The sequence below is a fragment of the Zalophus californianus genome, chromosome 10 (assembly GCF_009762305.2).
Source record: "Zalophus californianus isolate mZalCal1 chromosome 10, mZalCal1.pri.v2, whole genome shotgun sequence".
Taxonomy (NCBI): domain Eukaryota; kingdom Metazoa; phylum Chordata; class Mammalia; order Carnivora; family Otariidae; genus Zalophus; species Zalophus californianus.
In genome coordinates, this window is record NC_045604.1 from 25,336,482 (window position 1) to 25,476,301 (window position 139,820).

The 139,820-nt window shown below is 52.2% G+C and overlaps 3 protein-coding genes and 2 long non-coding RNA genes across 16 annotated transcripts; 3 read left to right on the forward strand and 2 right to left on the reverse strand.

Annotated features, from left to right (window-relative positions):
• The first annotated feature begins 4,530 nt into the window (after positions 1-4,530).
• Positions 4,531-28,387, forward strand: ELK4 (ETS transcription factor ELK4). Of its 2 annotated transcripts, XR_003523081.1 has the most exons (6): positions 4,531-4,744; positions 10,995-11,210; positions 12,330-13,199; positions 14,439-14,555; positions 16,074-16,240; positions 28,036-28,387. XR_003523081.1 is itself a non-coding variant. In XM_027611698.2 (5 exons), exons 2-5 carry the CDS (start codon positions 11,004-11,006, stop codon positions 16,170-16,172), a joined length of 1,293 nt encoding a protein of 430 aa, XP_027467499.1. In that variant the 5' UTR covers positions 4,531-4,744; positions 10,995-11,003; the 3' UTR covers positions 16,173-24,124. The 2 variants fall into 2 exon arrangements, 1 of the variants encoding a protein (XP_027467499.1); XM_027611698.2 differs by lacking the exon at positions 28,036-28,387 and having other exon boundaries at positions 16,074-24,124.
• MFSD4A (major facilitator superfamily domain containing 4A) lies at positions 27,841-57,323 on the reverse strand. 3 transcript variants are annotated; one of them, XM_027611688.1, is made up of 10 exons: positions 57,022-57,323; positions 47,004-47,202; positions 46,341-46,601; positions 43,083-43,251; positions 42,528-42,643; positions 41,047-41,220; positions 36,222-36,369; positions 32,564-32,634; positions 31,216-31,238; positions 27,841-30,076 (listed from the first exon to the last, which is right to left on the reverse strand). In XM_027611688.1, exons 1-10 carry the CDS (start codon positions 57,249-57,251, stop codon positions 29,878-29,880), a joined length of 1,590 nt encoding a protein of 529 aa, XP_027467489.1. In that variant the 5' UTR covers positions 57,252-57,323; the 3' UTR covers positions 27,841-29,877. The 3 variants fall into 3 exon arrangements, with proteins under 3 accessions (XP_027467489.1, XP_027467491.1, XP_027467490.1); XM_027611689.2 differs by having other exon boundaries at positions 29,878-30,076; positions 31,216-31,336; XM_027611690.1 differs by lacking the exon at positions 41,047-41,220.
• On the forward strand, positions 57,054-83,925 carry LOC113932479. Of its 5 annotated transcripts, none has more exons than XR_003523082.1 (5): positions 57,054-57,192; positions 59,901-60,069; positions 61,278-61,434; positions 80,474-80,711; positions 83,790-83,925. It is a non-coding gene; the product is annotated as an uncharacterized LOC113932479 (long non-coding RNA). The 5 variants fall into 5 exon arrangements; XR_003523083.2 differs by lacking the exon at positions 57,054-57,192 and adding an exon at positions 58,112-58,395; XR_003523084.1 differs by lacking the exon at positions 57,054-57,192 and adding an exon at positions 58,583-58,651.
• On the reverse strand, positions 83,817-115,481 carry CDK18 (cyclin dependent kinase 18). Of its 5 annotated transcripts, none has more exons than XM_027611694.2 (16): positions 115,369-115,481; positions 94,300-94,449; positions 93,971-94,110; positions 93,257-93,382; positions 92,366-92,422; positions 91,415-91,529; positions 91,130-91,224; positions 90,846-90,908; positions 90,053-90,176; positions 89,822-89,942; positions 88,941-89,038; positions 88,606-88,711; positions 88,432-88,474; positions 87,635-87,725; positions 87,243-87,320; positions 83,817-86,447 (listed from the first exon to the last, which is right to left on the reverse strand). In XM_027611694.2, exons 1-16 carry the CDS (start codon positions 115,469-115,471, stop codon positions 86,413-86,415), a joined length of 1,545 nt encoding a protein of 514 aa, XP_027467495.2. In that variant the 5' UTR covers positions 115,472-115,481; the 3' UTR covers positions 83,817-86,412. The 5 variants fall into 5 exon arrangements, with proteins under 5 accessions (XP_027467495.2, XP_027467498.1, XP_027467494.1 ...); XM_027611697.2 differs by lacking the exon at positions 115,369-115,481 and adding an exon at positions 110,273-110,518; XM_027611693.2 differs by lacking the exon at positions 115,369-115,481 and adding an exon at positions 110,160-110,214.
• LOC113932480 lies at positions 110,286-115,461 on the forward strand. Its single transcript, XR_004819371.1, has 4 exons — positions 110,286-110,406; positions 110,796-110,931; positions 111,657-111,794; positions 115,324-115,461. It is a non-coding gene; the product is annotated as an uncharacterized LOC113932480 (long non-coding RNA).
• Positions 115,482-139,820: the final 24,339 nt, after the last annotated feature.

Below are 139,820 nucleotides of genomic sequence, written 5' to 3' on the forward strand. Positions count from 1 at the left end.
TGGCGGCTGTGTCACACTTCTGGACTGGGTATGAAACTCGCCAGCTCCGCATGCTTTAGCGTGGCAAAACTGATTTTGTTTCGCAGCTGGATAAATAAAGTAAGGCAGAAAAAAGCTGGCTTTACACATTTTTGAATTAGCACCAAGTCTTCCAGACTCCACCTCTTTCAGGACATGTTCCTGAATGCAGTGGGAGGTGGTAATTTCCCTCCCTCCCCCTCCTCACCACAACACTGCACTTACCGTGACATCTGTCAGCCTGGCTCTTCCTTCCCCAACATCTCTGGATCCTTAGCTGAGTTTTTTGTCTATATCAATAGGATCATAAGAGATAATGAGAGGGAACTGTAAAAGAGATGGAAGTCGTGGAGAAGACTGATGGTCTCCGAGGGTGTCAGTGTTGCTGGTCCACAACTGAAAAGTCCTAAAAAAATAAAAATAAATAAATAGAAGAACAAAGCCTTTTGGTGGTGGTCCCTGAATTAACTTGTTTTGTTGTTCCTGAGTTAATTTTAAGTGAAAAAAAAATTCCAGTCAGTTATCCTAAAATTTACAAGAGAGGAAACAAAACTTCTGGCTTAAAATTCAGAGAAATACATATCCTGTAATGTTGGATATGTCAAGCCACCCAGAATCCACCCAGAATCTTACACGTCATCCACAAGGTCGATTTTTAATCAAGTTACACCTTTTCCAAAGGGCACTAGGAAAGAAATGATCAGTTCTATCCTCTTTCTCCAGTACATATTCCACAGCAATTTTCACAACCCAGAAAGAGTACATGTATCAAGGACCAATAAAATTGTTCTAAGTTAAAAAATATTAGTGGAGGGCGCCTGGATGGTTCAGTCAGTTGAGATCTGACTCTTGATTTCGGCTACAGGTCATGATCTCAGGGTTGCAAGACTGAGAACCACGCTGGGCTCTGTGCTAGGTGTGGAGTCTGCTTGAAGATTCTCTCCCTCCCTCGCTAAATAAATAAATAAAAAAAATCTTTTAAAAAATGTATTAGTGGAGGAGAAAAGAAGGAGACTCGGTGTAGACTGCAGTGAAGAAAAGTATATAAAGCTATTTCTGAGGTGTGTTTGGGACAGGTCATGAAATGTGTTAGATCCGTAGTATGCCCCAGGCAGGTAACTGCAATAAAGTCATGTCTTGTCATGTCCTCTCTGGGAAAAGAGGGTGTTTTGTGAAGATTACAGCTAGGGCTGAAAGATGTTTCCATGAGCTTTCCTCACAGTCTAGAGGCCACAAATACCTTGTTCAAAGGCTTTTTCATGGGTTTTCTCTAGACCTTGAATACCCTCTGATTATAGGTCTTATTGTTGGGGATGAAACTTCTTTGCCCAGAATAATAAATAGTCTTGGTGTAAAGATATTTCTAACCATCACGCCACTGGTTGGTCTTTGGTGAATTTTAGGGCCTTGATAGGTAGTGGGGTTAGCAAATACTGTCAGATTCAGTATCCAGCTAGCCTGTTTTATTTTCAAAGGTAACTGTTTCTTTAACATTTCAAGCCCCACAAACATAATAACTATAGAGTCCTTCAGCAAGAATTCAGTCTACTTTGATCAACTGGTTTTTTCTTTGCCTCCATCCACCACAGACTACAAGTGAAAGGTATGAATAGCTTTTATTTTTAAAGATATTGAAAGTGAGGCCCAAAAGGGATAAGTCATAAGGGTTTTCTCAGGAGGATTAAGCTTGGAGTTGAGGGAGATTGAAAGGCGAGAACTCAGAAATCCCTGAGTTTTATTCCCTCATGTCACACATGCTGCAGTTTGCTTCACATCTATCCCTATCTGGGACGGCCGATGCTTCCTTCAACTTAAAGCTATCTCTTCTTTACTTCATGTGCTGCAAGACATTGCCTGGAAGACAGGACGGGCAATCAGATGGTTCTATGCTTGCTCAGTCAGAGTCCATGAAATACTTCTTTAGGAAAAAGGGACATTAACTTGGGGTAATGACGAGGCAGCGAAATAGAAGAGAGGGAAGGGGAAGTTGCTTCGAGAAATCATCATAACCAGGTGTTACTGGGAAAGGAAATGTCATTAAATTAGGGGAATAGGGGCAGCAGGGCTGGGGTAACTAAAATGGTTGAAAAACACAATGGAGGGCAGGCCAGGCAGAAAAACAGACATTAAACCACTTAAATAAAATCTGCAAATTTTATTTGAGATAACCCTGAGTAGCCAAGGCTAGGACTGGAAATCTATCCAGTGGGAAAGTGACCAAACAAGATAACGAAAAAGCAACATAACCACCATGGAGTTTGCAAAACAACCATCTGTTGTGTGAGGAACGTGGAGAGAGATTCTGTATTTATAGAATCTTGAGTGGGAAAACCAGGCACATTAATAAACTTTTCCCCTAGTTCACCAATCTGAAATCTGAGTCTTCTTCTAGTTTCTCTGCTGTCAACATGTACTGTTTTTAAAAAAAAAAAAAAGTCCATTTAAAAACAGACAGACAAGGGGGCACCCGAGTGGCTCAGTTGTTGGACGTCTGCCCTCATCTCGGGTCGTGGTCTGGGGTCCTGGGATCGAGCACTGCGCCTGGCTGCTTCTCCCTCTCCCACTCCCACTGCTTGTGTTCCCTCTCTCGTTGTGTCTCTATCAAATAAATAAATAAAATCTTTAAAAAAAAAACCAGACAAATTTGCTATGACTAATTTAAGAACTCCCAAATTAGGCTCTTTTCCAAAAATACATTGCAATCGACAAGACCGTCAACTCCGTCTTAAAGGAATTGTGATACCACTGCAGACCCTGAGGCTGAATCAGAGGTTCCCTGCTAGTTTGGGTAGAGCAGGGTAGTCTGTTAAAGAGTTCCACAACCCTGAACTGTTTTTGGTCTGAGGCTTAAGATGAAATCCTTCTATAAACAAATGTTTCCAAGGGTGTATCTTAAACAGCTTACCTTAAAAATTCTTATTTTTTCCTCCCCGTTTCTAAAATGGAAACTGTTGCGAGGAAACATTTTATATCAGAGGCCAAGAGTGCTAGTGTTTTTCAGTTATTGCACGTTTCCTCTTAATGAAAATGTTTACATCCTCTTGTAAAATTATTTTTAAAAAGGTAACATCTTTTGGTAGTGTTGCTTTTACAAGAATACCTCTGTGTTATAATTACTCTTAGGGTGGAGGTGGTTGGAAATAAAATGTGCTAATTCTCTTCCAAAAGCCTACCTGGGTTAATAGGATCACACTTAGTGAGTTCAATTAATTTTACCTTGAATTCAGTTGGGGTGAGGTGGAGGCAAAAATAAATGACATCACCATTTACTGGGTGTCTACTGTGTGCCAGGAAATGCACTAAGCACATTAGTCTTTATCTCATTCGATCTTTTCAGCAATGCTGCACATTATCATCTTCATTTTACACGAGGAACAGAGGTTCAGAGAGGTTAAGCAACTCTCTGCAGGTCTTACAGATAGTAAATGGCCACCTAAAGGTAACTCACACACTGGCCTCCTGGTTTCTTGTTAAATAGCATATGCAATCTATTTCTTCGGGGTTTTGTTCAGCAGTCCAGCTTACTGACTGTGCATGTCTTCTGCTAACTTACTCAAGTAGTCTTTAGTACCAAGTGTGATTGGTTCCTTAAGAATTCTCTTTAACGAGAACCTATGTGCTAGAAACTCTGCTCGGTGACTTGAGCACCTGATCTGCTTTAATCATCGCAATTCTAAGAGACTGGGTTCTCTCCGTTTCACAGATGATGAAAGTTTTGGGAAGTAAAGAAAGTGACTAGGGTCTCCAAGATAGTGAGGGGTAGAGCCACGACTGGATTCCAGGTCCGACTCCATTTGTCAGTCCACGGGCCAGTGAGCCACAGCGCTGATTTAATATTCATCGGGGGTGTTCCTTATGTCCTGGGAGCCGGTACTTCGATGAGCAAGCTGCGGCAGCACCAACTCCTCCGTCCACTCAGCCGGGGAAAAGGCAGGACAAGTGGCCTAGGAGAGAGAAGCCCTCCCGCTTCAGCTTAGCAACAACAGAGGTGGTTCCCTGGACCGCCGCCCGGCGAGCGCCACCCCCTCTTCCGGACGCGGGAGATGCGGAGAGGGCCCCAGCCGTCCGGAGACTCCCGCACACAGATGGCAGCTTTGGTGCTGCGGACTCGGTCGGACGCTTCAGCAAGCCGTTAGCAGCCATTCAGTGGTCCGGCGGAGAGCGGCGAGTGCGGAACTCCAGGGCGTACCCGCCCTGAGCCCAAGCCTGCCCCCGGGACCCCCGAAACCTGGGCTTGGGGCGGCAGCCGCTCACTGCCCGGCACCCACAGGGGCTCCGCCCTTCCCGCCCCCGGAAGTGACGCGTGGCCGCAACGGCGTCTGGGAGGGGCCCCGACGTAGCCGGGGGGTTTGAGAGTGGCGGCGGCCGCAGAGGAACTGGCAGGCCGGGCCCCAACGAGGAACGCCCCGAGCGCGCGCCCGGCGGGTAGCGGCCCCACGACCCGCGCCGCCGCCGCCGCCGCCGCCGCCGCCGCCGCGTGCGGGGGCGGGGAGGGCGGGGAGGGCGGGGCGCAAGAAGCCGCGGCGGGCGCGGCGGCGGCTGGCGATGCGGGCGGCTGCGGGCACCCGGCGGGCTCGGCTTGGCCGCCGCCGCCTTCTTCGGCTCCGCCGCGGGGGTCGCAGCGGCTGCCGCGCCGTCCTCGAGCTCCCAGCGTGAGGAGGCGGCGGGCAGAGAGAAGCATCACGCTCCAGGCGGAGACCCAGAGGGAGCCCCGCGCGCGGCCTCGGTGAGCAGCCGGCCCCGCGCGCCTCGTCCACCCCGCGCCCCTTCGGGCTCTCGCGGCCGCCGCCCCCGCCGCGGGGAGCGGGGAGCAGGGGCCGGCGGAGGGGGGGAGGCGGCACAACAGGAAGTGAGCGTGGCGGCGGGGGCGGGGGCGGGTGCGCGCTCCCCTGGGACCCGCCCCCCGCCCGCCCTGCCCTGGCCGCGGCCCCCGCCCCGCGGCGCGCAGGTGGGCGGCGGAGCGCTCGGTCCCTCGCTTCGCCCCTCGGGTCCCTGGGGCACATGGTGGCAGTGGCTCTTTGGCTTGGAGAGGGGAGGCGAATTCTGACTCTTTGTGGTGACAGGAAGTTGGAAAATGAAAGTACAGTAATTCAGAGCTTACCGAGGCCGCGTGAGGTGCGGCTCTTCCCCGGACTTTGATCTGCTCTGTGGCACACGGTCACCGAAGTTTCTTCCACTCCCCAAGCTCGCTGTTCACCCGGTGTCAAGTTTCATTTCTTTTTCTACTTCTGTCCCGCGAGCCCCTTCCCCCCTTGATTTTGCGCTTAGTGTACAGCTGCCGCGAGGCTGGTCGCCCTTTGGTTCCTGGGAGGATCAATTGGAAACATCTTTTGGGGGCGGAATATTAACTGGCCTTGGCAGGAAATAAGGGGTATTGTTGATTGATGGAAGTAGTCAAAAAATACACAGTTGGCTTTTTCCCAGGCTGTTGAAGTTTAGGGCATTCCCATGAAGACTCTGGAGTCTCTTCCTCATCACAACAGTGGATCAGGTCCTCCCTTCCCTTTTGCCGGCTCCCAGCCACCACCCCACTGCGCGGAAAACTTGGTGCTTTAATATTTAGCACTGTTAGTGGTTCCATTAAAATGGTGTATGATTCCGCTCACCCTTCCCCACCTCCCCGTCAGGAACTCCCTTCTCTTTGATTTTACTTAAACGTTAAAACTGTGAAAGTGAAATCCATTACATTTTTAGGGAAATGCCTTCAAGTTTTACTGCAATGTAATTATACTTTTAATATGTTTTTTTTTTTGAGATTTTATTTATTTGACCGAGAGAGACAGGGAGAGAGGGAACACAAGCAGGGGGAGTGGGAGAGGGAGAAGCAGGCTTCCTGCTGAGCAGGGAGCCCGATGCGGGGCTGCATCCCAGGACCCTGGGATCATGACCTGACCCGAAGGCAGACACTTAACGACTGAGCCACCCAAGCGCCCAACTTTTAATATGTTCTTAATATAGGGTGCTGTACTGTGTTAAGAGATTCCTGGTTACTTTTCGTAAAGGGTGGTGATTGTAGTTCAAAACTAGTCTTGATACATAATTTGGTTGTTTTTTTTTAAAGATTTTATTTATTTATTTGAGAGAGAGAATGAGAGAGAGAGCATGAGAGAGGGGAGGGTCAGAGGGAGAAGCCGACTCCCCGCTGAGCAGGGACCCGGATGCGGGACTCGATCCGGGGACTCCAGGAACGTGACCTGAGGCGAAGGCAGCTGCCCAACCAACTGAGCCACTCAGGGGCCCCTGGTTTTGTTTTATTTAAGCAGCACGCTGAATTTGGAGACCTTTAGTATTTGGGTCTTAGCTGCTGTTTCTGAAAAATAGTTGGGCTATGGGTCACCACAGCAACTGGACTGTGTGTATTATAAACATGTTTAGGGGGAAAAAAGTTTCATTTACTAGAGAGTTCCTTTCCCTAATAGGTTATTTCAACATGCTTTCTTTCAGTTTACCTCTGGGATTGACCTATTTTTGAGGTATTAAGGTAGAATCAGTTACGTTTTCAACATCTAACTCCTCAGTCATGTTCTTTCATTTGCAACAGTTAAGTATTTCTCTCCCTCATTATACTTCTGAAAAGCTAATTTTAGAAAACTTGAGTTTTTCCATGAAGGAAAGTAAAGGTTTTTATTGATAAGTAGCTAGAATAAAACTATTTGTATTTTTCGACTTGTCATTTCCCCTTTTTGATAATTGTCTTCTGGAAGTTTTTTTCTTTAGTTCTCTTTTATGTCTGAGGTAATAATTGAATTTCGGAACTTTAGGAACTGAAATGAAGAGGTTCAACTTGACTGTATACTCAAAGGTTCACCAACTTTTCGATCAGAGTATGACCTGATTCCAGAATTAAATGAATAAAATACTCCTTTCAAGTACCCACTGAAGATGTCCATTTTATATCCACGTTAGTTTTTTGTGAAAGAACATTGTTTTCCAGTGCTTCATTCCAAAACCATGATGCCTTTTGATTCTAAACAACCTTCTATCCCAGAGGCACTGTAAAGTACTAAAAAAAAGCCTCGGCATTTTCCCCAGCAGTTAGGTTCTGCCCTGAAGTAGCAGCAGCTCACCAGCGTTTGACTCGGTCCATGCGCTCCCCTCATACCCAGGAGGGAAGGTAGAAGTTGAAAGGTGAAACCTGAACCCCTCTGGGTGCACACCCGCACTCTGGGGACCCTCCCCTCTGCTCAGAATGGCACTGTGCGCTCATTGTGGAGATGGTAGTGCTTACTTCTCTCTTTGCACCCGTACCTTAGCCGTTACAAACCCATGGGGCTCAAGTATTATCTACGTGATAGGTAGTAAGACTCTAGGATTTAGTTTGGGAATTTTCCCCCAAACAGATGGAATTACAGGCGCCAAATTCTAATCATTTTGAGATTTCTGTTCTCTGTCCTTCATCTTCTCCCCTCCCTCTCTCTGTCCCCTGCCTCCCGTTTCCCCTCTTTCCCCTCCTCCTGGTCTTCTCCCTCTCCCTCTCCCTCTCTCACACAGACACACTCTCACACCCCGACCCCTATAAGCATTTTTTTTTTCAAGTAGGCTCCGTGAGTGCGGAGCTTGAACTCAGGACCCTGAGATAAGACCTGAGCTGTGATCAAGAGTGTGGACACTTAACTGATAAGCCACCAGGAGCCCCCCTAGGCATTCTTGATATGAAGATGATGTCTGGAAATATGGAGACGGTTCTTCAGTTAAGCTAAAATTTATTAGGGAGTAGTTTTAACAGGTGTAGACTAAAAAAAAATCATTTAGATGGGAAACATGTAAATAAAAGTAGCCATGAACAGACATCATTAGAAGAAAGGGTCTCTGGTAAATTGAGAGAAATGGCATTCCCCCCCCCCACCATACTTGATGGATCATAATATAAAATCACTCTTTTTTATTTAAGTAAGGCTTGTGCTCAACCTGGGGCTTGAACTCACAATCCCAAATCAAAAGTCAAATGCTCTACTGACTGAGCCAGCCAGGTAACCCCTAAAACTACTCTTTTAACTCAGCTAAGGTGGGAAAGGTTAGCGGGCAGGGTTACTTAGCATCAAAGTCGCACTTCATATTTGTAGGCCATTATCACTTAGTATCTAATTGTAATACTTGTTACAACCTACTGGTGATGTGAATGCAGTTCTCCACCTAGGGAATGGTTCTGATAAACAGAGTTTGTGACTGTGCTGAGAGAAACTTGGATTCGTGGGCTCAGCTTCTCCATTAACTGTGACTGGGGACATCTGCTTCCTGTTCTATTTTGTTTTCCCATCTCTACTTTTGAATGACAGTATCTGTAATCAGCTCCGAAGTGACAACTAAGGATTATTGGAGGACATTTTGAGTGTCTTGGAAAAGTTCTAGAAACCCAGCTATCTTGCGCTGCAGTTTCTTATCTGCCTTTTTTGGGAGCAGACATAGTTGACCCTTAAGGATCCCATTCTTTGTGAGTTATACGTTGTTAGAATTAGGCTCCTAAGGCCTATGGTTTTATAGTATTTGTAGTGTTTGTTTTTAGCATCCTTATTGAGATAAAATTCATCTACTTAAGTTGTACAGTATGGTGGTTTTAGTATATTCGAAGAGTTGTGTAACTACCACCACAATCTTAAGTTTAGAATATTTACATCACCCCATAAGCAGTAATTCCCCATTCTTCTCTCCACCCAGCTCCTAGCAACCACTGATCTACTTTCTGTGTTGAACGCATTTGCCTGTTCTGGACATTTCACATAAATGGAGATACAATATGTGGTCTTTTGTGGCTGGCGTCTTTCACTTAACGTAATGTTTTCAAGGTTTGTCCATGTTGTAGCATGTACTAGTACTTTAGTCCTTTTTCTGGCTGAATAATATTCCACCGTGTAGTTACACCACATTTTGCCTGTCCATTTATCAGCTGATGGACATTTTGTTGTTTCTACTTTTTGGATATTGTTATGGAATAATGTTGCTGTGAACATTCCTGTACAGGTGTCTGTGTGGGCATGTATTTTCAGTTCTTTTGGGTATGTACCTAGGAGTGGAATTGCTGGGTCATATGGTAACTCCTTAGCATTTTGAGGAACTATCACACTGGTTTCCAAAGTGGCTATACCATTTTACATTCCTACCAGCAATGCATGAGGGATTCACTTTCTTTACATCCTAGGCAACGCTTGTTACTGGCTTTTTGATTATAGCCATCCTAATAGGTGTGAAGTGGTATCTCATGTGGTTTTGATTTTCAGTTCCCTAATAACTAATGTTGAGTACCTTTTCATGAGCTTATTGTCAGTTTGTCTATCTTCTTTGAAGATAATGTCTTTGCAAATCTTTTGCCTAGTTTTTTTTTTTAATTATAAGATTTTTTTTTTTTTTAAGATTTTTTAAGTAATCTCTACACCCATTGTGGGGCTTGAACTCACAACCCTGAGATCAAGAGTTGCATGTTGCACTGACTGAGCCAGCCAGGCCCCCTAATTATAAGAATTTTTGGGGCGCCTGGGTAGCTCAGTCGGTTGAGTGTCCAATTCTTGATATCAGCTAAGGTCATTTTCTCAGGGTCCTGGGATTGAGCCCCATATGGGGCTCCGCATTCAGTGGGGAGTCTGCTTGAGGATTTTTCTTTTTTCTTCTTTTTTTTTAAGATTTTATTTATTTATTTGACAGAGACACTGTGAGAGAGGGAACACAAGCAGGGGGAGCGGGAGAGGGAGAAGCAGGCTTCCTGCTGAGCAGGAAGCCAGATTTGGGGGGATTTGGGGCTCGATCCCAGGACCCTGGAGATCATGACCTGAGCTGAAGGCAGACGCTTAACGACTGAGCCACCCAGGCAGCCCGAGGATTTTTCTTCCTCTCCCCCGGCTTGTGTGCCCTCTGCTCTCTTAAATAAATCAATCTATTTTTTTTTAAAGATTTTATTTGTTTATTTGAGAGAGAGCACAAGAGGGGGTGGGTAGGGGGGAGCAGCAGAGTCAGAGGGAGAAGCAGCCTCCCCACCAAGCAGGGAGCCCGACTTGGGGCTTGATCCCAGGATCCTGATATCACGACCCGAGCCGAAGGCAGGCACCCAACCGATTGAGCCACCCAGGCACCCTAAATAAATAAATCTTTTTTTAAAAATTCCTTTAGAAACAAAGAATTCTCTGGCCCAGAATGTCAGTACAGCCAAAATTGAGGAACTCTGGCCTAAAAAGGGAGATCCTAAAACCTGAGATATTGAATGATTTTTCATTTCATGTCTTGATAATCAGATAAAGGCCACTAATCAAATAAAGGAGGATCTGTAGGGGCGCCTGGCTGGCTCAGTCAGTAGAGCATGCGACTCTTGGATCTCAGGGTCGTAAGTTCAAGCCCCACATTGGGCATGGAGCCTTCTTTAAAAAAAAGGAGTAACCCTGTGGGCAGAGTGGTGACAGAACTTGTAAATTAAATCAGGGAGCATTTTCTGAATTTTCAGTGCTGCCAATTTAAATGTAAATTAATTTATGAGAACGGAAACGATTTGGAGGAGAAATGCCAATGGAGCAAAAGTAGATTTATTCCCTACATCTTCGGGCCACGGTGAGACACACACATACTCCTGGCAAATAAACCAGTTTTGATTTAAATGGTGGTCTCAGAGGATAGGACAATGAGCTTTTCAGATAAAACTCAGGAACAGCGGTACTCTGGTGACCGAGAGTCCTCAGACTGCTCCTGTGACTTACGGGAACTCATTTTGTCTCCCAGCAAGGCTTTTCTTAAGCAGTGTGGCTTGCTTAAGAGCAGATTGCCTGGGTTTAAATGTCAGCCCCACCACTTACTTGCTTGGCCTCAGACAAGTGACTTAACTCTTCTCTGAATCAGTTTTTTCAAATGTAAAATGAGGCTGCAACAGTATTTGTTTTGTAGGGTTGTTGTGGGAATGAAATGAAGTAATACATTTGGAGCTCGGTGCCTGGCATATGGTGTCCTGTAAGGGTTGGCTGTTAATATTATTGTATGTCTTATCTGTATGCCTCTTTCAGCTCATTGCTATGGACAGTGCTATCACCCTGTGGCAGTTCCTCCTTCAGCTCCTACAGGAGCCTCAGAACAAGCACATGATCAGCTGGACCTCTAATGATGGGGAGTTCAAGCTCTTGCAGGCAGAAGAGGTGGCTCGTCTCTGGGGGATTCGTAAGAACAAGCCTAATATGAATTATGACAAACTCAGCCGAGCCCTCAGATACTATTATGTAAAGGTAATACACATCCACCTCAAAACAAGAATTGTTCCTCTCTTCTGTTGAGGTTATAAGGTACTAATGTCCTTTTTTATTTGAGGTATAATTGACATAAAACATTATATTTTAATTGAGGTATAATTAAGGTACAATTGACATAAAATATTAGTTTTAGGTGTACAACATAATGATTTGATATTTGTGTACACTGCAAAATGATCACTGTCCTGGTTTATTTTCATCCAATTTATTTCATAACTTCAGCAGTTTGGAATTAGGATGAAACATGTAAATGTTCCAGTTCTATTTCTGCAGTCCCACTCCTCACGCATATGTTGTTCCTAATTGCAGTTGTCTGTAAAGAAAAAGTGAGTATAGGGTTGGAATAAGGAAAAGAAAATTTGAGATTCTTGAGGACAAAATAAAACATTCTCATATATATCATAGTTTAAAAGTTGTCACATATATGCTTGTTTTTTAGCTGTACTTTTTAATTTAACCCAGAGAACACAAATTAGTACTTTAAAGAATAGCTGTTAATACAGATTTGATTTCTTAGCTAAAATTTATTTTTTCCTTGATTTCCTATTATTTTGGATATGTTCTTGGGCTCTGAGGTGAAATGAATGGTTCAAATGGATAGAATTAGAATGAGAAGCTGAGGTCTTAATTTCTTTCACCTTTGAGTGGTTGGTCTTACCAGTTTTCCCCTATGGGGGTGTGAGGTAAGAAAGAACTGGAACTTCAGAAGGAAGTAGAAGGCCCAGCAGAAGTAATGTTCTCTTCCTTTGTGCTTACTCAGGATGCGAATGGCTGGTACCTTTGGAATTGTTTGAGACCACAGTTCAGTGATCTTTGAGTTAATACAGATAATTTGGTTGAGGGTGTTAGGCAATTGAAAACCTCTCTTTTACGTAACATGTCATTTCAGTTGTTCATAAGACATTTAAACATGCTCAGCTTATGCTCCATAGCGCTAGGACCTGGGTTTGGTATGGCTAGATAAATGCAGGTGATTTTTAGGCTCTCAAGTAAACTACTTGCCAAATAGAGACCCTTATGAAGTCAGCTTCTTCCTGAGCTGTGAGAGGTACATTTGCAAGAAAATATAAGCATGCTTATTTTATTTATCTACAGAATATCATTAAAAAAGTGAATGGTCAGAAGTTTGTGTACAAGTTTGTATCTTACCCAGAGATTTTGAAAATGGACCCACTGACCGTGGGCAGGACTGAGGGAGACTGTGAAGCCGTGAGCTGCGGTGAAGTTGGCAGCAGCTGCAGGGACCCCGAGAGCGGGGGCAGAGAGAAGCCCCAGCAGCCCGGGGCCCGGGCCTCCAGCCGCAATGACTACATCCACTCCGGCTTGTATTCTTCCTTTACTCTCAACTCTTTGAACTCCTCCAGTAAGAAGCTCTTCAAACCTATAAAGATTGAGAGTCCAGCTGAGAAGCTGGCAGACAAGAAGCCGCCTCAGGAGCCAACACCGTCTGTCATCAAATTCGTAACAACACCTTCCAAAAAGCTGCCAGTTGAACCTGTTGCTGCTGCCCTGTCAGCCGGCCCAAGCATTTCTCCGTCTCCAGAAGAAACGCTCCAGGCGTTGGAGACTTTGGCTTCCCCCAGACTGCCTTCCCTGGAAGCCCCGGCCTCTGCAGCCGGCGGCACCCCCGCCTTTGCCACGCCCCCCATCTCCGCCTCCCCTTCTGTGCAGGAGCCCCCCAGGACCCCTTCACCACCGCTGAGCCCCACCCCTGACATCGACACCGACATCGGGTCCGTGGCCTCGCAGCCCATGGAACTTCCCGAGAACTTGTCACTGGAGCCTCAAGACCAGGATTCAGCTTTGCTGGGAAAGGACAAAACAAGTAATTCCTCAAGATCCAAGAAACCCAAAGGCTTAGAGCTGGCACCCATCCTTGTGATCACGGGCAGTGACCCGAGCCCCCTGGGAATATTGAGCCCGTCTCTCCCCACGGCTTCTCTTACGCCAGCACTGTTCTCACAGGTAACTGCCTCTTGCTTTCTGGAGCCACCGATGTTTGCATTGACCCCCCCCCCCCCTTTTAAAACAAATCCAGAATCGACCACCGCCCGTTCTCATGCTGCTACTTAAGTCTGTCTTAGAAAGGTGGGCTGTGACCCCATGAAAGTAACCCAGTCCCGCACCTAATCGGAACTGCTGCAGGCGAGGTTTGGAGGAGCGTTCTGAAAGAACTCATTGTCTCTGCAAGCCAAGAAATATTTGTCAACTTCCTCCTAAAATGACTATTCTCTCTCTCTCTCTCTCTCTTTTTTTTCGGGGGGAGTCTTATAAAACTCATTGGTATTTTATACAAAAATAGTGATAACGTCAAAAGCTAGAAAACAATAAATCCTGAGAACCTTAAGAAAACCAACTGGTGTGATGTTGAGAAACAAGTTTGTACAGTTAACATTAGCTATTAACTTGCTCATCTCCTATAACATTTATTTATTTATTTATTTATTTAAGAGAGGGGGTGAAGAGGGAGAGAGAATTTTTTTTTTTTTTAAGATTTTATTTCTTTGACAGAGACACAGCGAGAGAGGGAACACAAGCAGGAGGAGTGGGAGAGGGAGAAGCAGGCTTCCTGCAGAGCAGGGAGCCCGATGCGGGGCTCGATCCCAGGACCCTGGGATCATGACCTGAGCCGAAATCAAGAGTCCAACGCTTAACTGAGCTACCCAGGCACCTCCCCCGTAACATTTAAATAGGTGAATCCCAGACCTCCCTTACTAAGGAGAACTGTGTTTGTGACTTTAGTTACTCACTATTTCTCTGCAATTGACCAGATTGGTTTCTTTATTTGGGAAAGACCCTACAAAACACAGGTTAAAAAATATTTTGCCCTTTATCTTTCTTAGGTTGTAAAAATAATTTCTGAGCTTTTCCTCATGATAAAATTTCAGACATACTTAGTGGAGAAGAGGACAATATTTGGGTTCAGGGTTGGGGCACCTGGGTGGCTCAGTCAGTGAAGTGTCTGCCTTCCACTCAGGTCATGTTCCCGGGGTCCTGGGATCAAAGCCCCGCGTCAGGCTCCCTGCTCGGCGGGGAGCCTGCCTCTCCCTCTGCCTCAGCGGCCCTCCCCAGCCCCCCCTTGTGCGCATGCTCTGTCTCTCTCAGATAAAATATTTGGGTTCACGGCTACTGGTGTATTATTATAAGGTTCAAACATAATCCTGGTGAGTCACTTAGTGACCGTCTTTGTTCTGCGTGTTGCAGACGCCCATCTTACTGACGCCGAGCCCCTTGCTCTCCAGCATCCACTTCTGGAGTACTCTCAGCCCTGTTGCTCCCCTGAGTCCAGCCAGACTGCAAGGTGCTAACACACTCTTCCAGGTGAGTCACCTCCAAGCCTGTCTCTTGCAGTTGGGGCCTGGCACATGAAGAAAGAGAAAGGCCGTTTCTTCACTCTTCAGTCTCCTCATTATAAAACTTCTGTTTAATAAATATGCTCTACGAGGGTTAATTTGCCAGCCGGCAAACGACTCCAACAGACACAGCCACGCTTCCTTTTCATTCTTTACTGTTACATACATTTCAGTTAGACCAATTAGTGTTCAGTACTGTAGTAGATTTTGAACCCACCCAGTTTCTTTGTCATTTTAAATGCTAGAAATCCTCTTTTTTTTTTTTTCTTGGAAAAGAAAATACACACGTGTGAAAATTTGCAGGAGAATCTGCACATAGGTCTCTTTTACCTGAGGATTTTTAAAAAAACTTTTGAGAATGGTCTGTCAAATACTCCCGTTTCTCACTCATTTAAAATTGATACTTGCCAACATTTTAAATATATGTTTTAAAAAATGGATATTGTAGTATCCCTTAACTGAGATCATAGGAAAGGTGTCACAGCTTTTAACCATTATTTTTCCCCAAGCATCTAGACTTTATAACTTGTAGAGTTTATTTTGGTTGATTCATTCACTTATTTAGGGGTAACTCACGGGGAGATTTTCTTATATTTTACAATTTAATTTTTCATTTGTTCTTTTGGAAATGAAATGGTTAAGAAAAAAGGAAATGAAAAAAAATTTTTAAGATTTATTTATTTATTTGACAGAGAGAGACACAGCAAGAGAGGGAACACAAGCAGGGGGAGTGGGAGAGGGAGAAGCAGGCCTCCCACGGAGCAGGGAGCCCGATGCGGGGCTCGATCCCAGGACCCTGGGACCATGACCCGAGCCGAAGGCAGACGCTTAACAACTGAGCCACCCAGGCACCCTGAAAAATCTTTCTACTTCTGCATTTTTTTTTTCCAAAAAGTTCTAAATTACTGAATGGAAAGAGTGTTGAGAATGTTTCATATTTTATTTTTACATTTTTCTTTGCCTCTCACAGATGATTGAGTTGTAGAGTGATCTGAGACCTTAAAGTCACAGTGCTCGTGCAGTTTCAGCGTGGACTCTCCCTATAGAACTGGTCTTAGAATACATGATGGGGAGCTCTGTTCTGGGATGAGCACCCTATAACTATTTGCACCAGTTATGGAGTTCATGAATGGGCATCTCTTTCCGGACCTCTTTTTGATTGTGATTTGCTTTGTAATTGAATTATACTCTATAGTGCATGAACTTTCTAAAACCTTTGTGTAAAGTTAAATGTAAATCTGTATACCTTAAGCTATGAGGGAAGGTAGGCCAGAGAGTGTTAATATTTAACATGTAGGATAAACAGTTTTTTTCTTTGAAGTTTTTCCTGTGACATCATATTCTTCCATGATAAACGGTTACTACCTTTGTCCCGTGAGCCACTGCAGGCAGCTTTCACGTTCTGCCTCAGGGACTGTAGCCGGGACAGAAAGTGAAAGTTGGGGTTGAGTAATAGGATGATAATGTGTTTTATTTTCTTTCTCAGTTTCCTTCTGTACTGAACAGTCATGGACCATTCACTGTGTCTGGCCTGGATGGACCACCCACCCCTGGCCCATTTTCCCCAGATCTACAGAAAACATAACCTATGCACTTGTGGAATGAGAACCAAGGAATAAAGAAACAGAGTCGTTCAACATGATTACATTTGAAGTGAGCAGTTAGTAGTTCTACAATGCTAATAATAGACTATTGTGATTTTTGCCATTCCCCATTGAAATGCCTTTTTAAGATTCCCTTTGAATATGACTCAAGTTGGACTGTATATAAAAATGCCTTAATTGGAGTCCAAACTCCACCTCCCTCTTCCTTCCTTCACTCCTTCCTTCCTTCCTTCCTTCCTTCCTTCCTAAGTATTTTGAGCTTTGTGTTAAAGATATTTTTGGTGGGGTTTAACAGCTAGCTATGCTTTGCAAGAGCAGTTAAGAACAAAGTTACTCCTGCCTTATTGGGACCCTTTGGCCAGGAAAACGATGCTTTGAGTGTATTATTTGGAGAAATGTGAACTGCAGTTGTTGGCTGTATCTTCAGGACTAAGTGTGTTCTGTGGAGTAACTGAAAGTGAGCTGTGTAAAGGCAGTGAAGGAAGAGGAATCCTTCCTGTTCACACAAAGTAAGATTGGAGCAGTATTATCGGAGAGATTCTATTTGACTGTAAAGGGGAACGTATGTAAGCAACTCTACAGAAAGACATCTTACTTACCTTTATCATGTGGGTTTCTTAGCCATAAGTGTGATCGTGTTTGAACCTGTGAACAGAGCATGGAGCCTAGTCTGTTTCAACACAGGAAGATGTTTTAAACTTGGGGTTTAAGACAGCGTTTGCAACAACCAGTGAGAATAGGGGACCCCATCTCCAGCATGGAAGTACCGTCAAGTCTCTGGGTGGTATGATTACAGCCCCGTGGTACACAGCCTGGTAAGTGATGGCTTTTAGGGTGAAGCTGGGTTTTGAAATCTTGAGGCATCTCTGAATGAAACATTCATCTGAATGACTTGAAACAACATGTGGGGCTGTCCCCAGTTAGAAGAGACTTTTTCTTTCCTGTTCATTTTACTCTATTTTCCACTGCATATTTACCTTCTTTTAAATTTAAGGTTGTTAGGGGTTGTAATAGTTTTAAAGATGTTATTAGGAAGATGAAAAGCAAAGCAAAGCCTCCAAACCTCAGGTGAGGTAAAGATGTGCTTATTTCTTTGACAGAAAAATTTTTTTTAATTAGAGAGCCACAGAATTTGTTTGGAAATACTTATACACAGGGATTGGATTGTTCACATTAGTAGTGAGAAATGTAGGCCTTCATCTCTACGTTACCACATTTATAAAATGTTACCATATGGTGATCAGTGCCAGGTGCACACGGAGTTGTGGAGCCTCCAAACTGAATTGATACCAGCATCACAGTGGAATCTTCTGAAAAACTTGGCTTTGAAAGTCTAGGATTAGATTATATGCCACCACCACAACACTGCCCATTAACCTCATTTTTTAACTATAGAAACAGTTCTATAATTGAGACCCATAAACTGAAGGGAAAGAGGGAGCAAGCATTGGAGGGCTCAAAATGACACTGAGACAAACCAGCATCTTCCAGATGTATAATCCTTACTTTAAATGTTTCTGTACAGTGTAGAGAAGCTGTAGTGTGAGGCACCCAGACACCCATGCTAGGTTAGCAGGAGTGGAGGGACAATATTCGGGGAGCTGTCTTTATGTTTGTAGTGTTGAAGACCTGTTCGCGATTCATTTGTGGTCACCAGCTGAAAGATCTGTTCTTGGGGTGTTCTGGAGCGATGGGGAACAGATGGTGGGACTTGTCTCCCACACTGAGTCATTTACTTTGCATGCTTGTTTGAAATCAGACCTCTCAGCAGCACTTTGGAATAGTTATTAGGTTAATGAATATTTTGTACTTTAAATGTAAGTATTGATGGCTTGGTTTAACTAGATATTTTAAATTTTGAAAGCACAAAAGTATTTTATCTCTTTGAAGTAAGGGAGAAAAGCCATTGGTTGTTTTCATAGACAATATCTTTGAAGATTACCTATCTCAGCACAGGGGTGCCTGGGAACCAAGGGCACCATTAAAACTCAGTCACAGCACCTTCCTAGGAACCAGTTTTTGTGAGTCCTCTGTCTATAAACCTACCCCGGAAGCCTCCGAGAGGTGTGGGCCTCAGGAGATTGATGATCTGCTTTCTCTTTGAGATCAACTGACGTGGAGAAGTGTGCGTGCGTGTGTATGTGTGTGTGTGTGTGTTTCCTTTTTTAAATGAAAGTTTACAACCTTAGCTCAAGTGTATGAGGCAGACCGTTCTGTTTGTAAACTACCTCTTTCCTGGAAAAGTCTCAGCTTCATGTTTTTTGAACATCCAGAGTTCTTAGCATCAAAAGGTAACCTACCACTTAAGCTCAGTGTTCACTGGGGAGCCTTCTGTTTGGTATCTGTAGCTGGTACCCATCACGGGTCATTTTGCCGGGATGATGGCTGGTGGGCCAAAGTAGCCCACGTTAAGGGAAGGGAGCAGGTTGGATGAGTTTTTGAGACATCTGTGATTATCTTAGCTTTTCATCTGCCCTGGCCCATATCTCTACTCATTTGTATGCTGGGAAATGTTTAAAACAACCAGGCTCTCTGAAGGGGAGGAAAAAAAAAAAGTCCTTAAATTGTAGCATTTGCTGATTTCCATGATGTAAATGACTCCACCTGTGGCTGATTTGAAGCCGCTGCCTTCAAGTTGAGAATGGAGGGGCACAGCGCTGCACTCTTGGCCGGCGGCCACCGTGTTCATTCCAGCCTCGGGTGGGTTTTCACATAATTTCTAAAATCATTTTTTTCTTGTTCCTATGCTGGTTTTTTAAAATACAAAATTAAAATCACATGTCTAACTTAAGTAATTTTTTTTTTTTAATGGTTTGTCAATGCTTTTGTGATGTAATGTTCCTTATGGTGTATTTTGTGTGTTCTAACAAAGGTGAAAACTTCCATTGATTTTTAAAAATACGTACTTAAGGGAATGATCCAGAAATCCTCAAAAAGTCCATGTAAACTTCTTAGAATTAAAACATAGGTTTAATTTTTCCACATTTTGATGGCTAAAATAAGAGTATAAATTTTTTCTTCAGATTTTGACAGAAAAAGTAAGCCCATGGGCCAATATATATACACACATGTATGTATATATGGTGAAAGGGTACTGGATTTTTTTTCCTTTAAATTTTTTTATTCTTATGTTAATCACCATACATTACATCATTAGTTTTTGATAGGGTACTGGATTTTTTTAACTGGAAGAATTCCTTGACTTTTTACATACTGTACTAGAGATCCAAAAAGGCAGGTCTGTTGAATCTATTCACCTGGCACAATTTCTAGTTTTCTCCATACTGTGTGTCACTCAGGCTTGGAGGGGAAAGGAAGTCAGAGGCTTGGGATGATGCCGCCATCAGAGCAGGCTCTGGGTAGTAACACGGCAGACCCGTCCCTAGCGGGCGTTGTGTGAGGTCTGGCGCAGTAACCTTGTCTTATCCTGATCTCAGAATATTTGTTAGGATTGTGAAGTTCTAAAGGCAGTTTTGTAGGTTTCTAGGGAACGTAAGCCCCTGGAAGCACCCCCTGGCATTTCAGGAAAGCGGCCTCCAGCCTTTCCGAGCACATACCTTGCCCAGTAAAGGTTTTTGAACACCAGTTTCCTCTTGCAAAATCATACGTGTGTAAGTTGTTAACTGCTGTGTGAAAGTCACATGTACATTATAAGACAACATAAAAATCGGAATTAAGGATGATGTAAAAAGGAAATCTTGACTGGAAGTTCTAGGGAGATTGTCTTGTGCACCTTCTGGCAGCACATACTCTCTACCTGAAAGACCACTGACTCAGGATATTGTTTACAGTCTGATCTTGAAAACAAAAGGTGCATGCTTTTGTTGTGATACATGGAGAAACCCTTTACATGTTTGCTCTGATTTTCATGTCAAATCTCTAGAAGTTCAGTTTGGAAATCTTCGGGAAAGGTTGTCTTCAATTTCCTGAAGTGTTATATTAATTCTTTTTCATACATGACCCCCCCTTACCAGTGTTTTCTAGAGCTTCATGCATAGTATTTTTGACAGCCTCTTGTCTCTTTTCTCTCCAAATTAGGTATGATTCTGTAATTGACTTTTATTTTACTAGTCTGCTTACAAACTTCTTTTGGCCTTATTAATGTTATGTTTTACCAACAAATTCTGAATTATTTTAAGTTGCTTTATGCAAAACTATATAACATCTTCCATTTTCTTGCTGCATTCATAAGTTTTGATTTTTTATTTTTTGGAACATTTCAGCATCTGAAGAAATACTTTCCTTGATGGGCCAGTGCTACTTATCACTTCACTAACTTGTATATATTTTAGTTATCCATGCCAGAAATCTAGAATTGTGCTCAGGCGCTGCTCTTAGGTGTGTAGACCAGTCTGGAGAGGAGTGCAGGTGTCTTTGTGCAGAAACCTGGAGCTCTGAGTGAATCACCAAACCAACGGGGAAGTTAAAAAGACTACTCACCGTGTTATCTGAGGGAAGGACAGAAAATGTTACTTCTAAATGGAGCTGAGAAGTTAATTGTTCCCCCCACAGTAGGGAAGTGGAGGTCAACATTAATTTTCTTTCTTTAGCAGGTCCCCTAACTGGAGATGGGTTCTGTGGAAAACATTTTATGAATTATTTTCTTGGTTTTGGGTCAACAAATAAATGTTATTTTTAATGCTGCAGGCATTACCTGAAACAAGGTGCCCTGTTATTCCTCTTAGGTCATCAGAATTCTGCTTACTGGAGTTTGAAGTTTTAATCTTAGAATCTAGAATTCTTGTGGGTGGTAGTGTATTAAGCAAGAAAAGAAGGCGGTTTGATTTCATTTCTCGTACTTGGTGGAACCTGTTAGCATAAAAGTCATGTTTTGACCTGTAAACACAGCAATCTGAAAGGTGAGTTGTTGATGTGGTTTAAATGTTCCATTTGAAGCTGCCAGTTTCTTCAGGCTTTTCCAAAAAAAAAAAAAAAAGAAAGAAAAGAAATTGCAATAGATTGACAGCCTGCCAGAAAATGGCAGCTATATCGTGAGATCGGGAGGCCCAGAGTGGCTTTTGCGAGAGGGGAGGCGTTGGCTTTCAGGCTTTCCACAGAAACCAAGATGTTCAAGCTGTTAACATCGTTTTAAATGAACCCCCTAACAAAACTCAGGAGGGATACAATCAAACACAGTAAGGCTCTTGAACTCTAGTTTTTTAGTTATAATACACATCAGAAAGTTTTGTGAGATTTAAAGTTTTATTTTTAAAGATGTAATTGGAAGACTAGAGCATTTCCTTCCAAGTCATTCTGATGTATTGGCTGAGTACCTGTGTACGTGTGGATATGCTGATGTGCTGAGTGTGTGTGCGTGCATGCGTGGAAATAAATCTTTCAGAGGGAACGTAGAGTTTTCATTCTCTAGGATGGCTCCTAGGCTATTTTATGTGAAAACTTAAAAAAAGATTGGCCGCACTTTACAGTTGCCACTTTTAAAAAACAAATGCCTTGCACATATATTTTTAAATCCCTAGAATCATCGACCTTAAAAGACTTAATTGCTTGCCACCATTTTAGAGCTGGAAGGCTGCCTGTGACATGTGCTGAACAAAGCTGCGTTGACCCGCTCTCCTGCGCGTGCATCACTGCCCTTTCCTAACATTTCTACACTTCCGCTTTTGTGTAGAAACCTCATTTTGGTGGGGTCTAAATTTCTCAGAGAGGGGGTTTATACAAAGTAGTATTTCTAAAGTACAGATTTGATCGTGAATTGATGAAATGGTGGGGGAGTTCTGGCACCGTAGCCTAGTTTATCCTTCTAAACTGTACGGAAGAAGCATTAGCAGAAACCTCAGAGTATCTTGGGCTGAATGTTCTTCTCAGCTTTGCCTTGTTTCCCATCTCATAAGGGCCCGTTCTGACTCTTGTCCCTCCAAGGATTATAAGCTGTGCTAGGACAGGCCTGGGACCTTCTGGACAAGGGTGGGCGCGCCCTGAGGCCAGGCCAGAGTTCTAGCCAGTAGAATCATGCAAGTATGCCTAGAATAGAGTTCAGGGGTGGGAATGCCACGTACTGGTATTAAATCACTTGGCACTTTTTGGGGCACCATTATTAGCACTGTTTTGTTATTAATAACTGGAAGCACTTAATGATTATTTTGTTTAATTTCGACCTAAGGATGTTGAGGGTCAGAGAAGTAATGTTTATTTCTCGTTTATGTTTTCTGGAATTAAGACTCTTTGGAGAAAAGACAAATGGATTACCTAATGAGCCATTCTTTCAGGCTCTGTAAGGTATGCTCTTTTGGCTAGGATATTTTAAAATCATTTACAAGCTTTAAATATTGTGCTTTATAGAAATCTATGACTTTTCAAATGATTTGCAATTGATGGAATACACTCAGCTTTGTAAACTATCCACTTTTCTGGTTCTTTTCTGTTTACTCGTTGTTGCTTATTGTCTATTAGGCAAGGGACACGGTCCCTTCTAAGACATTTCATATTTTCTGTTTTTGAGGGCAGTATTACCAAGGCCTTTATATGTACATTACATTCAGTGCTTATGTGAGAAGTAGCAATGTCTTATGACCTTCCCTGTTCACGATTAGTGAAATAAACTAATATGCATATATGTAAAGATAGAAATTAATGCAGTTAAATTTTTTGATCACTCGTGGCCTATTTATTCGGTCTGGCCATTTGATTTTCCTAATCACAGTCATACCGGTTTCTGCACTTTTGCCTTCATGTAGTTTCACTGACCTCTGTGGGTAGGGAAGATTAAATATGAAACACTCAGTCCAGTCATTCTGCTACTGGTAGCTTTGGTTTGAGGTGAATACAATTTTTGACTAAAATTAGTTTTTTAGAATTATACCCTTTATTGGCCAGATAATTAAGTTGGCTTAAAAAAAAAATGTGTAACTTTGCATTTTGATGATAATTTTTAATGAGCCCTACTGGATCTTCAGGCGTGGCTATCACATGAAAGCTGAATGTTATTAAATAGTAAACATTTGATTTTCATCCGCCCTGTGTCTGATGCAGAAGAAAAGCATATGTCTGCTGTGGCATTAACACTGGAGAGAAGTATTCTTTTACATCCCCGTCTTAGTTCGGGATATGCAGTAATAAGAACTTGTCAGGGTGCTTCCCTCCAGCCTAGATCGATTTTCCCCCTTGTTTGTTGAAATCGATCTCTCACAATATCTAGTTTCCACCACTTCTGTGTACATGGAAGGCTTCTGTGTAATGCAGGCGCACACTTACCCAAAGGAATGAATGACGGGTAATGCGTCACTAATAACTTGTCTTAAAGTCAGTGTAATTTACATTAGGGAGACCTTCAAAGTATTAAAATTGCTTTTTTCTTCTTTTTCCTAACACTGCAGTTGACATGATGGTAACCACTACCATTTATTAAAATCATACTGATTGTTGGTGCAGCGGGAGAGAAGCTGCCATGGCTTCCAGCTCAGCAGTCTGACCTAGCCTGTTGGGAAGCAAAGGGGTGTTCTTTTAAGGTTGATTAGGATTGACTGTAGCCAGAGTTTCAAACTCTGTTCGAATGTGGCGAAGAACCTTCACACACAGCATGGGTAGGTGAGGACGACGATGCGCTAGCACTTTGGGGGCTTTATGATATGCTGCTTTTAAAAGGGAAAAGTGTAGCTGATACTCAGTGCATCTCCACACATAGCAAGGGGTTGCTCTGATAACCAATCAGGTGACTGTTTTTTCTGTCACTTCAAGTTGTATGCAAAATTTTTGTTAAATTCTGTAATGGTCTTTTTAGAAAGAGGATACGTCAAAAACAACTATTTTTATGCAGGAACTGACAGAGGAATTTGCTTTGTATAATGGCAAGCTAGCTTTAAGAAAGCACTGTAGCAAATTTACTGAAGTCCAAAACTATGTAGACATGTTAATAGATATATGTGCAACTAGATATGGACAATTGTATTTTTTTAAATAAATATTTTTAACAAAATGACTGACTTGATTATTCCTCTCACATCCATTGAGCTGGTCTGTGTGGATTCTGTGTTCATCCATGCTAAATAGATAAGTGTAAGTTAAAAGTTCAGTTTCCCAGTGGTTATCATTAAAACCCGCCCTTCAACTATTTGATGTGTGTCTACATTAAAATATTTAAAGCCTGAGTTGGGATATAGGTGGTGGAAAGGGGAGACTGTAAAATGATCACTGATATAAAAAGGAATTAAGAGAACTACACGGGCTAGAAAAATTATTCACCGTGTAAAATCTTTTTTTTTTACTTGTGAATTTCACTTTTTTTTTTTTTTTAAGATTTTATTTATTTGAGAGAGAGAGAGTGCACACAAGCAGGGGAGCAGAAGACAGAGGGAGAGGGAGAAGCAGGCTTCCCGCCGAGCAGGGAGCCCGATGTGGAGCTCAGTCCCAGAATCCTGGGATCATGACCTGAGCCAAAGGCAGATGCTCAAGCGACTCAGCCACCCTGGCGCCCCATGAATTCCACTTTAATTTTTTTTTTAAGATTTTATTTATTTATTTGACAGAGACACAGCTAGAGAGAGAACACAAGCTGGGGGGGTGGGAGAGGAAGAAGCAGGCTTCCTGCGGAGCAGGGAGCCTGATGCAGGGCTCGATCCCAGGACCCTGGGGTCATGACCTGAGCTGAAGGCAGATGCTTAACGATTGAGCCACCCAGGCGCCCTCACTTTTTAATTAAAAAAAAATTAATCAGACTCATTCTAGCCCTTGCGAGAAGCATGTTTTGCTTATTTCTGCTCTAGACATTGTCTCCTCGTGTAGTTTTCAGCATAAGAAACTGGAGACTTGAGTTTATGAAGTAAATGAAATGAGGCCCTTTCAGAACTGAGTTGATACCATATCCATGGGGGAAAGCGGGAGGCACACATTATATCACAGAGGTCTGCCTCCTCTCTCCAGGTGTGGATGGCAAGATGGAATCACAGAGGGTTCTTTGGGGGCAGCAGTGAAGCGTCCCTTTAGGTGGTGGGTAGGCCGTGTTCAGGCAGTTGGGTAGGAACCACTTCTGACGAGCGCTGGATCCTCCTAAGCCACTGTGGTCAAAATATTCCCTAAAACAGGAGTCCCACGAGGTCGAATAAGTTTGGGAAATGGGGGCACCACCTCTTGGAGATGGAAAATACATATTAGAATGAAAAACTCTAAGAAATCCTTCAGTAAAAAAGCTTGTTTAATCTACCATTTTCTAACCTTTCTGTGGACACATCCTCCTGAGAAGCATAAGGTCCATTTTGCAATCACTTTCTGCGTTTTTTTAGATGCACCTAATCACAAAATACTAGCCTAACATTGGGTAATTTCCCAGGGCTTGTGTTACAAGGTAGGAGAGACTCATTAACGGAAGCTTTCATACCGATTGTCACTAGAAAGCACAGCACTTACTGCCATATACCCTGTAACGAGTCCATGAAGGTGACTTCCTTTGGGATAACCTTCTGAGGATGGTGTGTCATGAAAACTGAAACCGGAGAGATCATTTCTACCAGATGGAAAGCCCTGGTGTCAAGGCGGTTGCTGGAGCATCACACTGATGTTAGGATTCCCACGCACTTTGAATACATCGTCGTCATCATTGCCAGAAACCCCGCTCTCATCAAGGCCACCATCCACATTGCCCAGTCCAGTGGTTGATGCTCAGTCCTCATCGGAACCCCTGGTGGCATTGGTTACTTCCTCCTCCTCCTCAAGATACCCTTCATGATGCCTTCTAGGAAACCACAGTCCCTCCTGAACTTCCTCCTCTCCTGGCTTCTCTCACTTGCTCTGCTGGATCAGATTCTTTCTTCAAACCTCTAGGTGTTGAAGAACCCCAGGGCTCAACCTTCCAGCCTCTCAACGTTCTCTCTCTCTCTTGGCAGTCTTCTTCAGTCCCAGGACTTTAAGTGCTGTATGTATGTGACCACGAAATTTATATCTTTGGGCTTGACTTTTAAGCTCTCAGCTTTGCAATTTACCAGCCTTCTTGATACCCAAGATAGCATCAAAAAATGAACATGTCTGAAACAGAACTCTTGAGCGCCGCCCCCTTCATCTTCCAGTGGTCAATGGCCTTGTCAAAGGGCCCGTAACTCAAGTCACATGCACTGGGGTCATCCTAGATTCTCGTCTTCCTCACACCCACGCCCCATCCATCAGCAAATCCTGACTTTCGAAATGTAACTTGAATCCAGTCACATTCACTACTTCCGACGCTGCCAACATCGTCCAAGCCATCATCCTGTCTTATGGTCAAGGCAGTCATGCCCTTGCTGGTGTCCTGGTCTCACTCCTGTCCCACAGTTTCTCCTCCACACAACAACCAGAGCATTACTCTTAAGAGTGTAAATGAGGGGCGCCTGGGTGGCTCAGTCGGTTAAGCATCTGCCTTCGGCTGAGGTCATGATCTCAGGGTCCTGGGATCGAGCCCCGCGGGGAGCCCGCTTCTCCCTCTGCCTGCCGCTCTCTCTTCCCACCCCGCCAATGACAAATTAAAATAAAAAAAAAAACTTTAAATAAATAAAAGTGTAAACGAGACCATGTGCCCTGCCTGCTCGCAACTCCCAAGGAGCTCACATAAAAACCACAGGATCCAGACTCCTGCCGCGGCTTGTATGATCTGGCCGCTGGCTGCCACTCCCACCTACTTCCTGCCTGTCGCCACCTTGCCCACTGCACTTAAGCCCGGCTGGCCTGTCTACTGCTCCTCAGGATGACACGCCCATGCTGGCCGACGCCCCTGCGGTCGCGCTGTCCCCCGCCCCACAGGCTTGTTTCCCGGTACTCCGAGTCCCTGCTTCCGCACAGGGTCTAGGCTCTGGCACAAAGGGCACCTCCTTAGGAAGGCCTTCCAGAGCATCTCTGGACAGTCCGTCTTCCCACTGCCTTCCCCTGCTTTATCTTCTTCTGTGGCACTCCGTTATCCTTCATCCTGCGGCCTGTTCTTGCTGCCCATCTGTCTTCCACCTCGGTGTAATCTCCGGGAGGCAGGGGCTTCTCGCTCACGCTCTGCTCTATCTCTGCACCTAATCAGTGCCTTGAACACAGCAGGTACTCCCATCAATCCTTTTAAAATGAATAAAGGAATCCTCTGAAAGACCTCTAGGTCATTCTGTCTTTCTTTAGTGAATCTGGGGTACGGATGGATTAGATTCCCGCCTCCAAGTAGCAGAGGGCCATCTGGGAACAGGATGATCGTGCCGCACTCTGAAATGTAAAAACTCTTAAAAGAAGGAGGATCAGGTAAAAAGCCCTACTTGCTCTGTAACTGATTTTGGAAGTGTGGTATAAAAACCCATCAGCCTTCCCTTATTCTGATTATGTTCAAGAGGGAACAGTGGTTCTCAGTCTTGAGAGTTTTGTTTCTTATAAAATATCAGCCATGTGAACCTATAGCTTGAGAGAGACCTTTTTTTTTTTTTTTTAAGGATTTTATTTATTTATTTGACAGAATGTGAGAGCAGGAACACAAGCAGGGGGAGTGGGAGAGGGAGAAGCAGGCTTCCCGCAGAGCAGGGAGCCCGATGCGGGGCTCAATCCCAGGAGCCTGGGATCATGACCTGAGCCGAAGGCAGACACTTAACCGACTGAGCCACCCAGGCGCCCTGAGAGAGACCACTCTTTGGGAAATATTTGGTCATTTGTTTCTGAGCTTCATATAAAAGAATCCGTTGTCCATAATGGATAACACGCTTATTAAATTTAAAATATTTTATTTCAGGAAAGATACACTTAGATTTGTTTCAGTCTTGTTTTCTATATTCTTAAATTAATCATGACACCTTAGATAAAGCCAATGATTCTTCTTTCTAAATTTGTATAAAAAGGAAGGTTTTGTTTGTTTTTTTTTTTAACCACAAGAAAAATACAACTGCTTTCTTTTTTGTCCAGGTCAGTCACTCCCTCCAGCAGTGAGATTGCACATTTAAGTCTGACAGCCATCAAATACTTGTGAGTATTTACAGATCGAGTTAAAACGACACCCCTAAGACCATCAGCTTTCAAAAAGAATTTGGATCTGTTTGACTTACAATAAATATGTACCAAACATATGAACAATTTTGAAGCTGCTAATGAGGAGGTTTTAAAAATAAAAATTGCTAACATTGATTAAGCTGTTTCTCTGTCAGGCATATAATCGTTGCTTCAAACAAAGTCACTTCATTCTTCCAGAAGTCCTTTGAGGTAGGGTATGTGCTTTTAAAAGAAATGTCACTTATATTAAAAAAAAAAAAAAAAAAAAGCCAGGCCGGAAGAGCATCCATGATCTCTCTGCCCAGGGCCACACACCAGCTGGAGGGGGAGGCCAGCACTCCCACCAGGCTGGCTCCCGCTGGGGTCCCATCAGCACACAGGGTGCCGGCAGACGGGACCAATGCTCAGATGTGGGAGACCGCTGTCTGTGTGGGGCACACCGCTTACACCCGCTGCTGAGAACCTGGCCCCTCTCTCCCTGTTCACACCTGTACATTCGTACCTACACAGAGAATCTGCAAGTAAATGAACGTACGCTCACGGTAATAGCCATTTCACTACTTACGGACGCCTCAGTGCTCTTAACCCTTTCCAAGCGGCCGGCTGGGGATTCTGTCTGCGTTACTAGGGGATTCGCTGTGGGCAGGAGCGCCTCCTCCTCAGTATGCTGCACTGTTTGGATCGCTCGGCAGTCCCAGCTTTTTGTGAAAGGAAACAACTTGACATGGTATAAAGAGCTTGTTTCCTCTATAAAAGATGGAAAGTTTAAATAGACATTTTGGAGAAATTCTTAGTGCTGTTTCTACACCTTTTATAAGCGCAGTCAATGTCAGTCAAGAAAAACAGAATCTTCATCCCATTCTCCCAGAAACTTCTGGCCAGTTAGCATTGGCTATCAGCAGTGGTATACAGGTGGATGTTTAACAGTGGGCTCTGTGGGTGGGGGCGGGGGGAGAAGAAAAGCCAAGAAAAGCCAGGAGGATGGCCCTTGCCGGTTTCTGTGGGGTGAATGCTCCCAGGTGGCTGATCTCCAGCCACCAAACACATTACTGGGGAAAGTGCTGTTGGAAAGAGATGCTCAGAAGCATACCTTTCCACTATACAGATACAATACACATAAAAAACCTCAAGGAAGTGATGAGTTTTGAGTGGTTATGACCTTTGTTTTTAATGTAATTGATTGTAAGTTTCTATAATTCCATTTTGAATAATGGCTGTGTTTAACAACCAGCTCTCGAAATGAAATTTTAACCATCGGCTTTTATAAGCGAGTCTGAGCTAGCCCAGCATACCACTGAATTAATGTCCCAAAGATAGCAAGATTCAACTTTTCCTTTTCATGTTTTAGACGTTAAATGAACTACTGATAGCAGCAACTGGAATTTGAGGGACTTTGGACTCTCAAAAAGTAAAAAGCACATACATCCTTTGAGCATGCCAGGGAATAACTTGGGGTTTGTTTCTGACCAATTTAAAATATATCTACATGTAGCCATGATCATTGAACTTTACAATTTCAACTTATTCTTCCAAACTTCAACTAAAAGTGATCTTCAAACCCAGGCAGGGTGTGGTCCATGCAAGAGGTGGCCAATGGAGTGAAGCGTATGGCTGTCTTCTTCCTTCCCTTCTGGGTGTCCTGGACAGCTCTGACCAAAGATCCAAACCAGGGAAGAGGAAGGGAACTTGAATATCCATCCAGTAAACTTCTAATGATTTGCCCCAGGAGGATCCAGGTTCCCAGAAGTCAGTTTAATCTCATCTACCCAACCAAGGATTAGCGGAGAAGATCCGAGCCAAGGCGTGGAGAGATGGGCCTCCACTGCCTCCCCCGATTGTCTCGAACACCTGGGTCTGTGCCCAAGAGCCTGGCGGTCTTCGCCAGCCCCCTTCACCCAGCTTTACCTCTGGTAGCACTCTGAGCTTTCCATTCCTAGGGCTTTGTCCTGGGTAGGAACTACGAAAGAAAAAACAGGTAGCGTGTTTTAGCAGCTCTGACCTGCAGCAATTATTCCTTCTGAGAGTTTACCAGGCTTTTGTTTCTCTGCCATTTTATGGCCCTGCAGGGAGCCAAGTCGAAAGTCAGACTTACTAGTTCTGGCAAACCATTGGTGGAGGGAGTTTGTTGAGACTAGTGCCTAGGGCTTGGGGAATAGAGGTTTCTTTTTGTCTCTCAGGAATAAGGAACTCAGTAGGTGTTACTCATTGCATATTCAGCAAACATTTCTGAAACCTAAATGAAGGCTCCATGCTGAGTGCTACGCTAGGTACCTACCACCTTGGGGAGCAAGGCTATAGTCAGTGCAGACTTGGGTGGGGGGCCATTGTTCTTCTGGGTCTTTAAACTGAGTGGCCACCTGAGAAAGAGAGGACTGCAGATACCCGTTCCTTCCACTTTTTTGGTGATTTTTTTTTTTTTTTTTTCTTTTATGGAAAGGTTGAGGGCTCCGCCTGCGCACCTGCTCTTAAGAACTGGCTCCATGCACAGCTGATCCACTTGCTGGGACTTTGAGATCTCTGGGCAGAAAGGGAGGCAGGGAGGCTTGGGAGTATGAAAATAGCTTTGGGACTCCCCCTGCCTGGGGTCTCCAGGAATGAGACTATTCTTAGGAGGCATCTCTGCCCTGAAGGAGCTTTCCTTTGCCACTTGGCCTGAAGGACCTCTTTTTGAAAAAGAAATCTGGACTAGAGTCAAACTCCTAAACTGCAAAGAGATGGCCAATTAGGCTTCTGGGCGGCGTTCCAGCCAAGGAGGCAGACTCCATCTTTCAGGGCCCCACATGGGCTGGAAAGAGATTCTTGGCCCATGGTCCCATGGCACGGTGGGACGCAGGAAGCCAAGTTCACAATCCATGCCCCTCTCCTAATGGAGAAACCATGAGTCAGCCTATCACATTCCCTCCTGCCCTAAGAGTCCAGCACAGACAATCGCATGGCAAAGCAGGAAGAGAGGAAGAGGAAGCTGTAGAAAAATAAACATTTCCTTGCATTATACGTGGAACAGAATAGCATTTGTGGCGTGCTAAGATCTATAGTATCTCCGCCCCCCGCCCCAGCTCTGTTTTCCTCTTGTGTAGACACAGATTCTTTCCTTACCTGATGAGAGTCCAGGGTGCATCCTGTGGAAAAACAGGAGCAAGATATAGAAGGTGAAAGCCAAGCAACCAAAGATCACGCCACAGACCAGGAAACTATAGCTGCCCTGAGCCTGGAATATCTGCCAAAGGGGAAAACAGACACAGGCCATCAAAATCTCACATGAAGGTGTGTGTTGCAGGAAGCAGGTTTCTCAGTCGGGTTGCGGCCCGTCACACCGATAGGCAGGATCATGGGTAGCAGGGCCATCTTGGCCTTGCTTCCAGGTTATGTTTCTGGAGGAGGCAGAACTCCTGCTCTGAGGCAGGGGGTTGGACCCCAGGACCCCAGCAGCCCCTGCTAGCTCTTGTCTGGAACCTTCTGAAAATCTCCATATCTTCCTCAAAACTCTGAGCATACTGTTTCTATACCCACAAGGCCTAACCAGAACTTTGCAAAGGATTTTATATATATCCTTTTATCATGGAAAATGAAAGTATAGGCCAAGGTGGCTTACGGAACCCCCATGGACCCATCACCTGACTTTAACAATTAGCACCAACTTCCTCTGTACCCCTCCCCCCCCCCACTCCTTCCCTGCACTAGATCACACAGAAGCAAACCCCAGACATCACGTCATTTCGATGCAGCCCTTCCCCCTCCGGGCAGGGCACCAAAAGAGGGAAGGCGGGTTGTGATTAGGGGCATGCCGGAGATTGAGAGACCTAGGTTTGAATGTCCTGTCACTTATTAGAAGTAGGACTGACTGAGGGCAAGTTGCTAATTTATCTGACTTTTAATATCCCCCTTTGTAAAAAGGGGATTGACAATATATGCCTTAGAGTCAATAAAAAGCAAATGTATTTTTTTTTTTTTTTCCTGGTGAACAGATGAGACATGGGTCTATCTGAAGAGAAGTGGGAGGGCTGGCCCTTGATCGGGGCAGGACTTGGGCAGGACGGCTGGGCCCCGTGGACGGTGGCCAAAAGCTAGGAGAGGCGGGGTGGGGATGGGAGGTTGAGAAGGGGTGGGAAATGAACTCCGGACTCCGCTCAATCCCATCCCAGGCTCTGGGAGCTAACGGACATTCCCGCGGGGCCCTGCTGGCCCCGCTCCCAGACAGGCCTTGTGTTTGCGTTGGACTGTACCATACATCCCTTCACATCTCCAAGTCCCACATTCAGAAGCTCAGCTTTCAAAGCTGACTCAGAAGCAGAAAGAGGTAACAGACCAAGGGGGCCCTGCTCCTGGGCGGGACCCTCAGGGAAGGGAGAGTGTGGGTTCAGAAGGCAGCTGGCTGTATCTTCCCCCCTGCTCTGAGGGGTGCTCCCCAAATGCTGGCCCCTTCCCCTAGAGTTTCCCCACATACCGAACCAACCAGCATCTGGAGGACCATCTCGCCAATTCCTGCCCCTGTCACCAGCACCGTGGTCGCACAGCCTAACCCAAAGAGAAGGATTTGGGTTAGTAGATGCAAGTTAAGGAGACAGAAGTCAGCTGGTATCACCCCAGTTATTTCTGGGAAGACTCTGGAAAAAGGTATGATGGCCTAAGAGGACTATTTCGAATTCCTTAGATTTCTCAGACTCTAGTCCTTAACTTTGCTTTGGGAATGCTTAGGTTCTGCTGTCACTATGTTTGCACTGTTCTAGAACCTTCAAGTACTCAGGGTTGTCTTCAGAGTGGATTTGAAGTTACTCAGCCTGGCATTAGGAAGAGTCCTTCCCAATCTGACTGCCACCTGCGTTTCTAGAAAGCTGTGCCGGCCTGGTCTGGGACTGGCCCGGCGCCTCACTGCCCCGCCGCACCTCTGCTCACTCCGGCAACGTGGCACAGACCTTCCGAGTCCACACTTCCGAGTCAGACTCGGGTCCCGGGCCCAGCAGTGTCAGCTACTGGCCGTGTGTCCTTAGGCCCCTTCCTCCCCTTCTCTAGGCCTCAGTTTCCTTCTGTAAAATGGACACGAACACCTTCTCCACGGAGTTGCCCCGTGGGAAGTCTGATGCAGTACAGGGAAGTGCTTAGCCTCGTGCAGGCGCACAGTGAACCCTCGAAACCCCACCAGCTGTCTGCCTCACCCCTTCAATGCTGCCTTCAGGATAAAGTCCCCAGGCTTTCCTGGGGTTTGCAGGGCCCTTTATAACCCTTCCCTGCAGAGAGCTCAGACGCCTCTCACCCCTGCTCACAATCTACCCTCCATGCCCTCCAGCCAGGAGAAAGCACCCTGCTTCCTGCCCCTGCACACTCCGGCTCAAGCCGGGTTCGGACGCCTGTGTTCACCGCCTCCTGAGCGTGCCTCCCCCGTCCTCTGCATCTGCCACGCTCCTGTTCATCTTCTAAGTTCCTCCTTTAGACCTCCTCCAGTAATCGCCCCCAGGCTCTAAACCTGCATTAGTTGCTCTTCGCCTGTTTCCGTCGGCCCCTCCGCCTTTCTCCAGGTCCCCCACTTCTGTCTGCAGGGCAGCCTTCTCCGCAGGGCTACACGCCCACGAGACAGGACTGGGCCTTGAATTTTAGCTCAGTGGCCAACATATGGTAGGTGCTTAGTGTTTTTTGAATAAAGCAGAGATCAGGGGCGCCTGGGTGGCTCAGTAGCTAAGCGTCTGCCTTCGGCTCAGGTCATGATCCCAGGGTCCTGGGATCGAGCCCCGCATCGGGCTCCCTGCTTGGTGGGAGGCCTGCTTCTCCCTCTCCCACTCCCCCTGCTTATGTTCCCTCTCTCGCTGTGTCTCTCTCTGTCAAATATATAAATAAAATCTTAAAAAAAAAAAAAAAAGCAGAGATCATCATTGCCGACTACGGACTTCAAGATGTTCTTTTTGGACTGGCTTACATTTCTATCCCTCTCTGCCTTTGCTGTCACAGTGTTCACAGCCAGCGCCCCACCCTTCCCTGGAATGCCTTTCCTTTTTCCTTCTGCCTTTCCAAAACCTGGGCCAGCTCCTATCCCATCAACTCCGTGAAGCTACGTGTTGGATTCAACATTGGTCACTCCCTTCTCTGAATTCCAGTAGCACCGATGTCTATTCCACTCATTCATTCAAAAACCCTCCACTACTTTCTGTGCGTCAGGTACTGAGCTGAACACCGAGAGTATTCTGATGACTAGAGCTAACATATAGATTGAGCTGTGAGGCTAAAGTCAAGTGTTCTACATTTCCTCCAATGCACAAACAATGCTACAGGTAGGTGTGCGCATCCCCATTTTGTAGATGAGAAAACCGAGGCTCAGAAAGGGGAAGAAAAGGGAATCGTACAAGGTCACAAAGCCCGAAAGTGTGCAGGCAGGACTGACTTTCTGGTGCCCTCAATGGAGCACGTCGAGGAGAGGACACAGATAACATAGGTACAGAAGCCTTGAGGCAGGTACAAAGGGGAGGGGTACAGCTTTCCAGGGGCGTCAGAGAAGCTTCCAGAAGGGGTGGAGAGGGAGGGGCGGAGTAGAGTGGACACTCCAGGCAGAGAATAGCGGGTCATTCACCATGGCTAGCAGGCCCTGAGTGGCAGTGTGGTGAGAGGAGGTGCGAGAAAGGAAGAGAGCCCCACAGGAAGTCACGAAGGCTGTGACCGGCTCTGTGTCTCACGCGGCCCCCTCTGCAGCAGTGTGCGGGACGGCCTCCCAAGCGGCCCCACCCTGGCTGCACTGCAGAGCCCCCAGTGGCCCCGGTCCCGTTCCATTGGACGCGTGCAAACCAAGCCCAGGCCTTGGGGTTTGTTAAAAGCGCCCCGGGCGACTGTAATGTGGGAGCAGCATTGAGAACCGCGGAGGGAGGCAAATGTGGAGGGGACAGGCCAAGACCTGCCAAAGCAGGGATAGAGGTGATCAGAAACTGGGAAAAGCTGGGCACCTTGAAGTATTCCAAGCAGGCAAGTGATGGGAAAGGCCTGAACTAAGGCAGGGGTGGCGAGAGAGAGGAGGATGGATTTGAGGGATCATTTGCAGGCAGAAGCAACCAATACGAATTATTATTATTGTTGTTATTACACTCTAACATTTGGCTTAGTTCATTCATTAATTTCTTTTTAAAGTAGGCTCTACGCCCAAGGCGGGGCTGGAACTCACGACCCCGAGGTCAGGAGTTGCACGTTCTACGGGCGGAGCCAGCCAGGAGCTCCTATACTGTAATACTGGTGGACCACTTAGAACTCTGGGATCTTCCGTGTGACATGGGACGCCAACGTTATTTCACTGCTTCACTTACTCACTTGGGGTTTGGAGATCATCCTTAGATTTCAAGGATCCAGGCCTCCTGCCTCTCGTTACTGTGGTTTTAGCTCTAATGGCTTGGGCCACCCCCGTGCCTCCTACACCCATTTCCCCCACTCCTCCCCTAAAGAAATCACTCCTCTTCATTGCTGGTTTTCTGACACCCTAGGGCACTCTAGTGACTTCTAAGGGTAATGTTAAATGTTCAAAACGTAATTATTTTTAATTAACTCATTTTAAAAAAGGATCTTTGCTATAGAAAGGGAGGGAGATTAGTGGAGAGAATTTGAGGTTTCTGACATCAAAGAACCCCATCGTCACAACCCCAAATCGTGTGGAGCCGCTGTTCTATTCCTCTAGGCTTCCAAAAACATCCACAGGCGCAGCAAAGCAAGGAGGTACTATTACTGATAAGGAATCAACCCCTTTCCTAGGCCATCCCTTTCCTGTGCCACTTTGCTGGTCTTTGGACTTGGAATTTCCAGTACAGCGTGATACACCAAATGCCAGCGCTGGGTCAGGGGACGTTACCACGGGAGAAGAAAACAGGAAAGAGAAGCTTACTGCTTCTCAGGGGCCTGCAATCACGTGACACAGGTATAAAGCTGAATGGGGAAAGCCACGTGGGTCAGAAGAGGCCTACCTGTGAAGCGGTTCCCAGCAGAGTCAGGAGGGGAGCGTGCATTTCTGGGAGGTGGCAGGGCAGTGATGGAGCTGGAATATACCACAGGAAGACCGGGGCAGGGGCGGGGGAGGGGGGGGAAGGGCGTGGCACCCAGCCAGGGGGGACGCTTGTGGCTCTGTGCCCCCTCACACCCACCTTTGTACTGCAGAATGTCCTCCGTGTAGGCTAGCATGCTGGGGAAGGTGCTGCTGAGGAACAGGCCCAGGCTGGCTGTCCCCACGAACAGGAAGGCGACGTTGTAGGAGAAAACGAGAAGTACCAGGAACGTCATCACCACGCCGACCTTTAACAGCAGAAATGGAGGCTACTAGCAATTGGGAAAAGCTGGGCCTCAGGCTCCTGACTTGGAAGGGTCCACTCTGACCCCAAAACGGCGCTGTGTGACCAGGACGCCTCCCTGTGGACTATGTGGGGACTGCATCTTCCCCAGCCTTGTCTCTGCGGAGGAAGCCCCGGGAATGGAAGACTGCGGACGGGGGTGGGCAGGAGCCGCCCAGACAGCCAGGCAGATGGCCTTCCGGCCACACTTAAGAAGCGCTTGGCCAGGCAGTGCTGCCTGTTCCCAAGGTCTTGTCTGTGAGCTCGGGGAATCCCAGCCAAGCCATCAGCTCTCTGCCCTCCACTCCTCATGAAGACGATCTGCTTTGCTTGCCCTAAAAGCCATGAGTTGGCAGAGGAAGTCCAGGGTAGCAGGAGAGGCCTCCAGGGCTGGGGGGTGGTGGTGGCGGTGGGTGGCGGGGTCCCCACCCTCTGGGCATGCAGGCGGACCTCCCAGGGAGAGGGTCGGTGGCTGGGGCAGTCTGGCACCCCCCAGCTTCAGCTCAGACTCCAACCTGTGAGCAGATGCCAACCTGTGGTTAGAGGCCCCCAGGATGGACTCAGGGGTCAGAGATCTTTCTAGTTCAGGAAGGGTCTCTGTCACATGGGCATATTTTTGTTAAATCACGCTTTTCCTAAATTCCTTAAAAATGTTTTTATGTCAGCATTGAATACCTTTTATGCAAAACGCCACTGGGAAGAAACTCAGGCAGCTGGGGTCTGGAGGCAAAAGACCCAGGTGTAAGTACCAAGTCTGGGGCTTTGAAGTCCTTGATCTCTCTGATTCGAGCCCCCGAGTCTGCAAAATGGGTTACCAAAGCTACCCTGGAGAGTGGTGGAGAAATGATAGCAACGCAGGGGCCCTTAAACTTTGACTCTTTAGACAACGATCAGTCCTAGTGTTTGTGTGTTTTGAGCTTTCCTTAATGTCTGCAGACATAAGGATCTTCCACAGAAAACCAGGGCTTTCAGGTAAAAATCTCCTGGGTGAGTACCTCTTTCTAAAAAGAAAAAGATAAAATTCTAGAGCAGAGAGCTAGAAGGTGTGAAAGAAACCACATCCAGGGGTGCCTGGGTGGCTCAGTCGTTAAACATCTGCCTTCGGCTCAGGTCATGATCTCAGGGTCCTGGGATCGAGCCCCCCGCATTGGTCTCCCTGCTCCACAGGAAGCCTGCTTCTCCCTCTCCCACTCCCCCTGCTTGTGTTCCCTCTCTCACTGTGTCTCTGTCAAATAAATAAATAAAATCTTAAAAAAAAAAAAAAAGAAAGAAACCGCATCCAGCCCCACCCGCACCCTGGCCGATTGACAGATGAACGGAGCCCACGCAGAGGGAGGAGGGAAGGGACAGTCACCCTCCCCAGCAGATCCCAGGGACCTGCTCCAGCTGGAGGAACGAAGCCAGGGATTGCAACCCATGAGCTCCCTACCCTTCACCTTTCTTTACCAGTCCCTCAATCTCTGCTGCGAAATCTCTCCGTCTCAGACTGAGACTCAGAGGCCTTGTCAGCAAAGAGTTGCTGCCCTAGAGGGGGGCCACGGCAAATGGCGGCTGAAGGGGACACACGCTCTTCCCAATGGAGAAGCAAAGCAAAAGACTTCTCTCATGCAGTAAAAATGCGAAAGCAGTAGACACATTTAAGCTTCCAAATGTAATGTATTTCTTTGGCAAAGAAAATGGCCCCATAGCTTCACTGCTCTTTCTTCCTCCTCTGCTTAATCTTCAAATGTTGGCATGGCCCCAGCCCCTCCTGGCTCTTCTTTGTCTGCATTCCCTGTTGGTCCAGCGCCATGCTTTCAAATATCTCTATGCCCAGCCTCTTAAATCCCAGCCACGACCTGTGTCCGGAGCTCCAGACTTGCATGTAATACTGCCCCTTTGATAGGTGACTGGCTAACCGACACGGTGGTCCAAACAGAACTTGGCCTTTCCTCCCCCAAAATGACTCCCCTGCCCATCAGTGAATGGCATCCCCATCCACCCAGCGGACAGGCCCTGTAACTAAGGTAGTCCTTGATTCCTTATTCCCTCCCCTCCCACATTCAGGCCAAGGGCAAGTCCCATCAACTCCACCCAAAAAATGTTGTAGACTCTTGTACTTCTCCAGACCCATCCTGACCACCCTCATCTACGTCTTGTGCCTGGACTGCAAGAGGGGGCTCCTCTTCGTCTTCCTGCAGCCCCTCCTAGATCGACTCTCCCCCAGGACAGGGGAGTGTGCTTTTGAAATACAAAGCAGATCATGTCCATTCTCTGCTTAACACCTTCTGAAGGCCTGCCTTTCTCCCGCTTTGAATAAAACCCCAAACCTGGCGTACAAGACCTTGCAGGGTCTAGCCCCCATGTCTGCTGCCCCAACCTGTCTTCTTTGCTCCCCGTCGCTGACCTGGCGCACTGTGCTCCCACCCAGTTAACTCCCCCTGCGGGCCTTTCAACCAGCGGTGCCCTCTGCCCAGACCACCTCCGCCACTCATGGCACTGGAATCTTCTTGAGAGTCAGCTCCCAACTGATATGCCTGGGGCGGGACCAGGGCTTTGAAGATACTGCTCTGCTCCCCTCCTGCCGCCTGGCCACCCCATTTTCAAACCAGACATTTGCAGGCAAGCCATGAAGAGTCACCCTGAAAATCTCCAGACTTGGGGGAATTTGAAAAATACCTCGCTTCTTTTAGCCTGGGTGACAGAAGACTGAGCATGCCCAGGGCCAACTGCAACTCCACCAAGAAGCCCTCCTCCCACTCGGCCTGCTTCCCACCTGCCACCCAACCTCATCTTGACCCTCCCCTGCCCATCTTCTTCCCTAGCTGGTTGTGAGCTCAGAGGCAGAGACTCCCCCTGCGGCTCCCCACAGGCCCTGCATGAACTGCATATTCATTCACCAGGAAGTGGTTGTGGAGACCCAGGAGAACAGAGAGCAAGGTGACTGTTAATTTAAACATGAGAGGACCTCTCGGAAGAAGTCACAGTGACTATGGGACAGTCACTGGGCAGGTGCAGCACCAGGGAACTCACTCAGGGCTGTTGAACGGTAATCCTGATGGGGTGCCCCCCAAAGGCAGCTGAAAAGCCCTGAAAACGATCCAGACGCCAAGGCTCCTCTCTGCACCCCGAGTCAGAATCTCTGGGAGAGGGGCCTGGGAATCTGTATTTTCCGAAAGCTTCGCTAATGTATTTGGCAGTGTCTAGGATAGTGTTTTCCCAGACTTGCTTGATGACATGAACCCCCTGGGGTGTTGGTTAAATATATAGATTGCTAGGTTCCCTCCCCTGGACATTCTGGTTCATGAAGTCTGGGCTGGGCCCAGGAATCTGAGTTTCTTTTTAAAAACAAGCAGTCCAGGTACAATTTTTATCATCAGTGCCTAAATCATGTGGGGGCTTCAGCGCTCTTCTCCCCCCAGACACAGAGTCCCACTCCACCATCCTCTGTCTAAGCAGCTGGCCTTAGGTCCCTCAGAGGCTGGCTGGCCACCAGCAGCGCACGTACCCTGACTCTTCTCCACCCCAGGACTTGGGGAGTCTGCTCCTTCCCTGGGGCACCACCTTGGCCCCCTCTTCACAGCTTCACACTCCCTTCTCCACCGCTCTCCATCCCCATTCCCATCCTGGGGCCTTCCTCTCTGACAATGGGATCTGCCCGGACCCCGCACACAGACAGAACTCTCTCCCACTCAGAAATATTTGCAATGGTCACACCTCCACTTCTCATCTGCCTCTCCCTCTTGAGTTTGGCCTCTACACATACTATCTCCCAACTACAGTGAACCGAAATTTCTTTCCTAAAAGTCATCGACCAGCACAAGGCCAAGTATAAAGTCCTTTCTTGGAGCTCATGGTCTCTGATCTCTGTAGCCCCAGCATTATTTCCTGACCCCCTTTCCGCAGGAAACTCAACCCAAGGAAGTACTTTTTGACAGTGGATTGGGCTACCAGGAGAGGGAGTGAGTTCCCCATCACTGCAGGTATTTAAGCAGACTGTGGACTCCCTGGAGGAGACGTTTAGAGCGGCGATTGGAGCCCTGGAGGGAGGCTGGGCTAGATGAACTTACAGGAATCTGTAATCTAGACCCTTTGTCTTAGATGGTGACATTGACACACATCAGGTCGAAGGTCTGACCCTGCTGCTTGGGCCTTCCAGGCAGGCTGGTTCCCTGAGTGCCATCCTCCATTAAAAAAGTCTGGCTACTAAGAGTCATCTGGGAGAGTTTCCAAATGCAGATTCTGAGGCTCCAGCCCTGAGATGGTGATTCTGAAGGCCAGGGGATCCCTGGCCTCCGCCGGCCATGGGGCTCTGACCAGCTGGGCGTCAAGGTGACACAGGAGGACCAAGGCCAGCACCTGCTTCACTTGTACTCTTGGCAGGTTGTGCACTGGGATCTGTTCCACTCACAGCAATAACCACCTCCTACAGCCCCTTTCTTTTATGGGTACGAAATCAGAGGCCCCGAGAGGAAAAGGGTGGGCTCCCCCTTCTAGATTTCCATCCCTTCCTCACCAGCATCTCTCGCTTCTGCTCCCCTCCCTCTACAACGTTCCCACCCTGTTGGCAGAGTCCAGTCCCGAGCAAATGTCCTGGGGCAGTGGTAGGGTGAGGATTGAATAGTCCTCCTGTGCTTCCAAGAATAGAAAGGAGACCACTTACCACATTGATGAAAACCATGGTGGCTGGCTTCACTTTGGAGGAGATGGGAATGGAGATGAGCCGACCCAGGGTGATGAAGCCCCAGAAGAGGCTGGGGAGGTAACCAGCCACCTTGTGCCCCACAGAGAGTGGTTTCTCCACTGCATAGCTGTACACAAAGGCTGAATACTCCCCCTGTGGAGAGACAGGCCCTGCTGAGCACATCTGCAGGGCAGCTGGACCCTCAGAAAAGGAAACCCAGGTTGGGGGCAGGGGTGCTGAGGGCCGAGGAAGGACTGGTCCTGCTCCGAGAGGCTCAATAAAAGGGGGGGCTTGGAGCCAGGATCACACGACACCTGCAGGCCCGAGCTGAGGATAGGACCCATGGTGCACAGCTTATAGACTGCACCTGCCCAGAGGTGCAGGCCTAGGGATGCGGTGGCGGGCTGGGGGGAGAAGGGGTGTCTCTGGGTCTCCACAGGGCGTCCCGAGAGGTCTGGGCATACAGGCACTGCTCCCCATCCCTCAGCCAGAGCAGACTTCCACCACGTGTCTTATTTATGAGGATTCCACAGAAGGTTTATTATCGAAGGAAGTGTACTACAGCTGAAAAAAAGGGGCGTAAGAGTGTCTCATTTGACAGATGAGGGGGGCAGCGAGAAGTGAGCTGCCTGAGGCCACACGGAGAGTTGGAAGTCAGCCAGGGCTAGCACGAGTATTTTCCACTGGGTCATCTGTTTCTTAGGGCCTTCTCTTTGGAGAGTCCCTGATATGGCCACCAATTACTCAATTAGCCATTCAAAAGGATCCTGACGTAATCCTAAGAGACTTCTGGGAAAAGACACTAACTAGTGTAACAGAGCTCACTAGTAGAATACAGAGCTGGGCCCAGGTCCGGCCTGTAGTTTATTTACAACATGGCTCGAGAAGCCTGGGTTTGGAATGTGTTCCAGGAAGCGGAGTGCCCTCGGGTTTACATGGCAGGACCTCTACCTTGAGGAATAGGGCCCTGCCCCTTTACTTATTTATTTTTTAAAAAGATTTATTTATTTGAGAGAGAGTGTGTGCACAAGCGGTGGGAAGGGGGAGGGCCAGAGGGAGAGGGAGAAGCAGGTTCCCCACTGAGCTGGGAGGCCGACGGAGGGCTCGAACCCAGGACCCCAGGATCGTGACCTGAGCCGAAAGCAGACACTTCACCAACTGAGCCAGCCAGGTGCCCCTGGGCTCTGCCCCTTTCAAAAAAAAAATGTGGGTAGCCCGCCCTTGGTAACAAACCAGAGAAGCCGCTAGCCACAGAGTTAAGGAAAAGAAAGACAATGGGCTGGGACAGAAGACCCTAGTTCCAAGGGGCTGTGAACAACTCTGCAGTCTCCCCCAGGACTTTTATTTAGCGTAAATGTTTGAATCGACTGTACTAAGGTGAGGTCTCTAGGAAACTTGGATGCCTCACTCTTTCTCTTGCTACTCCCAGCTGGAGTCTCAGGGGAGGAGGGCAGGCTCACCGTCATCCCGTCCGTCATGAACAGGACCAGGGCCGCTGTGATGTGGATGGCGAAGAACGAATAAGGGGCCCCTTTGAAGTTCCTCCTCTGGCAGCAGCTGAACAGGTCCTCGTGGCCTGGATGAGACACAAGGGCAGGGGTGAGTCTCAGCTTCTGCTCCCTCCCCTCTGCAGGCCCAGGGGAAGCGGCTGGCAGGTAGAGAGCCTGGCAGAATGGGGGCCACGTACTGCCTCCCACCTTCTATTAGCTTCCAACCACCTGTTAGGGACAGCCCCTGTCCATCTCAGTCCCGGTGGAAGCAAGACTCTGAGAGATCCAGTAACTTGGCCCAGGTCACACAGGCTGGCTCAGGCAGAACGGAGGCTGGAGCCAAAAGCCTGCCTTCCCCATGCTTTCAGCCAGGTCGCTCCAGCCCTTGCCCCGTGAGACTATCAGTGCCCATGGCTTCTTTCCAGACACGATTGCCTGGGATCTACGATCACCCTCCAGTGGAAGGGGTCACCAGGGAAGCCTCGGTGTGGGGCCGTGGGCGGGAAAGTTCATTAGGGCCCCCACCTGGGTGTGGCTGAAACTTTGGGGGCAGGGAGGAGGCATCTTCCTTCTCAGGAGGTTGTGTCTCCAGGGCGAGCTCATCTGCAGACAGGAGCAGGGGTCTCCTCTGAGGACAGCAGGCCAGCAGCCGCTCTTTGGACAGCAGAAACAGCACGGCCATGGGCACCGGGAGCTGCGGGGCGGGCAGAGGGTCAGGAGAGCCCTGTTGCCATCAGGCTGGCCCCTTCCCGTGCCTGGCCCACTGCACACACCTCCACACGGTCGAACGGCGTGTCCGCCCAGTCCTGATGGAAGGCAGCTCTTTTCCAAAGGTGTCCACCTAAGGGCTGTCCCTGGCTAATGCCGCCAGGTGTATTGACCCAGGGCTGACTGGTTTAATTGCGGCCCAACCTTAACCACATCCGTTTTCCTAAAGACAGCTCCTTGTCACATGCAAAACTTGGACTCACACCAGGCCTCTGGTACAGGAGAGGTGCCAGAGATAAACTCCTTTCTAAGATCCTTATCCTGAAGGTGCCCCCACACTCCTTCATGCTGCTAGATCACATGACACTTTACAACAGTTTGCTTTTGTTGATTATCCCCATTTTCCAGATGGGGCAACTGAGGCTCAAAGTTACCACTTAGTCATAACCCGTTACAACGGGGAGAGCCCACTGTAAGGTAGAGAGCCTTACAATGGGTCTGTAAGCTACAGACCCAGAGACCGTTGGTGCCTGGTCACAGGGCTGACGTGCGGCAGAGCTGGACTGGAGTCGGGACGCCCTGACTCAGTCCGGGGCCAACGCCCCCTCAGGGCTTGTCTGGGTGCTGTTATACCCGAGGAGGTACAGAGCCTGTCCTCAGGCCTTGTGTCCAAACCGGAAAGCTGAGACATGCGCTGCTTTTGACTGAAAGATGTGTGCTCTGAGCAACACACACACACAAGCCAGTGTGCCCTGCCCTACTATTTACACTAAGCCGCTCGGGTTTCATGAGCCCCCAGAGCGATGAGAAATGTCTCCTGCCTTTGCGGTTGCCTAGAGAAGCCTCTGCTGCCTCCCTCAGGTGCCTGGCCTGCATCTAACCACCCTCGCTGCCAGGAAGCTCTTCATCAAGCCCGACCTCTGCCCTTCCTGCCACAACTTCATCCCGGTTCCTTTCACTCAGGAAAGAGAGGAAGCCCGGGGAGCTGCGGAGGCTCCCCACAAGCCCCCGGGCCCCTCCGGCCTGACAGGCGAGGCCACTGTGGACGTGGGAGGCAGCAGGGCCCGTGCGGCACTGAGGTGGGGGGGTCTCCCCATCCCTGGGGGCAGGCTGGCGCAGCGGGGCATTTTCCCGGGGGTCCCCCACCCCAAAACATCGACCTGGTGCTGACACCTCCCTGCGGGCACCTTGGGAGCCTCCCTCCCCACTCGAAGATGCGTCCAGGTCAGACACGCCTGGGCAGCACCGCACAGCAGGCCCGAGTGGGAGGAGACGACTTCCCCCTCGGCCCTCAGGAGTCCGGGTCTGACGGGGGAGACCAGCCCTCCCTCCAGTCTGATGGGGGAAACAGGAAACCCTCACGCAGAGGCCTGCCTCGGCAGAGTGCCTGAGTGAAGGCCAAGGGGAAACAGCTGTAAAGAGCCTGGTCACTGCAAGCGGGGCTTTCCAGGGAGGCGGGTGGTGGCAAGGACTTCCAGGGGGATTGGCTGCTGTGGCCCGGTTAGAACACACCCTGCCTTTGTAAGAAGCCCATTCAGAGGAGGCAAGCTCCACCTTCAAAGTCAGAGAGTGCTGGGTGGGCTGTGCGTGTGTGTGGTTGCTTGCGTGTGGGTGTGTGTACACGCGTACCCACAAGCATGCACAGCCCCATTCTCTTCTGTGGTGGACTGTTTATCTTCAGAAACAAACCAGTATAAAAAGTCCGGACGTCCTGCAGCAAACAAAGTGCCTCCAGTCTGCACCTCGTGGGGCAAGAGAAAACAGACCTCCGCTTAAACTGGACCTTCCGGCTTCCCGGTCCCAGCGTCTCAGCTTCGACATTGTATGGACGGTGCTCCTGCCCCTCACAGGTCCCCCCTTGGCAGCCACAGGCCCAAAGCTGTGTTGTTTCCAAAGCAATGATCGGCAGGGGCAGCAAATGGAAAGAGCAAGAGAGGGGCGTGGGGTTTTGAGAGCCCCGAGGGAAGACTCTGGTACACGGAAAGTTAGAGAAGAAAGGAAAAATGAGCACTGACTCTGGGGCAGCAGGAAGGGGGTCTGTGCGGGGAGTCAGGGTTCCAGCCTGGCCAGTGTCTTCCTAGACACTTCTCAGGCCCTTGAGCCAGGGACGGTATGCCACCCCCCACCCCCGCTCTGCTGCTCCGTGGGACCCCGCTCAGTGTGATATGCACCGCATCGCTTTGAGGCCCAACAGCAGCTGGGTGCCTGAACCCAGCCTGCCTGCCTCTGGAGGGGTGACAAGTCTGCCCGGAGCCGACAGAGGCCCTAAGTCGTGACACACCATCTGATGTCTCCACCCCACCGCCAGGCAAATGGTCCCGGGGAACACCGGGTCCACGTCCCCAGCCCAGGCTGTGCTGGTGTTCCTGACAGTGCTTCCCAAGCTGGAGAAGGGGCAGGGATGTCTCCCCACCTGTGCCTCGGGCCCCAGCCTGGCCTCCTGGGGGGAGGAAGGGGCACCTGTCTAGGGTTGCAGAGCACCAGAGGTTTTCAGCCAGAGACAGAGTCAGGCTGACAGGGGCGGATGGCGGCTGGAGTGCCGAGCGGCCTCACGGTCGCAGTGAGTGGTCTCTCCACTCTGCTCCGTGGCAGCCTCGGTGGGGGCAGGGTCCCTCAGAGGTTGTCTTGCCCGTGCCCTGGCCTCCACAGGAGCCCACCTCACAGCAGGGCACAGGGGAATCCCACCGGCGATTAAGGGCCCCAGGGAAGAGCCTGACAAGTCCTGCAGGGTTCTGTCCCAGGATCTGCTTCATCTGGCTTTGGAGGAAAAGAGCTGGTTTCCCATGGAGCCTCAGATGGCTTGAAAGTGGACGCTGATTCCATTGTGCTAAACCTGCTCGCGGCTTTATCTCCCTTGAGATCACCATCATGGATTGTCACAACCGAGGACCTTCGAGTCGATCTCCTGTGACCCCCCCCTTCGCATTCAGTGTTCCCACTCCCTTGCCTTCCCGAGGGCGCACTTCAGGCCAGCACATTGCTCCGAATCAGAAGACTCCACCCTGGGAGCTGGTATGGGCTGGCAGGTGTGGTTGCCCACTTGTCCCCACCCAGCCCTGCCCTCGTCACACTCACATTGATCAGGGCCATGATCCAGAAGGCATACGACACACGGGTCCCTGTTCCATCCTGTGGAGGCAACCTGGAGAGCGACTGGTTGGACCACCGCCATGCCTCAGCATGGTGCTGGCCCAGGACCCGGGACGCATGGAAGAGGTGACTGCCGGCGGTGCTGTTGGCCGTGCCATTGGCAGGCAAGCAGTTGGCCTCAGACAGGAAGGGGTCGGCAATCAGGGGGCTCAGCAGGGCACCGAAGCCCACAAAGAAATGGAGAACCTGGGGAGCGAGGAGAAGCGGTATGGGTGTGTGTGTGGGGGAGGGGATGGCTCGGGCTTCCTACTCCGTCCCCCACTCTGTGTCCCATCTGGGGGGCCCCTGCCTGGCCCTAGAGTGGGGAGCAATAGGGAAGCAGGAGAGGTGAGGAGAGAAGTTCCTCTCAACTACCTTCTTGGCCTGAGATAACTTGGGGCTTGATAAAGGGAAGGGCTAGACAAGAAGAGAAATACAGAGAGGGGGAAGGAGGCCAGAAAACAGCAAGCCCTCCCATCCTGCCATCACGGGCACTCTCAGTTTACAAAGACACCTAGCCCCAGGGAGGGGACCGGGAGAGGAGGCCAGGACCCACGGAGCTCCCCGTGGCCTCCCACCACCCAGCCCCATGCCCGCGTGTGGGCTCACCTGGAGGAAGATGGCCGAGTCCTTCTGGTAGATCCTCACCAGCTGCATGTTGGCCACGGTGTCGATGCAGCCCATGGCTAGGCCCGCCAGCGCCATGACAGAGGCCAGCACCTTCACGTCTCGACATAAGGGGATGACAGCAAACACCAGGGAGATGGCCAGGGAGGACGTGAAGAGGGCCCATAGTGACTGGGCCAGGCTGCAACAGCAGAGGGCTGAGGTCAGCGGAGGGGCCTGTGGCCTTCAAATACAGAGCCCTCCCTGTTCTCCCCTTGCTGGGCAGCCTCGGGGAAGCCTCTGGTAGAAGCGGGGAGGGGGCTGCGGAAGGAGCCCTGTCATTAGCTAGGGGCTTGCCAGCGAGATGTTTCTTGTGCCCCCGGTCTTCTCAGGTAGCAATCCCTACGTCACGGCGCGGCTGTAAGAACTCAGGAGACTGTGTGAGGTGGCACACAATATGCACTAAACAGAGGGTAACTGCTACTGTTTAACCTACAAGCAATTTTAAATTGTTTACTTAGAGGGGCGCCTGGCTGGCTCAGTCGGTAGAGTCATGTGACTCTTGATCTTGGGGTTGTGAGTTCGAGCCCCACGCTGGGCGGAAAGGTGACTTAAAAATAAAATCTTGAAAATAATAAATAAATTGTTCACTTGTAAACTATTGTATACAAAGATATTTCTGTCCGTCTCATGGATGTGTGAGGGTCATCTGCTTTGAGCATCTCCAGGCTACTGTGTCATCTGCGTGCAACTGTGGAGATGGGACCCGGGGTGGAACCCGAACCCCTCCCCTCACCAACTGGGCTGCAATGTGCTCTCCCCACACAGGAATGGCAAAACGGCCAGACCCTTCGCAGGTGCCAACTAAGCCACCTGAACCAAAGCCCACAGCCAAGGTATTTGGGTAATTTAGCACCCTCCCCAACCCTGCCCCCCCCCCCGCCCCCAGCCCTTGGGCAGAGATCTTGGCTCTGCAAGTTTCTGGAAGGGAGGCCCTGTGGTTGTCCCCAGTGAGGGGTGTCTGGGAGGTGACCTTCCTGCAGAGGAGTTCAAAACAGGCAGGCTGAGGGCCTGTTCGCTGTGAGTGAGTGAGTGAGTGAGTGAGTGAGTGAGTGAATGGAACATCTAGGGCTCTGTCAAGGTCTTGTTGGGACACCCTACCTAATAAACAGACTCTGAGAAAGGATGCCTTGTGTTTTCTGGAACCACTCTGAAAGGCTAATGTGGGTGAAGGACACTGGGTAGCAAGAAGGTTCTGGGGATGCCTGGCTGGCTCAGTTGGCAGAACATACTACTCTTGATCTCAGAGTTGTGAGTTCAAGCACCACATTGGGCATGAAGCTTACTTAAAAAAAAGGTTCTGGAAGAGAGAGTTTATAAAGGAAATTTATCAGATTATGAAAAGTTGTTCTGGCAGCTAGACCTGGTGAGGTGGCAAGGGTGTGTGGCAAGAAGACCTGAGTTTCCGGCACATTAAGGAAAAGAGGGAGGCCCCCAGGAGAGCTCTCAGCTACGTCTTTCCCCAGAAGGTCTTGCTTCTGACCCCTGTGGCTCTCTGCTTCTCCTTTTGGCCCATCTTTGATTAAATCCTTATTCAGAAGGCCTCTGCTGATAGCAATAGTTCGTTATTTTCTCTTTTCTTGCTTCCAGGCTGATCTGCTGGGGAGATCACTGATCACGACCCCTGCCTGTTCCCAACTCTGTGTGAGCAGGGAGTGGGGACTCCCTCCACCCTTCACCCTGGCCACTAGGAGGAGGACAGGGAGGATGGTGTCACAGGGAGACCTGTTCAGGTCTCTCCCAGCCCCCGTTCCCCCTGGCACCCTTGCTCTGTGGGACCCCAGAACTGACAGCCTGGGCGGCCCACTGAGCTTCATGCATTTCTGCCTCCTGCAACCTGGCCTCGAGTCTCCTGTTGCTCCCTGGCATCTGGCACAGAGGGGATGCCCATATCTCCACGGGTGATGAAAATGGCAGGCTTCTCATGACTGCTTGCTCTCTCTTCCCCTTTCCTTTGCCTGCACAAGATGGACTAGGCAGCCTCCTGGCAGGCCTGACTTCAGGGATAGCAAGAGGGTCCTCTCTCACCCCCTCAACTGTTCTCCCCATTGAGCTGGCGCATGGGATGGGGTGACCTTTCCACCACCTGGCTCACCACTCTGCGGTAAAGCGTGGATGCCCCAAGTCAAGTGCTCAGACTCTCTTGAAGAGTTAACACATTATCATCGTTGCCCTGAAAAACCTGCAGGGCCATCTGGGTGGCTCAGTTGGTTAAGTGTCTGCCTTCAGCTCAGGCCCTGATCTCAGAGTCCTGGGATCGAGAGCCCTCTTCAGGCTCAGTGAAGAGTCTGTTGTTCCCCCGTCTCCCTCTGCCCCCCCTACCATGCTCTTGCTCTCAAAAACAAAAACAAAAACAAAACACCAGCCCTTAGCAAAGTCCTGAGGGAAAGGGACCTGGATCAGCAAGTAAGAACGGGAAGGAGAGCTGTGAGAAAGGAAAATGCATACTAACATTTGTTTACAGGCCCAAGGTGGTAGGCTTTGCGACTGTGCCTGTTGGACCCACAAGTAAACTAAGGCTGAGAAAGACTAAGAAAGTAGCTGACATTCTGGACTCAAACAAACCCAGGTCTTCGTCTTGATAATCCCTAGGCCATGCTGCTTTTCCCTGGAGGAAAGAGAGATGGGGGGGGGGGGGGGCGGGGAGGGAGGGAGTGTGTGTGTGTGTGTGTGTGTGTGTGTGTGTGTGAGAAAGGGTCATGTGGTGCTGGGCCACAGACCCCCGCCAGGCTGGGGAGGGGGGCGGCCAGGAGGGAGCAGGAGACCAGAGTCTGCAGAGCCTGGAACGGCAGGCTTGGGAAGCAGCGGTGAACAGCTGCGGTGGCTGGAACATGAGCCCCCAAGGGTCCCTCTGCGGGTGTTCCGGCAGCTGCAAACCCTTCCTCTGCTAACTGCTGGCTCCGAGACCAGCTTCCCAAGGCGTCTGCGGCAGCCTGTTCACTGCGGGCGCTTGCCTGTCCCCATGCTCAGCCCAGAGCTGCTGTTCCCTCCGGGGAGGCTGCCCATTGCCGCTCAAATGAGAAAAGTGCTTGAGGAAGGCTTGCCTCGTCACCCCACACGGGACGGCCAGGAGACTTAGGGGGCTGACGCGGGAGTCGTGGGGGGTGACACAGAGAGAGTCAGAGGCAGAGACAGAGGCCCAAGATAAAGCCTTAGGTCTGGCCAGGATGCCAGTAGAGAAGCAGGAGGCTGGGGAAGGGATGGAGAAGGGGCATGGTCGCGGTGGGCTGCCCCGTCTGGGCCTCTTCTCTCCCCCCATTTGCACCTTCTCACCTTATCATTCTGGAGAAGGACACTCAATGCCCACAGGGAAGATTTTTGTTCCCAGGCTCAGGGACAGGCAGGAAAGGATGAGAAAACAGAAAGCGGAGGCTGGAAGGAAACTGGCCCAGGAAGGCCCCGTCCTGCACCTCCTGCAAACCCCTGGGGCATGATTTGGACCTGCCGCCTACCAACTGGGGCTGGGGAGGGCAAAGCCCAACTTGGGCCTGCGGCTCCTGGGCACGGGGGGATGGAGACGTGTTGTGTTTCCATCCCAGCAACTGCCTGCCCTCCCCAGTTGCTTCAGCAGGGCTGCGCTGGGCATTCCAAAACTCAGCTTGAACACATTTCTTTAGAAAGGCATACTGCTGCCAAGAGAAAAGAAGTCCCAGATACATCCCAGAGCCAGACTGAAATATACTAATTGGTTTGGTCACTTAATGGTTTGGTCAACGGCCCCTTCCAGGAACGTGGGTAATTGAGAATTAGGGAATAATCATGTCAAAACAGCGTTGGCAGCACAAATGCAGTAGGATGTATAATTGGACTGGTCCTAGAGTATAAAAGTGTCAAATCACTATGTTGTACACTTGAAACTGATATAATACGTATGTCAACTATACTTCAACCGAAAATTAAAAATTAAAAAAAAAGACTGGTCCTAGACCTAATTCTGCCACTTCCCAGCGGGCAGCTTGGGGCAAGGCATTTACACACAGCCCCTCTGAGCCTTTAGGGGTGAATACCTAGCTCCTTTATGAAATGGGGATAGTAAGCTCTACCTCCTGAGGCTGCCAAGTGCAGTCAGTGTGTTGTTACAGTCTTCTGCTCACTCCCTGGGATCTTCCCCTGGCCACTGGCAGCCCCCCTCCCCGATGCTTACCTCCTCCCTGCCAGCCACCAGGCCTCAGGAAGTATGCTCCACAGCCCCCCAATTCCCCAGCCAGGCCCTGACTCTGTTCCTAGTACAGAGCCTGCTGGTCTGGGGTGACCATGGGAGGTTGGTCCAGGAACTGCTACAGTGGCAGCAAGGACCCACCCATCATTTCATAGATCAGGAGCTGAGCCCAGACAGGGGAAGAGAGTCAGGATCCAGTTTTTGACTCCCAGTCCAGGCGAAGGCCAGCATTGTGTCATTGATCTTCCCTCCCCTGGTCCTGGGCTCAGAGGTTAATTCAAGCCAGTGAGAGAGGGAGGCCCCACTAGCCTGAAGGTCTGGGGAGGTGCAGGAACAGCTCAGACAGTTTAAGGAACCCCTCCTGGGGGAAGCCTGAGAAATGTCCAAGTTACTCATTGATGGCCCCATGTGGAAGGTGAAATGGGGGAGGGAGAGCCTCGTGGTGCCTGTCCCACGAGTCTGCTGTGTGACCTTGAGCGTGCTGCTGACCCTGTCGGCCCATGTGCTCTGCTCTACCCAGAGGGTACACGTGATCACCTTGACTTTGCCTTGCTGGTGTTGGCTCTAGCCCTCCTGGTTCCGTGATAAGAGGAGGGGCTGCTTGGCTCCAAACCAGGGGAAGGGCTGAAGCAGTAAGATGTCAGCCAGTCCATCCTGCCCTCCACTCCCTGGGGTGGGGGAAAATGCCGCTGACGACCAGCCCCTTGCCACCTCGATGTGAGGGACCCCAGGGTGGGCACTGACATGCTCACAGTCTTGCCTCAGGACATCCCCACTCTGAGAATTTTCTTCCGGGAGGGGCCAGGGAAGAGAAGTGCCCACAACCCAGGAAGAGTCAGAGGTACCCCTAGCCCCTCCCCGCCCCAAAAGGAGTCAGGGCACCCCTGGGAGCTTGGGCAGGCTGCAGACTACAGCTCACGCTGCCCAACAGGGATGGGATGCCTCAGACTGAGGGAGCCAGCAGAAGGCCCCCCTCTAACTGGTCACTCCCACAGTGACACCCCAGCTTGCTCAGGGCCCTGTGTTAAGGTTGGGGAGACTCAGAGGGAGCAGCAAGAAAGCCTGTCTTTGGGGAGATCCCAACCTAAGGCAGGACTCAGGCCCTGTTAGACTCAGATTGGGGCTGCACCCTGCGTGTGACCACACTCCTGGCCCGCTGGGGTGCTAGCCTTGCAGGGAGCACTTCCCCCGCCCCCTTGCTGGGTGTTTGCAGCTCCATCTGCCTAGAACCCCTCTCCTCCAGTTACTCGCACGCATGGTTCCCTCCTGTCATTCAGGTGGCAGCTCAAATGTCCCCTCCTCAGAGCAGCCTTCCCTGACCCACCTGGTGAAAGTAACCTCTCAACTCTGTTACTCTCCATCCCCACCCTGCTTTATGTCCTTCATTTCACTGACATCTATTCAAAGTGTGTAAGTCAATGGTTTTCGTATGTTTAGAGCTATGAACCCATCACTACAATCTGAGTCTAGGGCACTGCCCTCACCCAGAGAGAAACCCCGTACCCACTGGTGGTCACTCGCCATCCCTTCTCCATATGCTGGGAGCCCACTACTCTACTCTGTGATTTTCCCCTTCTGGACTTCCATAGAAATGGAGCCATATAGCATGAGGTCTTCTGCGGCTGGCTCCTTCCCCTTTGCATAATGTTTTCAAGGCCCCCCATGCTGTAGTGTACATAAGAACCTCACCGCTTTTTCTGGCTGAATACTATTGCACGGCATAGATGTACTACGTCTTGTTTGTCCATCTATCCATTGATGAACATCTGGTCGGCTTCCACTTTTTGGCTATTATGAATAATGCTGCTATAAACATTCTTGTACAAGGTTTTGTGTTGACATGTTTTCGGTTCTTTGAGGCATATACCTAGGAGTGGCTTTGCTGGGTCATATGGTAACTCCCAGGCTGAGGCGAGTTTTTTAAAGCAAGAATCCTGTCTGGGGCCAGACCCCCAGTAGGCTTTCAGCCCAGGTTTGCTGCACACAGAAACACAGACAAACTGCTTCAGGGAGAGGCAGAGTCTTTCTAGATGGGAGACCAACCAGGGCTCAGCTCAGAGGACGAAACTGGCTTTTGTATTGTGTTCCCGGTAATTCAGGGGGCCGGCATCTTGGGGAAGCAGGTTTGACAGCAGCCTGGGAAGCCTCACATGGAAGGAAGACTGGGTTGCATGCAATGGGCAGGAGAGAATCAGAGCCGGGTCTTGGGCAGGGCAGGACTTGCAGGAATGAGGAAAATTAGAGGTAGAGAAGAAGACAGTGAGTAGGGTAGAGGGGAAGAGCTCAAGCCTTCAATTAAGAGGGTGCATGCAGGGGAGAGGCCAAGGCGAGGCTGGGAGAAGGCTGAGGAAGGTCTGAAAGCCATTTATCTACCCCGATGTCCTTGAGATAAAGGGGTCTCCCAAACTGCCCAAGGTGGTTAGACAGGTCCCCAAGAAACTGGGGGGAAAAAACCACCTAACCTTTTATCTAAATACCCGTTTCTCTTTCCTATCTGGCAAAGCACATACCTATACACCCTGCCAACCAGGTGACTTTGTGTTCTTCTCTTCTCTGAATGGCTCCCTGCTCCTGATAAGCAAGATTTTTTTTTTTTAAAGATTTTTACTTATTTATTTGACACAGAGAGAGAGAGAGTACAAGCAGGGGGAGCGGCAGGGAGAGGGAAAGGGAGAAGCAGACTCCCCACTGAGCAAGGAGCCCGCTATGGGGCTCGATCCCAGGACCCTGGGATCATGACCTGAGCCGAAGGCAGATGTTTAGCTGATTGAGCCACTCAGGCACCCCAAGCAAGATATTTCTAAGGGAATCTTGGTCCAGATTCTTCTGACCCTAACTGCACTCATCTCCCTCTTGGCCTGCACATGGTGGCTTCCTTCAAGATCTCTGTCTGTGCTGGAAGCTAGGGGTGGGGGCTGGGGCTGGTAGGGGGTACTGATCCTACCCTGAGCAGAGAGCTCCTGCCCTGTTCTGTCCCACTCTAACATCCAAGGCTGTCCACACACAGACCCTTCAATGCATGTCCCTATGGAGGCGTCCAGAAACCCTCTTCAGCCCTGGTCCTCAGCCTGGGCCAAGCAGTAGGCAGGACATGATTTGGGCTGCCCATGCCTCTCCCTCGAGTCTGTCCACAGCAGCAGGCTCTTGACATTTGTTAAAGCAATGCCGCCCCCCGGCCCCCAAGTACCAGCCTGGTGCACTAGCACTAGTGGGTAATCACTTAAGCTGAAAAGTAGGTGGGGGTGGGGTGGGGGTATTAGCATTTGAACTTGTAGTGAGGCCCCAAGGAGTCAAGCTTTAGTGGCTGGTTTCGGGGCTACTGGGGGTTCTGTTTGTTTTGAGAAATGGAGCTGTCCGGTCCTAGCTGGGTTGTGACTCCTGTTGACACACAAGCCACCCCTGTTGACACATCCTCCAACCCCCCTGAAGTCCACCTTGCTCTTAGCCAAAGGAAAGGGTTCTTTCTGACATTTTGTTTTGAGGGCAGGAGGACTGAAGATCCGAATTTAAATGTGAACATGAACTGATAGGGCTTATGCCCTCCATCGCACCCTACCCCCACCCTCAGATCCCAGTAGGAAGTTCCAGAGGCCCTTGGTTTCCTTCCCAGAGTGTCAGCTCAGGAATCCGTAGCCCATATGCCTGTGCCTGGTAAGGACAGGGTGTAACTTGCACCCTACACAGTTCAAGCTGACTACTCATAAAGCAAGAGCCATTTCCCACGTATCTGGTTCTAGAGACAAATGCCTGGGTTCAAATCCTGACTTAATAGCTGTGTGGTGTGACCTGGGGCAAGTGTCTTAACCTCTCTGTGCCTCAGGTTCCTTATGCACAAAATAGAGATAAAATAGTACTAATCCATAGGGTTGCGGTGAAGACAAATGAGTCAATACAAGGGAAGTACTAAGAACAGTGCCTGGCATTGAGCAAGAGCTCAGTGAAGTTAGTTATTACTGTTACCAATACCATTTTTCTTTCCTGCGAGCCCGTTTCCTGCCCCACGACCCTTTCCACTGCCTGCTCAGAGCTCCTGGTTAGGTAAGGAGCTGTGAGGGAGGTGCAGAGCAAGTGAGGAAGACAGGGCCCAGTTGGGTGTGGATCTCTGTTGTTTTCACAAAACCTGGCACGCCAACCTGCCATTTAGAATTATCCTCAGCCCCCTTCCTGTTCTTTGCACTACACACGTTCCTAAAAAATTCCAGGTAAGGGAGCTTTTGTAAGTCAAAATGCTTTTTAAAAAGAAAGAAAGAAAACAGAAAAACACCCTGCTAGATTTCTAATTAAACCTCGAGGCAGAATCAGGAAGGATCTTGAGCTTTTTCTGAAGATTTTCTGAAACCCCCATGCATCCATCCTATATAAAACCCACAGAAAAACCAGTGTACACAAGACTTGCTTCTTAAGAGGAAGATTCTTCCATTTACAAGAGAATATGATAATGGGGCTAATCACTCCCTAATTGGTAATGTTTTGTCAGCCGGTTGGCTTAAAGTGGGGTCTATCTATATGACACCTGTGTTCTCTCCATCAGCTCCAGAAGCAAGGTGGATAGGAAAACCCACCCTCATGGATACGTGGAGGAGTGAGCCAAAGGGGGAGAGCAATTGGCCCAGAATGCACCCCCCCACACACACACACCCAGATGTTTCTCTGGGATAGCCTAACTATGGTTTTGTTCCCCAGCTGTCTGCTTGCTTGAGTCCATGCTGTCCAGAAAACCACCCAGCCAGGAGCTGGAGCTAGGGAAATCTCCAGCAGCCTCCAGCTTGCAAGTCATCTATCCCCTGCTTTGGGTCTGTTTTCCCAGCTGCACTAGGACAGCGAATCCTGCTGCCTTTCCAGAGGGCTCTGCGGGGGCGGCCCTGTCCAATTTAAGCCCAGAGATTGAGGCTCTGCAATGGTATACAAAGGGGCATCTCTGGGGCCATGGCAGGCAGAGGCCAGGAGTGGGAGAAGTGGAGAGGGCCCCTGGCACCAGAGATGGAGGGTCACCTTACCAAGGTGTGCATGAGACACCCCACGCCTCCCCCACACGGCCTAATGGTCAGGTCCTGAGTGTCTCAGAGGCAGAAGGGCTTGGCCTCCAGGAGCCAATGCAGGAACCCTGACTCTCTCTGAAGCAGGACCGCACAGGACCCAGCAGCCCCGTGGCCACCCGGGGAGGGGGCGGGGGAAGGAATAGCGTGTGTCAGCTGAACTGGAGCTGAGGGTCTGAGTGGAGCCCGCCCCAGGGCGCTCTGTCAAGCCGCAGCCAGCTCTGGCACCTAGCACGGCCCCTGAGGTGACACTCCCACTCTCCTTCTACCTCACTTCCAATTCCGTCCCCGGCAGCTGGGGCTACTGACCGACCTGGGGCCGCGGAGCAGGAGGGAGACTCTCCCCCCGCCGCCAACTCCATCACCCCTGGCCCCGGGGCGCGTGGGCGGGGCAGCGGGTGAGAGCCGGGTTTAGCCCCTCACCCGGGTGAGCGAAGGCAAATAAATAATCCCGAAGTCACCTTCAGTCTCTGGAGAGACTTTTCCGGGGAGAGCTGGGGTGGGGGAGGGAGGCAGCCCTTCAGACAAGGCGGGGCGCGGCTGGCGGCGCAGGGAGGGGTGGTCGCCGCCTGCCCGGAGGCTGGGGCGCCGGGCAGCCTCAGCCCCGCCGGGGCAGGGACGCGGCGGCGGGAAGGGGAGGGAAGGGAAGGAAGGGAAAAGAAGGGAAAGGAACGGAAGGGAAGGGAAGGGTCGGCGCGGCCGTGCCGAGGAGCGGCGGGGGTGGGGGCTGGGGGGCTGCGGGGCTCCGGGCGGGCCGGGCACTCACGTCCTCTTGAAGACGCCCCCGAGGGCGCTGCCCAGCAGGAGGCAGAGCTGCTGCGAGAAGAAGACCCAGGAGATCTGGGGCAGCGAGCTGTGCGTCTGGCAGCGCAGGTCCAGCAGCGTGGGCCCCAGGAAGGCGATGCACAGGCCGAAGCTGAAGAAGACGCTCCAGTAGGTGAGCGTGGGCTGCAGGTTGCGGCGGAGCAGCCCGGACACGCGGCCGTCGCAGCCCATGGCCCCGGCTGGCGGGCTGGCGGCGGCTGGCTCCGCGCGCCGGTGCCCGAGTGCCGCGCCGCCCGCGGGAGGGCCAACCGGGCCCGGGGAGGCCGGCGGCCGGGAGGGAGGGGCGGGGAGGGGCGGCCCGGCGAGGGGCCCCGCCCTCGGGCCCGGGGAGCGGCTGTGGCGCGTCGGCGGCCCGCGGGCACCGCGTCGGGGCCCGCGCCCTCCTGGTGCGGGCAGGGCGCCGGCCTCCCCCTGCTTCCCGAACCCACGCTCACCCTCCCCGGCTGCGGGAGACCGACCGCCTGCCGCTCTCGGCTCCCACCCCCTCTCCAGCTGCCCGTCCCACCGGCGTCCTAGCACGGCCCCCCGGGGGCGGCGGGGCCTGAGCCCCCATTGCAGAGCTGGGCGAACTGAGCCCGAGACGCCCTGGATGCTCACACAGGCTGGAGGGCGGGATCTTCCAGCGCTTCGCGTAGGCTCGGGGAGCTCCGGTTTCCCCCCAGATCCAACCTGGCCTGGGCTTTAGGTGGAGGAATCCCAGAGAACAGCCCCCTGCACTTAGGGGCTTCACAGATGGACTTCGAGGGTCTGACAGCGCCCCCTTCTTCCCTCGGAACAGAAGACAAAATCACCTACATAGTTTTTTTTTTTCCCTTGGGAGAGTATTCATGGCTTTCGTTAGAACCTCAAGAGGGTAAGCACTTTAGACAGAAAACCTTAGAAACATCCCATCTTTACGCTAAGCTCCGCCTGAGAGCTGGTCTTCACCTGCCGCGTCTCATCTGAGCGCTGGACAGGTGTAGGAAGGAGGAAGATGTAGACTCCATCTCTCTCCTCCTTCCTGGTGGGGAGGAGGGAGGAGGCGGCGGGAAGGAAAGGGCAGCGATCTGGAGGAATCCCAGAAGGAATTCCCCGAAACAGTTCTCTAAGGGGGTAAAAAAGAGTTCTGAGGAAAATTCCTTTTTTTTTTTTTCCTGGAAAAAACCGGGTGGGGTTGCGGGGTGAGAGGTTTAGTCTCCAGACTGGTAGTTCTTGGAGGAGCCTGCGGCTCGCACAGCCTGTCCCTCCGCCCGGGTGACTGTGGACCTGGTGAGTCCTGTGTGGCCCAGCTTCGGAGGGAGCCAGGGCTCCTGCATTGGTCCCTGGAGGCTGAACAGTAAGTTCCAGAGGGTCACCTCTGCTCAGGTGTTCTAGCAGTGGCAGGAGCCATGACATCATGGCCAGTGGCCCTCTAGGGGGACCAGAGCTGAAGGGGCTGAGGAGGTAGGAGGGTGGGTGCTCTCATGACAACTCGGCAGAGGACAGGTAACCAACTTCTCTTGCAGGTACTGGATGCATCTGCTCCATCCCCTCTAGATTCTGGGCACCTGGGAGCAGAGCCGCAAGGTCTCTCTGGCTTAGTGGGTTGGGAGGTAATAACAATTACTTATTCAATGGTGGTAATGGTGAGTCTACAGAGTACTTGTGATTCAGTAACAAGTTATCTTCTGGAAAACAAAAACAAAAATAATTCGTAACGACAAGCGTTTGATTGGATCCTCTCTGCCAATCTTACAGACTTTTACAACCATAGAAGCTCAAAGTTGGAAGGAACAATCTCCAACTCGAGTCCCCTATTCCTGCCCCATCATTGCTGATAAATGCTTGTCAGTCCTGTTCTTTTTTTTTTAAGATTTTATTTATTTATTTGACAGAGACACAGGGAGAGAGGGAACACAAGCAGAGGGAGTGGGAGAGGGAGAAGCAGGCTTCCCACAGAGCAGGGAGCCCGATATGGGGCTCGATCCCAGGACCCCGGGATCATGACCTGAGCCGAAGGCAGACGCTTAACGACCGAGCCACCCAGGCGCCCCTGTCAGTCCTGTTCTTGACTGACACCTCTTACTGTTGGGGACCTTACCTATCATTTCCTGTGGGTTTGATTCCCATGTGAGTCAGCTCCAGTTGTAAGGAAGGGTTTCGAGCTCAACTGGAATGCCCCTCCCTGTGGCTCCCTACAGCCACCCACAGGACAAGGCTGATTGCTCTGGGCATGTTAGTCCTTCACGCACATGACCTTGCCCAGCACTTGGCTTCTTCAGCCCAAACGCCTGAAATTCTTTCATGATTTCCTTAGATGGTACTCCCTAGATACATCACCCTACTGGTTCAGCTCCTCCAGCCACACTGGCAGTGACCCTGGTACAGTGAGGCATCCCACAGTGTCTGGGGTGCTAGAAGCATTCTATAGCTTGATCTGGGTGGTGGTAACACAGCTATAAACATATGTAAAAATTCATTTACATACAAACATGTACGCTTAGGATTTGTGTCTTATAACGTAAGCAAGTTATGGTTTGATAAATGAGTGGAAAGTAAAAATAAGTAAACAAAAACAAAGTGAGACCCTCTACTGTGAACACAATACCCAGCCTCCTTAGAGTCAAAGCCTTCCTTCCTTCCTTTCTTCCTTGCTTTCTGGCATGCTGGGTCAAGCAGGCAGGGAAACAAGTGCAGCAATGAGGTTCTTTCTGTCATGGGGATGCTTTGAGAGCCTGTAGGGGGGAACATCTCATTTTGCCTGGGAAGGCTTCTTTACTGGACTGGGTGTGGAAGGATGAGTATGGGAAAAGGTTTCGTTTGTTCTCTCCTACTCTTCTTTGTCTCCTCTATTTTTTCCAGTATCATCACCTTCAGGAAACTTTTCTGGAAAAATCCTATCCAACCCCCAAATACCAGCAAACCCCTGATCCACTCCTTGCCCCCTACAATCCTCAGTGTCAGCTGTTATATCCAGGGACGGCCAGCTTCCTCTTCCTGCCACCCTGCCTCCCCCGCAGTCGGTTAAATGGTGAGTTCTTAAGGGCTGGGACTATATTTACCATATTATATTATAGTTACCAACTCTCCCCACACCCATCCAGGTGCCTCACAGAATACCTTGCAGATAGCAAGTCCTGGATAAATAGCTGGGCGCTGAATTATTTGCACATTGCCTTTATAATTATTTTTGGTTTTTCATGTACATATCTTATCTCCCAATGATAACAAGTTCCCCAAGGAAATAGAGGCTGTCCTCTATTTCTTCTGTGTCGAGTATCCAAATGTCTAGCCCTCGCTGGGCACCCTGTGGTCATTCTTCAGTTTTAATGACAAAACCTTGGATGGTCCTTTAGCCACTCTCAGATTTCCTTCTGTGTACATTGGAAGGAAATTATCCCTGTCCCTCACTAGCTCTGGAAAGCAGTGGGGAGACCTGAAAATAAGGAAAGACGGACTAGATTGGCAGGGAAGATCTGTGGGAGTGAAGAAGGGTCCTCAGGCTCTTGCTGCCTGAAATCTGTTTATTTGTCTCAAGGGTCGCCTCCTCTGGGAAGTGTTCCCTGACCTTGCTAGGGTCCCTCCTTGAAACCCCATCCGAAATCATTGCTAATCATCTGTGTACTGCCTCTCCTCCAAGGAAGGGCCATGGGCTTGGTTCTTCACTGAGTGCCAGGAGTGGCTCCTTGCTGAGGGCTGTTTGCACCCTACTGACTCCTGCTTACACCTGGAAGTGATGAGAAATCCATAAATGGCCCGTCTTGGACCATCGATGGGTGGCTTACATCCTGGAAACACTTGAGAAAGCAAACAAGATCTAACAGTGAGTGAAGTAAGAGCCGAGTAACCTTGCCACCACCCTTCTACGTATGCATCCGAGCTGCCCAAACTCCTTAGTGCACAGAACCACGGGTACACTTTCTCCTCATTCCTGTTTCTGTTAGAATTGAAAACCTTCAATATTAAAACATGGACACAAAAAAGTTTGGATGATCACAGCCTAGAGGGGCTCACCTGGACTTGGGCCTGATTTCACGTTTGGCAGAATCCTCTCAGTGACCGTGGGCCTGCTTTGGGTCCCCAGGTCCCTCTGGTCTCTGCTTCTCAGACTTTGAGGAAGCCAGGCAGAAACAGTAGAAGAAGTCTCCAGTTCAAGGTCATGAAGCACATCTGCAGTTCCTCTGGCCATTCTGGGGAATGAGGCCGTCCCTCCCCTACCTCTGGGTTTTATCTTCACAGCCCCTTCATCATCGCCTTCCTGGCCAGAGTGTGCAGGGTGGATTGGCAGGCTCGGTCTGAGGTCAGCATGGGGTGAATGGCAGACAGCTTGGTGCCAAGGACTGTACCCACATGACCTGGCCACCCTACCCCACATGAATGCCAACAGCGGAGATGGGTATGTGTACAAAATTCTCCTTCGCCAACTATCTGGATGAACTGAGTTAACAGCCTGCGTGGGTGGGGGGTGGTTACTGCAGGTGCCAAGGGGGACCGGAGAGACAGGAGCAAGTGAGATGGCCCAGAAGCATCTTAAGAGTGAGGCCAGTGGCCACGTGCATCCTGGAGAGAATACCGCATAATACCTGGCACTTAGCTGGTGCTGAATACGTGTTAGTGTTTAACAGTGCTAGCTGAAGCTAGTCTAACTGTGAGGGTTGGAAGGACCCTCTGAAATTATCCTTTCCCTCAGAAACCGAATCCCATTTACAGCACTGCCCAGGGAGCCACTCAGCCTCACCTTCAGCATGCCTGGGCTTGGAGTCAAGCTGTGAGATGTGTGCAAAACTGAGCCTTGGTTTCCTCCTCTCTAAAATGGGGAGAATAGGGGCACCTGACTGGCCCAGTCGCTAGAGTATGAGACTCTTGATCTCGGGGTCATGAATTCAAGCCCAACGTGGGGAATAGAGCTTACTTAAAATAAAAATAAAATGGGGAGAATAATACCTCCCTTACTGTGAGAAAACATAGACAGGGTGTAATACAGGAGCTGGTATACCAGGTTCTCCATAAATTCTCCTCCTCCTTCTTCACAACAACAGCACAAATTGCTCTCCTGGTTTATACACTAGTACGGTGGCTAGCAAAGTATGTCCCTGGACCAGCAACATCAGGATGTCCCGGGAACTTGTTAGAAACGAAGATTCTCGGGGCGCCTCCGACGCTTGAGTTTGACTCGGGTCATGATCTAGGCTCAGGTCATGATCTCAGAGTCATGAAATCGAGCCCTGCGTCAGACTTTGTGCTGAGTGTGGAGCCTGCTTAAGATTTTCTCTCTCTCCCTCTCCCTCTGCCCCTCCCCCACCCCTCACTCCTGCCTGCACTCTCTCTAAAAAGAAAGAAAGAAAGATTCTCTAGGGGTGCCTGGCTGACTCAGTCAGTAGAGCATGTGACTCTTGATCTCGGGGTTATAAGTTAGAGCCCTATGTTGGGTGCGAAATTACTTAAAAATAAAATCTTAAAAAGAAAATAAAAGAAACACAGATTCTCAGTTCTGCCCCAGACCTGCTGGATCAGAAATTCTGGGGGTGCGGCTCAATAATCTTTGGTAAGCCCTCCAGGGTACTGAGCTGCAGCCACAGTTTGCAAATGACTGCTTTAGAGCCACAAAGGAAAAGTCTAATTCCCATTCTACAGAGAGCCATTCACTATTTGAAGACATTCTTCATCTTCTTCCTTGACAAGTTTCATTGTCCCCAGCAACATCCTCTCCGCTTCCTTCAGCCATCCTTCATTGGCCGTGTATTCCAGACCCCTTGCCATGCTTTTCTCCATCCATGTCATGCTCTGATTGTTAGTGACCTTCATAAAAATGGGGTCTCCCAGCACTACACTCAGTGCTCCCCAGTGGTCTAAGCAGCACCGAATGCAATGGGTTCGCTGCCTCCTCTTTTCTAGAAACTTTGACAGCTATTTATTGAGTGCCCACTCTGTGCTAAGCACATGACCTACAATAACCTTTTGTTTGTATTTTTTAAAGTTCTATGCCCAACATGGAGCTCGAACTCACGACCCTGAGATCAAGAGTCACACGCTCTACCAACTGAGTCAGCCAGGCACCCCTTGTTTACTTTTTTTTATTGAGGTTAAACTTACATAGATTAAAATGCACAAATCTTAAATGAACAAATTGAATTTTTATATGTGTACATACCCAGGTGACCACCACCCAGATCAAGATACAGAATATTTCCAGCACCCACCCCGGAAATGGTAGTGTGCTTGTTCAATATTCTGTCTGTGAGAACATAAGTTCATTATTCTTCATTGCTATGCAGTATTCCACCATACACACACACACACACAATTTATTTGCATGCAATTTTATTGCAGACAAATTTATACACACACAATTTATTTATCCCATCTGCTATTGATCGACATTCAGGTCATTTCCAATTTGGAGCTATTATAAATAAGGCTGCTGTGGACATTCATGTATTTGTCTTTTGGGGGACGTAAGCATTCATTCTATTGAGGATATGCCCAGAAGTGAAGTTGCGAGGCCATAGGATTGGTTTAGCTTTAGGAGATGTTGTCAAACAGTTATCCAAAGAGATTGTACCAGCATACACTCCTCCAGAGTTCCAGTTGCTCCACATCCTTGTCACCAGTCACATTCATTTTAACTTTCATGTTGGGAGGACACTAGTTTCTTAGGGGTTTTCATCTGCATTTCTCTAATAACAGATACTGTTCATTATTTTTTTATGTACTTATTGGCCACCTGCACACTTGTGAAATGCCCTTTCAAGTTTTCTATCTACTTTTTTTTTTAAGATTTATGTATTTATTTTAGAGAGAGAGTGAGAGAGCATGGGGGGAGGGAGGGTCAAAAGGAGAGGGGGAGAGAGAGAATCTTAAGCAGGCTCCATGCCCAGCGCAGAGCCCCACGTGGGGTTGATCCCATGGCCCTGAGATCATGATGTGAGCTGAAATCAAGAGTCAGTCACTTAACCAACTGAGCCACCCAGGCGCCCCAAGTCTTCTGCCTACTTTTAACATTGGGTTGTCCTTAGAAAAATTATGTAGGAGTTTTTGTTATATTCTAGATATGAGTCTTTTCTCAGTTACACGTATTATAAATATCTTCTACTTGTCTGTACCTACATTATCTTTAATCTTCACAATGATCCTATGAGGTAGGCATTGTTATCCTTTTTTTATGGATGAGGAAACTGTGGCTCAAGAAGGCAGAGTAACTTGCCCAAAGTCACACAGAAAGTATCGAAGCTGAATTTTGAGCCCACTCCAAAGTCTGGATCCTCCCCATGACACCATCTGCCTCTCACATTCAACTCCTACTTACACACCCAAGACTTGTGCACAGTCTTATAGCTGGTGACATTTTCCCCCAGGAACTGCTATTTTTTTTTTTTTTTAAGATTTTATTTATTTATTTGTCAGAGAGAGTGCACAAGCAGGTGGAGCTGGAGAGAGAGAAGCAGGCTCTCTGCTGAGCGGGGAGCCCGATGTGGGGCTCGATCCCAGGACCTTGGGATCATGACCTGAGCCGAAGGCGGACGCTTAACTGACTGAGCCACCCAGGCGTCCCTCCCCGGCACTCCCCCCCCCCACCCCGCCCCCTGGAACTGCTATTGAACTAAGTCTTCTTGTCTTGTCTAGGCACAGTTGATTTATTGAAGTCCTATGCAGTATAGGACTTGGTATATGTGGAATAACGGGAGGAATGTGGAATCAGGAGCGGGACAGACCAGCACTAGGTTCTGGTCCCACACTTGACTGTCAATTCAGGGCTCAACACTGTCAGCCCAATTCTCTTCAACCGCAAAATATCACATCCATACAGTGTTGTGGTGGGAAGAAATGAGAGCACACTTGAGCCTCCGGTAGAACACTGAGTTCGGCGCCGCCTACACTTCTTAGTTGCCTTCCCCTACCCTGAGCATGTAATTTCCATTTGGGTTTCTCTTCCCTGCCAGCACACTTTGGATCCCAGGTCAGCCATGCCGCCGAAGGGCCATTTTTCCAGCTGTCCCAGATTAAGGACGGCCCCTCACATTCCTAATGGATGGTTACTAATCGTCATCCAACTCATTGAGAAAAATATTGAACACAATGCACCGTTCTCCACCCTCCTAATTAACCTTTCATTCAGAGCTCAGGTGAGCTATTCATCCTGCCGGGAGCCCCCCCTCCCCCATCGCTACCCGAGGTGCCTGCCTGTGTTCCCTCCATCTCCACTTACCACACTTCCTTGTGATCACCAGCTGGAGTGTCCTTAATGCAGATCGGCTGTCAGCGCCCTGAGGTTAGAGACTGGGTCACACATTAATCCTTCTGTCTCAGGCGCACGGCACAGCACCTGCCTAGTTCACAGCAGACATTCAGGAAATATTAGTACATGAATTTAATATTTCATTGCTAGAAGCTTGAACTTACAAATAAAGTCTGAGGCAAGAATTAATATTCATGGAGGATTTCATGAGGGATGTACAATTCATCTATTAGTAATTCTCAGACCAGGCTATATATTAGAATCACCTGGAAGCTAAAGAAAGTCCGACTCTCTGGTTGATGGAGTCCTGTATCGGTGTTTTGCAAAAGCTCCCCAGGGTTTTCTAATGTACAGCCAAGGTTGGAAACCACGGCTCCAGAGAATCTACATTTTACTCCCGGAGAATTGCTCGCATACGCTGGCATACCATTTAGGCCCCGCATTAAAGTGCCCTTAGTGAATTCTGTTGGGGCTTTATGCCTAGTTTGAGTGACCCTACGACATGTGACTGCAGTTATGGTGCGGATGTTGTTGCCAATGGACCCCTATAGGAAGATGCACAGGAGAGGTTCCTGTTGGGCATCAGTACCAAGAAAAGCTATGATTCTCCTGAACATCCAGTTCTTTTTTATCTTGTGGATGCTGGGAATCATTTAATTAGCACTCTTTCCAAGCTGATAGAAACTGCTGGAAAGCTCATGGCCAAAGTCAGGGTCCACCTTTATCACCTGTACAGAATTATATAGTATATGTGTCTCATGCTGACTTGGTTCCTCTTTATTTTCTGTCCTTTTACTCTCCTTTACTCATCCCTCCCTTGTTTAGTTGAGATATAATCCCAATACCATAAGATTCATTCTTTTAAAGTGTATGATTCAGAGGCGCCCGGCTGGCTCAGTTACAAGAGCACGTGACTCTTGATCTCGGGGTTGTGAGTTCGAGCCCCACGTTGGATGTAGAAGATTAGTTAAATAAATTAATTTAAAAAAAAACAGAGCGTATGAGTCTGCAGTTTTTAGTATATTCACAAGATTGTGTGATCATCACCACTACCTAATTCCAGAACATTTTCATCACCCCTACAAGAAACTCTATCCCCATGAGTAGTCACGTCCCCTTCCCCCTCTTCTCAACCTTTGGCAACCACTGTCCACCTTCTTTCCTTATAGATTTCCTTATTCTGGACAATTCATAGACATGGAATCATGTCATATGTGGCCTTTTAGGTCTGGCTTCCTTCATTTAGCACGTTTCCAAGGTTCCTCCATGTTGTGACACACCTCAGTACTTCACCCCTTTTTATAGCTGAACAAGAAATTTCATCCTATGGATGTACCACATTTTGCTTTTCCGTTCATCTGTCGATGGACATTTGGGTTTCCACTTTTTGGCTATCATGAATAATGCTGAATTCATGCACAAGTTTTCATGTGAACGTGCTTCAGTTCTCTCAGGCATATACCCACGGTGGATTGGCTGGGTCACATAGCAACTCTATGGTTAACTTTTTGAGAATCTTTTCTCACAGAAAATTATTTTTTATCTTGTACTGTACGCCTCTCTGTAAGCCTCTACAAGTCCTTCTTTCTGGAACAAGGCGGACTATAAATAAATAAATAAATCCCAAAACACTCCCAAGCCATCTGTTTAATAATCTGTGCTAGGATTTTGCCAGGATTCTATATTGAGCCGTTTGGTCCGTTGTTTCCAGAAATACCTTCTGTGTCTTTGCAAAAATCAGAACATTCTCTCATCTCCAATGTCCTCATCGTTTATCCTGGTTGCTTTTCGGTCCTACCTGCAAGGTATTTCATGACTCGGGTGTCTAACTCCTTTGAATCTGGCCTCCAGCTCTCACGTGAAGGTGCATGAGCTCCCACCGCCTGCCCTTCTTGTCTACCTTGTGATACAATTAAATGTTTATATCCGAGTACTTCCTGCACTCGGTTAAAACTAAGGTTGAACAGAGGAGCCCATGGTGAACAGCCCTCCCTCATTCCTTCTCTCCCCTAGTCTCCCTCCTCAGAGGCAACCACTTCTACCTCTGTTATTCTGGGAGTGACTTCCAGGTCTCTAAATAATATGCTTACGCTGCTGTTTCTGGATTTCTCCATTTTAGACATCCTCTATTGGTTTAACCGGGGAGGCTGGCGATTTAGTTCACATACATCATCCATACAGCCCTTCTCCCACCCTCCCCCCAAGATGGTTAAGAGAGCTGCTTTTCGTCAGTTTCCTCTCAATAAGATGAAAATAAATCTGTTGATCATGTTTGTTGTTTCAGGTAACATATTCATATCTTTATTTCTCATCCCGGCAGCTCTTGCTAGTTTGGACGCACTATTTTGTAGGCTAAGCCTACCCTCACTCCTACCTTTCCCTTGGGCTCTCCTTCCCAACTTCTGTCTTCTGAATATTTCCTTGAAATGCTCAAGGTTGCTAACATGATGTTCTAGCTTTCCAGCCACAATTAGGTCTTCAGGCTTTGCCTATAGGTTGGTTCTAAAAGTTGAAGTCCAATAAATCACTTACATTTGTGACAATGTAAAAATTGTTTGTGGCCGAGCCAGCGATGTCTTATAATTACCTTTCCTTTTATTTGTTTTAGTTTATCCTAGAGTTTGAGTGCCTCTCTTCTTCTCTTCGCTTGACATTATCATTTCAAGTTTGTCTTCCAACTTTTCAGCCTATTGAGTAGTTGGTTTACGAGGTCCCCCTTTTCCCCAAGGACCCCACACACGGGTTCCTCTCTCTTATGCTCTAATTTGGACAAGTTGCTTTTTTTGTTGTTTATTTATTTATTTTGTAATCTTTATGCCCAACGTGGGGCTTGAACTCACAACCCTGAGATCAAGAATCGCATGCTTTTCTGATGAGCCAGGCAAGTGCCCTTTAGTGAGTTGCTTTTCTGTCACATAGCTGTCCCCCTGGGACTTCTTCCTTTCACGGCTGCCCTGGCCTGGTCCCGCTGTTTGCCCCTCCCTCCCGCCTTCCCTCCGTCCCTCCCCCTCTTTTTCTTGTTCACGCCATCATTTTCCCCACACTCCATCTTCAAGTAATTTCTTAAGAGGGGGCTTAGGGTACCTGGATTTTCTGAGTCCTTCATTTCTGAAAGTGTCATGGCTCTGCCCTCACACTTGAATCGTAATTTGGATGGATATAGACGTCTCATTAAAAATTGCTTTTTTCAGGGCACCTTGTTGGCTCAGTAGGTTAAGTGTCTGCCTTCGGCTCAGGTCACGATTCCAGAGTCCTGGGATCAAGCCCATCCCCCTGTGGGCTCCCTGCTCAGCAGGAAGCCTGCTTCTCTCTCTCCCTCTGCCTGCCCCTCCCCCTGCTCATACTCTCTCACTCTCTCTCTGGAATAAATAAATAAAAAGTCTTTTTAAAAAAATAAAATAAAAATTGCTTTTTTCACACAATGTCAAAGGCATTGTTTAGCCTTAGCTAATGGGAATCCTGAGGCCAGCCTGATTCTTCTTCTTCTTTTTTTTAAGATTTTATTTTATTTTATTCTTTTTTACATTTTTTAAATTAACATTTATGTATTATTTGTTTCAGAGGTACGGGTCTGTGATTCATCAGTCTTACACACTTCACAGCGCTCACCATAGCACATACCCTCCCCAGTGTCCATCACCCAGCCACCCCATCCCTCCCACCCCCCACCACTCCAGCAACCCTCAGTTTGTTTCCTGGGATTAAGAGTCTCTATGGTTTGTTTTAAGATTTTATTTTTAAGTAATCCCTACACCCAACGTGGGGCTCGAACTCACAATCCCAAGATCAAGAGTCGCATGCTCCACCTACTGAGCCAGCCAGGTGCCCCTGATTCTTATATTTTTAGAGGTAAATTTTTCCCTTCTAGGGAAACTTTCAGGATCTTGTGTCTACCATTGCTATGTTAAAAGTTCACCATGGGGGCGCCTGGGTGGCTCAGTCGTTAAGCGTCTGCGTTCGGCTCAGGTCATGATCCCAGGGTCCTGGGATCGAGCCTCACATCGGGCTCCCTGCTCAACAAGGAGCCTGCTTCTCCCTCTCCCTCTCCCCCTGCTTGTGTTCCCTCTCTCGCTGTCTCTCTGTCCATCAAATAAATAAATAAAATCTTAAAAAAAAAAAAAAGCCCACCATGACAGTGCTTATGTGTGGGTCTCTCATTCACTTGTGATTCCTGGTGTCCCCTTTGCATTTGAAAATTCTGCTCTTTGGCTTTGGGGAATTATTTTGTTTTCTTATTTGAGAATTTCTTCCCTTACATTTTCTTTGTACTTTTTTTTTCTGGATAGACTTTTATCGTAATGATTCTCTAATTCTCTACCTTCCAACGCCTTTTACTGAAATATTTATTTCTATAATCCTATCTTTAATTTCTGGTTGCTCATACTATTTTCTTTCTTTCTTTCTTTCTTCTTCTTTCTTTCTTTCTTTCTTTCTTTCTTTCTTTCTTTCTTTCTTTCTTTCTTTCTTTCTTTCTTTCTTTTTTTTAGAGAAAGAGAGAGAATGTGAGGGGGAGGGGAGGAAGTGGAAGGGGCAGAAGGAGAGGGAGAGAGGGAACCTCAAGCAGAATCCACACCCAGCACAGAGCTGGATGCGGGGCTTGATCTCATGACCCTGAGATCATGACCTGCGCCGAAATCAAGAGTCAGACACTTAACCAGCTGCACCACCTAGGCACCCCACTCGTACTATTTTCTGGTTGCTTCTTTCATAGCATCCTGTCCTTGTCTGGTGATACAACACCCCCTTAAATCTCCCTGGAAATACCTATCAGTTATGGAAAGTTTTCTTGTGTCTTCTGTGTCTGAAGTTACTTCCCTTTCTTGTGGAGCATCGTCCCTGCCACTATGTACTTACCTTTGTTTCCTTTTCACACCAGAAGCTTTTGTCAAATGTCTGACGGTGTTTGTCTTTCCATATCTAAGAGTGAGGCTGGACTGGTCAGTTGGCAGACTTCATTTCCTTTGGGAAGGGAGCCTGGGTCACAAGGGGTGGGGGAACTCCAAGTAATGGAGGTGCAAGCCCCTTCTTTGGGGTCGCTGAACCTTCCAACGGGGGATGGATCCCGGGCTGCCCCATGTGTTGCGGGATCTGCTGTCCCTGCGCTGTTGGCCATTCCTTCTTTTGCCACAGCTGCATCTCCAGGCTCCTCTACGCAGTCCAACCCTGTGGTCTCTCTGAGGCCTGAGCCCCGCTGTGGTTCTGCTGGGATGATGTGGGGCCTTCCCAGCCGCCTCCCACTCTGTCCTCCCCCTTCATCAGGGACCGCTCTTCTCCATGTCCACCGCTGTATACTCACCGAAAATGTTCATCAGCGCTGGCCTCCCTCCTGTTCTCTTCTTCATTAGGAGAATGTACTTTTCTTCATTGCTTTATTGTCAGTTTAGTGGGGGTCACCGGAGGGATGACAAACGTGTGGCCAGTAGTCTGTCTTGAAATGGGTATCTTCAATTCCCTCTTTCTTTTGGTTTTGTTTTTATTTATTTTTTTAAAAAGTAGTCTCTATGCCCAATATGGGGCTCGAACCCTCGACCCTGAGATCAAGAGTCTCATGCTCCACTGACTGAGCTGGCCAGGTGCCCCATCAATTCCTTCTTAATGTGTCTGTGTTTCTGTTTGCCAGAACACAGGAGCATGAACCAAATTCAGTTTCACGCTCATCATAAATATCTCGACACTTTGGGAGCTGGAGGTTCCTAAAATCTGAGGGGCCCCTTCCTCCTGTTTGGGCTGTTTTTATCTTACTTGTTCCTTTAAGTCAGATGGGGCTTCCCCACACACCCCATCACCCCGTCACCCCGCCGACCCATCGGAGACCTCCTCACACGCACTTCCGAATGCCCACTCAGGCCGCTGTCCGCAACGTGGGTCGGAGCCGCAGCTCCAGCTCCCTCCACCGTCTTTGTTGGGCGGTTCTGACCCATGGTTTACTCCCGGGTGGGTTTCTCCCGCTCGACGGCAGAGCCTCCCGGACCGCGCCCTTCCTGCCCCCCTGCCTGCAGCAGGTCCAGCCTTCTTGCCTTCCAAGTTCACACCTGCTTTCATCCCTCACTTACATCCAAAGAGGGACATTTTTTTTAAAAAAGATTTTATTTACTTATTTTAAGAGAGAGAGAGACACAGCGAGGGAGGGAACACAGGCAGGGGGAGTGGGAGAGGGAGAGGCAGGCCTCCCGCGGAGCAGGGAGCCCGATGCGGGGCTCGGATCCCAGGACCCTGGGATCATGATCATGACCTGAGCCGAAGGCAGACGCTTAACGACTGAGCCACCCAGGCGCCCCCAAAGAGGGACATTTTAAAGCAATTGGTGTCACCTCTGCAGAGGGCTATTTGGCATCAGCCATCAACACTTATGACTGTACCTGACCCCTGACCTGTGATCCCATCATCATCATGGTCATCATCATCGCACTTCTAGGAGGTTATCCCGAGATAGTTCTTATGCAAAATGACGCGTGTCCAGAGTCATTTATTGCAGCACTGTTTATGTAGGCAGAAGATTGCGGGCCACCCGAATGACTGAGTAGAGGCAGAAATTAGATACATCCATATCATGGAATATTACATAGTCATAAAAAATGAGAAGCCTCTTTATATATTGATAGGAAATAGTATCAAAATATATTCAGTAAAAGCTGGGGGATGCAGAGTGAGTGCCTAACACTTGTGTAACATTTGTGTAACGGGGGGAGAAGGTAAGATGTGCTTATCCTGTCTGTGCATAAAGTCCCTGGAAGTTTACAACATTCACTGACTCCAAGGAGGGGAGCCACCCGGGGGGGCTGGGGTAAAAGGGACATTTTCACTATATGCGCTCTTGGGCCATTTGAATTATGGAGCACGTGGATGTGTTATCTATTAAAAATAAATAAATAAAATTTAAAACTCCCCCTTTGTATAATCTCAATTTAGTTTTTTTTTTTTTAAAGATTTTATTTATTTGACAGAAAGAGACACAGCGAGAGCAGGAACACAAGCAGGGGGAGTGGGAGAGGGAGAAGCAGGCTTCCCGCCGAGCAGGGAGCCCGATGCGGGGCTCGATCCCAGGACCCCGGGACCATGACCTGAGCCGAAGGCAGACGCTTAACGACTGAGCCACCCAGGCGCCCCTCAATTTAGTTTTTTTAAAAGCACACATAGGGGCACCTGGCTGGCTCTGTTTTGGTGGAGCATGTGGCCCTTGATCTCATGGTCATGAGGTCTGGCCCTGTGTTGGGTGTAGACATGACTTAAAAGTAAAACCTTTAAAGAAACCAAAAAAATTAAAAGTAAAAAGCATACATATTATACTAAATTATAAAATGGGGCACCTGGGTGGCTCAGTTGGTTAAGCATCTGCCTTTGGCTCAGGTCATGATCCCAGGGTCCTGGGATCGAGCCCCACGTCGGGCTCCCTGCTCAGTGGGAAGTCTGCTTCTCCCCCTGCTTGTGCTCTCTGTCAAATAAGAAATAAATAATCTTTAAAAAAATAAATTATTATAAAACAACTTGTATGTTAATCTATAGTCTCTGAATTCAGAAGATGTTCTAATATAACATAGTTTTTTAATATGAACTATGCATTTCGCTATAATTAATATGCCTGTATGTTACGTATTATATTTATCATACATATCCTCTTTTTAAAATTCTCTTTATAAAAAAGAATCTGCAGGGAAAACATCAAAATGTTAACAGTGGTTATTTCTGGGTAGTTGGCATCCGAATGATTTTAATTTTCTTCTTTCTCCTTTTGCTATTTTTTCTCCAGTTTTTTTATGATAAAGATGTACGGCTTCCAATAATCAGGACAAAGTCATGTACGTTCCTCCACCGCACTGTTTGCAGGATAAAGCTCAGTCCCTTTCTAGAGGCCTGTCGAGGCCCCTGCCTGCATTTCCGTACTCCTCTATTGCTCCCCATCCCCCCACCCAGGATCTATGACCCCTGAGCAAGGCCCCTTGGCTGTTCTCCCCTGTCCTTCAGTAACGTGACCCAGTCTGTCCAGCTCAAATGTCCCCCCTCCCAGATAGAATCGGGGGCGCCCTCCTCTGTGCCCCGAAACCCACTGTCTCCCTCTGCACTGCATTCTTCACGTGTGTGGCCTTTGTCTTATGAGTCACCGTGCTTCCAGGTGTAGCCCAGCCCCTGGCTCACCGGGAGGGCCAGGGAAGTTCAGGGCCTCACAGCTACTCCCTCACGGCTCCTTCAACCTTCAGCACCACGGAGGTGCTAAGAGAGGTACTGTTGGCTGCGGTCCCCCCCCCCTTCACTTTGGTGTCTCCTTTCTGTGTATCAGAGTTTCTGGGGTGTGAACTCGGTGTTCTGCCCGATCTGGCTGCAGTCCGAGGTCCCCTCCTCGTGAGCCGCATTCTCAGATAGGGCCGCAGCTTCCATGCCAACGGTGGGTCCTGGACCAAGCCGCGGTGGTCCCATGTGAGAAGAAAGGGCTCTCCCAGGATGACGGGTCTGCAGGAGGCAGGGGAGGCCCTTTTCTCATGTCCTTGGAGAAAGTGGGGCTGGGAGAGGAGGTGACATTTGGGGCAGAGACTTGCCCACTCCAGGAACCTTCCAGTCTTCCTGCCCGCCCCTTCCTGGAGGGACACTGGCCAGAGGGGAGGAGATGGGAGCAGGAGGAGTGACCAGAGCAGGGCCCCACTGCCCATCTCCTTGCCTGGAGGACTTGAGTCTTCTTGCCATTTTGCAGATTCATGCAGAAGAAACCTGCTGCCGGAGAATCCCGCTCGTTCCCAGTTTCCCAGAATGCATAGACCCGTGATTCACCAACAGTCCCCGTGCCCAGCATCTCTCACACCAAACTCCGCCCCTGGTTCACAGGGGAGCTGAACTTAAAGGAAATGGCAGAGGGTGGAGGTCAAGTTCTTTTCCTCTCCATTTATGCCCTGGCTTAAGGGATACTCTTACAGACTCGCCCCTTATCCAGCCACTGTCGCTCTCACCCTTATTCCCAAGGAGATTGCCGGAGAGGATCAGTCCCAGCCTGAGAGCCTGGACACTGGCATCCTTTGCAGCACAACCCTCTGACAACAGCACCAGGGCTAAGGCTGGATGTGGCAGGCACATGGCCCTGGGCAGATGTGGGCAGTCACCTATGAAGCCCGGTGTTCGAAATCCTTCCATTAATAAGCACTACTGGCTAACGTTTACCTAGACCTTAGTATGTGCCCGATGTGTTCTGAGTGCTTTCCCTGAATTAAGGAAATGGGTACATTGATGACGTCTCTGTTTTGCACACAAGGAAACTGAGACATGGAGAGGCAAAGCAGGTGGCCCAGGTCACTTGGCTAGTGGATGGTCTAGCCAGGATTTGAACTCTCCAGCTCCAGAGCCTGTGCCTCTAACCACAAGGCTAAACTGCCAGGGGAGAGGCCCTCCTCCAGGCTGACTGTGCCTCTTATTTGCAGCTTCTTGTGAAGTGCACATATTCCCGGGGAGGGCCTGGGTATGCCTAGTTCACCTCCTGGCTATGAATTGGCTTAGTAGATCCTTCCCCAGGAAGGAGCTGGCTACGGGCCTGAGGATGGCCCCTGAGTTTCTTGCGGGGTGGGTGGGGAAAGGAGCCTCTAAAGAGGGTGTGAGGGTCAAGGAAGAGAGGAGAGGGTCCTTGGAGTTGCCTGAGGGTGGTGGGGAGGAGAGGGGGAGCAGTGAGGGCCCCCAGCTCAGCGGGGACAACAGCAGGGAAACAAGATGAGGAACAGTGAGGGTAGAATGGGGAAGGGCTCAAGCTGACCCTCAGAGCCCATGCTTTTGGTATGACCTCCTGAAGTGGAGTGAAGGGACTTGAGAATGGATGGACAGGGGAGTGGAGAGACGGACAGGGGAGTGGAGTGGTGGCAACGGCCCTCCAGGCCTGAGTGGGGCTTCGGAGTCCTGTGGGCCACAGCCTGAGCCCTGACCCTCCCAGGATGCCCCAGGCCACTCCCTCGGAGTCCAGAGTCACAGGTCTGAATTCCAAACCCCCGCACCCAATCCAGCTCTTGGCTCTCCAATGGAATGAAGTGGGTCTGTGCCTGCTGGATACTGGATGCTGCCAGGAGCCTTCTGTTGGCATCGCCTAAAAACCTAGAATAAGCTTCTTCCACCACACACCTGCTGCTGCCCATTCAGTGCCCACAGCATGCTCCCCGGGTCGTCACAGCAACGTGGGGAGGTGGTCTAGATGAACCTCATCTGGCCTGTGAGGACTTGAGCTCGGGGAGGTTATCACTTGCCCAGGATTCAAACCCAGAATTGCACACACCGAGTGTGATACTTCTTCTGCTCACCCACAGCTGCAGCCCGGGGTTTCCAGCCCAGGCTGTAGCTTTGGGGCCTTCCTGGGGTCCCCGTGCCTCAGCAGTTCCTTGCCTTCCAGACACTCTAAGCACAGCTTCCCAAACCTCTATTTGCTTCAGAATTGCCTGGGGAGTGTGTTTTAGATGCAGATCCCTAGAGTTTACCCCCCACAGCTTCTGACTATGGAGATCTGTGTTGGGGCTCGGGACTCTGAATTCTTAGCAAAGCCCAAATAATTCCTTTTTTTTTTAAATTAAGATTTTATTTACTTACTTGTCAGAGAGAGAGAGAGAAAGCGCACAAGCAGGGGGAGCTGCAGACAGAGAAGCAGGCTCCCTGCCGAGCAGGGAGCCGGTTGTGGGACTCCATTCCAGGACCCTGGGATCCCAGGATCATGACCTGAGCGGAAGGCAGCAGCTTAACAGACTGAGCTACCCAGGCATCCCCAAACCCCAAATAATTCTAAAGCAGGAAGTTCCTGCTTGCACCCAGCTCTGAGCAACCTGTACCCCTTGCCATCCAGGATCTCCCAGGTGTCTGTGCCAAGCTTTTATCCATGGCAGGGGTCCACAAACACCCTGGGGTTGAACGAGGACCCCTTTATCCCTGAGTCTGTCACGCGGGTTCGTCTTGTGGGTAATGGGAGACTTTTCTAGGCTGCAGTTTGGTTGTCTTCTTATGTTCCAGGCTGCCTCTCCCGGGTTTCCCTGGTCAGGCAAGGGACGTGTGAGGTGAGACAGCACCCCTTGAGGTCTTGGCAGGGGCCTACCACTGCACCCATGTTTCCAGACCAGGTTGGGGCTCCCTTTGGCTAAAGTCATAGAATGGAGCCCAGACCCCAAGGCAGTGTTTCTCAACCTATGGCCCAACCACTTCAGAATCACCTGTGTTATTTGGCAAAGACGCAGATTCCTGCCACCCAACCCTGCTTTATTGAATGAGAATGGGGGACGGTGGGAGGGGGGTAGCGTGGGGACAGGGCCCAGAACTCTGCATTCTTAGCGAGCACCCCAGCCAATTCTTTTTTTTTTTTAAGATTTTATTTATTCATTTGAGACACAGAGATACAGAGAGAGAGAGAGAGAGGGAGAGATAGAATGAGCCGGGAGAGAGGCAGAGGGAGAGGGAGAAGCAGGCTCCTTGCTGAGCCAGGAACCTGATGTGGGGCTCGATCCCAGGACCCTGGGATCATGACCTGAGCAGAAGGCAGACGCTTAACCATCTGAGCCACCCAGGCGCCCCTCCCCAGCCAATTCTTAGGCATGTGAATGAGAAATCCTGCTATAGAACGTGGATTTCACAGTATCACAGACATGGGTTCAAATCTGACCTCTGCCAAGAAATAGCTCTGTGTGTGTGTGTTGGGGGAGGGGGTTGGAACTAATTCCTTAACTTTTGCGAGACTCCATTTCCTCATCTATGAAAAGTGGGTTACTATGCCTGCCATTGTTTTTTTTTTTTTTTTAAGATTTTATGTATTTATTTGATAGAGCGAGAGAACACAAGCAGGGAGAGCAGCCGGCAGAGGGAGAGGGAGAAGCAGGCTTCCTGCGGAGCAGGGAGCCCGATGCGGGGCTCGATGCGGGGCTCGATCCCAGGATTCCGGGACCATGACCTGAGCCGAAGGCAGACGCTTAACAACTGAGCCACCCAGGCGCCCCTGCCCATTGGTCTTGCTGTGAGGATTAGCTCAAACCGTGAGGGGACACGGATACACAGCTGCCAGCACCGGGTCCCCTCTGGAGCACACCCAGCCCTGAGGTAGAGAGAAGGATGCATTAATAAATGCCTTCCCTGGGAGTGGACACCCAGCATTACTCATCCAAACCCTGAGCTGCTTTAACACATTTCTAACCTTGCATTTCCTGTGGGGTGAGCTCAATGAGGCTTTTCAAAGTTGTCTAGATGGGTTCCCATCCTCAGGTGTGGGAACTCCAAGTTGGAGCCAGGTGATGTAAACAAAACAGCCATTCAATGTGGCTCCCCCTCCCTGCAAGCCCTCTGTGTCCACCTCTACCCCCCACCCCGCCCCGTTTCCCCGCCACTTGACATTCCCAAACCCCTCACTCTGTGGGACAAGGCCCTCTTGGCAAACGGCAGGTGGGCCAGGAGCAGGGAGTCATCTAGTCTTCCTTGCCTCGGCTGCCCCAGTCTGGCTGATCCAAAGAAATACCAAGGCTTTTGACAAGCTTCAGTCATTCCTAACGGGTCAGTTCCCTCCGGAAATATTCCCCAGCTCTGCTGAAAGCCTGCCAGGCAACTTGGTGACGTCCAGCTCTCAGCCCACACAATGGGCACAGGCAGAACAATGTGGAGTAGGGAAAACATCCCGCCTGTCCTTAGGCTCACATCCTCCTGGGACCCCACCCCACGCCCACCCCAGGGCTCCCAGAGCTAGTGGGAGGGCCGGAGGAGGAGAAGGAGGGGTGCAGAGAGGGGGCCCAGAGCAGCTGTGGACGAGGGAAGGTGAGGAGTGGCTGCATTCTGAACCAGCTGGGCGAGTCAGATTAGAGGTCAAATCTGCTTATTCTGGCTCTCTTGCCAGGGCTAGGGGCCAAGGTCTCAAGAGCTCCACGCTGGAATGAATTAAAATCCTGGCTGGCAAAAAAAGCAGTTTAGAGGGCAGTGAGGCAGGTAGGCGTACCTGGTGAGAGGCCTTACTTTGTCATTTAAATAACCGTGTGCAAGGTGTTAAACCTCTAGGGTCTCAGTTTCCTCATCCATGGAATGGGGTCATCCTGCTGCCCTGTCTACCTCACAGGATGTTGTCAGAGCAAAATGGGCTTCTGGGCGTGAAAGTGCCACCATCGTTGCCAAGGGATTACTTGGTCACCAACTGGTGTCATGACCTTAACAAAGCAGCTGGAGTGGGCTGGCACACCTGGGGGAGATCACACTGAAGACCACCCGGGGAGTTGAGGATCTGAACCCTGGGAAGAGACCTGACAGACGTTGGGAACCTGAGTACTGAATACAGGCTGTGAGGGGTGGTTGGGTGGCTCAGTCCGTTAAGCGTCTGTCTTCGGCTCAGGTCATGATCCCAGGGTCCTGGAATCGAGCCCCAGTCTCCCTGCTCAGTGGGGAGTCTGCTTCTCCCTCTCCCTCTGCCCCTCCCCTCTCATGCATGCTTTCTTTCTCTCAAATGACTAAAGTCTTAAAAAAAAAAAAAGATTACAGGCTGTTAGACTTTCTAGATAATTGGGCTTGGGGGTAGGACTGGTTGGAGATGGGGGGTGTTGGAGGACTTACCTAGAAGTCACATTTCCATACTAAGCTCCGTTTTTACTCAGGTTGTGTATATTTGGGTGAGCTTTTGGGCGATGGGGCTTATGAAGGACTGAAAGCCCCTAAGTCCTTGCATCAGCATGGGTGTAGCCCAACCAGGTGCCACCAGAACTGAGCACATAAAAAGTGTTCAAGGAGTTGAATAAGGAAGGCTTCCTGGAAGAGGAGAGTTTGAGGCAAGCTTGAAAGGAGGAGAGAGGGAAATGACTCTTACAAAACACTAAAGTGAAAACAGGTCAGTGTAGAATCTGGAGCAGGGAGGATGCTCCAGGGCATCTGGGGCCCCCCTTCATGATAAGGACTGGGACACTGAGTCCCAGCAAGGGGAAGCCACCTGCCCAAGGCCCAGTGAGTCTGACCGAGCGGGAGCTGCTGAGGAGGTGGAAGAAGTCCAGACAGAGGGAACACGGACAGATGGACTCTGGGGGTGCAAAGGCTTGAGGGAGGAAGCGCCTCAGGGCAAGGTGGGTCCTTGGCCCAGCAGCAAGAGTGCAGAGCATGCCATGGATGGTCAGACACAAGCCCGAGAAGGAGGGTCAGAGCTGGGGTACAAAGGGATACAAAGGGCTTGGGAACCTTGCCCTTGGGAGGCCCAGAGCCGGGGTACAAAGGGCTTGGGAACCTTGCGGGGGAGATGACAGTAGACAGTTGATGGCTTGTTGGACCCCCTCTGCACCCGGGGCCACGTTCCTCTGAGCATCCTGGGGGCGGGGGCGGAGGGAGTAGGGTCTGGAAACACCTAGAAACAAGACTGGCTTTACCCTGTGACTGTAAATGGGCACTTAAGCCTAAGGAAGTCTGAGCTCAAGGCAGGGGTAGCATGGGGTGGGGGGGCTCCCTGCTGCTGGGAAGGGAAGGAAGAACTGGGGAAGAGGGGATTCCAGCAGTTTCCTGATATATCAGGGGTTTCATTTTTATGTTAATTCATTTTTATTCACCACCACGAACTGAACTGAGGGTGCAGGTGCCACTCACTTTATGAGGCTTGCAAAACTCACAGGTACCGCAGAGGCTGAGGAAGGGGAGGGCCGGGAGGCTGACAGGGGCAAGGCCTCTGGGCTTATCACAGGGGCATATGTGAGGTGCGGATAACCAAGCCCACTTCGAAGCCATTATTGTAGTTTATGCAATTGGCTTATCTTTCCCTGACCAGATGGGAGTTCCTTGAGGAGAGAGCACTTTACTTATTTCCAAATCTTTAGTGTTTCACAGACTTGCTTGGGCCAAGGAGATTTTTAATAACTGTCTGTTAAAGTATTTTTTAAATTTAGGTAGTGTGTTAAGCTTACAGCACTTTGCTTAACACAGGGATGTGTTAGGATGAGGGACATGGCAGTTCTCAAATTCTGATGGCAGTTTGGGAGGACAGGTGTTCCCCAAAGACAGAAGGGGTTTTATTCATTCCTGTGCCCCCACACAACCCTTCCTCCCTCTAGTGGGAAACCTCTGGCCTCTGGTCACAGCAGTCTCAGTGAAAACAGAAGAATGAGGTTGCCTGTCGCCATTCTGGGAGACAGATAACAAGGCTAACACTTACGCAGCACTTATGTGGAGCTTTCTATGTGGCCACTACATTCTGAGTGCTTTCCGTGTGTTAACTCATTCATCTCCACATTAATCCTACGATCAGCCTATTTTACAGATGGGGAAACTGAGGCCCAGAGCAGCCATGTGATGTGGTCCCACAACAAGAAGTGATGGAGCAGCATCCAAATGGAGGCAGCCAGGCTGTTGACCTCCACACTGCACTGCTCCATTGCTCGTCCACCCCAGCCTTCCCCACTGCCTCGTAGGGTGAAGCTGGGCAGTCAACTCCATTACCAAGCGGAACTCTTGGCCAGAGGTGCACAATCAGAGGTGGCTGAGGATAACCTCTCAAGGTAGGTGCCCACGGCAGGAAATGGTCCTGCCCTGAACCCCTGGGCCCATCTCCTCTTCCCAAGGCAATGCTCCCACTCATCGGCTCCTAGAGGTCCTAAGAAGGAATCCTGGGTTTGTTCATTACCGCACCCCAGAGTCACTCCCTGCTCTTGAAAGGCCAAGGTAGTCTTGTGGTAAAGTGAGTGACTTACTTCACTGGGAGGGTGGCCCAGCCTCCTGGAATCCAGGGGGGAAGGGGGTTTGTACACCACCACCACTGTGGGCCACGTTTTCTTCAGCTCCTCTGAGCAATGCTTCTCACCTGTGGGCCATCCCTTGCTGCCCCGCCTGGCAAAGTAGAGACCCAAAGAATACAGTCAGACCAGGTACAGATCCGGCCGACCCCAAGATGGCGCCTTCCTCTGTAAGCTGGTCAGACTGAGCAGAGACAGTGCCTGTCCCTGGGATTCCCAATGGGTGCTGCCCCAGCGTCTGCCTCAGTGCTTCTAGAGACAGAGCACTCACTACTTCCAAAGGCAGCCGACCCACTTTGAGTGACACCTTGACCCAATGCTTTTATTGTAGACTCTCTTCCATGATGACTTCCCCAGCTACATTTAAATCTCCATGGAGACAAAACACTGGGTTGAGGTCATCTTCTAAAAGTCTTGCAAAATCTTTTAGGGAGAATGTGCTGAATACATTCTTACTAACGACTGAGATCTTATCAAGGGTCAAGAAAGCAAGAAAAGAAAAAGTGCCCAGTTTTAATGCCAGGACTGGGATCCCTAGGGGAGGGAAGGAGCTGGAATTCCTCCTATCAGAGAAGGGGGTGTGCATGTGCAGTGCATCCATGCTACCATTTAACGAGCACTCGGTGCCCAGCCCCTTGCATGAATCCTCACGATCCTGAGAAAAAGGGTGTTGCTGCTATCTCTGTTTTACAGAGAAGGAAACTGAGACACAGAGAGGTTAAGGAACATGCCCAAGGTGACCCAGCTTGCAAGCAGCAGAGGTGGGGTTTGAATCCAGGTCCATGTATTCTGGAGCCCTGGGTATGCGAGACTCCTCCTCGAGAACCCAGGGCCCAGCGGACTCCTTCTCCAGGGAAAACGTGGATGGCATAAAAAGGTTTTGTTGTCTCTGAAATGTAAAAGGAAAAAAAAAAGATCTCGGTAAATTTTAAAAGGACTAAAAGACAACTCCCCTTCCCCCCAGGTAACTGAGATCTCGTGAGAGGAAGCCAAGACCACATCCTAACTGACTCTGAGACTCTGAGCTCCCCCAAGTAGGGTCTAAGTCAGGGTCAAGTTTGTATCCCGGGTACTGGAAACAGCCTGGCAGAGTCAGGAGCCCTCAGATGAATAAGGAATGAGGGAAGGAGGCGTCAGGAAGATGGGGACGGGGCTGGGAGCTCCAAGCAGGGAGGAGTGCTGACCGCAGCCGGGAGGGCAGAGCCACGTGTGTGCCACTTTCCGGCTGAAGCCTGCCTGCCCACACAGCCGCGGCCACGGCACCCCATGCCCCGTGTTGGCCTCACCAGAAAACCCATGAGGGCGAGAGACAGGATGACACTTGGCACCCAGAGAGCTTCTCAGGGGTTGGAGGCTCGGGGAGGCTGCAGAATCTTGTTCCTTAGGGAGGAGGCCAGGGTTGATGGCCGCTCCCCAGGTGTAAGTACTCCCCCCACCAGGAAGAGGAAGGAGGGCAGGGGCAGGAAGCGGGGGCGGTAGAGGGAAAAGGGCAGAGAGAGGTCCTAAGAAGGGAGGAAGGGAGAGGAGAAAGGGCTGATGGGCAGGTGTCTGAGGAGGTGCCCTTCTGTCCGAGGAGGGCGTGACCCTCCCTGGAGCCCAGCGCTGAGCATCAGAAAGGGCAGTAGCCAGAGCGCAGGAGCAGGACTCGGCTGGGGCCCTACGCTGCCCTGTCGATTTATGGATGGTGGAAGGTCCACAGGGTCCGGAGGAGGAGCTGGGGGATGGCAGGGGGTGCGTGGGGGGGTGGGGGTGGGGGACAGTGACTGTCGGCTAACCCTCTGGTGCCTATGGTCACCTATGCTTGTAGGTGGCCGGAGGGCGACGGTGCTGCTCCCAGTTTCCAGGATCCCCGAAGTGTACCCTCTGTGCAGACAAGTGAGGTGAAGCCTCCGTGCTAGCAGCCCACATCTACCTGGGAGGCAGGTGGTGCGGCGCAGAGCGTGGTGCTGCTCCGGTGGGCAGACCTGGGTTCAAATTCTAACCAGACCGCTTACTCTCAGTGTGGCCAGGCTCACCCCAAAGCTTCAGCCACCTCACCTGGGAAATGTGATGGCAGCCCCCGCCTCACAGCACCCGCATGAAAGAGGCCCCTCCCTCCTCCTTTTGCTCTGGGCTCCCTCCTTGGGCCTGTAGGGTGGGGGTGTCCTTCCCCTCCCCCTCTCACAGCACCCTCCTCACGGGGCCTCTCTGAGCCTTGGAAAACAGAGGTCAGTGACTTCCCATTTCACAATGAAACCCAGAGCTTCACCCCTTCATGCCCCACAAGACCCCGTATGAGTGGTTCACAACCCTGGCTACACATTAGGGTCATCTGGGGAACTTTTTCAGAAGTGCTGATGCCTGGCCCCACCACCAGCAGATCTGAGCGAATGGATCTGAGCTGGAGTGGGGCATCCTCGCTTCCTCCTTGCTTCCTGGCGACCTCACCAGCCCGCCGGGCCTTGGTGCCCCAGCCTGCCTCCTCCTTGCTCATACACACACACACACACACACACACACACACACACACACACACACACAGGCCCTTCAGGGCCTTTGCTGGAATGCTCTGTCCTTGGGGGTGCACATGGCTCCCCCTCACAAGTCACTGCTCCCCGCTGATCTTATCAGAGCGCCTCCACCCCAGGCCATCACATCTCCCCTGACCCTGCTTGATTTTGCTTTATCACACTGCTGACCCTTGATGTGCCCTGTGGTTATGTGGGTGACGTCTCTCTAAGCTCTATGACAGCAGGGACGTTGCTGGTTTATTCACTGCCCCATCCTCAGGGCCCAACACAGTGCCTGGCACACAATGGGTGCTTGACCAAAATCTGGGTAAAGAAAGGCCCTTTCTGCCCACAGGCCTGAGCTCCTGGAAGGTGAAGGCGGACACATGCACCTGGGTGTCCTGGCGCCCAGCACAGGACCAACCAGTCCGTGACCAATTCATGGTGCTGATGATTTGCTCTAGAGACCGAAGGGCTGGTGGAATGCTGTGGAGCGTCGAGACGGGAAGGAGGGGTCCAAGCAGATGGAGGTGGAAAGATGGGCCGCAAGGGGCTGAGTTGCTTCAAGGAAGAAAAGAAGGAGGCCTGGCCTACCATTTAGCTGGGCCAGGCGGCCCGGTAGGGCGAAGGCAGTAGCGGCCTGTGGGACATCAGCCCCGACCACTGGACCATACAGTAGGGGCAGGATGACGGGGAGCCCACAGGAAGGGAAGGGTGGGGCAGGGGAGAGTCAGCCCCAGGCCCCACCCCTGCAGCCATCACTGATTAGGACCTTTTGTCAGGCAGCTGCAGGCTATTGCAAACCACAAATGCCCCCGCCAAGGCCAAGTGGGCGTGGTGAAGGGAAAGGCCAGTGGGGACCGAGGCTGCTGGACAGGTAGGGTCAGGAGGTATCATTTGGGGCCTGGCATTCTCACAGTGCTCTTGGGAAAGCAAACCTGGACACTGAACTGGAAAGCAGAGCAGGATGTGGAGAGCTTTGGGAGAGAGAAAGGAGGCTGTGGGCCCCCAAGGTAAGAGGCGATCTGGGCAACAGAAGGTGGATTCAAAGTTTGTAGAAATTGCTGCTGGATTGGATTAGTGACACGTGCACCCTCCTTCTGTGCCCTGACCTTGGCCATCCCCCATGTCAACCCTCTCTTAAACCTCCTCTCCTTCCCTCCCAAGAGGTCGGGGAGCCGTTGGGTTGGGGGAATGAGAGGGGCAGCCACAGCAGCTGGCTCCCAGACCCCTCCCCGGGGCTCCCTCTGTGCTCTCCTGGCCGGCCCCACCCCTCAGGCCCCGTCCCCGAGCGAAGGCCTCCTCAGCTCCTCCCCACAAGGCCCAGAGCTGACTTCCGGCTCTGGAGGCAGCAACATCCGGAATACAGCAGGAAGGGTGCAGGGCACCCCTCCCATGCCCAGGGTGGGTTCAGAGATGCACATGAACCAAACTCTCTGTCCACTTTATATATATACATATACAAGCAGGCCCCACCCACACTCATGAGGCCTTGAGAAGGGCCTTCCATCCTCCATCTTTGGCATCAATCTGTCAAAATCAGCTTTTCTGTGCAACATGAATTAAATATATTATCTGTCTTTGTGCTGAGTCACGGGACATTCACAGTACAGTGCGGGGAGGAGGGGAGGGACTTGTGGGGAGGCCAAGACCCTCCAGGGCTGCTCCTCGGGCTGAGGGGTGGGGCTGGGCAGGGGGCTTTCGTAGAGAAGCTGGGCCTGGCCTCCCCTTGGCGTTGCCATTGGAGATTCAGCCAAGTGTTGAGACCTTGGGAATACAACAGGCGTGCTTGGAAGGGGTGGTGAGGGGGGGCCTTCTTCAGGGCTGCGGGCCTTCCAACTCCCAGCCCCCTAGGGCGGGGATCAAAGCCTGTGTGTCCTAGCCCACCTTCCGTCACCTTAGACTGAGGCATTTACACCCTGCCCTCTGGGAGCCCGGGGGCATGGGGAGGCTCGTGCCAGGATGGGGTGGAGCATGGGACCGGGCCCTAGGGGCCGGGAAGGAGGGAACAGGGGAGGCTGTGCGAGCCCCAAGGAGCTGAGGCTGGCCTGGCACCAGCATCAGGGTGACCCTGCCTATCTGGGTGTCGTCCCCCGGACCCCGGCCCCGGGCTGGCTTATCAGGACCCAGGCATGATAAGCAGGAGCTACTTTCGGGAAAGGGTGGACAGGTAGGAGCTTGGGTTAGAGCTCCAAGGGCAGTGAGTGCTCTACCACCTGCCAATTTAAGGCAATCCCGTTCAGAATGGGGGGATGGGCAGGAGCCAGCTGAGGTGGCAGGAGTGCAGCTGGTGGGACTGGCCACCTCTGGACTCAGCTGGGCATCCAGCAGCATACGGGGCCTCTGGCCAGGAGAGGGGAATGGGGACAGGGTGAGGATGTGGAGAAGTGGGCTGGGCTCCCCTTCTCTGCCGCTCTAGGGACACCTGCCCTTCAGGTGGGGGGTGGGCTTTGGCACACACGTGGGCACCCAGGATTCCAGGGTCCTAGACAAGGTGGCCCGAGCTTCCTGCTCTCAGAGGGGAAGCAAGTGAGTGACGTGTGGGCAGGCAGCCCCTGGCGGGGAGGTACGGTGGTGCCCATGTTCGGGGCACAGTGCTCAGCCTGACGCCAGGATTCTCCCGTCTGTGTGGGTCCCACGCTGGTGCCCAAGCACCTCAGGGTGGGAAAGGGTCTGCGGTCCCCTCCTCCCCTCCTCCTCATCTCCCCCCAAGGAAAGCAGCTCAAGCCCAGCTCCAGGGCTGACGACAGAGGGGTTGGTGTCGAGGTGAAGGCCACAGGGGAGACTTGTGGGAAGCAGGAAGAGGAAACAGCCGTGGCCAGCATGGCTGCCAAGAGGTCTTCTGGGCCAACCATTAGCCCTTGTTCCTCAGTCCCCCCAGGGCCACGCAGGCCCCGTCCTGCCCGCCGTTGTGCCGTTGTGCTCGCTGTGACCTCTTGTCCCTGGGGCTCCTGGGGCCGCAGCAGGGTGGGCGCGGCTCAGAAGATGCTCTGCCTCCGGCTCTTCCCTCGGCCTGGAGAACGGAGGGGAAGGGGTGGGGCTGCAGAGAGGAGGCTGGGCAGCAGGGTGCCCCGGGGACCAGGAGCGAAGGGCGTCCTCCAGGGCTATTCTGCTCCCGGAAGCCAGTCGGTCCTGGGTTCGAATCGCAACTCGGTTACTTACCAGCTGTGTGAAATTGTGACCTAACCTCCCCTGTGCCTCAGATCCATTGAATACGAAATGCAGAGCCTGCATAGTACCTATTTCGGGGCACCTGGCTGGCTCCGTCAGTAGAGCCTGTGATGCTTGATCTTGGGGTCCTGAGTCTGAGCCCCACATTGGGTGTAGAGATTACTGAAAATACACACACACACACACACACACACACACACACAAGGTACCAACTTCTTCAAGGGGTGTTTTAGGATTATATGAAATAACACACTTGTCACATCTGAGGCCTTCAGCTGTTCTAGAGTCAAGGTATGGTTCCCCCGGAATGGAGGCAAGAGAATTCAGGGTTTGCAGACAGAATGTAGCCCAGAGATGTGCCCCTTCCTCGGGGCTCTGTCAGATGCAGCGTGGTGTCTGGGTTGGGGGCTGACAAGGGGCACACTGGAGGGAGGAAGCCTGGGCAGGAGATAGGGAACCCAGCTCCTTCCCTGCTCCCCATACCCCCCCCCCCAGGGAGGCCAATGTCGGGGAGGGCGGCATGCTGAGGGAGGGCGGCATGCTGAAGAAAGGCTCACTCCGTTCTTCAAGAGGGAGGAGCAGCCTGCCCTGGTCTCCCCTAATTAGGGGAGGGGGTGGCGGAGGCACGAGCCCCTACCTGGCTGCTGGAAGGCCAGGCCCCGGTAGCCCGGGTCCTTCTGGAGCTGGATCTCCTTCAGGGAGAAGATGGACGCCGCTGTGGGGAGAGAGGAGAAAGGTGGGGAGAGAGCCAAGCCCACGGGGGCCCCCACGCCCACAGAGCGCCCGCTGGCCGGGGGAACCCCTTCATTCAGGGCTGGCCCAGGAACCCCCTAGCTGGGCCTTGCTGGCGGCTTCCCAGGTCCCACAGTTTTGCCGCTGAGGCACAGACGGGAACCCGAGGCGGGGAGGGGAGGCCCCCACGCTGCTGGGCCCCTCGTCCCAGCTCTTCCCCCCCTCCCCCGCAGCGGCCGCCCCCGTCTTCGGTTCGGGGTGACCCCAGCCCCTCCCCCAGCCTCCCTGGATACTCACTATCTTCAAGCTGGTGCACGCGCTCTCCCAGAGACCGGAAGTAGGGGTGGCTCAGGGCTGCCTCTGCGGCCATACGGCTCTTGGATTCGTACTGAAAGGTACGGGGTGGGCTATGGGGCCGTGGCTGGGGGACTCTGGGGACCCCTGTGCGCGGTGCGACCCCTACACTGAGTTAGACGGCCAGAACGAGAGGGACCCGAGTCTAACCCAGGAGCCTGCGGGGGCCGCTGCCAGCCCCCACCTCCAAGCCAGCCCGAGGCCGACTGTGGGCTCGGCTCCCAGGCCTCCAGCCACTGAGAGAAAACCCAAACTGGGACTTCCAGAGAGTGACCTCCTCTTGGGATGGAAATACAGAGGCTGAAGCCACCATGGCCATAACATTAACAACAGTAACATGTCATGCCAGCGACTCCCCTGTGCGCTTCCTTCAAGACAGGCACCATACTGTGTTCCATAATCTCAATTTGTCCTCGTGACCCGTTTATAAAATACGAATTATTAATTCCTCTTTGCAGTGGAGGAAACGGAAGCCCAGGAAAGTTCTATAACTTGCCCAAGGCTACACAGCTAGTAAGTGGGCCTGAACTGGGGTTTGAGCTCAGAGTGTGCCCGCTCCCACGGCCGCGTGGAAACCAGCGCTCCTCCTGGGCCCGGGGGTGGGGCGACGGGGAGGAATATGGGGGAGAGCATGAGCTGTGAGCACAGATGTGGGTGGAGGGCCCAGGTGGGGTCTTGGGGCTTCAGCGCTGTTGGCTCTCCGGCTGCCTGTCCCTGGGCCCAGCTGGGGGCACACTCACCAGGAGGAGGCTGGTCAGGAGGTGGATGCCCTCAGTGTCCAACCTGCAGGAGGAAGGAGCTGACTCAGGCCTGGCCTGGGTGGGAGGGCCAGGGGCCAGGGGTGTGCGTGGCCACCTCCAGGAGGGACAGCGGGGACCGTGAGCAGGCGAGGAGGTGTGGGGCGCCAGGGCTACCTGGGAGCGTGGCTGATGAGCGGCTGGGGGAGGTACCGCGGGAAATTGTAGGCTCTGAACTCCGACAGGGCGGTCACGCCGGGCCACATCTCGTCCGTAGGGGTCCCTGGGGAGATGAGAGGGCGTGGGAAGGGCAGAGTGAGGGGCCAGGGCCACGGGCGACTTGGGAAGGATGCAGTGAAGAGGGTGGGGGCAGAGAATGGCGGAGGCCACAGGGGTCGCCGCCCCGTTGAGAGCGAGTGGGAGCCCCTCTTCCCAGGCCCTGTCTGCGCCTGGGCTGGACGGAGTTCTGGCGCCTCCTGGTGGCGAACGGGAGGGACCGGCCGGAGACTAACCCAGGAGTCGGAAGATGAGGTGCAGCTCCTCCTTGACCGTGGAGCCGGGGAAGAGGGGCCTCCCCGTGGCCATCTCGTAGTGGATGCAGCCCACGCCCCTGCGGGGAGCAATGCGCAGGGGCGGCGTCAGGCTGGGCCTCCTCGCACCCGCCCTTCCTAGGACTGCTCCACCAGGGCACCAGTGATGCCCCGGCCGTGGTGGCTGCAAGGGTCCTGGCCTCGGGTGGGGTGGCCCAGGACAGGGGAGACTAGCACAGCCCAGTCCGCCACTGGGGCCTCTCTCTGGGGCTCCTCTGGGCTCTAGGGCGCTTTAGCCTCTCCCCTCACTCCGTAGAGTTTGGGTCTGCACCCATGTGCCAGTTCCTCAAGCAGCACTATCTCAAACTCTGCCCCCACAGGAAGAGGGAAGTCCATAAATCCATTCTCTTGGGGACCCCCAGCACAGAACACAGTGATCATTCATCAGAAACCTGGGTTTCTGCTTAAAAATTGGGCTGATATTTTTCGTTCTATAGCAAATCATATGCATGTTAATTTTAACACAAAAGTAATAAATCCTTTCCAAAATTTTCAGTAGAAATGATGCTTGGGGAAGATTCATCATATTTACTGTGGCAGTCCTCCTGTACCCTCTGGTAACCTCCTCGGGATCCCTGGGGGAGGATTTCAGAAGCAGAGCCTTGGAGGGTCTATTTAGAGCCAGGGGAACTCTAACGTACTCCAGACTTAATTCTTTCCCATCCAGTTACTGCAGGAGGATGTCACCTGGCTTCTAGTTAGGCAGGAGGTTAGGCAGTTCTTTGCAGAGGGCCTTGAGGCAGCAAAAGGGAAGGTGGGGGTGTGGAAACCCCCCTCACCCTGGTCCCATGGCGCTTACTCACCACATATCAATGGGGGTGGAGTACTCCGTGGACCCCAACAGCACATCAGGGGGCCTGTACCACAGGGTCACCACCTCATTGGAGTAGGTCTTCGTGGGCACTGACTTGGCCCGGGCCAGTCCTGGGGACAGACATGTTACTGAGCCTCCCAGCTCCCTCTCCCACAGCACCCACCTCCTTAGGAGACCGTGCCAGACCCGCCCCCTGGCCCCGGTGGGCTCCGGCCCTCACCAAAGTCAGCCAGCTTCAGCTCCCCCCTCTCACTAATGAGCAGGTTCTGCGGTTTCAGGTCCCGGTGCAGGATCTTTCGGCGGTGGCAGTAGGCAAGGCCCCGGAGCAGCTGAAACATGAAAATCTGAGGGAGGATGGGACGAGAGAGGTGAGCAGGGGAAGGTGAGGGTGTGTCCCCCCTGGGAGACCCTGTGTTTCTGCCCCATGGCTGGGAGGGGCGGCGAGGTCGTTGGGGAGCTACCCGTTCTCCACCCATGCTGCGCTCCATCCTGGGCTCCATCCATCCCGGGGAATCCCATCCACAGGGGAGGGCACCAGGTGTGCAGCAGAGGCAGCAGGGTGCTGGAGGCCAGAGCGTTCTCCGGTCTGGGAGCTGAAGGGGGGCCAAGCAGGGCCAGGAAGCCCACCGGGGTGGGGAGCTATGCACTTGGTTCTTTCACAATGACCAGAAGGGGTCATTCATCCCTTCAAGCTTCTTCAGAAGCCTACTTTCATCCATGTACCCATTTGACACCTGGGAAAACTGATGCTCAGAGTTGGAGAGGGGATTTTATATCATCAGCTAGACGGTGGCAGAGGGTGTGTGTCTGCATCGGTGGGGCAGGGCGCTTAGCACAGTTCCCGGTATTCCCTGAATGACAGTGACCTTGCACACCCTCATACCTTTGCAGGTCTGAGCAACCTCAGCAGCTGGGACCCTGGTGGTGAGAGTGGGTTCCCATGCTGGGCTTGAGAACAGATGGGGACTGAGATGGGGCCCCTGAGGGTAGGCGGTCCTTACGGAGGCCCTCACCTTGACATTGTGCATGCTCATGAGGTTTCCACAGTGATCCAGATACTGCTTCAGGTCACTGTCCTGGAACACAGAGCCTGGCTCAGCCCCGACCTGTCTTGACCCCTGGCTGGAAGCCCCTCCGCAGGCAGGGCCCAAGGTCTGAGCTGCCTTTAAACCCCCTGGGCCCACTCCTGCATGGGAGCATCTGAGAACCTGATTCTAGAACAAGGCCCGAGCTTCCCCCCACCCTGCCCCCACCCCTACCACAGAGGGAAGAAGCTGCTAGCCCCAGCCCAACTCACCAGGTACTCAAACACCAGGGTGAGAGACCGCTCCGTATGGATGAGGTCATGCAGGGTCACAATATTGGCGTGCTTTAGGTTCTTCAGAAGAGACACTGTAGGGGGCGACAGGCCCACCTGGGTCCCTGGGGCCCCACACACCCCTCATACCCTCTCTTCCTGGGATCAGCCCTAGGAGCCGCCACTCCAGCAATGACCCTCTGCCCCTAGGCTCCCACTGGGGCTCAGGTCAATGAAGCCCTCCTCCCGGGAGCCCCAGGAGCTCAGGACCCTAGGGTATTGTACCCTCTCGGATGGCAGTGCAAGGCGCCCCCTCCTCATGCTCCAGCCGGATCTCCTTCAGGGCCACGAGGTTCTCCGTCAGCTTGCTGCGCCCTTTGAAGACTGTGGCATAGGTACCCTGGGGACAAGAACCCCGGCAGCACCAGCCACACTCAGGGCCCACGACCCTCTGTCCAGCGCCCTCCTCTCTGTGCCTCTGCTTGCGCTGTGCCCTTCCCCCTTCTTTTCCTTTCACTGAGGTTCTGTGTTTGCTCCAAGGCCCATCTCTCTCTGACTCTGTCCCTCACTCCTCCCTGTTCACAATGAATTGTCCTCCCCCGAGCCCCCAGCAGGCGAGGGGCCCTTCTATTATAACAGTTTTGTTCTTCCTTATGTTGATGTTTACAGGTAGGTCTCCTCTTTGGGTTCCTGGAGGGAGAGGGCCATGTCTTCCTCCTGTCTGGAAACCTTCGGCCGCCCCAGGGCCCTGACACAAAGCGTGGCGCAGTGGGAACAGAAATAGCTAACGGCCCACAGCGCTTACTCTGCGGCAGGTGCAGTCTAAGCGTGTACGCAAGCTTCTTAGAGTAACCTAGTCCATCCTCACGACAGCCCTAGGAGACACAGCCATTACACTTGCATTTGACAGAGCAAGAAACTAAGGCACAGAGAGGTCCCCTCATTTGCCCAAGGCCACACAGCTAGTAAATGGCAGAGACGGGATTTGAATCCAGAGAAACACTTGCAGGAAAAACAGACAGACAGACAAACTGGATTATGCCCAGAGCCCACGGGCCCCACTCCATCCTCATGCCCTCCTCCAAGACTTGGGCCTCCCTCAACACTGCAAAAGGCTGGGCCAGATTGGACGGCCAAGACAGTACGCCTCCAGGGGGCAGGGGCGATGGGAAGGCAGGACAGAGTGGGCAGGGGAGTCCCTGTCCCTGCTCCTCACTGTCCCGCCCAGCCTCTTACCTCCCCCAGTTTGTCCAGTTTCACGTATGTTTCCAGTTTCCCAAAGCCGATATCTGACTGAGAGGGAGAGACATAGGGTCCTGTGAGCCTGAAGGCCCCACAGCCCCACATACATGATGCCCCACAGACAGCCTCCAGGAGGGAAGCGAATGAGACCCCCATCAGGGAGAGGAAACAACAGAGCCTAGCAGGGACGAGGGCAGCCACAAGTCCTGCCTCTTGGCCTCTCCCCTCTAACCCCAGGATAAAGGAAGGAACCCTAGGAGGTATGAGTTTCTTCCTCCCCTGGAGTGGAGGGAGCGGAGCCAGGGCTGGGGCACCTGGGATTGCCGCACACCTTCAACACCTGTCTGTCTCCACCTTGCTCAGACTACTAGCTCCTCGTGGGCAGAAACTGTGTCTTGTTCTCAACTGTACTTCCAAGTTCAGAACCATCCTCCCCGGCAGTCTCTCTCATCAGCATACTTCCTCTAGCTCAGTGGTACCCGACCCTTAACAATATAGATTCCTGGGCCCCACCACCCAGAGTCTGATTCTGTAGGTATCTGGAGTGGGGGCCAGAGTCCACGTTTTGCAAGATGCTCCCAAGGAAATATGGATAAGCAGCCATGACCGGAAAGCACATGTCAGCTGGTCAATGGGTCTCACCGCAGTGGAAACTGTGGGGGCCCAGAGAGGGCTTGGGGCTCAGCTCCAGCCCTGGTGGGACTCACCTAGGGGAGTGGACGTTGACCAAGGACTAGAAGCTTGCGAATTGGCCGAAGCCAGCAGGTGGCGCCAGAGGCCCACAAACTGCTGCAGGCGCCCGCCGTACAGGCAAACCCCAACTGATGTGTCCAGGCTGGGGGAGGAGGGTCTTCCCTGGTGACCTCTGACCCTGTTGGGACTCACCAGGGATGCTCGGCGGGACATGCGGCTGAGCGGTTTGGGCAGGTCTGGACTCTCCAGCTGTAGCTTCTGCAGGAATTCCTGGGGCAGGCGGATGTCCATGGGCAGAGACAGCCTCTTACTGATGTCCTGCAGTGGCCGGGATGAGACAGGGACGCCCGTGTTTGCTCCATGTTACCTCGTGCTGTGGGACCCTCACTTTTCACCCAGGGCCTGGCTTTCCCTGTAGAGCAACCCTAGCAGGGCCAAACCACGGGCTATGACCCCAGGCTCACAGCTGCTTCAAAGATGTGCTCAGAGACATATGTGAACATGCAGGGGTTGCTGTGTGACCTCAGGAGGTCCCTTTCCCTCTCTGGGCTGCAGCATAACCATCTATAGAATGAGATTCCAACGGATGGAAGCCTATTTTTCTTACACGTGGACCCATGCAGACGAGTCATAAGAACAGTAGTCAAATCGTCTGGCTTCGTTTTGTACCAGGACTGTTCTAGGCACTTGGCATATATTAACTTGTTTAATCTTCACGATGACCATTTTAACACAAGGAGACTGCTATACAGAGGTTGAGACACTTGCTCAAGGTCACAGATCTGATCAACAGCAGAGCTGGGATCTGAACCCATGAAGTCTGGCTCCCAGGCCACCACCCTCCTTGGGCACACACTGTCCGGTGTGTCCTGCCGCGCCCACAGGGGAGAGCCCAGAGCCCCTCACCTCCATGGAGAAGCGGCGCTGGTTCTGCCGCCGGTACTGCATGCCAGGGGACGGCTGCCCAGGGTCCTCCCCGCTGTCTGTCGGGGAGACGGTGCTGGACTCTGGCTGGGGGTCTCTGCCAAGAGGCCCAAGCTGCAGGTCTGAGAGGGAGAGGCGTCAGCTGCCCACCCTGTCCCTCTGCCCCAGGGAGGGAGGAGGAGGGAGAGGGGGGGCAGGGAGTCTGCCGCCCCACCTCTGTCCTCCCCCAGCAGTGTGGGCCGGGTCAGGGAGGGCCAGGAGGGGCTGTGGGGGGCGTCAAGGGTGGGGCGGGGGGCGGCCGGACCCCTCACCCTCATTGCGCCTGTTGTGGAGCTGGTTGAACTGCTCTGTGAACTCGGCCAAGGACTCCTCGATGGTCTCGGTGCGCGGTACGGACAGGGAGAGGCGGCGCTTAAAGTTCTTCATCTTGTTCATGGTCAGCGGGGACCAGGCAGTGGGGCCTGAGACGGAAGAGGGGGGCAGCGCGGGTGAGAACCAGGCACCAGGCCGGGCTGACAGCAGATGCGAATTCTGGGTCTTGGTCTCCGTCTGCCCATCGAGCTCTGGGGCCCCGCATTCGGGAGCCCGGGTTGCATCTTCTTCACCAAGGTTCCAGGACCTAGCCCTCTTCCTCCCTGTGAATCCCGCTCCCCCGGCCCCCCAGAACCCCCCACCCCCACCCCGCCCCGGCCCTGGGGAGGTAGTCACACTATGTACTAAGTAAGCAGTATAGCGAAGTGCTGCTCATAATAGCAGTGTGGCGTGCTGGCAGGGTCCTGGGGGCCTCAGCAGGCCAGACGGTAACCTTTGGGCTCCTGGAGGTCTACAGAATTCTCAAGAGGCCTGGAGTGGCAGGGAGGGGACCAGAACTCGGGCCAATAGCTCTTCACCAACTTGTGTGTAAGAGCTTGAGTATGTCAACAGCCAGTAAGCCTCACTGACTAACGCCCAGAAGCTGAACATCAGCTCGGCCTGCGGCCCTGTTACAGAGTCTGGTCCAAACCCCACTTCATCCTCATACTGACACCTGGAGGTCCCCCTCTGGCTTGTCCTAGGTCCCTGGGGCCCAGAAAAGGAGAAGGGACAAGGGAGGGGACGTGTGCCTCTGAGTGGGCCCCACCCCATCTCTCCAGCTGAAATGTGGGAGGTCGGGAGCAGCTGAAGGTCTCAGGGGATACACAGAAGCTTGCCAGAAAACGAGGGCCTCAGGGACAGGAGGCTGGGCTCCTCTCACACCAGAGCCCCGAGGGGGCAGGGTGTCCACACCGTAGAGAACGCAGTGGGGGAGAAGGGTGGGCTGCTCTGTTCACCTCAAGGCCCCTCCCCGAGCCAGAAAGGGTTCCCTCCCTGGGGCTCCCCAGCCCTTGTGCCCTCTGAGGGGGTACCCTGCTGGCCACGCAGTGAGACTGTTTCTTCCTGCAGACCCTTCCTTCTGTTTCTTGCCCTGAAACACCCCCCCGCCCCGCCACTCCCCTCCATGATTTCGTAAGTTCCCGGGTGTGGCTGCCCCTCGTCCTCCCTGGTGGAGCAGGGACCAGGAGGCCTCCCAAGCGCCCCACCGACGCCTGCCAAGGGCCGGTCCTGTGATGGGAGAGGGCCACCCTGCACCCTCTCCCAGCTTTTACCCGAGCACCCAGCACAGCCCATTCTCAATCACTAGCCAGTTCCCTGTTGCCAAAGACCCCTCCCGAATCCCCCTTGTTTAAGGGATTCTGGGTCATAACATGTTTGCTTTGCTTCCTGGTCATCCTTCTTTCCTCAGCCAGCCTGGAGAGGGTCCCTTCCCTGGGCCAGCGGGCTCCTGAGCCCAGAGCTGAGGGGGCGGTGAAGTGGATGGGATGGGGGTCGGGGGGCGGCCAGGTCCTCTTTCCTCCGGCTGGCGCCAGCTGAGCCCATCTCTGTCCGCTGGGCCCTGGAGTCTCACTTGGTTCATTCAGTCGACAGGTGAGCACCAAGTAGCTCCTATGTGCTGGGGTCACGGGGCGGCGGGGGGAAGTGAAGTGCGGTCCCTATTCTCCAGGAACTCAGGGGCTGCTGATGCCTCCTCTGAGGAGAAGGTACCAGAAGCTGTTCTTCCAGCTTCCTTGGCAAAGCCCAGCACCTCGGACTTTCCGGATTCCCCGGCCCTAAGCTCATTCCTGCCCTCCAACCTCCGCCGCTCCTCCCTGGCCCCCTGCGCTCTGGGGCTGCCGTCTGTAGGAGGCACAGGTGGACGCGAAGCTCCCAGCGGGCAGTCACCCCGCCTTACCCTGGAGTGTGCAGCCAGCCAGGGGCCAGAGCCTGTCCCATAATGGAAGCTTCGTGACAGTGGCAGCATATGGGTTCCAGGGACAGGAGGACCTAGATGTGTCCTACCTGTTGCCTCACATTTCCCAGCAGGACAGGAGAGTGGAGATGTCCCCATTGGACAGGTCAGTTGTTTACAAAGTTGGCTGAACATCAGTAGCACCAGGGAGTATTTTTAAAAATTTCAGATTCCTGCGTCTCACTCTCAGAGTCTGGAACTGAGGATGGTGACTGGGAAAATGAATTTTTAAAAAAAGCATCCCCAGGGCACCTGGGTGGCTCAGTTGGTTAAGCATCTGCCTTCGGTTCAGGTCATGATCCCAGGGTCCTGGGATCGAGTCCCGCGTCAGGCTTCCTGCTAAGCAAGGAGCCTGCTTCTCCCTCTGCCTGCTGCTCCCCCTGCTTGTGCCCCCCACCCTCTCTGACAAATAAATAAAATCTTTAAAAAAAAAAAAAAAGCATCCCCAGTGATCTGGACATGGAGCCACGGTAAGAAGCATCTGAGGTCTAGGTAAGGGATGGTAATCCACCCAAGATTCCAGGTTGCCCTACTGTGCTGAGACAGGGAATCCTCTGAGCTGGGGAGGTGCAGGGAGGCAGAAGACAGAAGGCAGGCCGAGTGGAGCAGCAGAACCCCCACCATACCCACCCCCAACCACCACACAGGGGAAGAAATGTCTGCCCTGCAGACTGATGCCCCAGGCTCGGTCACGGTTAGCCTAGGGCTGTAGGGGGGAGCCAGGCACTTGGCTCCTTCAGGTCTGAGCTCTGCCAAGAGGGACTAGTCACGCCCCTTTCTAAAAACAGGGCTCCCCCATAAAGCCATCCAGCAGTCTGGGATTTATGGGATGGCATGTTGGGTTTGTGCTCAGGAATCCACCAGTAGCTGCCATAAATCTTACGCCCTTGCTCTTGCCTGTCGGGGAGGGGGGCTCATTAGAAGCCTTCTAGGAGGGAGGCCCCCGGTTTCTGCAAAACAAAAGAGAACCAGCCCTGAGTGGCGCCTGCTAGTGCTGTCCCCTCCGTTCAGTTAGGAGCTAGGAGCCACCAGCTTGGGTCTGGGGTGGGATGGAGGGTGGCCTGGGGAGCTAGAAGGAAGGTAAAGCGGAGTATGGCTTCTCAAGCAGGAACGCAGGGCCAGGCGATGCCGAGGGATGGGGACGGGCTGTCCTCCACCACGCGAGAGCCCCGGAGGAAGTGGTTGTCACTGAGCAGGAGGACGGAGGTCAGATGTAAGGATGGACTTACTGGTGGTGACAGCGAGGCAGGCGGCAGGGGTGGTGACCACAGCAGAGAGTGGACGCCTCGCTCTGCTGGGGACAATCGGGGCATTGAACCCTGCAGGGTCTTGGGTGTGACAGGGCAGACCGAGTAGTGAATGCTCCCTGTTGTTCCCTCGCTCAAGACATAAAATGCCTCTGTCACTTTTCCCTTGAGAGAATCAGCTCTTCAGATTTGGGGGGTCAAGGGGGAAGGGGGACAGGAAAAAGGCCTGTCACCTTGTTGCTGTCTGCCCCTCACCCCCATCCGGGGACAGAAGGGCTCAGTGTGACCCAGCCCGAGGCCAGCCCAAGGCCGGGCACAGTGTGGCCTTTGTCCCCGGGGCCAGGGAGCCATCTGGGGCTGTCCTCGTGCAACTGGTGCCAGGGCAAGAGGGAGCTGGGCACCCAGGGATGCTGGGCTGGGGGATGTTGGAGAAGAGTCCCCCTCAGGAACTGTGGGCGTGGACTCCCCACAACCAGGCCTCCCTCCCCTCCTGCCCACCTGCCAGGTGAGCCTAAAGTTCTCAGCCTACCTCCTGTCATTTCCTCCCGGGCACACACCAACCAGCCCAGAACTTCCTGCTGGTGCCAAAACAGCGAGTGGTACAGGGGGAGGGAGGAGCCAGGCTGGAAGGAAGCGGACACTCGCCCAGAGGCCGCCATATGCCCAGTGAGAAAGGGCTGAACTTTGGGAACGGTAGCAGGAGAAGCCCTTAGAGACCCACCATTCACATCCCCTTGCTGGCCCGTGGAGGACACCGAGGCTTCAGGATGAGACCTGACTTGCTCGAAATCATGCAGCAATTTCCTGCTTGTTACTAAATGCACAAACTCTGACCACATTGCTCCCTGCTTCTCCTAATGGGAGCCCTCACCATGCTGCCCCTCCCTGGGACCCGGGCTGTAGGAGCCGTTTCCTGTTTGAGGTCTCCTCCAGGTTTCCTCCACCCCCACCCCGAATTAAAAGCCAAATTCACATTCTGGTGCCACCCCCAGCGGGGCTGGAGGGTGGCACTTCAGTTATATAATCTCTCTTAGCTTTGGCTCTAGTCCTTCACTTGACAAGTGTTTATTAACAGCTACACATGCCAGGCACTGTTGTAGACCCTGAGAATCCACTTATGAAAGAAACAGACATAATCTCTGCCCTCACGGCACTTACATTTTAATGGTGGGGAGCAGCACAAACAAGAAAATAAATACATAAAATGCACAGGATGTTAGCTGGTGACAGGTGCAATGGAGCAAAAGAAAGTAGCAGAGAAGGATGGGGGCTGAGGGGGCTGGGGTGTTGCAATTTTAAACAGGGTAGTCAGGAAGGTCTCTGTGGGAAAGTGACATCTCAGGAAGAATTCCAAGAAGTAGTGTAAGCAAAGGAGCTAGTCATGTGGAATCTAGGGGAAGCAGATCAGTGCAGGAACAGGCAGTGCAAAGGTCCTGAGGCAGAAGTGAGTTTGGTATGCTCTAGGAACAGCAGTGTGGCTGCAGAGGAGGCCATAGGGGAACAAAGAGCAGAGTGTCAGCCCCCACAGGGAACAGGAGGGTTTCAGCAGCTGAGTGATGTGATCCCACTTAGATTTCAATAGGCTCCCTCTGGCTACTGTGTTGAGAGCAGCCTGTGTGGGCAAGGAAGGAAGCAGGGAGCCTCCTCAGGAGGCTACTGTAGAGATCCAGGCGACAGATGGTGGTGGCGGCCAAGACCAGTGTAGGAGCAGCGGAAGCGGCTGGCTTCTGGACAGATTTTGCGGGTAGAGCCCAAGGGGTTTGCAGAGGGGGTGTCCGAGAGGAGTCAAGCAAGACTCTGAAGGGCTCTGGTTGGAGCAACTGGGAGGATGGAGTGGCCACCGCTAGACATGAGGAATGCTGGAGCAGAGGTCTGGGAGGGAAGAACAGAAACTAGGGTTGGGGCAAGTGTTTCACGTCCAGCAGACGTCTGAGTGTGGATGCTGGGTGAGCTAACATGATGTGGCACCAGCACAGGGAGGCCGCCAGGGGATGTTAGCGCTTCCCTCCTCTTCCCTCAAGCTCCTGCTCTGATGCAAAGATGTGCCGGAAAAGAGCCCCAGATAAAGCTCACGAGACACGAGACACGTCCCTCAGAGATTCCTGACAGCCTACGAAGCGCTCTGAGACCCCTGACGGAAAAGGGGCAGGACGCAGGGCCGTGGTCGGCTACCCGCAGGCCTGAGGCACCTGACTGAGAGGGAAAGGCCAGGCAGGCAGGGTCCCCCTGACTTAGATGACACAACTCGCCAGGGCCACGCGGGGCAGAGGACCCCGGCCTCCTGGCTGACTGCTCTCAGCCCCGGTCCTCGGAGGGGAGAAAGCTCCCCACGGCAGGCCGGCCGGGCCCCCAGGCCCAGTGTCCAGGGAGAGCAGACACAGCCTGCTGCCCCCAGGACAGCCCCTGCCAGGCCCCAGACCCGCCACCTGCCCCGGGTCTGGGCCACCTGCCGGGCCCTGACTGGGAGACTACAGAGGCAGAGAAGGAGCTTGGCAGAGCATCCAGGGAAGCTGGGCAGCAGTGTCTACCCCACGGAAGTGAGGCTGGTGTGAAGGGCGGAGGGCGGCTTCCTCCCTGCATCTCCAGGGAGCCAGGCTTGGAGATTCCTCTTAGCAAACCCCTCTGAGAAGCCCTTTCCCTCCTCCCTGAATGAAGCCCCAATTCACAGCCTTCACCCAAGGTCCTTCAATCCGGCCCCCTGCCTCCAATGGCTTTGGTCTCCCCGCTCTCCACAACCCAAGCTCGGCTCCAGCACCTGTACCCTGGCCCACAGTTCAGGCCAGTCCAGGCCTGGGGTCTGGCGAGGCTTCCCCGACCCCCCAGGGCCACAGGGCGGCCCTCGGATGGGCACCGTCCGAGAAAGCGCATCCTCTCCCGGGGCCCCAGTGGGGACTTTTCAAGCACCCCTCTCACCAGGGGCACTCTGCCCCCTCTGCCTGGTGTTGGTGACGGACAGCTGACAGGCACACAGGGAGCACCTACTAGGCTCCAGGAACAAGTCAGGGGCTTCTCCAAGTTCCTCCTCTGCTTTCGTTCTGTTTTCTTTTCTTTTAGATCTCAGTCTCTGAGGGCCCAGGAACAGGGCTTGAAGGCTACAACTCGCAACTGCCCACTCTCTGAAGCCCAGAAGTTCTGAGCCTCGGTGTCGAAGGCTGATCACTGGCCAGGACACCCTCGGCCGCCCTCTCCCTGCCCCCCGACCTCAGTCACTCTGCCACTTTGGGCGGGTTTCAGAACAAGCGGCCACGGCTGACCAAGTTTGCAGACGTCATGAGCTGGGACTTCAGAGCCACTCCCTCCTCCCAGTGAGATCTGTGCCTCAGGGACCCCTTTAGATAGCATCTCTTCCTCCATCCTCCAGCTGAGCCGGCCCTGCACAGCGTGGGGCTTCGGTTTCCCTGGCTTGCGACAAACCTCAGGGGCAGTCAGTCAGCAGTGGCCCAGAGCCCTCTTCGTTGACCTCGCTCCGCCCCAGCTCCGGCCTGGAGGAGAGGCTGGGAGCCTGGGGCCTTCAAGGTGGCCAGAATCGAGGAGCACAGAGAGGCCTGCAGCCGGCCTGCCAGTAAGCAGATGCTTCCCACCGCCTCTGTTGGGAACGCAGGAAGCAGGCGGTGAAGGCCTTCCAGGAGCATGCAGGGCTAACCTGCAGGAAGCGTGGTCAGGAGGTGAAATGTCTGGGGCTCGGGGCTGCCCCTGCTCTTTGGGCAGATGTACCATTTACCCCTGTGGGGTCCTACCTGTCGGAAGTGTCCTAGAGTGAGGGCCACATGCTGGCCAGGCTGGCTCTCCAAAATTCTCTGCTGCTTGGACTATGAAAGAAATCCCAGCTTTGCCACTTAACAGTACCATGACCTGGGAAAACGCCCCATGCCTCAGTTTCCCTGTCTGCTAAATGGGGAGAATATCTAATCCCCGATCCAACTGCTAAGAGGCTACAGGATTTAACTTTCTTGGTTGCTTTCTGACGATGTCACTCCCCTCTTTAAAATCCTTCAACATAACACTGCCCTCAGACAGAAGTCCAAACTCCAGAGCCCAGCGGACTAGGCCTCTTGTGTTTTGATCTGTCTCCTTCTTGAGTCTCGGCTCTCACCGCTCCCTGGAGGGTCCAGTTTTATGGGGTGTACTTGGTGTTCCCAGAGTAAACCACACCCATGCCCCACAACTTTGCACGTGCCGTTCATTCGGCCTAGGATGCCCTTCCTCATTGTTCCCTTGGTAAGATGACTTCCAAACTCAACTCAAGTCTCGCTTCCTCTGGAGAGCCACACATGACCACACCTCCTTCCTTTAGGTAAATTGGGATGCTTCCTCCTTGTCGCTTCCAGACCAGCCTGAGTACACTTGTCACTAGACTGTGATGTCCCGCAGGACGAGAGCGGGGTCTCAGTGAGCTGTTTGCCCAGCACCTTATGCAGCACTGGGAGCCTACAGGGTGCTCGGGCAGTGTTCGGGGAATGAATGAGGCCACCAGGCCACTGCGCCCCAAAGGCTTGTTTACAGCTCTTTCCTCTACATACATACGAGGCCCACTGAGGACAAAGACCGTTAGTCCTCTTCAGCCTCCAGGGTGCTCTGTCTTGTGCAGTATACGCTGGTTCTCTTCCTCCTTTCAGTCTGGCCAAGGCCCTGTTTCTAGGTTTATCTCATGAGGCCAGGTCCATACTGAGAAGGTGGGCCTTGAGTATACCCGGGGTGGGCCTGGCCCTCTTTCTGGGCACCCAGAGCAAGGCCCACAGTCCAGTGAACCAGCCCTAGACCCTGGACATCCTTGGTTCTTCTGACTCTCAGTGGGAACGGGGACATCGGCGGGACTGGTGAGCCAGGGACTAGGGAAGGCCAGTCGAGTGCTTCCATCTTCAAGGCTGCAGAAAGGCACAGCCCCTTCCAAGAGGCCTTCTGTGATGACCGTCACTTCTCCCCTGGCCTGAAAGCCCACTGGCCCCAGCCTATGGCATCCTGGACATCCCCAAGCAGGATGTCTGGCTCCCTGGACTGCACCTGTTCATTTGTCTGCTTCCCTGGTTTGCCTGTGAGCATGTTAAGAGCAAGGACTGGGTCTGACTCATCATTACACCCCCAGGGCCTGGCACTGAGCGAACCCTCAAATGATCAGCCGTGAGTTCTGAGTTCTGAGTTCTAGGGGCTATTTGGAGACAAGAGAGAAGCCAGGAGACAGTCAGTTGCCCACTAGACTCGAAGCCTCAGCTGTAACCTAACCTGCCTTCTCTGGCCAGCTCTTGGCTTGGATGGCAGTCACGGGGTGGGGAGACAGGGAACCACTGAGGCACAGGGGGAAGCTGCCTGCCGGACAGTGACTCCCTCAGCGAGGTCTGTGGAGGTCTCTGCTTGGGCAGATGACCCACTGTGAGGGATGGACTGGGGATGGGGAAAGTCTTAATGCTAGGTTCCCACCAAACACCACTGAGTTGGGGCCCACGGGGCTTGTGGGGAGGGGGTTTGACAGGGCCCTGGGGCCTTCCTCATGTGTTCCCATCCCTCTGGGGCAGATTCCCAGGGCCTCACAGGTCAGGTGCACTACCCTGGTCAGACCTTGGCCTTGACCCCTACAGATGACCCTTCCTGACCCCCTGACTGCCCACTTCTAGCCCCATATCAGCCCTGCTGATACTCACTGTTGCCCTCCGTGGGTTCCTAAGGCTCAAGGAACAGAGGCCCATACGTCATCTTCTGCTTTTTCTTTCTGACCCTTTCTGAGACCCAGCTAAGTCTGGTCTGCAGTCTTTGGAGAGGCTCCGGATTTGCAAGTGCTAAGATGGAACAGCGTGCTCTTCAGCCAGCTCTGGTTCTGGCTGTGCAGAACATTCCAGACCAGAGGCTGCAGCAAGGAGCAGTAAAGGCAAGACCCATCCCCACATCACCCTGCCTCCAGACCAGGCCCGCCTCCCCTCCCAGGTGGAGGAGACCCTTTCCCTGCTCCTTTAGGCAGGCTCCATTACAGACCCTCAAGGAAGGTCCCTCAGCCACCTCGCCCAGCATTTTCAAAATCCCAAAGTCTGGAACCTTTTCTGAGGTCTTCCTTCAGTCCCAAAGGAAACAGCTCACACCTGTCTCCTCTCCATTTGCTTAAGCACAGAAGCTGGTGCCCACAATCTTCCACACAATGAAATGGAGGAGAAATAAGACAGGTCAAGTCTGCCCACCCTCTAGCTCTCCCTCATCCATGCAAGAATCCCAGCTTTCTTGGTGGTCTGTCACGGGATCTTTGTTAACATCAAGTACTGGCATCCCTGGGGACCTCTCAGTCTCGGGAGCAAGGAGGGCAGGAGGAAAGGCTTTCCCGGCATCTCTTGACTGTATTCCTATTTATACTCCACTCCACTCCCAGCAGCCCCCTGCCTGCCCCCTCCAGTCTGGCCCACATTCCAACAGGACCCCCGCCAATATCTTCCAACCTTTAAGGCAAGCTGGCCTCCTCACACTTAGCATGGCTTCCCTCCCACCAGGCTGGGTCCAGGTACCCCCCCCCCCACCTTGGCCGGGACCACCTCCCGCTCCTCCTGCCTCCAAGGCCCCCTCTGAGAAACTTCTGAACACCTCACCGTTGTTCCGCTGTTCTCTAAATGCCCCGCTTCAGTGTCACTTGCTGCCCTGAGCTCAGTCAGGCTCCTCGGGGGAGGTACTGGTTTCTCCTAGTCACTCACTCATTCCACAGGTACCTGCTGGGGGTGGGGGTGGGGGGCCACTGTCCTAGGCTCCACGCCCTGTCTCCCTTCCCTTGGCCTCCAGGCTCTCCTCCTGCTTCCTTGTCCCTCCCCCATCTGCCAGACTCACTTCCTCTACCTGTCGCTCAAATCTGGCACTCCCCAGAGTTCCCTCTCCAGCCCTCTGTTCTTCCCCTCTGAGCTCTGTTCTGGTGACCTCATGCTCTCCCGTGGTGGAAACCGCCAGCCACGTGCTGATGACTCCCATACCCAGAGCTCTGGCCCAGGAAGCCCCAGAGTGGCAATGAGCAGGTCCAACTGACTACCTGCTCTGCTGTCTACATGTCCTGGGGGGGGGGGGGGGGAGGGGGCTGACAAACTAGAATAAACCTCACTGGGACCGGAGGGAGCAAATAGTTTGAGATGTGTTTTTAAGTGAGAAGGGCAGATGTGTGCAACTCACAAAGCTCCATGTGTGCTAGATATTCACATGCCATAGACACACCCTTATAAACTCGGACATTATACCTATAATCCAGGAGGACACAAGATAAATTGCTAACAGAAGTTATCTCTGGGTGGGGGAACTGGGAGTGACTCTAATATCTTCTTCTTGCTTACTTGTATCCTCTGATACTTCCATAATGGCCACTCACTGCTTATGTTAAAAGAAGTAACACTTCTTTTTAAATGAAAAGAAAGTATTTTTAGATTGAGATTCCAAAACTCTTTAGTGCAAGCCTGGGGAGAACTATAATTATCTCAAACAGGGATTGGCAAACTTGTTCTGTAAAAGGCCAGACAGTCAATATTTTCAGCTTTGGGGGTCATATGGTCTCTGCTGCAATCACACGATTCCCCCCCACCCCTTGTAGAAATTGCCCGAAGACAAGATGGACACAAGTGAGTGGGGCTGTCTGCCAATCAACTTTTACTCGTGGACACAAAAATCTGAATTTTATATTGTTTTCAATGCCACAGAATATTATTTTCTTCTTTTGAATTTTCCCCATTTAAAACTGTACTGACCATTTTTGGCTCGCATGCCCTACTGGAACGGGCTGGAGGTGGTTGAGCCCTCACTCACGGAGGCTTGCCCCAAGCGTCCAGTGTCTGTACGGCATTTGAATCCAGCACCCACTCCTTTGGGAGGTTCTTTTTCTCCTCTTAACTGACAGTGGGGAGGCCTTCCAGGGTTTCCTCAGTCATCCGAGCCGTGGCAGGGACCGGCTTTGCAGGCCTTGGCTGGGGGAAGCCCTTGTCTATGCTCCAGAGTTTAAAGAACGGAGGGCAGGGTCCCTCCCAGAGTCTCAGAGCACTGCTCACCTTAGCAGCAGGATTGGTAAAAGTTAGAACCACAAACCCGTCATCTTGGATGGAGCTTTAGAAATCCCTTGGTCTGTGCCCTCATTTTTCACGCGAAGGCGGGACTCAGAAAGGGGAATGACCTGCCCGAGGCCACGCAGGTTGAAGGGGCAGAGCTGGGACCAGAACTGAGGGCCTGTGACTGTGACTTCAATGCTCTCTTTGATCCTTTGGGGACTGCAAGGAGCTGCCCAGAGATAGCACCCCTGCCACGGGGCGATGTCACCAGGGCAATTGGCAGCCCACTCAAGGACCACCTTGCCTAGGGAAGAAGCAACGTGAGCTGTGGCTCAGGCCAGTGCATGGCACCCAGCCCAGCCACAGTGAGGGGTACTGCCAGCTGGGCTCCAGGCTAGGAACAGGGAGGGGCTCTGGGACCCCTCGTCTGGCCTCATCCCATGCCCTGCTTGCAGAGGTGGTCTGGAGACCCAGCACTGCTGACGTTATGAGTGATACCCTCGGGCACAGGACCTACCTCCTACCTGCTTTCAGGCACTGAATCCTTTGCTGGCTGCCTGGGGCCGGAGGAGAGAAGCAGCCCTGGTTCCTGAAGGGACCCCCCCCCACCTGCCCCACAAAGGAAAGGAAGGGTAGGCTCCTTTAGGGAAGCAAGGGTGTAAAGACAGAAATCATTCTGGGATTTTGTCAGAACTTACCACAATAACAATAAAATGCAAAAGGTCCTTGGCATGAGGGAGACTAGAAACGTTTTAAGAATAGTTCCCTTCCCCCTTTTGAGGCCTAAGCCATGGTTTCTACAGGGACCAAGCAGAAGCCAGGTTACTGAGAACTGCCACGTGCAGCCCAGTGACGCGGGGGGCTACTGCCCCTTGCTAATGACACGAGGTGAGGCAAGAAGCCGGGAGTGTGGTGGCCGCTGCCTTTACTGACATCCTTCCGGCACGTGTAACACTCCCACTCTCCCCATTTTCTCACTGACGAATCTGAGGCTTGGGTGGGCAAGGTCCTGCGCCCGAGGCACCTCACTCAGCCGCAGGGGCAGGATTGGAGCCAAACCCCAAGTTGGTAAACCGCCCCCCATGCTGGACAGAAGGCGGGTGCTCGCATGTAAAGAATGAATGAATGCACCGGGGTGGCCATTATAGAGTCACCTCGTCTGTCCCCACCCCGCCAATTCCAGGGAAGACTTGATTTAATGTCAGTAGGTGGGGTGGGAGCAGAGGGTGGGAGCCTGGTCCACCGTTCCAAGAAAGAGGGTCTCACCACTGTCCCTCCAAAAGTTCTGGCCAACGTCTCCTTACCCAGGGTGCCCTGCCTCACCAGGGACACTCATGCCTGCAAGGAGCTTTAAGACCCTTTCTGGTTGCGAGTCAAACCTCATACTTGCCTCCCTATCCCTCCTCCCCTGCAGATGAAACTGTGAAGATTTCAGAAGCAGATGGGCTCTCCTTCAGACAGGAGTCCTGGCTGAGATGCGCCTACAGCTTTCCCTCTTCTTGATCCGCCAGCACCACTGGCCAGATCCCGCCGGGCCCAGCCCCCCCGCTCCATGGTGATCCTGGGCCCCAGGCCCTTGGCCCGAACCACTGTTAGCCCCGGCCTTAGAGTTGGGTTCTAGGGGTATGTACGCAGCTGTGGAGACCAGGACAAGACAAGCCTACTGCTGGGGAGCTCCCACCCCTTGGAGATGGCAAAGCGCCCACTCGGCAGCTGAAGCCAGCGGGGCAAAGGCAAAGGGTCCAGGGTCGGGGAGAGGAGAGGTGAGGGCAGGACACGGGGCTACAAAAGAGAAATGACTTGTTCCCCAAAAATGAGGTGAAGCTAATCAGGTGAGTTTGGACCCACGCCAGCTACTCCCTCACAGACAACAGAGCAGAAAAGGGACTGCGATTAGGTAAGTCATAAGCGAGGGTCTTCTTACCCCAGGGCAAGGAGGCCTGGCCGGAGGCCCCTTGGAGCCAGAGGCTGCAGGTCTTCCAGCTTCCAGTGCCCACCTTCACTCATGCGAGAAACTAGAGGGCAGAGTCCCCACAACATAGATTCCTGGTCCCCTCCTGGCAGGTTTCCATCCATCCCTTCTTCCCCTAGCTGGAAGAGCAGGAAAGATGCTCAGGGCCCAGCCTGCTGGGGTTAAGAAAGCCGGCTTTTTTCTCTACCTCAGAGCCAGGCATGGTGTCATAACTGGGAAATTTCCTTCCCAAATAACCGTGCACGATTCAGCTAATCATTGGGCATCTGCTACATGCCAGGCACTATGTGTTATTTCATTTAGTTCCTCTAACAACCCGCCCTACGATGACTCCCATTTCACAGATCAGGAAACTGAGGCTCGGAGAAGCTCAGGAGTCTGCTGGGGAGAGGAGGTCAGCTAGTACGTTCTGGACCTGGATTCCAGCAAAACCCTGGTTCGCCCTCCCCTTTAGGTCTCAAACTCAGGGAAGGAAAGGAATCGGGAGGGATGGATAGAGATGATGGACGAAAGTCCCAAACAGGTGACCCCAGAAAGAAGAGGCATGGTTGGGGTAGAAGCTGGGAAGACCAAGCCAGGCTCTGCCCTATAGCATGGGGCATGTCAGCAGACGACAGAGTCTGGGTCTACAGAGAAAACAAGTGCAGCCCGAAAGGCAGCATCATGTCCCCTGGGACTCAGGGGGTGGCTTCCTGGGCAGGCAGCTGGATCCCATGAGATCTCAGACCAAGAACCTACTTGTTCCCCGGATCTGGTGTCTCCTCTCTTGCGACCCACGGAGAAGCCTGGCTCTGCCTGGCACAGAACAAGCCGGAGCCTCCTTACCCGGAGCACCCCACCCATCCTTCCTTCTCCTGAGGACTGATGTCGAACCAGAGAACTCCAGAGCGGGCCAGGATCTCCCCTGATGGGGCAGGGACTGTGAGCAGGGAGCTCAGGGTCAGATGGAAGTGGGCTGGATCCCACTTACATGAGACTTGCGGAAAGCTGGTCTCTTAGAACCTCTGTTTCCTTGCCTATAAAATGGGACAGCAATGCCTACTTTATGAAGCTGTGGGACACACTGCTGGGCACCCAGCAGATATTCTATAACTGGTAGCCACCCAGGCATTCAGAATTCAGATGTAACTGACTGAGTCCACTCTGGCTCTGGAAACCCCCATACATATGGGAAGAATGGGGGCTCTATTCTCCTGGAGGGGCATGGGTGGCCAGTGGGGAGAGTCCTAGGAACCTAACGGGGCGGTGAGTTTGCAGGGGTGGGGGAGGTCAGCCTCACAGGCTCATCAGCTGCACAGGAGGTGGCTGGGGCAGAGTAATCTGAGCCAGTAGCTTTGCTGTGGCAAGGTGCCCCTCTCTCCAGACCGCCTTCAAGATGCAGACCCAAACCCAGAAGCCACTGTTGCCTGGGACCAACCCTGCCTTCCCACAACCCTAAGCCATGTGTCCCAGCCCCCTCCCAAGGCTAGACTAAAGGTAGGGGATCTCTGTGGGCAGGCGAGCCTGTCAGCCAGTCCTCCCAGCATCCTCAAGGATTCTGGTCCCCCAGCCCAGGGTCCCAATGTGCTGTGTGCCCATGCCCAGTGGAAAATGCCACCTGCATCTCACAGGGTCCTGGCCAGGGGGCGATAGCTGGAGCTGGCAGTGAGTCACAGTGCCCAGGCTGCAGCTGAGGAACTGCAGAGGGATGGGCTGGGGGTGGGGATGAGATTCTGGGGTGCTGACCCTCACTCCTCACACAGCCCTAACTTTCCTACCCCTGCTGTCAGGAAAGGGTTCAGAGAGCATTAAAGAGGCCACTGGTGCCTAGGAGGGTGCTGACCCCACAGCACAGAAAATCGGTCACTGTCTCAACAGCCCGACGCCCACAGGGCCTGCAGACAACTCCGGCCACCAACAGGGAGAGAAGAGAGGCCTCCAGCCCGGACCGATTTCAGATTCCAGATTCCAGATTCCTGATCCTGTCCCCCCCCCCCCCCCCCGCCCCCATACAGCAGAATCCTCAAGCCACACAGCGCAACAGGCCACCCGCCGCCCCCCCCCCCCACCGCTCTATTAACCCTTGGCCTCCTGCCGCTGCGGGGTAGGGGCCGCGGCCCCTGTGGTCTCCTGGGGGGTCAGAGCAGAGGCCGCAATCCCAGAGGCCCCAGTCCGCCTCCACCGCCCCCACGCTGGAACCTGCAGGGCTTCGCGCGTCCTTCCACCTTCACCCCGGGGCTCTGGTCTCCCACCCTCCAGGCTGTCACTCTGGAAAGTTCACCGGAGCCCAGAAAGCCCTTCAAGGCGCGATCTGGCCGCACACTCGCGCGGGTTCTCCCGTCACCGGAGACTCCCGACCCTTGCCCTTCCCAGAAGGAAGGGCGATTGGAAAGCGCCTGGTCTGAACCTGGGTGGAAAACTTTGCTTCCTCGGGTTCAGACCGGAGCCCGGGGGCCGGAGGGAGTCCCGGCGGACACTCGCCGGGGGAGGGAGGGATCTGCGAAGGCAAACCGGCGCACCTGGAACTGGGGAGGGGCCTGCTCGGGGCCTCACCCACCCCCAGCACGCGAGCCCGCACGCCTAGTGATCTCCGATCTCCCCGCAGCGCTCCGGCATTTCCCTCCAACCTCCCGCCCCAGGGCAAAAGCAGACCGGCGCCTTTAAGAGCCGCTCCGCTTACCTTTGCTCGGTTTACCCGGCGCCGCGGTGCCCCCTCCTCCGACCGCCCCCTTCCTCCCCCGGCGCGCCGCCCGCCCAGCCCTCCGGACACTGCGCGTCGCCCGCGGGACTCACCGCGCGTGTCCTGGGGGCCGCGGCGCGCCGGCTCCCGCCCGCGACAGCCGGGGTGCCGCGGGGCTGGGCGCCGTGCCCTGCGCCCTGCTGGGGTCCCTGCCCGGGCTCGGGGCTGCTTCCCCTGCTCCGGAAAGGTGAGCGGCTCCCCAGAGAAGCTGCAACCTGAGCTGGAGGAGGAGGAGGAGGAGGAGGAGGAGGAGGAGGAGGAGGAGGAGGAGGAGGAGGAGGAGGGGGAGGAAGAGGAGGAGGAGGAGGAGGAGGAGGAGGAGGAGGAGGGAGAAGGGGAGGGGAAGGGAGGGTGGAGGAAGGTGGGGAAGAGGAGGGAGGGGGAGGAGGAGGAGGAGGAAGGGAAAAACCCAGCCCCCGCCAGAGTTTTTCACGTGTACAAGTTGACTCCTCCCCCGTCCCTCCCGCCCTGCCCACAGCCTCTGCCAATCCCCAGGGCTCCCTCTGCCCGGGTGCCCACCCCTTTCTCCCACTCTGGGAACCAGGGTCCAAGTGCCTCTTCCGGTTTTGTTCCTAGGCCTGGCCTCTGCCAGCCCTCTGGGGCTGGCCCGGAGAGCCTTGACTAGGCGATGATGAGCCCCTCTGGATCGGAGCACCCCAGGACTGGGGCCAGACCACCAGGGGTGATTTGCTGACAGTGCCTTTCTCTAAAGGTAGCTTTCCCACCTTCTGAGTCTGATCCTGGATCCCAGCACCGGGCACCCCAGGAGCTAATGCCCACAGGCCTATCCTTTTAGCCATAATTACCTTTAGTGTTCTTGCAACAGTAGCCCTGGGGTTCTCCCTCTGCCCTGTCCAGTGGGACTTGTCACTTACCTTTTGGGACCAAGCTCCCACCTGGTTGACCCCACCTCTCTGGGGCTTCAGTGAAGCTTCACCATTAGCCATCACCCCCATTTCCTACCCTGAAGGGTAATTCAGTTTGTCTTTTGGAATTAAACCCCACAGGCCAACTGAGAATCATCCAAGAGACCTTACAGAATAGCTAGCGCTGGTCCAGCTTTCATTTTACAGAAGGGGAAACTGAGGCCCAGGAAGGAGATCGGGCTGGCCCAACTTCCCACAAAGAGTTAGTGGCAAACCACAATTAGGACCCAGGCTAATGGCCATGCCATCTAACTTCAGAGATCCGAGGAAGATGGGGAAGCAGTGAAGGGCACAGTGGCCCCACCTGGGCCCCGCCCAGCCCTGCTTCCTCCTGAAGGCTGTGAGGAGAGGGGGTGGTATCTCAGATCGTATGGGCACCAAACCAAAGAGGTCTGTGTCCTCTGCCTTGCTGGTGGGCATGACCTCTGCAGTCTGGGGGTCCTCACGGTGTGTGGGAGAGTGTGTCTTGAGGAGGGTGGTCCACAGTGTGGATGTGTTTCCTTTCTGGAAGCCATGGGCCTGAGGTTCATCTCTCAGTACCACCATCTGCCCTCCACCACCAGCCCGCATCCAGCCTACAACACGGGATCACTCCAGACTCCAGGAGGGCTGGAGATGCAGAAAGAAGGAAGACCCCAGGCGCTTGCAGGTGAGTGACTTGTGGGTAGTCAGCAGGGGCACCCTACAAAGGGCCTCCCAACTCTGCTACCTCTGTTTTCTCTGCCAGGGCATGCAGATTTCCTGGGCACATGCCCTCTAGAAAAAGAAATCTGCCTAGTGCTGAAGAGGTGCAAAGAGTGGATGGATCCAGAGCCTCCAGACTTTGGGGATAGTAGGCTGCCGGGCTCCATAATCTACGTGTATGATAATAACACAGGGGGGCAGAGAGGCCGGGCAGAGGCAGGAAGGGACAGGGAGGGCAGGGGAGAGGGTTATGGCTAAGAAACTGTGGGTACTAGAGGATTCGAGAGAACGGGGCCAAAGGGTAGAGCTTCAAGGAACGAGGGGAATGGATGAGGTCAAGAGGTTTCAACAAAACTTTTCTGAGCATGTCTTATATGCCCAACAATAGCCAGGATGCTGGGCACAAAGGATAGACCGAACACAGTCCCTTGGGAGCTCACGGTCTAATGGGACAGGGAACAAGAGTCGGGATGTTGTAGGACCCAGCTTAGACCTGGGGCTGCCTTCTGCTGCTTGCGCTGAGGGTCTTGGGATGAGAGGACAGTGGAGGGCAGGAAGGGGTTTCTGTTTTCCCAGGAAGCCTAGGTAACACCTTTGCAGAATTCAGGGATGAGAGGCCAGAGCTTAGAGGGGCTGGGACCAGAGGTGACACATAGAGGGAGGCAGGTGTTGGGTTCTGAAGATCCTTCTAATATTTGCTCTATCTGGGAACTACAGGGCAGTGTGGAATATTTCAGGGGAAAGAGAAATCATCAGGTCTTTGGTGTAGGATGATCCCCCAGCCAAGAGGGGGATTGGGGGTGGGGCACATCTGGAGACAGGAACCCCAGTTTGCAGGTTGCTCCCAGTGAAGGATGATGCAGGCTTAGGCTGGAGCAGTGGCAGCAGGGAAAGGGGAGGGGACTGACTCGAGAGATAGTTTGGAGCCAGGATCACGGAACTTTGTGTCTGTTTGAGTCTGGAAGATAAGGGAGCAACCTCTGGAGTGATAGACCAAGCTGGAAGCTTCTTAGGGATGCTTTGATTCATAGAACCTCCTTTTATTTGTTGTGTGACCTTGGGCAAATGACTTAACCTTTCAGAGCCCAGTTTTGCAATCTGTAATACAAAGATACTAAAATTCATCTTGTGTGGTTGTTGTATATATTAAAGATAATGTATGCCAGGGCGCCTGGGTGGCTCAGTTGGTTAAGCAACTGCCTTCAGCTCAGGTCATGATCCTGGAGTCTCGGGATCGAGTCCCACATCGGGCTCCCTGCTCGGCAAGGAGTCTGCTTCTCCTTCTGACCCTCCTCGCTCTCATGCTCTCTCTCTCTCATTCTCTCTAATAAATAAATAAAATCTTTAAAAAAAAAAAGATAATGTATGCCAAAGCATGGGCTTAATTCATAATAGGAATTCGATAAATAGTAGATGCAATTACTGTTGTTTGTCCTTGCCACAAGCATTTGTTGAGGACCTGACACGTGCCACCGATTGTCCTTGATCTTTGGGACTTAAGTCTCAGTCCCTATTCTCATGTAGCTCCCCATCCAGTAGGGAAGAGATATGCAGAGAAACAGTCATATAGCAAAGCAATAGGGACTGGGGCAGGGGAGGAAACTGTGCCCAAAGACTCAGGGACAACTTCACAGAGGAGAAGTGACAGCTTAAGCAATGTAGGGCCAGCTGTCTGCTCAGAGATTGTCACATCACGCCCCCCCAACCCCCTGCTACCTGACATGGGGTTGAGTTTCACAATCTGAAATGTTCAGTTTTGAAGGCATTTGTCATATTCCTTGGGGTTGGGAGAAGGGGATGGACTGCAGATGGGTGTCTATATGGAACCCAGGGAATGGTTTGCAGAACCTCAGCAGCCCCAGGGAAGGGCATGAGCAGATGGGCAGTTAGAAGAAGGGAACGAGGGGGCGCCTGGGTGGCTCAGTTGGTTAAGCAACTGCCTTCGGCTCAGGTCATGATCCTGGAGTCCCGGGATCGAGTCCCACATCGGGCTCCCTGCTCAGCAGGAAGTCTGCTTCTCCCTCTGACCCTCTTCCCTCTCGTACTCTCTATCTCTCATTCTCTCTCTCTCTCAAATAAATAAATAAAATCTTAAAAAAAAAAAGGGAACGAGGGAAGAGCGAACATGGCCATGTGGGCAGAGCTTGCTAGCTGGATAGGGAGCCTACGTGTGTGTGCTCTTTGGGCCATCCTAATTTTTCTGCTCCCTGTCTGTGCCCTTCTAAAAATTCCCTGCAAAACCATTTGGTGTCCCTCGCCGTGACTCCCATGCCGATTTTCTTTCCATATATCTCTCAAGGAGCCCAGCTTAGTAGAAGCAGCCCTACCTGGTCCTCCACTAAGGAAGGACTCCTGCCCTCCTGCCCCACCGAGCAAGACCTTGGGCTTTACAGCCACATAGTCTGTGACCTCTCTGATTTTCCAGTCTGTAACGTGGAGATAGCAATAGTCCCTTTCTCTTGGGGCTGTTGTGAGGTTTCAATGTGATGTAAACTTGGCACCCAATCAATGCTTGTTTCTCTTCTCTGCTCGATAACAGCCTCCTTGCAGAGGGTCTGACAAGAGACTCTCAGCTAGGGATGTCCCCTGGCACACCGGCTTCCGGGGCCCCTCCCCTATAGTTCCTGCAGACCCCTTCCCCTCTGCTAGCTTAAATGGCATCGGGGTGACCCTGGTCACCAGGGCAGTGCTGGCAGGATGACAACGGGGGCCCAGCCGCAGCCCAGCCTACTCCCCCACTCCAATCCTTGCTGCCAATGACATGCCACTGCCCTGCAGATAGGACAGGCGTCCCCAGACGCCCGAGGGCTGAGTGGGGAAGCTGTGGAAACAGCTCTCCCTCACAGACTGTGTGGGCAGTGCATTCGAATAGCTTCTGAAAAACCAAAGTTCAAGCCCGCCCCACTTTCCCCGGGGAGGCACAGCATCCAGACAGGAAGAGTTCAGCCAACAGAGAATCTCCTTTCTGCACATTGCTGCAGGCTCTCCTCCCTTCTGGCCCTGTCCACACACAGGCAGCACAGTCTTCAAAAGCACCGCGGGGACACTTGGGAGGCCCAGAGATCTGACTCTGGCCCTAAGGTGCAAGAGTCCATTTCATTGATCTGGGCCTCCATTTTCCTCCTCTGAAAAATGGGAATGATGTGAATGCTGCCTCTCAGGAGGGTTCAATGAGAGGGTGAATGTGAAGGTACTTTGTAAACTCTAAAAAGATCTGCATGCATATGAGATCATTAGTGTTTGGCCAAAGAGACCTTCTTAGGGTTCTTAGGAGACAAGTGAAGACCAGAGAAATGAGAAACGAAGTAAGAACACAGGGACGCTGTCCCCAAGAACCTCGGGAGCGAGATTGGCAGCAGGGACCTTAGCCCATGGACCAAACCCCAGTGGCCTAGCTCCTTCCAAGCGTGCTAGTCAGTCAGGACAGCAGGACGTCGCTGGACCCAGCCAGTTCTTCCTCCTCCTCTGAATAAATCCAGGCCATTGTTTTCTAGTGACTTCTGGAGAGTGGGGACGATTAGGAGACAAATGTCATTTACCTGGTTCCAGTGTGATTCCACGACAGAGACCAGAAGTTGCCACTTTGTCACTGCGCCGAGCATCACATCCTCTCCTCACTGCTTGTGCTAAATGTACAGGCATGCATGTCCTTGTGCATGTGTGAGTACACACACACACACACGCGCGTGTGCGCTTGTATGCGCTGTGTACAACCGCGCCAGACTTCAGAGGGAGCAAAATCTACATCCGCGGAGGGTTCCAGGAGAGGGTGGACACATAAACAGAGTAAGCCAATCACAGCCCTGTTGACCCTAGCAACCGTCAAACCAATTAGAGCCCCACCCCTGAGTCCAGCAGCGCCTCCCAAACACACCACAGACACACACACAGACACAACCTGCATTGCCATGGCAACGAAACCGTCCCACAAAGCAGGGAAAATGGGAAGTGGCCCTTAGCAACATGACCGGACCAGCCACTGGGGTGAGCAGGCAGGCAACAACTGGCTAGCATTAGGTCACTATGGGGAGAGGGTCCCCATGCAGGGAGGGGAGGAAAAGAGAGTTGGTTCATCTGGGCTTCCTAAGTCCATTTGTTAGCCCTGGGCCTCAGTTTGCTCACCTGTAAGATGGGGTCGAAGACATGCTCAGCATGTGTATTACAGAATGGGCTTGTATTATAATAAAGAAATTCAGTTGCTCAATAAGGATAGGAACTATAGCTTATCTTTTCAGAAAAGCTTAAGAATTTTGAAACTTCTGGGTAAAAGAAAATTGGCTGATCCCCAGAAAGACCCTAAAATCCAGCTCATGAGCTCATTGTAGAGGTGGACCTCAATTCAGTTTGAAAACATTTCCTTGGTATTTACCATGTGCCAGGCGCCGATGCTGGCTTCAGCTGTGGCCAGGTGGACTATGAGGGGCCTGCAGAACATGTTGGTGGAAACATCTGGAAATGCTGGGGAGGTCTGTTGGATAGGTCTGGAACAGGTGCTTATAGGGGTGGCAGACTGCCTTGAAGAGACTTTGCTCAGGGCCAGGGAAGAGGGCTGAAGCTCAGACCGTGCGGGCCTCCCTGGCAAACTGGCTTCTGGCTTCCATACCTCATCATCCTCCCTTTGGTCAGCTACCAGAGAGATCTTAATCCAAAATGAAAATTTGACAAAGGGCTCCTCTGCCCAGCTGCTCCTTCTCATGACTCCCCAACGGGGGGCCTTGGGTCCCCTCCTTCAGAATCTGAAGAAAGCTGAGAGATTCCCTTCCTAGAATCAAAAACATACATGCCCAGTGTTTTCCATTCATTTTTGGGAGCTATGGGCCTCTCGAAGTTCATTCATGGACTTGCTCCAAGAGGCATGGCATAGGAAGCCCCATGTGGCTGGCTTCTGCCTCCCTCATCAGCTCGCTTTATAGCCTCCCCACCCCCATCATTGGTACGTGCCGGGCCACATGAACTCTGTGCACTCCCCTTGCACGCACCTCCGCACTTCACTGCTTCATGCCTTTGAGCATGTCATTCCCACCAACTGGAGAGGGTTCTTCCTTTCACCTGTTACCTGGTAAACGCCTGTTTAGTCTTCAAAACCCTGTTCAGGAGTCAATACCTCATAGTCTTTGATGCTGGCCGGACAGGCTTGATCACTCCTTAGTGTGAAGAACTCCTCTCACTGCGTGTCTCCCAGTACATGGGGGATCCATGTCTATCTTCTTTACTGGGCTTTCCCGAGGCCAGATGCCACATCTTCAGTCTTTATATCCCTAGTACCTAGCATGTAATAGGTCTGTAGAACCCAAATGGCAGGACCGAATTGGCAGAGGAAACAGCTGACAAAGGAGGAGAAGAATGTGCAGGCCTGGAGTTAGAACAGGAGCCAGGAGGAGAGGGTATCAAGGGGGAGCGAGGTATCGGGAGGAGGTCAAGATGGTTAAGGACTGAGACCTGGAGGTCAAGATGGTTAAGAACTGAGAGGCATCATTGAATTTGGCAACTAGGAAGCCATTGGTGGGGTAACCAACTATCCCAGTTTGCCCGAGAGTCTCCAAATTCTGGAATTGGAAGCCCCAGGCAAATGGAGGTGGTGGGTCAGCCTGGATCACTGACCCTAATGAGGTCAGTTCTGGAAGCGGGATTGGGGCAGAAGCCCGCATGCGGCAGGCTGGGGGGCAACTGGGCGAACTGGTAACTGCCGAGCCGGTGGGCTGGGCCGGGGCTGGGGGGAGCCGCAGGAGCCTGTGATGGCACCAGCCTCCCGGCCCATCTGTCCCGATCCCACTGCCCCACAGAGAAAGCAAACAAGGCTGGCGACAGGAGCATCGTGTACACCTTTACGACATCTTCCCAGAGGGCTCCAAGGCCCCCACCACTGTCACCCGACTGACCTTCCCCACCACCCCAGTGCCCACAGCACCAGCGGCCCTCCATCCCCTGTGTCTGTAATAATTTGTCGGGTAAGCGCAATGGATCCAGCTCCTGGTGGACTCTTCTCCTGAGCTGTTATTTAAAATCTTTAGTTTGTGTTTCTTGTCGAACTAATTAGATTCTGAAATTCTTAAAGGCAGGGGTCATGCCCTCCCTCCCTGCGTCCCTTGCTTCCTTCTTTCCTTCCTTCCTTCAGTAAACACTAATTAAGCACTGTTTATCCGGTGGTCAAGGTGACAGGCACAGTTCCTACCCTCAGGTATCTCCATCTGGGTTCAGGCCTCCTACACGTGGAGAACTTCATACCCCTGAGCAGCTGAGGGGGGGTGGCGCGCGGAGTCCACGCAGGGCTTCAGGGGGTCTGTGAACACCCATAACATCATATGCAGTAGAGACATTTGAACGGATCCCAGTGCCATCGAATGGTATGTCCGGGTTGGTATAACATGTTAGGAGAGACCAGAACTCCATTTCTCCCAGTTAGGAAGATTAAAGAGAGAGGAAAAGGAGGACGTTGCTCTTGATTGCATGGGAAAGCAATAGCCCCCACAGCAATGATCACAGAGCCTGCCTCCGTCAGCTGGCGGGGCACCGTCTCATTAGCCAGGGTGCTGAGTCGCCGCCGCACGGCCTGCTGGGAGCTGCCTCCTTGCCAAGTGCCTGCTCCATAATTAAACACAAAATCCCCGGCTCTTCAAGGGGCGGCCTGCCCCTCCTGTGGGGGATAGGGGGGCAGGGGGGAGGGGCTGGGGAAGGGTGAGGCCTTGCTCTGACCCTGCTGGGGGAAGGGGAACGGAGGGCTGTGAGTTATGAGTGGGGATCCCCAGGACCCTCCCCTGAGCTGGGGAAGAGTTTTGTGAAGTTCTCAGGGAAAGGAAGTGAAAGAGCATGGAATGAGAGGAGGGACCGGATCTTCTCCCCACCCGGACCCCCAGGACCCACGGAGGGCAGATGTGCCACACTGGCTTCTATAGAGACTTCTGAGCTGGGCACGAGGAAGTGAGGTCCTGGAAAGAGGGGTGTTGGAAAGTCTTTGCTCCAGGTTTGTTTGAGAACATCTAAGCACCCACACACCGCACACATGTTCCCACCACACACACACACACACACACACACACACACCCCACATACACACACACACACACACACACACACCATTGGTTTGTAACCAGAAGGGGGTTGACAGGGATGGATTCTGGGAGAAGAGGTTGGACAAGACAGCCCCCAGAGACTTTTGTATCCAAAACCGGAGGAGGGAGTGGGCTGGTTGGCAGGTGCCCAGACCACCTCCGGAAATGTAACAAGACGTGTGTAGGAGAAATCATTTGACAAGCCCTCTTAGGGTAGAGGTGAGCTCGCCTCATGGTCAAGTCTGCTCTAGTGACAAGATGGTGGGGTTGGCGGACCGCAGTGTTTTGGCTTTGCTCAGTGGGGCGCACACACTGATTGGGAAAGCCAGAGGTCTTCTGTGCCCATCCCCACCAAGCGCTTGTCCTCTCTGCTAAATCCACTTTGAATAAATACTGAAAAGGTATCCTGGGCACCCGTAAGTCTCTAGTCAAACATGATCTCCAGCTGAAGGGCAGAGACAGCGCACCCTACCAAGTGTGGCTACCGGGGGGAGGGGCCTACTGTGAGGATGGAGCTAAGGGAGAAAGGAGGTGGGAGAGAAGGCAGCTGGCTGGGGTCTGGGGATGGGGTGCCTACACCCCTCCAGAGTTAGCTGGTCCCCTGCTGGAGTGGTTTGGGCCTCAATGACTCGAGGCTCCAAGCTCCAAGCTCCAAGCTCTGGCTCCAGCAGCTGGATCCTGATGGAGGACAGAGCCACCGAGCAAATCATTCTACACAAGCCAGAAGACAAGTTCACGGCGGGCAGAGACTGGGAGACCCAGAGGCCAGAGCCTCTGAAACCACGGCATGGATAGAAGACGTGCGTGCTGTTTGGCATACATTTGCAAGGCATTAATTGTTAAAACAGAGCAGTTGGGTGGATGGCCAGTGCCCAGCTGTAGCCCAGAGAACTAACTCTGCCCACAGTCAGAAAAGCGCCCAGAAACCCCTCTGGCCCCTGCCCCCTCTTCCCTGTGGTTCTCCTGACTCTGATTGACCCCAGGTCAACACTGCCACCCCCAGCCTGGGGAAAGGGGTAGAGGCCAGGACAGCCTTACAGTGGTGACTCACACGCTGGCCTCTGAGGCTAGCATGGCCCTGAGAAAGGCCTGGGCAGGATGTGCCTGTGGCCCGCTGGCATCAGCAGGGAGCCCTGGGCCACCACACCGCACCGTGTGAACCCAGCCCTGGAGTCACAGCTTATTTCCTGGGGGCTCCTCCCAGACCCACTTCCCCTTTTCCTGCTGCCTGGGGATGGGTGGAGGCCCCAGAGCCGCGAGGTGTGGCCCGGGGGATGAGAGTGGGGCCTGGCAGACGGGAGGGGTCAGGAGGGGTCAGGAACCAGAAGGAATCTGGATGGGCCCAGGGTTGGGGCTACAACGGGAGGAGTGAGGAAGGATTTACTCACCATCCTCTGTCTCTGGGGTGAGCCTGTGACCTGAGTGGTGTGATTACCAGGGATTCCCAGGAACACACCCTGTGTGAGTGATTGTGAGTGATGGAGCAGATACCGGGCCTGCTCTGGACAGACACACCTGAATGATCAGCCGGCGTCAGGGGGGGGCCCTCTACCTGAATGAACAGGTATGTCCCATCAAAATACATCTGACTATGTCAGGTACTACCAGGTGAAAATGCACCTGAGCGGCCAGGCAGAGGTGATAAGTCAAGCCGAGTGAACAGGTATGACCAGGCACAATATCTGGAACCATCAGGCTGCCCCAAATTAGACTGGAGTACCAAATGACCTGGCAAGAAAGACCCATTCCAGGGCACCGGCTGCTCCAGGTGACAGCCCCGCTTGCAGGCTGGTATCTAGCAGTGCCTGGCAGAGGTGGGGGTGGGGGGAGACGGAAAGGAATTGTGAACAGTCTGGAACCCCCAGGTCTACTGTCTGTCCCAGGGAGCTGGCCCACCGTTCTTCTAGGGTGTTAATACTGCCCAGCACTTCTTCCCCAGGATCCCAGCCATTTGTGAACCCACGACTTCGCTCTTAGTTAAACAGCTGGTGACTGAAGCTGATCCAATATTTACTCCTGGAGAGAGGGCAAAGGGGCAGGCATTACCCCAGGCAGCCTGAGGCTGCAGTTGGCTGGGTTCTGGGGGAGGGGAGGGGAGAGGAAGGGAGAAGTTGCTCTGTGTTCCCAGAGCAACTGTTCCTAGAGTGTTTCTCAGACCTTAGGTATCTCCTAACCCAACCACCTACCTCCTCTTGCTGCCGCGGGCTGGGAGGGACTCCCGAAGTCAAGGAGTTGAGGGGCCTAAGCCAGGAGTTGCCAGAACTCCAAGCCCCTCCCTGAGAACAAGAAGGCAGCCAGATCCTGCCCTGGTACCCAGTTGGAGGCTTCCAGGGCAGGAGGCCTTCCTGCAGGAAGGGGACAGCTCACTTTCCCTGGAAGGGGATGGGGACAAGGAAAGGAGGTGCCCTGGACTGAGACCCCACTGAGGAAGGAAAGCAGGCAGGCACAAGCGTCAGGACCAGCAGCTGCCACCCCCAAGAGGAGTTGGACCCGCCATGACTCTGTAAGAATCCCGAAACTTGGTCATTTACCTACATTTATGTTCTGATTGTCCCTGGCATGATTAGCAATAAACCAATGCACACTGCCACCAGGTTATTTAGGAGAAAAGTAGTTGAGGGGATCTCCCTGGCCAGCCAGGCCCGGAGGAAAAGCCCTAGGGATAGAGGGAATTGGGGCTGCTTCTTGGAAGGAGAGGGAACAGGTGGAGAGTGGGGCTTTCAGAAGATAGAGGAAACGGGGGGGGGTGTGTGTGTGGGGAGACCGTCAATGTGTTTATTTTCCTGGGGGTCTATTATGTGTCAGGCACTTTATCTAAATCACAGTTAGTTCTCATGATAACATGAACTAGATATTGTTATCCCATTTGACGGATGAGGAGACTGAGGCTGTAAGCAGCTAAGTGACTTTACTAGTCACATACTGCAAGGCAGAGCTGACTACAAATCCAGGTCTGAGTCAGGGCCCGTGTACCATCAGCAGGGCCCTGATGCTCCAGTTTGGCTCCGGGCCCCCTGCAGACTCCAGCAGCCTGGCATGGGGCAGGCCACACTGGGGCAGGGAGTCTCTGCCCCCACCTCAGGGCGCCCACACTCGAACTCCGTGATCCTGGCAGCCCCTCGATGCTGCGGATCAGGGGCAGCACTACTCAAGAAAAGACACAGGCTCTGGCCTTGGAAGAATCTGGATGCAGTTACCACTCACTAGCATGTGTGAGCTTAGGCAAGTGGTTTAACTTCTCTAAATTGTCTCATCCATAAAGAGAACCTAATCGTGCTTACTCCATAGGGTCGTTGGAGGATCAAATGAGAGAATGTAAATAAAATGTCTAATACACAGTAGGTGATTAATACATGATAGTTCTTGGCATGGTTGGCTTCACAGACATGCATTCATGCAGTGCCCAGGGGGTCCCACACACAGAAGGCCCCACACCTGGTTTAATGCTTTATTCTTCTTCTTCCTCTTCCTCTTCCTCTTCTTCTTCTTCTTCTTCTTCTTCTTCTTCTTCTTCTTCTTCTTCTTCTTCTTCTTCTTCTTCTTCTTCTTCTTCTTCTTCTTCTTTCTTCTTTAAAGATTTTATTTGACAAGAGTAAAAGAGCAAAAGAGCACAAGCAGGGGGAGCAGAAGGCAGAGGGAGAAGTAGGTTCCCCACTGATCAGAGAGCCAGACATAAGGCTTGATCCCAGGACCCCAAGATCATGACGTGAGCTGAAGGCAGACGCTTAACCGACTGAGCCACTCAGGTGCCCCATGTTGTTGCCTTGAAATTCTTCATGCTTTTTGAACAAGGGACCCTGCATTTTCGTTTTGCTTTGGCAAATTATCTAGCCAATCCTGCTTATCGGTTTGGGTTCAGTTCCCTGAATCCAGAAGGGACTGACTGTGCCCCAAACTGGAGCAAGCTACTGCTGCATCATTTCATGATTTTCCATGCCTGCGAAGTTTCTTGGCCTCTTCTCTCCCCATCTTGCTCTGGCTCACAAGAAATCAGAGAGAGCCAGACAGAACCACTCTCTTCTTCCACTTCTAGCACCTCCGAGGTGGAGGGAGAAGGTCACACTCTTGCGTGTTCTGACGAGAGGGCCTTTTGGGGGAGAACCTGGAGTCCTGACTTCTGGCAAGCAAGGGTACTCTCCCTGATGCCACCAGCCCCGTGACGTATCAAATACCCCACGAGGTTGGGAGACTCTACCTCCCCCAACTCACTTCCTCCCTGGGGCTTGGCAGGGTTGTGGCCCCCTCGGTACCCACCGGGGTGAGGGCTGCAGGCTGGGGCAGAGACAGAGCTCTGAGCAATAAGGTCAGGAAATAACGGCCAGGGTAGGCACTCCAGACACTGATGTCCCAGGACTGGAACCCGAGGTGGAGCCTGAGCTGGAGCCAGCCCTCCCTCCCTTGGATGCCGACTGCTCTGAGGCATCTGACCTCCACAGCGTCTGCCCCTTAGCTGTTTTTAGACTCCTATTCCCAGGGGCCCAGTGTTTGCTAAATTGGCAGTCTGGACCCACCTACTGACCCCTGAGAAGTATTGCTGCGGGGGAGATGGAAACTGATTGGCTGGGAGGCTCTCTGTCTCCCCTTATTCGCTCTCAAAAAAAGACTTATCCCATCTCTAGACCTAGGAGCCTTTTGCAAGGACGCCGGGTGGGGGAGGTTGAGGGAGAAGACAGTGGAAGAGGAGTCTGGGATAGAGCTGCAGGACTGGGGGAGAGGAAGCATAAGCCCACCCAAAGACCATGAGATACCAGAGCCAGGAGGGACCTTTGAGAAACAGATCAGAGAGGGAAGGTAAGTCACCCAAAGTCACAGAGCCAGGATTGGAACCGGGGTCACTAATGCCCAGCCCAGGGGTCTTTCTACCTCATCATTTGACTTCAGGATCAGCGACAAAGTGGGGTAGCAGGGGAAGTGAGGGGTGGAGACACTGTCTTCCCCCCCGACCCCATCCTTACACACACACACACACACACACCCCTCTGTTCTAGTCTAGCTCTAATTCCTCCTGGAGACTGGTGGGGACCCAGGTCAGGTAAAAAGTGATCAGGGTCTGGAGGGATGTGCCCTCTGACCCTCCTATGCACATGGCCTCTGAAATCTGAGGCTCCTGAGCTGGTAGGCCGTGCTATGCTTCTGCCGGGACCCTTCTCCCAGGGGCTGATCTGACATGGCTGCTACCTTTCTGAGTCCCCAGGCTGAGACTGTGGGGCATCTTCGTGGGAAGTAAGGGACCTGGGGGTTCCCATTCGGAGTGGAATCTTAAAGTTAATGACATTAATTGCTCATGTTTAAGCATTTTCTGTGTGCCAAGCACAATCCTAAGAGCTTTTCACGTATCAATTCATCCAATACTTACATAGCCCTATGGATATAGTTACTATCATTGTTCCTACTTTATAGCTGAAGCTGAAACAGAGAAGTTAAGTAACTTGCCTAAGATCACACAGCTAGTCAACACCAGAGCTGGGATTTGAACCTAGGCAGCTTGGGAGTGGGTAACTCGTGCTCCCCCAGCCCTCTCCAAATGAGAGCTGCCCTTTGGGTTCCTAGGTCCGTGCTGCCGGCAATATAATACCTGCTTGATCCCATCCAGTGAGTTTTTAGTTAGAAAAAGCTACCTATACTTTCTACCTAACATATACATATACCTTCTGATTCAGCTCCCCTCCCCTCTCATACCTGGGTGCCAGGCACTTGCCCAACCAGTAGGCAAATCTAAAGTTTGGGGGGCCTACCTCCCTCTCCTCAGCCCCTTTCCTGCCCCTCAGAAGGCTCCTTAATGGCCTATGCTGCCACCTCCTGGCCACAAAGTGTTAAGACTGGCCTTTTGGGTGTTTCTCAGGATTCTTCTCTTTTCCTCTACTTTCCCTCCAGGGATGTCATCCTCTCCCAGGGCTATGTGACCATCTATATGCTGCTGACTCTCAAATATATATATATATATATATAATTATTCCAGGTTTTGTTTTCCAATCTTTATTGAGATGTAGTTGACATATAATATTGTGTAAACTCATGGTGTACGCACATGACGATGTGATATATGTATATATTGAAAAATGATGACCACAATAAGGTCAGCTAACACATCCATGGCCTCGCATAGTTAGGTTTTGAATGGGGAGAGTGAGAACACTTAAGATCTATTCTCGGCCCAAATCTTCATCTCTTCTGAGAGCCACGTCTGTGTGTCCCCATGCAAATGGCTTTAACACCCCAGCACCCCGTAATTCCCTCAAGTTCGGAGCCGAGACCAGATGCCCGGTGTGCTGGCTCCTAACTCAGTTCTCATGTCTCAGCACCGCACTGCTTCTCCAACAACGAAACATGGGACATGGACACAATGAGAGCCCCTGAGAAGGACAAGATCGGGATCACATGCTAGCTAGGGCCAGAGTCAGGATTTAGACCCCACTCAGAGGGCAGCAACACCGGCGCGCTTTCTGCAGCATGCCACATCGCTGCTGGGGGTTTGGAGAAGGGAAATGCCTTCTAAAATGCACAGGTAAGGGAGTATCATGTAAGCTGGAGGGCTGGCCAACCCTCAGAGCTTTTACATCTTTAAATGGTTGAACACATTCAAAAGAAGAATATTTCATGACACCCCAAATTAAATGAAATTCAAATCCCAATGTCTGGAGATAAAGTTTTATTGAAACACAGGCGTGCTCATTCACTCATGCATTCTCTATGACTGCTTCCTGCTACAGTGGAGGCTTAAATTCTAGCACAGACCGTATGGCCACAAAGCTTCAAATACTTACTATTTGGCCCTTTGTAGAAAAGTTTGGGGATCCCAACCTTAGAGGAAAAGGGCCTTGAGCCACAGGATCTGCCCCCATGTTGGAGGGGAAGCAGCCTGGCCGCTGGGTGGGGGCTGGGGTGGGGGTGGCGGATGGGGTCAGGGGTAAAGGATGGTGGCATGTTCAGGCTGCAGACCGCAGGAGAGGGGTGGGTAGGACCAAGGAGCTGAAGAAGGAGGTGGGCTCTTGGGAGGCCTTTGCCAGAACCAGCTGCCCTGATTCTCCCGTGACAAAACTCCCCGATGATGAACCTGCATCTTGCCAGCTCCTAGTTAGCTCCCTAGGGGAATCCTAAAGTGACCTGGACCCCTCCACACAGTCTCCAGTCTGGAAATCCCGGCTCCACCATTATGAACTGCGGGGCTTACGCAATTCCATAACCTCTAAACCCTAGGATTTTGTAAGAAGGGGATGATAACACAGACCTTGGAGGACTGTGGAGGATTCTATAAGGTGACAGATCTCACAGCACAGCTCCCCGTGCACGGTGGCATCCTGCAGTCCGTAGACCTTGCTGCCGTTAGGGTAGGAGCGGGTGCACCTCCCAACTGTGCCCACTAGAGGGCGGGAGGGCCCTGCTGGCTGCCAGGCAGGTGTCAGATGGAGTCGGTCTGCAGCTTCCCTGCGTGGGGAGAGGTGCTCTCCCCGCTGTTTACAAGCCTGGCCTTTGATCAGTTCCTGCTCTCCCCACAGCCTGCTGAGGGCCAGACTGGCACAGAGCTTCCTAATGGGGGCAAGTCAGGCTTCGTTCTTGCTCTTTCTCGGGCAGGCTGGGCTGAGACCAGACTGCTGGGTAAACACTCCTCCCACCTCATGTCATCCTCTAGTGCCCCTGGATGCAGGCAGAGCAGATGGGATAATGTCATCCCAGTGAGGGAACTGAAGCTCAGAGAGTGGAGTGACTTGCCCAAGCTCTCCTCGGTTGTTAGCGGGGTGGCTGGGATTGCAGCTCATAGCATGTCTTCCAATGCCAGGTGGGGCTCTTTCCTGGTCAGCGGGTGTCCTTCATGGCCACGCTCTCCCAGAGGCTTCACCTGCTGCAGCTTCTCTCCGTGTCCTGCTCTTGCTGGTCAAACCGCAGGCCACTCCTCTGTGGGGCTCGGGAACGTTTCAGGTGCTTCCACACACGTGAGCTCGTTTCAGCTGAGACCAGGCTCTCCCCAGGGATTTGAGGCAGCACCTGTTCTGTGCGGGGGCTATGGATGCAGTTGGGAAGATGGGGACAGGCTGACACATACGCATGCAGACGGGAGGCTCAGCAGCAGACTGCGACAGAGAGGTTGCTGGGCTCAAGTGGTCAGGGAAGGCTGTCAGGAGGATGGCCTTCGGGAAGCTGCAGAAAGGAGGTGAAGAGGCAGAAAGGCTCATGGTCTTTCAGGGTCTGCAGCGAACCACACGGGGCCTAGAACAGACTGCAGACTGGAGGGCAAAATAGGAGCCCATGAAGTTAGAGGAGGCTGCTTGGCGAAGAGCCTTGAATGCCAGGCTAAGGGGGGGCGGATTTGGTTGTGTGGGCGCGGGGGAGGACAGAGAAGGCTCTGGAGAAGCAATGGTGTTTCAGGAAGGCTGAGACGAAAGTGATGAGGAGAGGGGGCACATTAGGAAGGAAGCAGAGGAGGGTGTTTCTATGGTACAGGCTTAAGGTGACTTTGGACACAGTGGAGAAGGCACGGGGTCCAGACGAACTGCCAGGGTGTCGAGCCTAACAGGATATGGGCAGGAGAAGGACCAGCCCAAATTAGGACCAACTGGACAGTCAGGTGGTGTATATGAGTGAAGGGTCAATGGAGGGGGAAAGATTCTTCTTATATAATATAATAATTCTTCTTATATGAGGATGAATTTGAGGACATAGAGATGCTCTGTGAATACCTCAGGATACAGTAGCCCCCCTTATCCGCGGGTCCGAGAGTACAAGACCCTCCTTCTGAGTATCATCAGCAGGTCAGTAGCTGCTCACGCGACGTCCCAAAGCCTGCGTCATTCCCGTGCTTCGGCTCATCACGTAGGCAGTTTATCATCTTACACCATCCTAGGAAGGGTGAGTACAGTACAGTAAGAGATCTTGAGAGAGAGAGACCCCATTCGCATAACTTTGATTACCGTCTACTGTTATAATTGTCCTATTCTGTTATTGTTGTTGTTAATCTCCTACTGTGCCTAATTTGTAAGTTAAACTTGATCATAGGTATGTACATACGGGAAAAAACACAGCATACTTAGGGGTCAGTACTCTCTGTGGTTTCAGGCATCCGGTGAGGGTCTGGGGATGTATCCCCCATGGATACTGGAAGAGAGGGCTCGAGACATGGGTAGGAGGGAATCGGCCACATGGACCTGATCTCTGGAGCTGTGAGAGGGAGTAAGGATGCCAGGTGGGCAGTGTTGGGGGGGGGGGAGGCTGAGGCCTGGCAGGGAGAGGGGCGAGAAGGGGAGGGCCCATGGACAGGGTGTGTGTATGGGTCTCCCCAACAGTCAGCCCCCTTCCTCATTCCAGCAGCTCCTGAGCAGAGCGCATAGAGCCCCTCTAGCAACCATGAGTGGTCCAGGGGGAACATTTGTCCTAAGTCAGGCCAATCAGAGAAGGACAGCACTTTGATGGACAGTGGAACAAAGAAGCTCTTTCCATCAGTACATGAACAAAGAGCCATGTCAGACCAAGAGAACTTGACCCCCATCTGGGACCCCCCAGGGGAGCCAGCCTTAGGCTGAGGAAGACAGCGGGAGATGGAAAGAAACTTGGCCCTTGGTGACGTTCTGGAGTTGTCCCATCGATCCTTGCCTGAACCATTGGTGAATGAATAAATGTCCGTTGTGGTATAAGCCAGTAAGATAGAGTTTTCTGTTTCCTGCAAATGCAAGATCCCTAATTCACACAGAAGAAGGAGGAGAACCTAAAGAATGCCACTTTTTGGTAATCAAGGGAGAATATTTCAAAATGGAGGGAGAGGGGGCGCCAGGGTGGCTCAGTCGTTAAGCGTCTGCCTTCAGCTCAGATCATGGTCCCAGTGTCCTGGGATTGATCCCCGCATCGGGCTCCATGCTCGGCGGGAAGCCTGCTTCTCCCTCTCCCACTCCCCCTGCTTGTGTCCCCTCTTTTGCTCTCTCTCTCTGTCAAATAAATAAATAAAAATATTTTTTAAAAAATGGAGGGCGAATGAATAGTATCAAATGCTGAAGGTGTCAGGTCAGAGATGTTTTTCCATCCAAAAATTGTGTGACAGAAGAGGAAACAGTGGGCCAGAGAGGTTCCTGTAGTCAAACTCACACCCAGGACTCAGGACTCACACTCAAGTTCATTACCTCAAGGGGCAAAGGGGAGGAGCTGAGTCTTGGAGAGCTATGCCTGGGGTTATTCCTCATCCACAGTTTTGATATAGCCCCCACCCCAAACCCCCACTTGACTCCTTTCCGGAAAGTTCTGAAGGCTTAATGGCCATCTCCTTGCTCCCTTGCCAAACCTCCACTCAGCTAACTTGTACCTCAGGCAAGAAAACATCTCATGCTTTTTGTTTTTTAATTTTATTTATTTATTTGAGAGAGAGAATGAAAGAGAGAGAGCACAAGGCGGGGGAGGGTCAGAGGGAGAAGCAGACTCCCTGCTGAACAGGGAGCTCGATCCCAGGACTCCAGGATCATGACCTGAGCCGAAGGCAGTTGCTTAACCAACTGAGCCACCCAGGCGCCCCAACATCTCATGCTTTTAAAACTCTTTAGACAAAGAGAGACCACATTGCTCCTTACTCAACCACCCCAACACTGGGACAGTTCTTCCTACTGTCTGATTCCTTTCGGTTGAGAGTGACCTGGCCGCCCTCCCACTGACAGGCGCTTGCTGCTGGGCATGTAGGGAATCTAGAGGTGACACACTGGGCGAGGGGAGAAGGGAGAGACGGAGGCGGAGAAGTAGGAGTGGCTGCACCCCAGGCGGGCTCCCTGCCCCAAACGCGGCCCCTGGGCTGGGCTGGGCTGCGCTGCGCTGCGCTGCGGGCGGGGCCGGGCTCTTCCTGAGCGGATTACCCTTGTGGTCTAAGTGACTGAAGCTGCAGAGAATGCTATTGTAGCAAGAGGCTTACCGAAATGCAGACACCCAACCCTGGCATGTCCCAACACTCAGACGGGGGAAATGGCAGAATAAGCTCCCAGCTCTAAGCCGCTCTATTGTCCGGCTTGTTGCTAAAACACGTTGCCGAGTTTTCTGCCAAGTGCCCTGCCTCCCTCTGGAACAGCACCGTGTGGCCCTCTGGGCTCCCCGTCTCCTAATGGTGGGAGAGGCTCCCCACAGGGAGGTGAGGGCAGAGGTGTAGGGCCCAGAGCTCATGTCATGCAGCCTCAGTGGTACAGAAGAGACCTGTGCAAGTGACTGTGCTGCCCAAGGTCGCATGACGAGTGTGCAGAAGGGCTAGGAGAGCCTCTAGGTCTCCAGATCCCCAGTGAGAGGTGCCCGCTGTGCACCTCGGGTCCCCTCCAAGCACAGCCTGCTAGACTCCGCTCTTCCCCATCTCCCAGCACAGACCAGGGGGCTACCCTCTAGGAGCCCTGTGGGCACTCCCCTGGGCACCCTGGTGCGGGGTCTTCCTCACTTTGGCACTGGTTCAGTTATCGGGGGTGGGGTCCCATAAAGGAAGATACCGTTCTGCAGCTGCCAGGGGAAACCAGAGCGGAAAAGTCCCATCCCACCATCAGAGGGCAGGCAGGAAGTGGGGGAAGGTCCGCAGTGTCCCCATCCATAGGAGGCAAGGAGGGGCCCTGGGAACCGCAGGGCCCTGGAAGGGGCTTTCCAACAAGCTGGTGGCTCTGGGGCGCTCTGCAAGACTGGACAGGGGATGGCGGTTGGCTGGGGGAGAGGGCAGGGGGGGTGGGAGGAAGTAGGGCCTGGCAGGCAGCAGCGGGACGGTGGGACATCACCCCCTGGGTGTCCTAAAGGCTCTTCAGGGATAACGTGTCCCTGCCTGAGCTCTGGCACTCCCCACCTTTCTCCTGGGTTCTGTTTCCTGCCTGGAGGAGCATGAGCCCCCAGGCCCCAGCCAGAAATCAGGAGATCCTCCCCCCACCTCCTCTTTTCCGACTCTTCACTTCCTGCCAGGCACCACATTGCGCCAAGTTTACCTTCTCAACCTATCTCAACCCAGCGCCCCTCTCCCACCAACCCATTTCCCTCTCCTCACCTCCTACCGGCTCTCTCTGTCTCACCCCCAAACCGATCCTCCACGTGGCCTCCAGGCTCATCCCCCAAAGGGCCGTGCTGAGCAGCCCTCTGTCCCATTTAAATCTGCAGGGTCTCCCCATCCCTTGGGGGATCATCTTGGGCTCCTTAGCATGACCACAAAGGTGCCTAGGGTTTGCCTCCCGCTGGCCAAGGCCGTGCAGTGTGATCGGAGTGGCCAAGGCCGTGCAGTGTGATCAGAGGCACGGATGCTGGAGCCTGACTTCCTGGGTTCACATCCTGCCGGCTGTGTGACCAAGGGCAAGTTACTGAACCTCTCTGTGCTACCGTTTCCTCATCTCCGAAATCAGAATTTTAAGAGTACCTGCTTCATAGACTTGTGAGAACTAAATGAGTTTTTCCGACAACTGGGATCGTTACCATCTCCTCCTCCGGCTTCCTCTCCTGCCCCTTCCTGCCTCACTCATTTGCTTCAGCTGCTTAGCTTTTCCTGTAATTCCCCATGCCGCCCACCTCCCCACCCCATACACACACGCGCACACACACCCTGCAAATTGTGTTATTTCTCATCTCTGTGTCTGGGCCCCTCCAAGAGGTGACTTCCTCTTACGCTCCTCAGTACACCCACCCCAGTGCTTGTTGCCCATTGGCTTGTGACTGCCTGTCCGTCTCTCCTGCTAGACTGGGAGTCCCTTGAGGTCGGGCCTGGGTCCCTGGTGCCTAGAACTGTGCATGGTACACCGTGTGCCCTTAATAAATACGTGTTGAGTGAATGAATGAATGAGTGAAACGATTTCCCTGAGAGTATGGGACATGGGTCTTCACTGCAGTGAAGGGGCTCATAGGAGGATTTTGCTGGTGTCACCATGGCCTCAGGGATCCATGTTAATAATCCGTGTCCCTCCACCAGACTCATGTCCGGTCCACTACAATGGGCATCAAGAACACAATGATGAGCCAGGCCAAGGGAAGGGACTGCAACATTTTGGGGTCTGTGGACGCGCTGCTGGAGGAACCAACAGAGGGAGGAGACAAAGAGGAAGGAAAATGGGGCCTGGGGTGGCAAGAAGTCTGCTGTCGCCTGATTCTTGTAACACTGGGGATCTGCCCCTGGTGTGACCTAAAGAAGTTCCCCGGGCTGGAGTCAGACCCACACTATGGTCCAGCAGTTCTGCCCTGCCTCCACTCCGAACCCCGTAAGATGGGGAGAATAATACCTACTCTACCTTCCTAGAGTGATTATAAGGCTCAAATTCATTCACTCACCCAACATCCACCCACCCACCCATCCATTCAATAACTTTACTGTGTGTCTTCCATACGAGGCAAGGGTGCTGGGAGCAGGGGGCATGACCTGGAGTAAGACACACATAGCCCCTGCTCCCAGGGAATTTGGAGAATTACAAGATAGACAGGCAATGAAACAGTGAAGTTCAAGTGTGGTGAATGATGACCAAGAAAGTGTAGAGTATAATGGGAGCGAAGGAAATCCTTGCTGGGGTCCCAGGACTGCCCTCTGCTCATGCAGTGGTACCAGCTGCCAAAGACATGGTGTCTTGTGGTCTCTCATGGTCGCAAAGTCCTGGCACCATGACCCTGCCCCCTCCCTGCTCTCCTATACCAAGGACCACGTTGCTGCCCTTCAGTTCATGAAAAGTCTTTGACCATTAAGGGCTTAATATTGGGAGGCTCAAAGTCCCCTTTATTTATTTATTTAAGTGATCTCTGCACCCAACGTGGGGCTTGAACTCAGGACCCTGAGGTCAAGAGTTGCATGCTCTTCCTCTGACAGAGCCAGCCAGGTGCCCTCCACCCTTGTGTTTAAAGCCAAGTTTAAGGTTGTTCACAGTATCCAGTAGTCCCTCCCTACTCCTTCGGGCAGCTGAGCTGGCCTGGCCCCTGTGTGTCTCTCTCCTGTACTCATCTGGAAGCAATCTAACATTCTTTAAAAGTTACCCTCTAGGGGTGCCTGGTGGTTCAGTCAGTTGAGTGTCCGACTCTTGATTTCAGTTCAGGTCATGATCTCAGGGTCGGGGGATCGAGCCCTGCATCGGGCTCTGTGCTGGGCATGGAGCCTGCTTAAGATTCTCTCTCTCCTTCTCCCTCTGCCCCTCCCCCTCTAAAAACTAAATAAATACATAAATAAAAGTTCCACTCTGGAGGTGGATGGCGTGGGTTTGAATCCCTCCTCACTCCCTGTACTAGCGGATGACCTTGGACAGTTTACCTAACCTCTCTGAGCCTCAGCTTCTGTACTTGGAATCGCCATGCTAGGGCGTTGTTGTGAGATTTTGTGACTTAATATGGGCGTGCCTGAAACAGTAATTGCGCACAGTAATTGTGCACAGTGCTTGCACGCAGCGAGCTCTCATACAGTGTTTTAGGAGCACTTTCCTTGCTCTTACCACGACATGTTCTGTGTTACCTGTCTGCTTCTCCCGAGGTCCTTGAGGGCAGGGACCCTCCGGCTCCCTCCCTCATCTTGGTCTCCTCGGGACCTGGCACAGTGCCTGGCTCAGAGCAGACAGGCCAAGAATGTTTGTTGAGTGCCGACTGACTAAACGGTCAGTAGGAGCACTGGGATGGGCTGGGGCCGAGAGCCAGCCCTGTCCGGACAGGAGCAGGGCTCTCTGTTGGGGGAGGGGTCTGACGGAAGATGCCGGGGTCACGGGAGGCAACGTCAGGGCACACCTGGTCCGGGCGCCATGCTTCTTCTTTTCCTGCTCTCAGCTCCCCAGGGTGCTGTGGCCATCTGCTGGGGCGGGAAGGGCAGGTGCCCAGGGAGGTAGAGTCCAGAGCCAGCCTAGAGGATTTAGTCTTCGGCCACTGAGCTCCTGGACCGGGGACAGCTAGAGGGAGAGTCCACATGGCCCTGCCGAATGTGACGGGGCAGCTGGTCAGGCACCCCTGGGACCGCCGAGGCTGGGAAGAAGGAGCGGGTGGTCCCAGTGGCTGCCAAGGTGGCGAGAGGTGGAGGCTGTCCTGTGCCACACAGGACTTGGAATGTCAGTGTCAGCAGACTCCCGGCCCCGTGCCCTCGCCACACTGGGGAGACCTGCCCAGCGCCTCCCAGGGCTCACACTCTTGTCACCCGTGGGTTTCCCACCCATCACGCAGCCTCACAGGAGACACGGCGCGGCGCCTTGCATGTTAGGCCCCGAAGCTTGGCAGAGCCCCGGGCGGCTGGGGCAGGGGACTCTGTCGAGTGGAATGATGAGTGACAGATAATCGGAAGCGCATTCTTACGGGGATTGTGCTCTAAGTTGATCAAGAACTGGTCTTACTGTTAATGGACGAGGAAAGGTCTGAAATATTGGATTACGGGTGTGGAGGGCTCCCTCTGCTCTCTCAGTCTGCTCAGAGTTGGGCTCCTCTTTCCCCTCTCAGCCCTCCACCCCTGTACAGGGGTCCCGCCCAGCAATGAGCCACTGAGAATGCTGGCCAAGCCCTTGCAGGTAGGAACATCCTGCTAAAGTGACAGTGTCCCCTTCATGGGCCCAGAGGACACCCGCGGGGAGTTGGGGGGAGGCACTCACTGGCTCTCAGCTCGCAGGAGGTAGTCCCTGCTGCTCAGAGCCTTCCCTCCCCAACAACCAGTGATTCCCTTCTTAGATTCCTGCCAGCTCCCACACTGACCCTTGCATCACCACACACACACACACACACACACACACACACACACACCCCATACACGCAAACACACGCTCACGCACGTGTCCACACTCACACATGGGCACACCCTCACACACATAGTTGCACACACACGCACACACACACACACCCCTTTCCACCCTCACCATTTCATGGACACACATACCCACACCACTCTGTTCCCTTCTCAGGCAGAGATAATCCCAAACAGACGTGCCTGTGAGATTTGCGATTTGTTCCCAGTGGCACACGAGGGGATGGCTGAGGACGAGCTCGGGGGAAGAGTTGTGGCTCTGTTTGAAGTTGTGTGATTGTCATCAAGGCTTCGCTTGCAGCTCTTTCCCACTCGTTCAGTTATTCACGTGTATTGCTATTGATCGAACACCTGCTATGTGCCAGGCACAATCCCAGGTTCTGACGACCTTACTTTGGGTTCCTTTAGAAGGGGGCCTTGAGGAAAGAAAGGGCTTTAAAAAAACTAAAAAGCTTTATTGAGATATCATTCATTTACTATACAATTCACTCATTTGCAGTGTGTACTTTGGCGATTCTTAGTATATTTACGGAGTTGTGCAACCATCGGCGCACTCAATTTTAGAACATTTTCATCACCCCCTAAAGAAACCCCGCACCCCTTAGCAGTCTTTCCCTGCTGTGCTCTCTCCCTGCCCCCCCCACCCCTCCACCCCCACCCCCCGCCACCGGCAGCCACGAATGTGCTTTGTCTAGACAAACACTTCTTCTGGACAACCACTATGAAAGGAATCATACACCATGTGGCCTTTCGTGACTGGCTTCTTTCACTGAGCACAGTGTTTGCAGACCCAGCCACGCTGCAGCATATGCCAGTATTTCCTTCGTGTTTCTGGCTGAATAGTATTCCACTGTATGTATCTGCCACACTTTGCTTCTCCGTTCATCAATTAGTGGTCACTGAGGTTGTTTCATGTTCTATTATACATTATGCTGCTATGAACCTGTGTGGACATATGGTTTCAATTCTTTTGGGGTCTATACCTAGGAATGGGATTACTGTGTCATATGGTGACTCCATGTTTGACATTTTGAGAAACTGCCAAACTGTTTTCTGAAGCAGCTGGGCCATTTTACATCCCCACTAGCAAGGCATGAGTGTTCCAACTCTAGATAAGATTTTAACTGTAGGATTCTATTTGGGAAGTGATCCCAGGAAACACCAGTAGGAGCATAGGGGAGGGAGAAAGAGAAGGGAAGGCAGCCAATAAGGGATTATTATCAAGCAAATTACCACTGAGAGTAATTGAAGCTTAAGGCCACTGCCTAACTGGGAGTCCGTGAAGGACTTGTACTTTGAGCCATCCTACCAGAGGAGAAGGGGGCAGGGGCATGTATAAACCAGTTGCCAGCAGCCTTGTTTGAGTCTTCTGTGTGTGTCTGCATCTGTGTGTTAATTTCCTGTTAATTCCCTTTTGCTTGATGCAGGTGCAAGCTAAGCAGGCACAGCAGGAGAAGCCATCATGCAAAGAAATGCAGATGGTCACAGCTGGAGTCAAATTTGCTGTGCACTGACTGTGGTAGGGCAAAGGAGATGAGGTGGGGCACCAACAGCACCTGCTACCTTGGGAGAACCAAAGTTCCTGCCTGCATGGAGCTTACAGTCTAATGAGAGAGATGTAAACGAAGAAGATCCGTAGTACATAGCCAGGTTGCATCTGGGTAAGAAGGTGGAGAGGGATGAGAGAGGCTGTGTTAGCTCAGGAGGTCAGGGCAGGCATCTCTTGGAGGAGATGACATTTCAGCTGAGACCCAAATGAAGTGAGAGACAGGCCATCTGAAGGCCGGTTGAATGGGGAATGGAGAACAGCACTGGAATCAGGGCTGTGGAAACAGCAAGTGCTAAGACCCGGAGTGGCAATAACCTTGGTAGTAAGCTGGAGGAACTTCGAGAAGTCCAGGGTAGCTTTGGAAGAGTGAATGAGGCAGAGAGAAGGAAAGAACAGAGATAAAACCAGAAGTTGCTAACGCACTGTTGCTGGGCATCCAGACCCAGTCCCCAGACATCCATTCATTCTACTTATTAGTTCCGGCACCGGTCTGGGCTCTGGGTATGCCCCAGTGAACGCGTGGGTTGGAGCCCTGCCCTCACAGAGCATCCATTCTAATGGGGGATGAGTAAACAGCATAAGAATGTACTATAGGCTATTAATATGTAACTCATATTAGAAAATGATCAATGCTTTAGACTAGAGAAAAATGAAGTAGACGCAGGGAGTCCAAGAGTGTGAGGAGGTGCTTAGAAATTCCAAGTAGAGGGGTGAGGATGGCTTCTAGAAGAGGCTGACAACGCTCAGCACCTCTCAGCCTGGCTGGCTCCCAGAGCCCCCTCCACACCTCCAGGGCGTGTATCCAGGGACCCCTGCAGCCCAGGAGGGAGGGCATGACTGGATCTCCAGAGGAGAGAAAGAAAGAAGAGCAGGGACCCCAGAGTGGAGGGCTGGGGCTGTGTGCATCAGCTGGTCCAGGCCCATAACCTGGGAAGAGGAAGAAGAACCAGGGTGGGGGTAGGGTAGGGAGGGGGGCTGGGTCTGCCAAGCCACAGGGGAATATTGATGCGTTTTCTGGCAAGAAGTGACGGAGCTGGTAGAGATGGTGTAATGAAGACGGATGATCCCAGGCCAGCTCTGCTCATCTTCCTGCTGGAGAAGGGAAAGTCACGACGGGGTGTGTGGTAGGTATGGGGGCAGGGCTTGCCAAGTGCCTGGGTGCCCTCTGCTCTGGTACCCCCATGCTCTCTCCTTCTCCCCTGCGCCCCCCTTGCTGCTATTGTAGTATCACAGAGGAAAAGGAATGGAATTTCCCCCCCCACACATTGTATCTGTCTTTCTTCCTAATTGTGGTAAAATACGCATAACATAAAATTTACCATTAGTGGCATTTAGTATATTCGCAAGATTGTGCACCATTGCCACTTTTTAGTTCCAGAAATTTCATCACTCCAGAAGGAAGCTCTATACTCATTAACAGTTATTCCCTGCTCACCCCCCAGCCCCTAGCAACCATTCATCTACTTTCCATGTCTATACGTTTTCCTATTCTGAACATTTGATGTAAGTGGAATCATGCAATATGTGGCTTTTTATGTCTGACTTCTTTAACTTAACAATGGTTTCCAGGTTCATCCATGTTATAGCACGTATTTGTACCTTGTTCCATTTTCTGGCTGAATAATATTCCACTGTGTGGTTATACCACATCTTGTTTATCCATCCGTCCGTTGATGGACACTTGGGTAGCTCAGGCACTGGATTTTGAGACAGAAGTCCTAGCGTTATGCCCCATACCACCTCCACCTCTGTGGCCTTCGGGAGCCATGTAATGTCTTTGAACCTTGACTATTTCACTTGCACAATGAAACTATAACGTTTTAAGTCTCTACTGCCCTTTGAGAGCATCAGAGAAATTGGAAACAGCCTCTCCCCTCTCTCTTTCTGTACTCTCTTTTCCCATTTGCTATTGAATTTGGGATAAATATTCAATAAAAAGATTCAAATGCCAAAGCCAGGTGGACTGATGTGTCGTGTTGTGTTCTCTGTCATTTATACCATCTCGCTGATCTTAATATGCGTTATTTTTCAAATTTTAGTATCTTTGAAATCGGCACACAGCATACAACTGGTAGTTGCATAGTAATTGGCAAAGCTCTTCATTTTCTTGGTGGTTTGTAAAATAATTGTGCTTTTATCGTATGGTCCGAGGTTTGTGTAACATGTTAGGCACAGTTTAGTGACTATCACTACGAACCATAGGAGAAATAAAAACTGATTCCCTAATAAAACATTTCTGATGGTGGGATGGTGTGAGCTAACCCGTGTCCTGGTATGTGAACTCCCAGCTAAATGAGTCGGCCGAGATGGAATTACTGATTGACTTGAACTGACGCAATGTCAACATCATCGTAAAGCCATGCAGGCACACCTTGCTGGCACACACAGTTCTAAAATGCATGGCCCCAGGGGCACCTGGGTGGCTCAGTCAGTTAAATGTCTGCTTTCAGCTCAGTTCATGATCCCAGGGTCCTGGGATCGAGCCCCACATCGGGCTTCCTGCTCAGTGGGGAGGCTGCTTCTCCCTCTGCCTGCCCCTCCCCCTGCTTGTGCTCTCTCTCTCTCTTGCTCTGTCAAATAAATAAAATAAGATAAATAAAATAAAATAAAATAGTGCATGGCCCCAGCGCTAGGGGGCAGAACTGCTGAGAAAGAAGAGGCTGTGCAAGTGAGCAGCAAGGTTATTATTACTCTCTCATTCTCCCCAAGAACCGCCTCCCTCCCTTGCCCGCTCCAACCCTCTCCGGCACAGGAGAAGCCACATACAAATACTGAATATGTTTGCCTTCATTAAAACAGGCCAGAGAGTGTAATTATGTCCCGCGAAGCAGAGGGCTCCATCTGGAAGGAGGAGGTGGGGGTGGACGAAAGCCAGTTAACCGGGCTGGATTCATGAGTGTGGCTAATTGAGCACCTCCACGATGGAGCCTATCCTGGCTGCCTGGGGAAGAAAACTGTCCTCTTGACTGGCCTCACCCTGCCTGGACTTCGCCTCCCTCCCAGAGCTGCCTCCGACTCAGCCAGCCCTTTGCTAGACTCTCACAGCACACGGCATCTGTCAGGACCTGAGCACTAATTGCTCCTGTGGTATCTTCTTTCTCCTGCTGGACTGTGAACCCTTTGAGGGTGGGGCATTTTGTAAATTCTTCTTTTTTTTTTTTTTAGGATTTTTTTTTTTTAAGTCATCTCTACACCCAACTCGGGGCTCAAACTCGCAACCAGGAGATCAAGAGTCACATGCTGCACTGACTGAGCCAGCCAGGTGCCCCGAGGGTGGGGCATTTTGTAAGCTTCCTGTGGTTTTCCCACAAGTCCAGGTATGCAGTAGGAATAGAGACAGGAATCCCCAATCAGAGCACTGTTTCTCAAAATGTCCACCCAGACCACCTGCATGCACCAGCAGCTGCTGGAGCTGGTTATAAATGACATTTCCAGCTATCCACCCAGGAGACTGTATTTCAAGTGGACTCGGGTGGGGGCCGGGAATCTGCATTTTAACAAGCTCCCCAGGTAATTCTATACTCAGTATTTTTAAACTTATTTAAGAGAGAGTGCACGCAAGCAAGAGAGTGAGTGCAAGTGGGGGGAAAGGCAGAGGGAAAGGGAGAGAGAATCTCAAGCAGACTCCTTGCTGAGCGTAGAGCCCGATGTGGGGTTCAGTCTCACGACCCTGAGGTCATGACCTGCGCTGAAATCAAGAGGCGGAAGCTTACCTGACTGAACCACCCAGGTGTCCCC

Coding starts and splice junctions, on each gene's coding strand:
- ELK4 (XM_027611698.2), top strand. CDS start 11,004: ATGGACAGTGCTATCACCCTGTGGCAGTTCCTCCTTCAGCTCCTACAG. Junction 11,211..12,329: donor TCAGATACTATTATGTAAAG/GTAATACACATC, acceptor ATTTATCTACAG/AATATCATTAAAAAAGTGAA. Junction 14,556..16,073: donor GTGCTAACACACTCTTCCAG/GTGAGTCACCTC, acceptor TTTCTTTCTCAG/TTTCCTTCTGTACTGAACAG.
- CDK18 (XM_027611694.2), bottom strand. CDS start 115,471: ATGCCTGTACATTTAGCACAAGCAGTGAGGAGAGGATGTGATGCTCGG. Junction 91,225..91,414: donor TTGCACTGCCATCCGAGAGG/GTACAATACCCT, acceptor CGCCCCCTACAG/TGTCTCTTCTGAAGAACCTA. Junction 87,321..87,634: donor CGTGCACCAGCTTGAAGATA/GTGAGTATCCAG, acceptor CTCTCCCCACAG/CGGCGTCCATCTTCTCCCTG.
- MFSD4A (XM_027611688.1), bottom strand. CDS start 57,251: ATGGGCTGCGACGGCCGCGTGTCCGGGCTGCTCCGCCGCAACCTGCAG. Junction 46,602..47,003: donor ACTCGGCCATCTTCCTCCAG/GTGAGCCCACAC, acceptor CTCGCTCCCCAG/GTTCTCCATTTCTTTGTGGG. Junction 43,252..46,340: donor GGATCATGGCCCTGATCAAT/GTGAGTGTGACG, acceptor CCCGCCCCGCAG/CTCCCGGTGCCCATGGCCGT.